Source organism: Lycium ferocissimum, chromosome 5 (genome assembly GCF_029784015.1).
Source record: "Lycium ferocissimum isolate CSIRO_LF1 chromosome 5, AGI_CSIRO_Lferr_CH_V1, whole genome shotgun sequence".
Classification (NCBI taxonomy): domain Eukaryota; kingdom Viridiplantae; phylum Streptophyta; class Magnoliopsida; order Solanales; family Solanaceae; genus Lycium; species Lycium ferocissimum.
In genome coordinates this window covers 75,560,534-75,703,772 of record NC_081346.1, presented here as the reverse complement: position 1 = coordinate 75,703,772, position 143,239 = coordinate 75,560,534, and the positions used below count along the sequence as shown (strand labels likewise).

Genomic DNA, 143,239 nt, shown 5'->3' with positions numbered 1-143,239 from the left:
AATGTATGTAATTCTTATTTTCAAGTTGAATTAAGCATTATATGAATTAATTGTATATGCATACTGAGTATATATGTGTTTTCTTAAAACTAAAATATGAAAAATAATGACTTTGGAGGGAATAATATTAATATTATTATTCACTGGGTCGGCAAACTCACTCCTTAATCCTTAAAGAGATCCAGGAATAGAGCGTTGCCCCACATTCGTTCGTGGAGCCAAGTCAGAGTTATTTATACGTCCTTTCAGAATATTCAATTGTATTAATGTTTTTACCAAAGTTCTTAAAGAGTATTGCACTCTATAGTACGTAGATCCATTTTTTTTTTTTTTTTTTGGTGTTGTTTGGATTAATGTTTAACTATAGCTAGGAGGTGCTTCTGGTGGTGCTAAAACCAGAAGGAAAATAATTGTATTTTACCTAACTTCCACTATGTTTTGAGAGCTAATTAATCAACTAGCTTTAGTAACGAGTTCAGAATTTGATACTTCGACATGTGATTAAAACATCTACTATTAATAATTTGCTTCAACAGCTTCTTCACAAAAATTGTCTGGTTTAATATTTCAATAATCAAGTGAAAAGGACCTTGATTTGCGATGCAAGTAGCATCTGATACTTAGGTCCTAATCCCGACGTACCCATCCTTTAATTAGGTTATTATATATGGCTTTCAATGACCAAAAAGCACACTTTGACTTGAGCTTAATTCTCGTTCGATGAAACACATGTTATTAATATATAATCATAGTACTTAGAAAAATAATTGCAGACCTGTTTAGATGCCAAATTATCTACATCAAATAATGAGCTCAGTTAAATATAATTCCCCGACAGCCCTCCTTTATTTATATCCCGACTAGTATAAATCATTAAGTTGGAAGATGCGTATCAACCTTTAGATTATGATTCATTGCTCTTGGTCTTAAATAATTTTTAGGCAGATGTTACATTGCACTGATACAATCTGAAGAAGACAATATTATATTTTAATTTAAGATGTAATTGATTTTTTCTCTTAATTAATGAATACCTCCCCAAAATGCCTCAGTCATCATGCCAACTCGCTAAGAAAGACTTGGTCATTATTATTTCACGTGTACTTGGCCGCATTTTAAATTCTACAAGAGATAATTATTATTATGCTGTCAGTTATATACTATAAAACTATTCGAAAACATTACTAATATATTATACGGGGGATAGGGCGTGGGGGAGTGGGGGGTGTTCAGTAAGTGTCACAGATTGGTCATACACCACCAGATAGGTTTTCTCGCTTGGAAATTGGAGAAGTCCAGATTTGGAAGTACTTAATTTGTTTCTTGTTATCAGCTCATTTTTTCAGAGTAGTCACCACTTTCCCCAAATATCTCATGATATTGTCTTGTTCCACCCCATTTGGACAATATTTTATTGAAAATAATGCAGTAACATTATTAAATAAAAAATTCTCGCAACAACACGGTAGATACCTCACCTAACGTTAAATTTTAGATTTCTTTTCTACTATATTAGAAGCACCGGTTGGTGCTTCTTTATAATAAAATTCTATATTAGAAGCACCGGTTGGTGCTTCTTTTAAATGGACCCCCCCCCCCCCACACCAACATAAAAATAAAAAAAAAATTTGGCCCCGGTAAACGCGCCCTAAAAAAAAAAAATTATGGGCCCCATATTCAACAACATTCAGTATTAAAAAAAATTGTGGGCCCCATATTAAACAACATCCAATGTCAAGAATATTTAAAAAACAAACAATGTTAAAAAAATGCGGGCCCCATATTAAACACGATGCGTATTCATAGAAACACTAATATAATAAAGTTTTAAATACGGAACAAACTACAATGTTATATTAATCGTGTTTTGAACATAGTATCCCATATTGACAAAATCAAGCAATATATAAAAAAAAATGAATCCCATATTAAAAAAATAAACAATGTCAAAAAAAAAAAAAGTGCGACTTTGTATTCTTAGCAAACACTAATATAATAAAATTTTATATACGGAGACAAATTACAATGTTATATCAATCATGTTTTGAACATAGTAAAAATTGTAAAAAAAAAAGAAAAAAATTGTGGGCCCCATATTCAACAACATCCAGATTAAAAAAAATTGTAAAAAAAAATTATGATATTAAACAACATCCAGTATTAAAAAAAAAAGTGGAACCCACCACATTCAAACTCACGGGGAAAAAAAAGTGGACCCCATATTAACAAAATCTAGCAATATTGAAAAAAAAAAAAGTGAATCCCATATTTAAAAAACAAACAATGTTAAAAAAAAATATGGGCCCCATATTAAACACGATGCGTATTCATAGCAAACACTAATATAATAAAGTTTTAAATACGAACGACAAAACTACAATGTTATATTAATCGTGTTTTAAACATAGTATCCCATATTGACAAAATCAAGCAATATATAAAAAAAATGAATCCCATATTAAAAAAATAAATAATGTCAAAAAAAAAAATACTACGTTTCTTAACAAACACTAATATAATAAAGTTTTAGATACGGACACATGTTTTGAAAATAGTATATATAAAAAAAAAAAAAAAAAAAATTGGGCCTCATATTAAAAGAGAAAAAGAAAAATTGTGGGCCTCATATATATTGACCCCATACTAAACAAAGATCAAACAATATATAAAAAAAAAAAAAAAAGTGGAACCCACCATCTCCAAACTCACGGTAAAAAAAAGTAGAAAATATTAACAAAATCAAGCATTATAAAAAAAAAAAATTGAACCCCATATTCAAAAAAAATAATGTCAAAAAGACTTTGTATTCATAGTAAACACTAGGGATAAGGCACCGTTACCCCTCTGAACTATACCCGAATTTGCTACGACACACCTTACCTTTCTCGCAACTATTACCCCCTAAACTTATTTAAAAACGGTAATAATTACCCCCCTAAACGCCGATGCCCACTCTCATATGGGAGAGTGACATACACTCTCCTTGCTTTGTATTTATTTATTTTCTTCTTTTTTTTTAATTTTTTTCAGCTTACGTGTCAATTTTTTAAAATAAAAATAAAAAATTGAATTTTCATTAAAAAAAATGAGTTTTAAAACCCGTCTTTTTTTTTTTAATTTGAAAATTTGATTTTTTTTAAACCCATTTAAAAATAAAAAAATAAAAACTAAAAACATGGATTAAAAAACTGAATTTTCTTTTAAAAAAAGGATTTTTAAAACCCTTTTAAAAAAAAAATTGAAAATTTGTTTTTTTTTTTAAAACCCGTTTTTGAAAAAGAAAAAAAAAACTGAAAAATGATTTTTTTTTTTAAATATGGAAAAATGGATTTGTTAAAAATATGGAAAACTTGATTATTTTTTTAAAATGTCTTAAAAAATCTTGATTTTCATGATTTCATTTTCTTAGGACACTTTTATTTTTCAAATAAAATCCGGAAAAGTGTTTCTCTTGCCAAAATGTGAAAAAACTGAATTTTTATAAAATTTTGAAAAAATTAATTATTTTCTTAACATGTGGAAAACCCGTTTTTTAAAACTAAATGTGGAAGACTAGATTTATTTTCAAATTTTTAAGAAAATGCAGATTCTTAAGAAAAAAAAATTAAGTTTTCCCCTTTTTTATGTTTCTCACTCTCTCAAAGAGAGTGAAACACACATTTTCGTTTTAAATAAGTTTAGGGGGGTAATAGGGCCCGGAAAGGTAAGGTGTGTCGTAAAGAAATTCGGACAATGGTGCCTTATCCCTAAACACTAATATAATAAAGTTTTAGATACGGAGTACAAACTACAATGTTATATTAATCGTGTTTTGAACATAGTATATATATATATATATATATATATATATATATATATATATATAAAAATAATGCAAATTAATAATGTCCAAAAAAATGCACCCCATATTAAAAAATCAAACAATATTCATGTAATTTCCAAAGTATCTCATTAAGTCAATAATAATGGACTCATTACCGCGTGCGTATCAATCCATTAGTGGGAGCAAATGAAATTATTGTACGATAACATACTTAAAATACTTATATATTAAAATAAGATAGAATTTAATTACTTTTTTTCATTTTTTTCCTTACTCTAATAAATGTGAAAATAATTGTGGGCCCCATATTAAACACCATGCGTATTTGTAGCAAACACTAATATAATAAAGTTTTAAATACGGAGCACAAATTACAATGTTATATTAATCGTGTTTTTAACATAGTATCCCATATTGACAAAATCAAGCAATATATATAATAAAAAAAATAGTGAATCCCATATTAAAAAAATAAACAATGTCAAAAAAAAAGTGCAGACTTTGTATTCTTAGCAAACACTAATATAATAAAGTTTTAGATACGGAGCACAAATTACAATGTTATATCAATCGTGTTTTGAACATAGTGTGTGTGTATATATATATATATATATTATATACATAAATATAATACAAACTAATAATGTCCAAAAGGGTGGGCCCCATACTAAACGACACCAAGCAATGTAAAAGATAAAAATAAAAAAAGAAGAAACTATATAAAGCATGGGTTTAGACCCATGTTTCATCGTCTGTTGTCCCTTTAAAAAAAAAAAAGGAAGAAAAAAAGTGGAAGGTAAACCACATCCAAACTCACGGGAAAAAAAAAGTGGACCCCATATTAACATAATCAAGCAATATTAAAAAAAAAATGTGAATCCCATATTAATAAAACAAACAATGTTAAAAAACAAATGCTTAGAAAATCAAACAATTAAATCAATAATAATGGACTCTTTAGAATAAGGAAAAAATTAATTTCTACTTTGTTTCATTTTAAACATGTAAAATTAATTTAATAATTTGAATTAGAATTATCTAAATCAAAATTTGATAAAAAATAATAAGTATTTTACACCGTTAAATTAATCGAATTAAAATTGAAAGTATCAACCGATATTCAAAATATTGCTATTGTTTTATCCGAAAGAGAGGAAAATAGTTTCTTTTTAAACAAGTCTTCTTTTAAAAGTTATTAATAAATTTTCATAGCAAACACGAATAAAATAAAGTTTTAGATACATAGACAAACTACAATGTTAAATTAATCGTATTTTGAACATATATATATATATATATATATTATCATTATCTAAACACAACTACATATACGTAGATACTATAATCCGAGTGTTGGGCCACATACACTCTTATTATTAAACTGAAAAGTATTCCATAACCAAACATGAACAGTATAATACATATAAGGATATCATTTTTAAAAAGTTTTGGACACTAAAAGGTTTCACTTGAGATTCTATTTTGATAAGTAGCAATAATAATTTATTCAAACTTTGTTCTTTTCTAACTCAAAATTCGTGAACTTGTTCTCACAAGCATACTTGGTTAAGTATATTAATCAACTCATGACAAGTACTTCCGTGATGCTTAGTATTGAAAATATAGCATTATCTTGGTGGATTAATTCTTCATAAAAAGAGTATTAGTATTCGTTTATACATGATTGACAACATTAGACAACGTTGATATGTTTAAGTAACCCATTTAATTCATCTTTAAGAAAGAAAACACATAATTAGTTAGTCGTTGTTTGTTTGTCAGTTGTATAAATAACATACGCAATATATAATTCATCTTTAAGAAAGAAAACACATAATTAGTTAGTCGTTGTTTCTTTGTCAGTTGTATAAATAACATACGCAATGTATACATATAATTCTTCTTGTGAGTTAAGCTATATAACGATAACAATAATATACACTCCACCCCAAGCAAGTCGATCAGTCATATAAATTTTTACTGTCGTCCTTAAATTTTTAACACTTGGGCAAGAATTGTCATGCCAGACAGGCATGACGGTGAAACAGTCACCTTAAGCAGCTAAAGTGTAGCTTCTATTATAAGAGAAATTATACATCTGTGATAAAAGTTTATGTCTCTTAGATGCGGTAGTAGTTTATGTATACTATTGCTCGTGAATTGGAGCCAAAGTTGATAGATGGTGGTTTTTGACTTTTTCTTTTGAATAAAAGTGGATTACGAGGAGCATGTGAGATATGCAAAAATCTGTTAATGATTATAAGATGACACGAGATTGTTTGTATGTATTTGTATTGAGATTTGAGGGGCATGCACGTATATATAGATATGTAACAAAGCTTCCCAACAACCTCAATTATACAAGTTTTTTGTGTTCCCGACATCTACTTAATAAACAACTGCTCCTACCTTTTCAAGGGTGTCTGAATCTACCTGGAAACTGAGGTGGGATTTGTCTTAAACACGCAAAGCTATGAAAATATCCAATATTTATTTGAAGAGAATAATTTTAAAAAATAATCAATTTGAGCAGTATGCAGTTTTCAATTTAATTGTACTCATCATCAACATCAATGGCAAATGGCACTTGTTAAGATAAAACATGACAGGATGTACAATTAGTTGAATTTTGAACTTCAAAAGTTCCACTTTAGTTTTTCTTTAATTCTAACCTCAAATTCCAAAAGATAGTATATGTATACTAATAGATGCAAGAGTCTAGCTAAACATTTGGTAAGACTCGTCACAAACGTCATACAAAAAGTAGGAGACCATTTCAAAATATTGGATTTGAAATCTAAAGATTCACTTGCTATAACATATCCAATTATAGTAAATGACCATTGACGTGCTTTGAGAGTCAAAACTTTGCAAAATTCTCTGTATCAAAATTTTTAATGTCCAGATTCCCTGTTTATGAAATTTTCCCATAAAACTATGGCAAGATATATAAGTATCTTACACTTGCAAGTATATATATTAGTAATACTTTTACATTTACACAAATTTTGATGACAAAGTACCTATTGATAGAAAATAACATATAATCGATGAAATAAAATGAGGTAGGAGAGAGAAATGGGGTGTGTCCAAATTGAAATGAGTGTGATTAATGTGAGAGAGGAAATAAGAGGAGAGAATTCAAACACGAAGTCTAAAATGGAAAAGGCGGTTTCCTTCTCCTTTCTGTTCCCATTGGACAAATCTTATCTCATCTTTTTCTCCCCTTTTCCCTTATTAATGTCTGATGAATGAATAATTATAAGGAGATCTGAGCATTTCTCTCTTTAAATTTTCCTCCCTTTTTTTGTTCTCTTGCCCACCTCCTTTTTTGTTTTCTTCTCGTCCCATCCATCCTCATCATCATCATCCTATCATAAAACTAGGAATGGCCAAACGTCAATAATGTTGCTGTCATGCACGTGACTAATTTTACTAGTCCAACTATAAAAAAAAAAATTATCCTTACGAGCTGAAAATTAATACTATCTACCTTGCAAGTTCCTCCTGTAAAATGTGTCTGCGTCAGATATATATTTCCTATAAGTAGAACAAGTGCAAGAATTTACCATTACTTGCTTTAGCTAGCGTCGATAAATTTGCTAATCAAAAAGGGCTTCTTGGAATCTATCTACCTACCAAATAACTTTCCACTTCAGTATACTTTTAATATTTACTGATTGTCTAGTGACAAATATCTATAGACGAATATCTATGGTGAAATATTTTCCAATTCAGTGGAAGCATGCATTTGATAAAAATTAAAGAATGCTACTGACAATTCAAAGACAGAATTAATTAGTAGTTGCGACTCTTTAGACCTAAATTCTCAGGCTTAATCCCTATCCAAAGAAAAAAATCGCGCGGGCGATTAGCGTGTTGAAATAAACAAGGGGACCATATATAGCATGTTTATTTGTTTTCCAAATTTGCATTTACTGTATAAAGTACGTATCCTCGAAAAACAAGAATATTTTTGGAAATAGCCCACTCAATCACATAGTTAATCATCAAATGGAGGCTGTTGAACCAAACTAATCAGGTATACTGAATTAATTAATTAATTACAACATTATCATAGCAATGCTTATTTAATGGTTGCACTACTAATACTTTTCAAATTATTAGCATGACGATTTTTTTAGGTGGTCCTAGCTTATTATTGTGAAGATTCTACTATACAACATCAGGTGTAAATTCTGAAAAAAACTTACCGTGCGAGTGTCAGATTAAGGTGGGTCATGAATCATATTTTTATTAAATGAAGTTTTGGTCTTAGAAAATATTTAACTTATATGCATGACAATGTGAAGAAGAATCACCGAGTAATTAACTTAGCTAGTATTGAAAACTAAATTTATAATAAAATATTTGACGTTTAGAAAAATAAAAAATAAAAAAATTCTTAAATCTACTCTTACAATTTCAACTGGTAGGGGTCGTTTGGTATGATGGATAAGAAAAAATAGTCCTGATATAAAAAATATAGTATCACTTGTTTGGTTACTAATCCTGATATAAGTTATCTCATAAATAAAAATAGTACCATGGGATAACTTATCCTTGGCAGGGGATGAAAAACAATCCCCGGATCAGTTATCCAAGGATAAAACAATGAAAATGACACGAATAGCCCCTAGGTCCCTCAAACCCTTTTTATACTAAATAATGTGGAGGGTATTCTAGTAAACAAATAACTTTTCCTTAGAAATTATGCAATGCATGTTACTTTAAATAAAACAAACTAAACAACCAATAAAAAAATAATACTGGGATAACTAATCCTAATATAACTAATCTCAGTATAACTAATCACAACATAACTAATCTCAACATAACTTGTTTTTAAACCAAACGACCCGTAGAGTGTTAATTAAGTGAGGAGTTTCAAGGTCAATCTCCTCCAGAGCATACTTTAAAAGTCACTTTTGTACTGATCAAATAGTAAAATCTATTTATCAACAATTTTTTTCTCCAAATCAACTCTTTCTAATCGGCCCGGTCCCTTGATCGATAGTATAAAATCAACTAAATCAAAGAGGTTAATATGATTCAAAGTCGAAGCATTTTGCTATATATATTAAAGAGGCATTTCGAAGAACCTCTGCGACGATTAAGGCTATAACACTTCTATCTTGTGTGGGCATAAAAATTTTAAAAGATAAATACTATAGCTCCAGAGAGTGTAATACGAACTTTGATAAAAACTTTGCATGTTCAGAAATTTGTGTACCCACCCCTAGAGTCTATATTAGGATGTGGTACAGTGTCAGCTGGCTGGGCCTACTCACTTCATGATCTGTTTGTTTGGTTTAAGAACAAAGGCACTAGCCAGCCAGCAAACATAGTAACATGGCCTGTGTTTCCTATATGCTCATGAAGTATACAGTACTGATCTCTAATTTACATTACTGCAATACATATATCTGCTACCAATAAGATACAGAATCTCTTTCTTACTCCCCAGATTCATATGAAGATACATGTTCTGCCAATTTCAGTGCCACCAGTTATCTTTATATTTTGCTTCCCTCCCTCATTATTAGTTACTCTTTCACATTTTTTCCCAAAAGAAAAAAAGAAGGTGAATAATCCCGTGAGTCATATATATACTATAGCACTACATAATTAAAAAAAACATTTGAATCATTTCAATGGGAAGGTTTACACATAACACATTAATCTAAATTAATTAGATAGCGCGTAAATCATAAAAGGAAAACTTACGTGTTCTTCGTGTAGCGGAAGCGGAAATCGAAAATCGGTAATTCGGGTGGTTGTCGGAATATTGGCCGATCTAAACCTAATGGTTGAGAGCACAATATATTAAGAGCAACCCTAGTCAAATCACAATCTATAATCCCCTAATATATTGTAAGAAGGTAAAGAACGGAGAAAAATATACGAAGTATGTTTTATTTTTTATACGCCTGCAGTAAATGTTATTATATAGGAAATATTAAAATGTTATTATATAGGAAATATTAATTAATTAGGCTAATAGGCTTACCCTTATGGGTGGACCCAAATTTCCTACAAGATCCACTTGAAAAAGTACAATCAATTAATTCCTGCCCTGTTGTTAATTCTAAAAAGTTGGATGTATCTTAAGACCGATCTATCTAGTTCAAATTTCAGACACCAGTTACTCAAATTGTCTCGTCTGATTCAAGTGGGGCTTGCAAAACCAAAGTCGCTTTTGTTATAACATTTTGCCAAAAAAAATGAGTTAACAAACTAATAGCCGTTTAACTAAGCTTTTGAAGTACTCAAAAACACTTAAAACTTTTTCAAAAAGTGTTTATTTTAGAAAATTAAGGTACTTGGCAGACTTTTAGGGAAAAATAATTACTTTTGACGTAGTAACAAAAATTATTTTTCAGAAACTAAAAAAATACTAGTAGATTTTTCCAAAACAATTTTGATATTAGCCACACAGAAAGTACTGCTCTAATATTAGTAAAAGGGCTTAGATTTTGAAAGTTTGATCAAACAAATTAAAAGATATTTAGTTGATCCTTTAAATCTAGTTTAGAACAATCTAACAGACTAATTTTAGTAATCTCAAAAACTTTGAGTAATTTTTCTTGCAAAAAACAGTTCAAGAAAATAATTTTTCAAAGACCGAGTTTGCGAAGTCGTTCTCTAAAAACTCTAAAACAAACATTATAGGTAGTAATTCCATCATTTACGTATGTGTATATCTTATATTAAGATGGTCGGCAATGACAAATGAATACTAGTAGTAATAATGTTCATAAAGAGACAAGGTATACGTGATGCCCCGGCCAGTACATAGTAAATTGCAGTGAATATAATGATTGATTTTTTTTCTTATCACGCAAATACCTTAAAGTAAAGTACTCTCGTACTTACATCTGTATCTACCTGCCCCGTAAACCCCCTCGCCCCCTCTCCCTTAAATACCCACCTTTTGCTACTAACCATTTCCTACATCACTTTGCAAAAAACTCTTAATAGTAACCCAATTTCTCTCTCTCTCTCTCTCTCTCTCTCTGAGAAAAGAAATGTCCATAAACCATGTTTCTTCAGACCTTCCAGAAAGAGTGTTTTGGACTAAACAACAGCAATATATCATAGACTCCTCATCCAAGAAATCCTCATTCCAACACCACCCACCTGAAACTACCGCCATGTTCGCCTTCAACCTTAATAATATTAACGACGAAGACGAGGAACAAGAACGACAACAAATGACTGAAGAAAAAGACCAGAACTTGGAAATCCCAAAAGAACATTTGTTCGAGAAACCATTAACACCTAGCGATGTCGGGAAGCTCAACAGGTTAGTCATCCCCAAACAGCACGCCGAGAAGTATTTTCCCCTCAGCGGCAATAACAATAACAACAATAATAATAATAATAATAATGAGTCGGGTACTGAAAAGGGTTTGTTACTGAGTTTCGAGGACGAGTTAGGAAAATCATGGCGATTTCGATATTCTTACTGGAACAGCAGCCAGAGCTATGTATTAACCAAAGGTTGGAGTCGTTTCGTGAAAGAAAAAAGGCTAGATGCTGGTGATATTGTTTTGTTCGAGCGACACCGGTCGGACGCTGACCGGTTGTTTATTGGGTGGAGACGGAGGAACGCAGCCGTACAAGAGAGCGGTGCTGCGGTTGCTCAGCCAGGGGTGGCGGGTGGTGGGTGGGCCCAGGTATACTACGGTGGGACAGGTGGACATCCTTATCCAGGGGCAGGTCTTCCATACCAACCTGACTGTCTTCATGCAGGTACTATCATTTTCTTCACACGCTACATTATACGCATGTACAAACCCTATCTTCTTTTTGTTTTTATCAATTATTACTAATCCGATATTTATCATTTTTAGCAATCTTTCTATATATATACACACACACTGACAGATCATATTTGTTTGAAAATTTGTATATTTTCCCACATAAATTGGAGAATTGATATTTTTCCTTTTTGTGGTAAATGGCATATTCAAATTATTGAGTATAGTAGCCAAAAAATAATAATGCAGATACTTCAATACATTTTAATGTAAAAATATTCAACTATTTAACTAATTAGGTGGTATTAGAGAGAATCTCTCTCTCTCTTGGTGGTCATACATGTATTTTAATTTGCAAAGAGTTGTATATTTTGTCGCATTGCAGAAAGTTTGTTTTGTAGGTTTCTAACAAAGATGATGACATTAATTATATACTAGCTAGTGTTATAACAAGTGGCAGTGGCTACTAGCTACCTACCTGCATATATAAACAAATAGTGTTATTGTGGCTTGTATGTGTTTTTTTAGAGATTCTTGAAAATGGCCACATCTTTTCCAATTAGCTAGGGCCGTTGAATTCTCACGCATTGGAAAATTGAAAGAGATATTAATGGTCCTAAACCTTGCATTTTGTAAAGTAACTAATAGGTGCAATAATTTAAAGGGATTAGTAGAGTGTTTATTCATTTTGTTTTGTGACTTACATATAGGAAGAGGAGCAATGCAGAATCAAACAACAGCAAGTGTGAACAATAACACAAGAAGACAAGTGAGGTTGTTTGGGGTTAATTTGGAATGCGAGGCCGACGAGTCGTCGTGGTCGGAGCCACCCCCAACTCCAGATGGCGGTGGCTCCTCCACGTCGAGCCACCATCAGCACCACCAGGGTCAGGGCCAAGCCAGCCAACACTATTATCAATACCAATTTCAATATTCAAAGCCTCAGGTTCCTGCTGCTGCATCTTCCTATAATAATAACCATCACAATCACACGGTACATGACTCTTTATTTTATCAATGAAAAGTTTTTATTCTGTAACTTCGCTTTTCTTTTTAGACTAATTAGAATATGGTTAAAGATGTGACTAGTCCCAATTTCCAACTATGATTTTCCTGTTTCCTTTGCCGAGACAGATAGATACAAATCTCTACAGTTATCCTAGCTAGTTATAATGTATAGTATTTTTTTATTTCTAAAAACTAGTATCTGCCTAACAAGTGGATTAGTTAGGCCAGAAAAAGGTCAGTCAAGGAAAACAACAAAATCTTATGCTTATAGTAAGTAGTCTAGTTGAACAAGTAATGTTCTTTTCTGGAAGCAATCAAATTTTCTGCTAACTAGCGGTTGAAAATAACATGTAAGCATTTTCAGAACTTTTGTTAAATGTAGCTTAGCTTACTTTGCTTTGCTCCCCAACCATATTATCTCTCAGAAAAAGCTTCACCAAAGATATCTGTAGATTTTATTCTCTTGTTTTTTTGTGAAAAATATGCTTTAAAAAATTAGGTTAATCGAATTGTTAAAAAGAACAAGTATGAATGTGAACCACCTTCAACAGTGTCATTTTAGAAAGAATTTGTGAGAAAAGAAAGATAGGGGTAGAAGTGCTTAGCATATATTGGAAGGAAGACCCTAATTCAGGTTAAAGTTTAACACATTAAAACTTTATTTCTACGTTTTTTATTTTAATGAAGATAAACTTTTGGGGGTAAATTTTTGTTCTTCTTTCTTTACCTTTTCTTTCTTTTTCTAGTTTCCAAACAAAAGTTTTTGTTCTTGTTTTTCTCCACCTCCTTTTGTTACACCTGTTGAGTCGTGTGAAATGAGAATACCTGGGGCTAAGACTGGCATGCCTTTTAATAATATAGTATGTTATCATGTCAACCATTTCATGTGACCTACTTGGTTTTCCTTTCTCCTTCTTTTTTTTTTTTTTTTGAAATGCGGGGTGGGGGATGTGGTCCAGACTCCTATAGCTGTAATTTAAAAACTTGAATGGTAGCAAACCTCGATGAACCTAAAGATATTTATTACTAATAATTTAGTTCAAAAAGAAAAGAGGGTCAAGATGAATAGCTGTTTGTGCTAGCCTCCTTTAGTTAAAACATAACATGTTATATAGTCAACTTTGCTAGTCACCAGCAGGAATAGACTGCTTTACAACCAAACCAAACTCTTTGGCATTCAAGAATATCTTGAAATAACACCAAACATGTCAAAGACTAGAGCAACTTTGCTATGGACCATTTTAGCTTGGAAAGCGACAATACACACAACTTTTTTTGTGATTGATTGAATCTTAATACTATTCCTTTCCAGCCCATCTTTGTAGTTTGAAAACCTTGGGACCCTAACTTTCAAATCTTGCAAAATTGTTTAAACAGGCAAAACTACATTTAGAAAGTTCCCAAATATATGCTTGGCTAGTTCAATATAATATAATCTCCATTATTTTTTTAGTTTAGAAAGTGACGATTCGTTTTAAGCTTAAAGTGTACTTTTATCTTCTTTTTAATAAGGGAGGAGGTCCAAAGATTAGTAGGGGAGTAATATTGTTTACAACATGAAACACATGTCTTGCTTCTGATAAAGACAGCAAAGCTTAATCTATATATATTCTCCTTTTAATGATGCTTTCTAGAGTCGAGTAATGATGCTTCCAACCCTTTTAACATGAACCAAACTGACGTACCTATTCTTTGATTCTTCAAATTGAGGTTCGCAATTATGAAAAAAATTGATACAATAAAATATTATTAATGACCGAGCTAATCTCTATCGCCAAATAACCAAATGGTCCACTGCTGGCATATGTTACTCCTATTAAATAATATTATCCTTTTTATATTTATTTCTACTTTTTGAATGCTCAAACCTCTATGATGGGATTGCTAATAATTATACTGTATGGTTGTAACAGGATATGAATTTCTCAAGAGATGTCAACCAGATGAGATATCACCAGGGATAAGATCTGTAGATTTGACATCCAGGATTGACTATTACAGGCACTTGAAATTTTTTTTTTTAAAAAAAAAAAATCAAAATGAAAATATTGTTGAAAAATAGGAAAAGAAAATCCAAAAAGGGAAAAATCCCAGATTTTCTGGCACAACTTTCTCCCCCTAGAAAAAGGTAGTGTATATCATAAAACTTTTAACACCTAATTCCAAGTCCAGGGGGAATGGAAAGAACCATATAAAATATTGGAGATGAAACTTTGAAAGAGACTTCAGGGTGTTGGGTTTGTGGGTCCCTCAGACTATAGCTGACGTCAGCAAAAGCCCAGATGGAAGAATATATACATGGGTGGTTGCATTCAAGAATCTATATAATTACATATTTTTGTTTTTTTATTGTTTTTGGTTGCTACTATGGAGATTCTGCCTGAAGATTTTTGCTAGGGGTTCATCATAATCATGACACTTGACCAAAAATGAAGGTAGGAAGAGGAAGAAGAAAGATGGTGTTTTGCCAAGTGGTAGTGGTAGTGATAGTGGGTGGTGGACTAGCTTTCTTACTGATAAGATGGCTGTCTGTCACAGCCCCATTAGTCATTTAGAAAAAAATGTTCTTTGCCATCTCTTGAAAGGCAACTAACAGTTTAACTGCTTTTCTTTCACATGTTTGTTGATGCTAATCAAGGGCAGAATTCTTTTTGTTCAACAGTAATATGTCTATGTACATTGTACTTTTGATGTTTTGATTATTCATATGAAAATCTGACAAAAAGACTCATCAATCTTACCTCTGTGAATTGTGTAAGTTTCAATTGTCACCAACGTCAGTCAAACGTTAAAAACAGACGAACTTTTCCTATTTCCATCAGTACTTTCACCACCTTGTCCAAGAAGAGTGAATCTATAATTTACCTGTTCTCTAGCGCATAAGTAGGCGTTTAGACATGTGATTTCGTCTCATAAAATTAGCTTTTGAGTATGAGATTTTATCTCATGAGATGAAATCTCAAACCATTTAAAAAGACATGATTTGAGATTTCAAATTTTCTAAATGTAAAAGTTGATTTACAAGTCTATATTTTGTAAAAAAAGATCTGTAAGTTAATAGATATATTTATTAATCATGTTTACTAGCCATTTAATTCAAAAATTAAAAGATCTACAAGTTGGTAGGGTATTTATAACAAATTACTTTTATCAATCATGTTGGAGGATTGTATTAAAGAGTAATTACATTACAACTGATGTTTAATTTTTCATTTTATTAAATTAAAATTTAATCAATTGATGTTGTATTTTTTAGAAAGGGTGTCTGGTAGCGTATTAATTTTGTTACGAACTATGAAACATTGTTCAAAAAAGTTGATGGTTTTAATGTATAATTGAAAAAAGTTTTGATGGTTTTACAATTTAGCTTTGTGGGGTTTTTTAAATACGTAAGAAAAAATACAACTTAAGAAATTCAAATTGCATGTCTAAACATGGTTTCATCTCATGATTTTATTTCATGATTTCAAATCATGTCCAAACGACTCCTAAGATAAATACTCTATATCAAATATCATGTAAAAATAAATTACAGACCTCTGAACACAAGAAATTGGAAGGTAAGATATAGATATTTCTGAAAGACCATGTATATTCCATCTCGGTGGTGAATGCAAAGAGGTTTAAGAGTATAATTGTTAATTTGCATTTGTATATTCTATTAAGTTTTACTAGTCTGTACTTGTCATGAAACTGGCACCATAACTTTTAATAGTGATTGTTTCTAAGGATTTTCCTATTTTGTAAATCTCCAATTACATCTCTGTTCCTACTTCCCCTTGATTGATCGTTCCACATTGTTTAACGATATGGACTAATAATATCTTTATATTGACTTGGAGAATCCGCACAATTAGCTGAATTAGGTATAAGATTCATTAATTTATTAACATCCCTCAGATATTTGTCACTAATACTACTCATGCCAAGAATTATGAGCAACTCCAGTAGCATAGGGAAAATCCTACAGAGCAAATGACCAGGTTCAATACTGAGTTTTACAAACTAGTAATGTAACCGAGCAAAAGCAAGATGGCCAGTAATTATCTGCTGATAACTCCAATATTGCCATTTTCTGTTTTGACATTAGAAACCATCCTATGTTTCACATTTTCTAGTGTTTATCAAGATATAGCAAGTTCCTTCATTATCCAGCAAGCAATTGCTCCAAAATACAGAAACATTATGTTTTATGTAAACACCATCTAAGCATATACTAACCGAATCGTGAGATTTGTGCATCCATGTTTTCCTGCAAAATTCTCACAGGGTAATCAGGGGAAAAGGGTCACTAATAGTAATAGCACATCCTTAACATATAAGGACAAAGGCACCACAAATGAAACATGAATACAGCTTCGGAAGCACGTCAATTTTCTGTTTTTCTTTTTTTCTAGGCTGCAATTATGCATCAATAAAAACAGTTTTTATAAACTGCTCAGAGCCCAGTGTGATCATCATCTCAGTCGGAAGCATGTCAATCACTTGCCATATAGTACAGGCTGCAGGCTTTTCATTGTGGTCACATATCCAAAACACAAGTTGCAAATGAATTAGTAGAATTTGACACTATGGCTAGTTGAATAAATCAACCAAAAGATGAAAAGAAAGACTAAGTATTGCTTTTTTGTAAGAGTGGACCATTAAGAATCAAGAAAAAAAGATACCCCATTGACTTCTACTGAGGACTCTCGCAAAATATTAGTGCTCCTCCAAGTGGGAGGATCACCAGATATACATATAAATTAGAGGTGGTGGCTTATCACAAGATTGAAGGGACTCCTCTTGCAACAACTAGTCAATCATCACAGTAATAAATACATCTAATAACACAAGGGGCAATTTCTTCCATTAGTTTTCCTCAAGCTCCACATCTTATAGTCCGTGCTTACATTTTCTAGCTGCAAATGAATCAAATTGAGTCTTTTTAAACAGAAAGATTAAGAGGATGGTAAGCTTAGCTAAGAGAAAGTACCTAGTCAATTCTTAAAATAAGCACCTTTAATTTAAAATAGGATAGTGAAATCATATGACTCGGTATTCTCCAAACCAGTATCTGCAACTGTTTTGTGCATATAATAATTGAACTTAGCAGCATAAGAACAAGACCAAAATCACAGTATATGCACTAAAAGAAACATAGAATGATTCCTGATTCTATCTTATGTAGGATCCACGAAGATGATAGAACTACAATTTATTGGACATGGTAGAAGATTCTTATTATAATGTGCTCAAATGAAGACCCATGTGCTCGACAGATTTCAATCAAGCGGCCAATGTTATGACCCCACCAACAATGACCTAATAAAAACACCCACAAACAGTCACAGATGGGTCCGGAACTACAAGTGCAGGGACTATCTTAATGGAGAGCCGATGGCCGTCAAATAAAGATGGAAAGAAATGTATTAACTTTATCAGAGGAGACTCAACATAGCGGGCAAGAGACCTTGATGATTGATTCAAGGGCTAAATCATTATCTTCTTTAGAATCTGCAGCACATATTATGTGGAACAAAGTACCAAATAGAAGGAATTTGGGTGGAAGTCATTTTAAACTATCTTACATCCAGTCCTAGCTCACCTGACCTGTTTTTGTCTAGGCCTGCCTCCTCCATCCTAACTTGAAATCAAACTACAGATTTAACTTCAAGCCACTAATTACTCCAATAAGCAACGGAAAAGCTCAAATGACAACTCCTTTCCCACATGCATTTGGCGAGGAAGCACATTAGATAGGCTCAGGGGCGGAGCCAGTAAGGGCTAAGGGGGTTTATCCGAAGCCCCTTCGGCGAAAAATTACACGGTATATACAAGGTGAAAATTATTTTTCATGTATATATAGTAGACGTTGAATCCCCTTGACTTCTTCGTTGGTCTACTTCATTATATTTTTGAACCCCCTTACTTAAAATCCTGGCTCCGCCACTGGATAGGCTTATGTGTTCGGTCTTGACCTTACACATTGAAGTTCAATTGATGTCAAGCCAAATCTCTATAAAAAAAGACCATCAAGAAGCTGAACATTGACCATTTCCGATGTAATCTCTTTCTCCCAATTTCCCCACTACATACTGAAAGCAGACCACAACAGCATCAGTAATTATATAGAAGCCAAAGGTCAAGGGCATATATAGCATTTAAAAATGGAGTTCACTTATGGTATATATAATGCATCAATAGGACATTGAGACTAAACAATGTGTCTACATATAGAGCATTCAAGGCAACTTTAGATATGAAACACACAAAAGCATTGTCATCCTAACATCTGAAGAATACTACACTTAACAAGGAAAATGAAGTAGTGCCACAATTTGATGACAAGGTATTCTCCAGGTAATAACATCCTTGATATCAACATCATTCTAGTTATCCACAAGACATGAAGATACTCGCTTAAAACTGTATAAGTTTTACGAGATTAGTTCATCATGAGAAAACTCACAGCTTTTACTACGGAGGTCAAGTTTGTCCTTTGGGTGCATCAGTGTCCTTATGTGATTTAGAGTCCTCGTTTTTCTCCATGACTTGTTGAATACCTTCTTGATATCCCACTATGAAACTTTAAAGTGCATCTTTATATGCTGATGCTCTTGTCATGTAAACTCGCTGCAATGGTGGCCGTAGTGTCTCCATTCCACCTCCTGCAGCCACAGCTAGTGTTGAAGAAATGGCAGAGGTTCAGAACTCAAAACTAGAAAAGTTACCACAAGAGTTAAACAATTAGTGTCTACTGATCGATGAGGCTACAAAAAAGGTCCAACTACTGCATTATAATAATATCGCACTCCCAAGTATGTGCTATAAGGCAGAATGGAAGAAATAGATATCCAGAATATGTTTATATGCTTCTCTAGTAAGCTCTCACAGGGTTGTATTGTATCCAGGATACATTAATCTTGCAGTGTTTCTTAAAGAATTACAGCAAACATAATAACTTTTGATATCTAATACTATGGCACCGACTGACTAAAAAGCTACTAGATTGTCATGCCTGAAGACAATGAATCATAGAATGAGATGCAACAAAATATTCATGTAAATTCAGTTACCTGTCCTCTAGGTTAACCCAGCTTTCAACTTTAAGTCCTCGCCTCGTTCCCTTCTTAAGAGTTGTTATGGATGAACTAATGGAGTATATAGTAGCTGTAATTCTCTATATAAGTCACTTGTAACGATCTTAAGAGATGAAATAGGAGAATGAACTCACTATAATCCAGTGTGTTCTTTTATTTTTTCAAACGATGGGTGTCTGAGTCAGCTTGTGATTCCACCGGGTCTTTGCTACCTCCTACCAGCAAAGGTAAGGGGTAACTGTTCCAAAAAGGCTTAGGGAGATGCGGAAAAATAACCTAGTTTTTTTTGTAGAGCCATAGATCAATAATATTAAAGGCTAATGCATAATTAAAATGTTAGTAAGAACCCTAAAAAAGATTTAAGCATAATCAATGTCGAGGGTTGAGAAAAATATGAATCACGAAACTCAAGTAAAAATGGTATGACAAAAGATGAGTTTCCCAATGTGTTTTAAAGTATGCTGAGCTAGGTCGCTCAAATTATTTCTGTCATAAAAACTCATTTCTCTAAGAAATGCATTTTAGACTAATAACAGAAGAAGTTATGTTCTGAAGCACAAAATTGCATATTAAAGAGCAAGACTTTCATGAGATAATCATCAGTAAAGCAAGAAAGTCAAGATATATTGCATAAAAGTTTGAGCAAGACCTAAGATATGCTAAGAGAAAAATAGATTAAGAGGAAGAGAAATAGATGAGATGGTATAGACTTGTGTAAACATACTATAATATCAATTAAGGAAATTCGTTATCAGCTGGTAACCAATATGATCAGTTAGAAAGATTTTTGGCCCGTCATTTATACTCTTCGTATTACTCCTATTCTTGAACATGTCCACATCACTACTTAAATTTCCAATAGCTTGAAAAAAATAATCAAGCTTAGTGATTCCAAATTATCTCTGTTTCTTCTTCTCATTCTACAACTCTCCTCTCTTCTCGGTCTACATGGTATCAGACTAAGTTGTTAGTTCTTTCCCTGAAATCTTCTCTTGTTATCTTTTCTCTTTGGTCCGCCAAAAAAAAAAAAAAAACAAGTCAGAGTCACGAAACATCAAGGGGGAAAGGCAGAGTCTGAAACTTCAAGTCGCCAGATTCAACCGACCTATGAACATCACTAGCCTCACAGTCCCTTCATAGAAGACGCACGTGCAGAGCATGCCACTTCTGGCCAACCCCTCTTTGCCAGCATTGGCTCCATCAAGAACATCTGATTCCCCCATGGGAGGAGCCCTCCCATCTTAGATGCATAGTTGTTAGGTTTCCTTTTCTAGCTTCTTTCTTTAGTATATGGTAATTGGTTGATAGTCTTTAGTAAGGTAGTCGACTCTTATGCTACCACAGGATCAGAGGTAAGCTTTATGTCCCCCTTGAGCCATCCGAACTGCTAGCACTATTCCAGTTGAGACCAAAAACAGCCTGTTTGATCTCCTCTCCAGTAGGTGTAGCCACAAAACTTGCATTTTGCTCCTCAGTAATCAATCTTGTAACATGAACAATAATGTCAAAATCCTGCATCCCATCAACTCTCTTCCGTGAATTGTTCTTTGAAGAATTTACTGCCTCATAAGACAGTCAATTTCGGATTATATTCAATTGAAGGTTCTTAACATGGAAGAACTTAGTATTTCAAAAACTTAGTTAGCTTTCAAAAAAAAAAAAAAATTAGTAATCCTGTCTCCACTTTGGAACCAAGACATGTTAGCTTTTTCCCTCCAAAATTCTTCCTCAATTGCAAGGTGCCTAGTCAAGTGAGCTTGCACCTTGTGCAATTATTTTCTAATCAATTGAGATGGATTAAGTTCAAATTGAATTCAGGCAATTTAATAATATCCTCCAGTGTGGCAATTTGTTGAAAAATATCACCATAAGTGGCCTTACTCCACCCTCTCAAAGCTTGCTTAACATTCTACAATGTGTGATGAAACATTCGTCCTCCAATGCTACCTCACTAAGTCATGGAAAGTCTCATGCTTAGTCTGAATATTTTTCAAACCGCCATGAGTCGCAGAGAGAGGAGTGCTAGAGAGTTCTCGGCTCACATCTCATGAATAGCCATCAGATTGCACCTCATCAGTTACCACTCTACGGTTAATTAATAACCTTAATCTCAAGATCCAGTATGTTCCAAGCGAGGCCCAACATTCACTCTGAAGTTGAATTCTTTGCAGGCTTTGATGCAACTTCTTTAATTCAGCTACTCCTACAGTCACAAGCTTCACTTTGTTAAGGTTTCCAGAGTCATTGTGCTCTCTGATCTAATCCCTTTATCCTGGTACATCTAGAAACTGTAGCGAACTAGTAACAAACTGATAGCTGCAAATGATATCGATTTATAAATAGGGACACATCTTAGACATTCTCTAGGTAGCAAAATCCAATAGCCTCAAGTTGAGGACTAGAACCAAGACTGATTTTGAAGATCCATTTGAAATTTAGGTCTATTATGGAAGACAGCTGACACAACATAAGTTGCAGCATTGCATGATTTCCCAAAAGGACTTTCCAGGTGATTACACAAAGATTCGTCTATACAGATTAGGTTACTAAACTAAGTGGGAAATCCAATTTCATTTTCCGCATGAGGGTTATAGAGGATTATACCAGGATCCTCCAATGTTGAGGGCTCCTCCTTCATGCTACTATTTTCTTCAATGAACTTGTCCTCACCCTCTTGCATCTTTTTGTAATCATTAGGCCTAAGTTCAGGACCAATGTCTCTCTCACCCAGCTTGCAGCATAAAGTCTAGAAGCTTCCTTCAGCACAACAACAACATACCCAGTGAGTCCCACAATGTGGGGTCTGGGGAGGGTAGATTGTACGCAGACCTTACCCCTACCTTAGGTAGGGAGGCTGTTTCCGGAAGACCCTCAGCTCAAGAAAAAGCATAGGAAAGGTTAGATACGGGTAAACAATTCAAAGCAATTATGAAAATGAAAACAACGAAAGTGAATAAGCCATGATAAACCATTATGTGCAAACAGATACTCGCAGAAATCAAGGGACAAGAAACTAAAGATCAATGCAACTACTCGTAAGAAAGGATAAACGCGACTACCTACTAGCCTTCTGCCACCGATGCGAGTCCTCCATACCTCTGTCTAAGGTCATGTCCTCGGTAAGGCGAAGATGCGCCGTGCTGTCCCTTCTAATCATCTCTCCCCAATACTTCTTCGACCTACCTCTACCCCTTCTCGAAACCGTCCATAGCCGCCCCTCGCACCTCCGCACCGGGCATTTATGTCTCTCCGCATCACATGCCCAAACCATCTCGCCTCGCTCTCGCATCTTGTCTCCACCGAGGCTACTCCTACCTTATCTCCGACAACTTCATTCCTAATCCTATCGCTCCCCAGTGTTCCCACACATCCATCGCGGCATTATCATTTCGCCACTTTCATCTTCCGAACGTGAAACTTCGACCGGCCAATACTCAGCCCCCGTACAACATAGTCGGCCTAACCACCACTTTGTAGAACTTGCCTTTGAGTTTTGGTGGCACCTTCTGTCCGCACAACACCTCCGCGGAGGCAAGCCTCCATTTCATCCACCCTCGCACCATACGGTGTGTGACGTCATCATCAATCTCCCCATTTCTTGTATAATAATAACCCAAGATACTTGAAACTATCATCTTGATGACACGGGTGCCCGAGCTTCACTTCCACGTCGGACGTCACGCTATATCATATCCCGAACTTGCACTCAAGTATTCTATCTCGTCCTACTAAACTTGAACTTTAACTCTGTAGTTTGTCTCCAAACCTCCCGAGCGTTAACTGCGCCGCGAGTCTCGTCAATCGGGACTATGTCATCCGCGAATAACATACACCATGGCACCTCACCTTGAATTTTCCGCGTCAATCCATCCATCACCAAGGAAAATAAAAATGGGCCAAGAGTCGATCCATGGCGCAACCCCCATCGTAATCGGTGAAGTGCTCCGAGTCTCCTCCCCATAGTCCTCACCCTGGTCTCGGCCCCATCATACATGTCCTTGATCGCCCTAATGTACGCCACAGGTACATCTCTAGCCTCCAAGCATCTCCATAGAACCTCTCTCGACACTTTGTCGTATGCCTTTTCTAGGTCGACGAACACCATGTGTAAGTCCCTCTTCCTCTCCCTATACTGCTCCACCAGTCTCCATACAAGATGAATAGCTTCAGTATTAGAGCGCCCCGACACGAATCCGAACTGGTTCTATAAAATAGACACGTCTCTCCGAACCCTCATCTCCACCACCCTTTCCCACACTTTCATAGTGGCTTGGGCGCAGCGCCCGATCCCTCGTATTTGTCGTGCAATCTCAATGTCGCCCTTGTTCTTGTACAATGGAATCATCGCATCGTTGCCATTCTTTCGGCATCTTAGCCGTCTTAAAGATGACATTAAATAACCGAGTTAACCACCTGCACCCCGCCCCGCCCCCGTGTTTCCCAAAAACTCCCCAGAATCTCGTCAGTCCGGCCGCTCTTCCTCTACTCATCCTACGAATAGCACCCTTAACCTCAATCTTTATACTCCTACAATATCCAAAATCACGACACCTCTCGGAGTGCTCCAAATCTCCCAACACAATGTCTCTGTCCCCTTCGTCATTCAAGAGTTTGTGGAAAGTATGACCGTCATCTTCGTTAACGAGTAGCGTCCTCCACCAAGAACTCGCTATCCTCGTCCGCAATGCACTTCACCCGATCCAAGTCACGCGCTCTCTCTCTCTCTCGCCTCGCTAGCCTGGCAACTTCTTATCCATGCCTTTGTCCTCTGGGCCCGCATATAGCGTTCAAAAGCTACTATTTTTGCAGACGTAACAGCCAACTTTGCCTCCTTCCTCGCCATCTTATACACCCCTATTCGTCCGCTTCTCTCATCATCCTCGTCGTTCACCAACTTCGCATACGCTACCTTCGCTTCTACCTTCTTTGAACTTCTCCATTCCACCACCGGGCCCCCGCGGCCGGCAACGACTACCCTTCGAGACCCCAAAGACCTCTCTGGGCCGCTTCCCCTAATGCAACTGGCTATCCTATTCCACATGTCGGTCGCCTCCCCACTACTCTTCCAAGCTCCCATAGCCCTCAACTTCTCCCCCATCTCCAGGGCACCCGTCATGGTCAAACTCTCCCATTTGATCCTAGGCTTGTCATCCACTACCTTCTTTCTCTTCCTCATCTTGATCTCCAAGTCCATCACCAAGCAGTTTATCTTTGGGTCGTTAAGCTATCACTCGAATCACCTTGCGGTCTTTTACTGAGACCTTTATCGCCCTTCCATGAGTAAAAGTCTATTTGCGTCTTAGCCACCGAACTGGTTACCAAGTGCTCCTCCTTCTTCGAGAAACTCGAATTGGCTACCACCAAAACCCAAAGGCTTTTGCGAAATCCAACAAGCAACTCCTCCTCCGTTCTCGTCCCCCGAAACCACAACCTCTACGCACATCGTCATCCCCCGAAATTGACCCGATGTGTCCATCGAAACCTCCTCCATGAATAGATTCTCGTAGGGCGGTATACCTCGCACCATCTCGTCCAAATCCTCCCAAAAACGTCTCTTCTCCCTCCTCCCCAAGCCCGCCGAGGGTGCGTAAGCACTAATAATGTGCAAAATAAACCCTCCATCGACCAGCTTAATCGTCATCATCCTATCATTGACCCTCTAACCCCTACCACCTGGTCTCTTAAGTCACTATCTACTAAAATGCCTACCACATTCCTATCCCTTGACCTACCTGAGAACCATAGCTTATACTCGTCCACACTTTGCCACGGATCCTACCCATTTAGTCTCCTGGATACAAGCTATATTAATCCTCCTCTTCTTAAGAATCTTAACTAGTTCAATGGACTTCCCCGATAAAGTCCTAATATTCCAAGACTAGAAACTCCCTTAACCCACCTATCCCCTCGAACCCTCACCCCCATCCGAGAACATGACCCTAGTCTACCATCGTCTACCAAAGCCAGTAAAGCAAATATAAACTACTCAAATAGGCAAGAATCAATACTAAAACACAATTTAGCAATAATCTAGATGAAAGTTTAAATACTACGACAAGAACAATATAAGTAATGCAAAAATGTAAATTAGCTACAAGGATAAAAAACAGAGAATTAAGAGATGCAACCGGAGGTACCAACTTCAGCACCTGAATCACAATTATACCACAACTAATTGCAACATTATGCTAATTCATCAAGAAAAGATTTAACATAAGAAAATCATTTCTAGTGTTTGGTTGGGTGTGAAGTAAATAACATAATCATTTATTTTTTTATAACCGTGGGGTCCAGGCCAACTTGCAAGGACCTTGACTAATTTCATCGGGATACCTGTTACCTCCCACCAAAGACAAGTACCGAGTAACTCTATCTACCAAGGCTTGGATTTTTTTGCCTCCACTGGGAACTGAACTTGAAACCTCATGCAGAACATTCCACTTCATTGACCAATAGGCCAAGTAAATAATATAATCACACAAGATGAAAAATAGAGAATCTTTTGGTGATAGTTTTGAATATGCGGATATCTTTTAAGCTAGTGATACGGAGTAAGAGTTGGGATATTATATAACTTTCATCCATAAGCTAGGAAGTCATTATCTCAGTTTTAATACAAAATGTTTTTCTTATAAAATAGTTGTAATAACCAAACACAATAAAAGTGATTTCAACATGAAAAACATTTTCTAAGAATCTTTTCCGGATCATAAAAAAGAAAACAATTAAGAGTACTGTCATATAGTCACATATTTTCTCCATGCTACCCCTTTACATGCCACGCCAAAACAAAAAAGTGGAGTAGTATATGATCAAATTGCACGTACATTGCATAATAATATAAATATAAATGGCCAAAGTTCTCAACCCAGTATATAAAAACAGAATTAAACAGGAATATCAAATCAAAATTCACTTATCTCTTGGGCAATCAATCGAGCAGGTTCTGGTCATCTTCAGTTTTCCTTGTTTCATCTTATCGTATTTCCAAAATTGAAAACTACCGATTTCTGAGATGCCCATGTTAGTGTGTGTTCCACTTCATATTTTTTGTTTTTTAAAAGGCTTTTGTATACACACACAAATTACACGTACGCTTAACGATAAGACTATTTATTTTAAGGAAAAGGGTCAAATATACCCTTCAAGTTTTGCAAAATTGTAACATTTGTAGCCATTTTTAGTTTGGCCTAACCATGCATAGAGCGTTACTAAGTTGGTCTAAGTATGTCCTTATCTCATCAATAACATAGTTACAAGACTAATTAGTGTACCCTCTTCTCCCCCTTTCAAATTATTTAACATGTTAATATGTTATTCCAAGTTTCGAACCCAACTCCCTTCTTCTCTCAACATCTTTTTATTTTGACCTCCTTCTATTGATGATGATAGAATAATGTCAAAGTACTTCATTTTGTGATTTGAAGTAATGTTATGAATTTTCTTGTTTTACGACATTATAGTTGTATATTTACCTAGAGCTTTTAATTTTAGTTGCTTAAAATGACTTACAACGTGCTCTATGTGGTGACTTAAATTAGCGAAAAAATTTACTGCAATTTAACAATGTTGCTTCATTATGCAATTTCACAAATTGTACAATTGTAGACAAAAATTAAATTGGACCAAATACACCCTTATAGTATGCGTATAGGTCCACAACTGTCTTCCAATTAGTCTTCTAATTGTGCTTGGTTATCTAATTAATACTACAAATTAGTCTTCTAATTATGATCAGTGAAGTTCGGTGTGAAATAATAGAGCGATTTTGCCCAACTAAATAACAGTAGGGGCATGATTAGGCCAAACTAGGACTTTTTTTTTTTTACACTATTTTCATATATATGATCTATGTCTAATGTCTATGCAATTTTGGGGACTCAAATATGCGGAGAGAAATTAAATTAAATTGTGAAAATATCAAGTGAATATCCAGGTTACATCAATGGGAAGTTATTGAACTCATAATAACATACGACAGAAAATTTTGGCAAGTTTTTGGGCAAAAAGATATTCGTTCGTATTTGAATTGATTCGATTGTACTCCCTCCGGATAAAAATAAATGTCAACTTAGCCTTTCTTTCTTGGGTCAAAAAGAGTGTCCACTTATCAAAATCAAGAAAAAAAATTCTTTATTTTTTCAGATTTGTCCCTATTAAGTGTTAAACGTGATCAAATCTCAATACCTATTTAATTAGGGGTAGTTTAGTCAAATTACTTATTTTTCCTAGGAGTTAGTATTTTCTTAAGGGGTATGCAAATAGCTAAGTAGACACTCTTTTTTATCTGGAGGGAGTATCAAATAGGGATATAAATAAAAGTTTACTAAGTATATAATAGAGTATTAATATCCATATATCAAGTTCATGCATGAATCAGAGAGGAGGATGCATCCACAGAAAACTCAACTTTGGAGGGAATAAAATTGATGAAACTAACGATACATACCATGCACGTATATATATATATGCAAGGCAACCAATGAACCAAAGTCAAAAGATCTTCAATCATATTGGATGATATACTCTTAAAGATTATGTTATTGTTGAGGTCAACAAAAATCATTAAGGATATAATGAGGAATTTTCTTAATAATTATGTCATATTAGTCTGTGTCTAACAAGAAATTTTCCTTAATTAAGGTATCCAAAAAAATCGTACACAAGGAGTCTTCTTGTACGTATTTAGCCACTAATTTCAATAAGAGCTTTATTATTATTTCTTCTTTTTCTTAGACAAATTCATTATCCGTACATAGTATTAAATTAATTTCCAACAAAATCTTTATATCTTTCTTCTTTAATTTCCCCGTATTCACTCATCCTTCTTTTATAGCTTTTGAGAACCCCTATAATTCTACAAACAAAACATACCTTTTTAATTTTTCCTCTTCTCATGGATCTCCAGCCAGTTTCTCCTCATCAACAACAAAACACAACCAACAACAATAATAAACTCTTCTTCTTTTTTCCCTTAAAATTTGCAAACAAAGATATCCCTCATGCATTATTTTTTCTCTTTTTATTTTTCTCTTCCATTTTTTTCTACAATTTACTAAGCCCACTTGACCCTCAGTCTCTTCTTGGCATTAGTATTTTGTCCAAAATATTACCCAAAAATTCTGAAAATTCTTCAAAAGCTTGTGATTATTCTTATGGAAAGTGGGTTTGGGATGAAAGTTATGCTCTTGATCAATATAATGAGAATTGTCCGTTCTTGGATCCCGGTTTTCGATGCCGGCAAAGTGGTCGCAGGGATGTAGATTACCGGAAGTGGCGATGGCAACCTCACGGTTGTGATCTTCCAAGGTAAGTTCTTGTTAATTTTATTTTTTGATGGGTATGTTCTATTTGTTTGCAAAAATAGTATATATTATATGTATGGTATGTACGTTAATTACTATTGCATGTCTCCATGCTTTGTTATATTTGTTTGCCTCATTAAATTATTTCCCATATTTGTACCCTTTTCCTCCCCTTTTCGTCTTTCTCTGGTATTTTGTACTTCACGCAGATCTAATGGGGCGGAAAGGGTTTCGGATCAACTCCTTCGACGACAATTATATATATAAGTTTCTTTTTTATGTAAATATATAGATGTTGAACCCCCTAATGAAAATTCAGTCTCGACCCATGTAAAAGGGGGGATCATTATCCATCGAGTTTAAAACAATATTGCATTATCCCTCGAGGATTTCCCGGTTATGGAAAAAGAAATAAACCTTTTTTCTTGTGACAAGAAATGTCTTTACTTAATGGGGAGAATGACAATGTCTTGTAATATTTCTTGACCATTGCCAAAAAGTTGTAGCTTTATGATTACCTTCAGCTTTATTTGTTATGTCTTTTCGTGATGATTTAGTTTTCTTTTTCCTATTAGTTGTTCAAGCATTAATACTATTTGTGCATATTAAGATCATTGTCAAATGGATAAATATAACAGCAAGACTATCGAATTATGTTCGAACTAAGATAACCATTTGATAATTCTCGAGCACATATGAGTTTAAGCTAAAGGTGTAAAAATATTTATAAGATAAAGATAAGTAAAAAAGTTTATTATAAGCATTAATTTATAACTTGATGAAAATGGCAAATAACCTACTGTTATAGGCTAAACAGCTATATAAATTACTATAAATCACTTTATGCATAAAATAATTTAAAGTTTACATGATCAAGTTAAGCATTACTTCGTAACTTGTTGCAAATGGTAACGAACCTACCATAAAAGGTTAAATTACATTGATAATGTAAAAAGTCTTTGACATTGTCAGATTTCTTTAACTTAAATTATATCCTTTATATATACACTGTGTTCGTAAAGATTTATGTGTGTAGCAATATATGCTAGTTGATGTAACCTATGCTACTCTACCTCCATTACCCAATAACTTTGGATCAAATGGTTGTATGGACAAAAAAGCCGGCCTTGCCTTTTTTCACTATACAAATCAGCGGTCGGGGTGTATAAAGAAAATCGATAAATCGCACGAAATCGGTAATCCGAATCAAATTGAAAAAAGAAAAAATCCTATTAGTGGTTTGGTTTGACTTGGTTAAAGTATTGGAACAAAAAATCGGATCATAATTGGTTTGGTGTGGTATTAACTAAAAAAATCAACCAAACCAACCTGACATTACATGTATACAAATTTTTAAAATATTTTATAAATAAAAGATTTACTTATAATGTAATTTCTAAATATTTCTTAAATTTTTCATAGTTTTTGTTTTTTAATATATTATTTCAAGCTTGAACTTACTATTTTGAATGTTCCAATAAGTTTTATAGCCCATAGATGTTAGTAACTCAAATAAAATCCTAACCAAACCAAATCAATACGAATGCTAACAAAAGTAATTCAATCCTAACACTAGGAATGACAATAATGTTGAATATTTATTCTTTAATGTTGCATTATTCATTTAGGAGAAAATTACATTGTGTGTTCATTGGGGAAACAATGCTACCAAAATTGACCCATTTTCTTAATTCTTACAAAAAATGACCCCAAACTTTTCTCTCTCACTCTCTTTCGCTCTTTCCCTCTGCCTTTGTATATATGTTGGTATAAGTGTCTGTATATGTCTGTATATTTTGGGCTATTTTTCGTAATGTAAGTTTTGGACTATTTTTTTTGCAATGTAAGTGACCAACTTGTATATTTCTGAAATTTTCCCTTAATTTAGACAATGAAAATACGCAACTTATTTTTTTCCTTTGTCATGTAATTAATATTTATTAGCCGTACTTATTTTCGCATGACTTAGTATTTTTAGATGATGATCATTTTTATTTTTCTTTATTAATTAGCAATACTTATTTTATGCTATTTCATTATCTTTGTTGTTGGAATATTTTTTTTACAATGCCATCACTCATTTCACATTTTTGTTATTTTCGTAAGAAACACCTTAATTATATAGTTGTATCTTACTAGGACTAAAAAATTATTTATAGTAAAAGTTATATTTTGTATGAAGATTTTTTTGGGAAAAAGAAAACCGAAAAATTCGAAAAACAAAACCGAGATCAAAAAACCCGACATTTATTGGTTTGGCTTGGTTTATCGATTTAAAAACCCGACACAATTGATTTAGTTTGATATTTGAAAAAGGAAAATTTACATGCCATAACTACTTCTAACTTCTAAGAGCTATTTATGGATTATAACTACCTTTTGCAATAATTACATTTCGTTGCTACATTTTACATTTCGTAGCTACTATACATGAGGTGTGTTGTAGCTGGAGTGGTCATTGGGTATGTGTTTTGCCCTTGCGCGCGCAGGTTCGAATCCCACTGGCCACATTCTTTTTCTGAGAAATTACAATTTCGGCTATATTTTCGTGTATTTATTTGTATTTATATATTGATAATCCTTTTGTTTTGGCTGTCTATAAATGTGTAAGTTTCTACTGTATATAAATACAATCAAATACACATGTATCTAACTATATTAACAAAATTGGTTGCACCACATTCGGGTCATATGTATTTGATGTATTGAGGTGTATTTCGAATAGCAACCTAACATTTCATTGTATTGGAATGTATTTCAGTGCATTTGGTGAGATATATGTCACATGTATTTGGTGTATTCAGCTATATTTCGAATAGCAACCTTACAGTTGTATTTAAAAACACGGAAATACAGCCGAAATTGCAAAGGTAGCTATGGTTTGTAAATTGCAAAGTTGTCGCTATATATTGTTAGGAGCTTATAAAAGGTAGTTGTTTGTGTAAGTTGCCCTTTGAAAAACGCGAACTAACCCGACCCATGTACACTCCTAATTAGGAGGCTGCTTTATTAGGCCAGGTGGACTCATTATTGTCCTTTTCTTTCTTGCCTTTGTTTTTTCTGTCTTCTCTCCTCACAATGCTGGAAAGTTGGAAAAAGAAGGATTTGATTCCTAAACTTGTCTGTATGGAGTATGAAGATGTTTACGGCTTTCAAGAACATGTGACAACTCATAAGTCTTTCAGAAATCCATACCTAGCTAACTTTACAGTATTAAATTTTTAGTCATCGTAAAGTTGACCATGCGTTACTAGGACCGGAATGTGAATATACCAGTCATGACCGAAAGATAGTGAACTATGCATGAGCAGGGCGAAGCCAGAGAAAATTCTAGTAAAAGCTCACAGCATAACTAACATGCAAATCGTTCAATTGATTTGGATATAGAGGCTAAAGACTAATCGAACCAACTAGATTTCTTGTTGCAGAATTAGGCACTAGTATGTCGGAGAAGTGAAAGAAAGAATCTTTGTGATTAGTCGTTAAATACAAAGAAGACCTCTTTGTGATTAGTCGTTAAATACAAAGAAGACCCCAAATATAGACATGATTTTATTAAGGATATTTAGCAGTAACATAATCTTTCAGAATATTTTACACAATATTTTTGAAGATTCTTTACTTGGAAAATGATGTTCCATTATTGGCTTTTAAACCCCGTTTTGTTTGGTAGTAACATTCTAATGTTGCAGGTTCAATGCAAAGGATTTCCTCGAACGGAGTCGGAATGGTCGAATAGTTTTTGCTGGAGATTCAATTGGAAGAAACCAATGGGAGTCAATGATATGCATGCTAGCACAAGGAGTAACTAACATATCCACCATATATGAAGAATTTGGAAACCCCATAACCAAACATAGGGGTTTTCTCTCTATGAAATTTCACGAGTACAACCTTACTGTCGAATATTACAGAGTTCCTTTCCTAGTAGTCGTCGATCGACCTCCGGCGAATGCATCGAAAGAAGTGCGAGGGGTGATCAGACTCGATAAGTTGCACTGGTATTTCACAAAGTGGATTGATGCAGATATCCTTATATTCAATGATGGACATTGGTGGAATGAGGACAAGACTGTAAACATGTACGATTCACAAGACATTCCAATCGCTTTAGCAATTTCCTTTTTGTCATTTACAAGTATATCACCCTCCCTCTGGATGCTCTTCGCTTCAACCTAAAGACACCAGTTGGGAGAAAACTTAATATGATTGCTTGTGGGGAGTAAATAGAAGGTACTTCAGGCAAACAGTCAATTCTCAATTCTAACTTGAGAGGAAGAACAAAGCTCGCCTAAAGCCTATAAAGTGACCATATAGCAATTCCCAATCACCCTTGTAGGCCCTGGCTTCAACTTGATGATTAGGCCAGTATGCCCTTTTAAGTCCATGACTGAGCATTACACATAAAGGATTGGAACTACCACGAGGTTAAAGTAAGCTTAGGATAAATCTATTTCCTACCATCTAATCATGGCCCAAGGCACAACGATTTCGGGGTGCAGTTGACCAGATGGACGTGTGTGTGTGTATGAGAGAGAGAGAGAGAGAGAGAGAGAGAGAGAGATTAGATAGACAATCTTAATTCAAGTCCATTGCTCTGCTCCTCATTCAGGCCACTAGCGTCTTGTGATTAGATTCATTTTCTAGTTCAAGTCGATCATTTGAGTCCTAGGGCAGTACTAACAAGTTTCTTGAATCACATACCATCTGGATTCTTCGACCATAACAACTTCACCGATCATTAAAATTGCACGAACAAATGTCTTTCTCTACGCAGTTGCCAAGCTTCTTATTTTCACACGAGATCCCTAAAACCTAAATAAGATGGTTCATATTGCAGGGGCATCCATTTCCAAGAAGGAACAACAGTGAACATGACCATGAATGTCGTGGAAGCTTTTCAAAGATCATTGAATACGTGGGCATCGTGGGTGATTCAAAATACCAAGCCTGACAAGAGTCACATCTTCTTCCGCAGCTTTTCACCAGTACACTACAGGCAAGTACTTTGTAGGAACTAACAATTAGTTGCAACACAAGTGCAGGACACTACTGATACTAACACTAGTTTTGTTGTACTCAGAAGTACTATTGTCATAGTAGTTTAAGGGAATTTGGTGAAATTGATTTGCAGGGATGGAGCGTGGAATGCAGGTGGTCATTGCCACACAAGTACCGCACCAGAAACGGACTATACCAAGCTGGAGAAAGAGCCAATCAACAATATATTCATTTCTGAGGTAGTCGCACAAATGCAAAATACAAGAAGAAATATGACCTTCCTAAACATCACATATCTAAGTGAGTACAGGAAAGATGGCCACCCTTCAGAACATCGTGAACCCGGCACCCCGGTTGGTGCACCGCAAGACTGCAGCCACTGGTGCCTCCCGGGAGTGCCAGACACTTGGAATGAACTTCTTTATGCCCATCTACTGTTGAATGGATTTAGAACCAAGTTGAAATGAATTTGATGGTAGCACAATATGACTAGCTGTTTTCGTATGCTTTGACCTGGGCTATTCATCAGCCTTTTCAGTTGGATTCACCTCAGTTTCCATTTCCTTGACTTTCTCAAGCTGCCTTAGGAGGCCTAGCCTCTCCGATCCATATGTAGAAGGTATCTGCCAAAAAGAGAAATCAACCAGTTAACACTGCAGATAGGCTCACTCAAACTGACAGCAAATTCATGATCAAATACACACCAGAGATGGTATATATCTTTGAATTGCAGCCAACATAGCAGCATGCCCAACTGCTGTAACCTGTCAGAAAAAATTACCCCATGTCAGCTTGCAGTGGATCAAGCTCCACGAGTAATAGAGATGCAAAGTGCTGCAATCATGTAGCAGATGTGAAAGGAGAGAGGTTGAGTTTTTGTTCAAATGGCCTATTTTTCTAATTGCAACTCAGTTGACAGACTTCAAGGCAGAAGATGCCCTCAAAACTGGACTGCTTGAGTATCAAAAACTATGCACTTATCGTTTCTAATAGCTTCGCTACACTTGTAATGCATTATCCAAGCTCGAAAAACCATGACACTCGGGGAATAATCAATGTGTTTCTAATGCCAGTTAAAGGTCCATCTCTTCAGTTACAGTTAGTATCCTCAGTTCCCATACAGATCTTGGGCATGCATGACAATGAAATAGTTTGAGAAATAGAAAAAGGAAAAAAAAAAAAAAGCAGAATTTTAATCATCATATTGAAACATGAATTATCGTTGTCTAATCAGCAAGTTCCACGGTGCTTTAAATAAGAACAATCGAATAGAACTACTTACAGGAAGAAGCATAAGAAATCCAATAGGTACCACTGATGCCAAGTCAGTTAAAGTTCTCCGCAATGCTTGCTTCTCTTTTTCTGTCAACTCATCCCCTACTATCGACCTCCGAAGTAGCCCTAAAGCTGCAGCAACATCGATAGCGAGAAGCTGAGTTCCTTGCCAAACATCCTGGACACGGAAAATCCTTATTACTCTGAGAGGCTGCCTAAATACAAGGGAGCAGGCACTGCTCTCAGCCTGTCGTAACAACGAAAGAGAACTCCACATAACGGAAAAGAAAATTACCTTATTCCTAAAACGGAATAGAGACTTAATAGACAACTAAGAATTCTTACTACTAACTGCTCCTGAAGATAATGTGCTGAGTCATGGTTTCCAACAGAACAGAAAAACATGGAAAACCTGTGTATGTGTAAACTCTAATTATGAACTCTATTTTGAACGCTCATTCTAACTCCTCTCCCCCCAAAGCACAACAAAAAGACCCAGAACATGAAGGTGGACCACATGGAGGCAGATAATTGAAAAACACAAAGTACAATGAAAAAGAAAGAAGAAAACGAGTATAGACAATAATAAATAGCACTAGCAATAAGAACAAGACTACAACAAAAACAACATACCCAAGAGTCTAGGGCTGTTCACAGTTTTGGTTAAAACCAAAACCAAACCGAAAATTTAACCAAACCGAATAAAAAAACCGACATTTGGTTTGGTTTGGTTTGGTTTGGTTTTAAATTTGAAAAACCGATAATATTTGGTTTGATTATGATTATAGTAAAAAATAACCGAATAAATAACCGAACCAAACCGATAATTATATACATAAAATTTATAATTATTTATATGTATAATATTAACTTTTCATAAATAATTAAAGATATTTTATACCTTTTAATTATTAATTTAATTTTGGTCTACTTATTTTTAAGGCCCATGTCTTAAAAGAATATGTCCAAGTCCAACAATCCAAGCCCAACTCTAATAAGTCGTAAGCATAAGGGTAAAAAGTAAAAACCCTACTATCTCTTTTCATTTTACATTGCCATCAAAGATGTCTTTCCCTCAATATGCAAAGAAAGTTCACCCTTGTGGGCCGTGAGAAAAAAAGAGCTTCATAAGAAATTTGAAGAATGTAGAGAGAGAATATTTGAATTGTCACGGCTAGTCATAAATTGAAAAACCGAACCAAACCGACAATAACCAAACCGGTGGTTATTATTTTACTTGGTTTGGTTATGGTTTTAGACATTTAAAAACCGACTAAATTGGTTTGGTTATGGTTTTAACCAATAACCGACCCAAACCGAACCATGAACACCCCTACCCAAGACTAGTCAGCTAAAAAGTAAACAATTATCTCATAGTAGTAAGCCCATGGAGAAACCCGAACCGAATGTGACCACTAAGATCCAATTGATGGAAGTTTTCTTTCTTAGACAATTGGAGGAGCTGAGAGCTAAATAATTGGGCTACATGTCTATCCCCATACTCGTGGAATTTTCTCAAAGGTAATTTCACGAAAATGAGGTTATAAAGCAAAGGGAAAACTACGCAATGGTTCTATTCAGTTGACATATGATGCACTACGTAAAACAGCAGAAAATAGATCCAGAGCATATTACCGTGCTAGTGTCTTTCAGTTTGTCTAATGATCTCTCAATAACATTCTCCTTTTTCTTCTGAAGAACCAATTGAGTTCTTTCAGCTCCTGCAGCATATGTGGAAGTGCGATCTGCCTTCTGACTTTCCTCCTAGAGTAGAATGCATCGACAACAAGCTGATAAATTTTCAGGGATATATAAATAGACCATGCATCTAGAAACATCACTCTCTGGAACATGGAAATATAGAAAACGAACTCAAAACAAATGAAGCTGGTCATGAATGACTAAGGCTGTGAGATGGAGGTGCTAGAAGCAGTATTTATAATTAAGTCACATAAGACCACTTCATGCAACTGAATTTTTCTTGTCCACAATACAGGAAGAGATCAAGAAAGGGGATAAAGGGGACAGATGGATGGCTATCGGACAAACACCTGACGTCTTGCATAACTATTTCTAGAATTTGTGCGAGGAAAAACTTCAATGATTTGTCCATAATGCATAGAGTTTTATTTTATGCTTTGTTTTGGCATAAAGTTTCAAATGTTAGAGTGATTATACAATTAATATTTACATGTTCAACGGCGTCCTTTAAAAACCACCAATATAGTGCAACTGTTAATAACTTCTTCTTTTTAGTTAATATCTTTTATCAAGTAATAGGAAGAATTAAATCTAAACTGTTACATCATCATTTTTATTTCATTTAGCCAATTATATGAAAGTTTAGAAGTATGCTTTCTGGCAGAGGACGGAGGGCTGGAAATAGAGTAATTCTTACAAAGACTGTGTTAAACCCATTAATTTATTTCTTAACTGATGTGAGTAAAGCATTCTTGTGAAGGATTTTGACCTTAAAACAAAATAAGCATAAATCAAATAATACAACTGAAGAGAACTTCTTTGTTTACTATTTAGTTCCTTTGAAGTAACATCATATTTAAACATTGTACATCTCACAACTAGTTAATTCATAATCAAAGACGTAATTTTTTCCTTATCATAAATATATTCCCAAATACATTAGATAATAATGGGATAACCATCCCGACTCGTTTTTCAAACATCCTCTTAAATGACAACAAGAACTTCGCATATCAGATATCTGGATATATTAACATCACAAAAACTGTCTTAGCACAACTCACTAAAAGATGTTAAGCAAATAGACTTCGGGCTTAACTCAACCCTAGAGCTAGTTCATGCGGTGACAATTGACCAAAAACATATGATGAACATTGAGCCTAAGACACTTGATGAATGTGGGATTCTAAGCAAAAAAAAAAAAAAAAAAGTCCAAAAGCAGGACAACTGAAGCCAGGAATAAAATAAAATGGATGGCCCAACATTGAGTAGCAGAAAACCGGTGATGGATTCAGAATTGAAACCATATTAAGATAATGAACATTGAGCCAATTCAACTCCCAAACCAAACTCATGATGTGAGAATTGCGGAAAATGCAACCAAGACACTTGATGAATGTGGGATTCTAAGCAAAAGATGAGCACAGACCGATAAGATTAAAATTCCACATAGCACATAAAATAGACGGTCAATCTCTACCGACGTCTTATACACATTTAGCATGGAAGTGTTCTTCGAATTAGGAAAGCATTGGAAGTTGAACCTCTTACATAAGAGTTTGTTCATCTCTTTTATGGGAATCAATATTGACAAAAGGTCCATGCCTGGCGAAATAGGCCATCATATTATTTAGCATAAAAATAAGATGATCAGAATTTTTCCACTGTTCAAGTTTATCACAACTGTATTTACAAATAGACAGAAATAACGATTATAGACCAAAGAACCCAGTTTTTAATGAGAATATTTTACTGCTTTCACAAGCAAGATAATCCATGTTCAACAAGATGAATGGAGTGGATAGATATACATCAATTAACAATACTTATGTATGATCATTAATCAGTTAGTTGGCATGACAATCAGTGCAGCCTAAAAGTATATACTGAAAATGGAAGAGCGGAGTCTCAATAACATTAACAAACTTCACAATATGAAAGAGACAAAAAGAAAGTGAAATAAAAAAACGGTGCATCTTACAACATGCTCAACAAGGCATTCTATAGCAGTTAAAAAATACCTCTTCATATTCATATTGATCAGCACTTTTTTGAACCCGCTTCTCCAGTTCCATTAGCTCACTTCTTAGTAGTTCAAACCTTCGAACTTCATTTGAATTTGAATCCATAATGCCTGTACTCTCTGATGGCTGTTTAGAGCCATCATCACCCTGTACTTAAAGAATGATTCTCAGCGACTTGGAAGATGAAATCATCTTTAACAAGTATACAGCCTAAGGAGGAGAAAAAATATGTGACAGTGGCAAGCAATTGCATTAATCTGCAAGTGTGCAACTAGTCTCAGGAGCAGACGGTATGCAGTAAAAGGGGTTACACAAAGCAAGACGTCACTGCTTATATTTTCAGATGAACAGAATCATCAAAAGAAGCATGTCTGCTCCTTGTTTGACAACTCTTCACAGAACCATGTTATTACTTGCTTTCCATAAAAGTACAATGGTTTCCAGTGATCCGACAAATTAAGCAAAAGTTTCCAATTGCAAAAATAGTTTCTTTGTCAATGGTTTGAGCAACATGCATATCCTTTACACAAACTGAAGTTCTAACCCACCCATTTCATGCACTAAACCAAGTTTACAGCCCTGCGTATTTTGTTCACCAAACAGGAACCAAAAGCAAGCATTTCCAGCTTCTTGAAGTAATAAAACACGACATATAATATACCTAACCAAAAGGCAGAACTAGCCATGACTAATGAGCTAATCTGTCACTAATGGTTGATTACAAGCATTTGATCTTGTATATTAACTTTGCATTATTTGTTTTATAAAGGTGGTGTCCAAGACAACTTGCTCGCACCTGTAATCGCCAACTCCCACTAGCACATGTACCAGGTAATTACACAAATGGCAAGAAATCACCTAATATATTTGTGTCTCTGCTAGGATTTAACCCTTGGGTCTCCAAAGTCTGCACCCACTTAATTGACCACTAAGCCACACCCTTGGGTCATACCTTAACTTTGCATTATTTGTGAGTTCAAAGTAAGCCCATTTATTTATCTAGAGTGAAAGCGGACCTCTTTTTCTTACAATCCTGCATCGGATACATTTCTTTTGAGCAGAGGGTCTATCGGAAACAGCCTCTCTATCTCTATCTCTCTCTCTCTCTCACACACACACACACACACAAAAAAAAAAAAAAAAAAAAAAAACACAGGAAGAACTTATGCATAGAGGAAACACTTTTTCAAGAGAACGGGCAGTGCAAGAGACATTAGAGAAGATAAAAAAGGAAGCAGGTACGTCCTTTTACTTTCACAAAAGAAGAATAAATCATTAAAACAAATCTATCCAATCCCCTTTGCAGATCAAAGAATGAATTCATCACTCTAACCCACACATAATCAAGATGCATGTTCAGTGTTCGAAATTTATGGCAATGCATTCGTCTATCCATAGGGAAAAAAAACACAGCTATAGATGGATTCAAGCGACATATCAATGCCACATAACTGCAAATCACAGCAAAGATGGCTTTAATGTGTCCTTAGATGATACATGTTGGTCAGAAGCTCTATAATAGTCTTTTAAAGTATAAAAACCAAGAAATGCCTAGAAAACTATATCATAAAAACTATTCAACAATTTTTTCCTTTATAAAAAAACCCTGGAAAACTATATATACAAACTATTCAACAGATCGGGAACTTACAATGGGATGCATAGGGGAAATTTATGCGACCTAGAAGGATAAACTAAGAGGAGAGAAATGGAGCAACTAGCACCCGTTCAGCTTGAGACCCAAAAGACTTTTATCTTAAATGAATCAACAACTTCCCAATGAAAGAAGCTAATGAATTTAGGATCAGAAATATTACTGAAAACAAATACTCCCTCTATTTCAATTTGTTTGAACCTATTTCCTTTTTAGTCCGTGCCAAAATGAATGACCTCTTTCCTAATTTGGAAACAAATTCACTTTATGAATGATTTACAGCCACACAAATTTTCAAGGCTTATTTTGAACCACAAGTTTCAAAAGTCTTCCCTCTTTCTTAAATGTCGTGCCCAGTCAAATGGGTTCATATAAATTGAAACGGAGGGAGTATTTGCAAACATACATGCCCAACTTAAAAAGAAAAGCCCAAAAGCTACTATGGTAAAAAGAAAGCATAGAGACAGTTCAAAGGTATACAATATCATTAGCAGTTGATGATGCCTGGTCTGATGATTTGCTAGGCCGACGTCCTACGAAGCTCCATAGGCCCTGTATCCTAGCACAAAGAATCCACAATAATAAAATTGTATGTGTGTGGGGGTTAGTTTGCAGAACGACGACGCATAACATTGATACTAAGGGGCATATTTAGCCTTTCTCTTCACAGCCCAAATAAGACAGAGGTGTCGAATACCTGTTGTTCCCACTCCGATTTCGACCGCCCTTGTTGTCCTGTTCAGAGAACTGTTGTTTGTCACTGCTTGATGGTGTAGACATAGAAGCATCATCCTCCTAGTTCATACATACATCAGAACAAGAAAAAACAACTAATCCCAGTTCAGTATGCAAATTTTAGATTTTTTAAATAAAGAGAATGCAGAGTTTTGTTCACCACGGCACGTTATTTGGCCAAAAGACTCCAAAAGATGCAAATGTTGGTTTAATTGCCTTACGCATGCAAGCCGAGAAACATGAAAATGATTATATGGATATTCCATGCAAAGAACTCGCCATTTTGTTCTCTGCAACGGATAAATTGGTTTTCTTTCTCCGTTATGCAGTAAAAAAATTCTTTATTGGTCAAGATAACAAGGCTTGGAAGTTGACAACAATTATTTAAATTCAGTGAGCACTTCAAATAGCAGCAGCATTTCCAGGCTAGGTTTTGGCTTCTATATTAGAAGTACGTAAAGTAAAAAAAGCTTTCCGAAGACTGAAGTTCATATATTACTTGTATTTAGTCGGAAAGACAACCTGATGACTAAATGTTTACCTTTTGCAGGCACCTACTAATTTGTATACCCTCTTATGTTCTGGTGTTTTTGCAATAATGTCAGGGTTCGCTTAGGAAATGATTGACTTGCCAAACCAAGTCAAGGGCTCTCAAAGCTAATTTGTAAGTAATGATGTTGGCCTTCTTGAGGTGCCGACTCATCCATCAAATGAGCTAGGTAATATTTAGAGTGTGCAAGAAGGCATTCATGCTTCTTGTACTGTAAAAACTGGACTTTTCTATCAGGAAGATTACACCAAATATATTTCTCATCTATACCATCATGTTTTCTCCACGGAAAAATGTGTGATAAAACTGATACAGAAAAGGAAAAAAAAAAAAAAAAAGCAGAATGCATACACGGTCCGTTGAACATGTCGCAATTTTTCGTTTAGACAACTTAATTAAAGGACCGACCTATTGAAGACCTTACCTAGCCAAAATCCACATATTTGGCCGTTCTAAATAAACTAAAAGGCGTAAACATTACTTGCTGCTGACATGGCAAATAAGACCAATGAAGAGAAGACACGTCAGGCTTCAGCAAGGCAAAAAAAAAAGCCAAAATCTGGAAAAAGCATAAAAGCAACCAAAAAAAAAAAAAAAAAAAAAAAAAGAGAATCAGCAACCGGAATAGAAGAATGCCGGTGAAAGTTCATCTCTCTCGATCCCCTTAAGTCCTCCCACTTTCCCCATTTATTGCATTTGCTTTTCCCATTGTAGAATACAATTTCACAAAAAGGGTAAAATTTCCGGCCAGCAGTCAGCGGCGATAAAATTGATTCGAGAATCAGAAAATTGATAAGTATCAACATAGGTATCGTTGTAGAACCGCCAATTATCTTCCGCAGTGACACTTTACACAAATCAGAGTATGACCTAAAAGTCTTCAAACAACCCCCACCAGTATTTCTCTGATTGCTATAAGAATTCCAGTTTCATACCAAGTCCAGGGAGTTGATAGATTTGTATTTTATATTTCGTTCGGGGTCAAACCATTTACTATATGGGGTTGATGGGTCCAACTTCTGAACTTCATGATTTCTGTTTATGGAGGAAGTAATCTGATAGTCATTAGGACTTCTGTCTTCATTCTTGTTTCTGCTGAGAAAACCAAAGACCACAGCAATTAGAACCAGCACTACATCGACAGAGTCCCAACTTCTTTTGGCATTGCTGGTCCAATATAGTACTTGTGAAAGAGACTTGAGGTAACTATGAAAGCTAAGAAGAAAATCTATGTTACCCGCCAACGATGAGCAAGAGTGCAGAGCTAAAGAAGACAGATGACAAATGGTAGCGGAGACAACACGGCTCGGTGACATGGCAGAATTGGCGGTGCTCCGGTGCTCCGTAATCTGCCATGTCGCTGAGCCGTGTTCAATAGACACAATTTCAATAGCACATGGTGTTCAATAGGTCGGAGCCTTAGTTAATGTACCCACACAGAAGTTTTTGGCAAGTTTAAGGAGCTGTCTTGTAATCTGCCAAAGAAAACAGTACAGAAATCAACAGAAGAATTTTAGTTTATTTCAGTCTTCATCTCCTTCTTTCCCAGCAACGACTATTCATTAAAGAAAGAAGAATGGAGGAATTGTATGGAAAAAAGGAACTAAAAATACCAAGCTGTAACCCCCTCCCCTGCCCCATGTCCATAAAAATGGAAAGCAAAAAAAGACGAAAATAAAAGTAACCCCCCACCCCCACCCCAAAATAAGAAAAAATGCCAAAAAAGAATAACTAATAAATCTTCTAGCGCAACTACGTTGCAATGACCAATATAAGTCATAAGATATCCAGTGGTTGAATCTAAAAGAATCGACACAGTTTTATTAAAATGCCAGGACTAAGCAGGACAATTCTGAGATGGCAAAAACTTGGGAAAACTTTCTTCTTTTTGAAATGAATTGCAGAAAGATACCTGCTGTAGGAAAGCAGCCTTCGTTCTAAACGAAACCTCAAGAAATTCAGCCTCTTTTTTAAGTCTTCGTATCCTTTCAAGTTCAGAACAGGCTGCTTTCAAGTGCTCCTTCTGTGAACTAGCGCTTGACATGTGCAGCTCCTGAAGCAATACCTCTAGCCTTACCAGAGCCTCTTCAACACTCTCCAGTGCCTAAAATGAAACGCCCAAAAACTGTATCTTCAGATCCATAATTTAATCATCAAGATAAAGGAAAGAGGCACCTTACAATGTGCCGTTGAAATCACATGAAGCACTTTGATAAGAAGTCAGGTTTAATGCCAGAAATAGCAATTGATACAAAAATGTGATCATTGAAAGAAGCTGATTGCCTTTTACATCTTATAAACACAAGACGAAGGCTATCTACAATTCATTTAAAAACAAAAAAGAAGAGGAAATGTAAAAAGCTGCATGATGACTTTTGTTTGGTAGCAAGAGAACACTGAGAGGATAAACCAAGTAAAGAGAAGTTACAGCAAAAATACGTCATTTGAGTAAAGAAGTCTGGGGAAACCAATTGAAGAGCAAGGTCTCGCTCTCTTCCTTCTCTTTCACATATAAAGGCTTGTGGCTTCTAATTATAAAGAAAATTATCTAAATCCAACAAGTAACAAGTACCAACGGATGTCTCAACTACTTTATCCTCCTAATCAAGAGTAATACCAATTTTGAACAATTAAGAGGTTGCGACAATCCTTTTGTGTTCTATTTAGTTTGTTTTTTCATTTTGCTTTTTTTGTAAATATTGTGGACAAATATAAGTAAATTATAATGTTCCCTTTCTAAGGGCTTGAGTTTTTTATGGAGAGGCGACACGTTAAAAGTATCAAAGAAGACAGAGAATAGCGATCCTAAATTCGAGTCTCACTATCATTTGACATCAAATAAGTTTACATACTTGGTCTATGGAAAAAAATAATCTCGGCCCTCACTTTAGGGTGGTGTGTTAAGTACAACTATAAATCAACAAAGGTATCTATTGACTAAAAGCATAAACTTCAAGGAAGTGGTCTCACAATTCAACCATACAGTTAAATATTTGAGATACCATTTTTGCTATAACTTGGAAATATAAGGAAGATATAACCATATGAGAGCAGGAATTGACTAGCCACCAGCACACATGTTACTTCTCCATTGAGGTCCTGGAGAGTATTGGGCGGGATATTGGACTTATAGGCTGTCATTTAATACAAGCATATTATCAGCTTCTTCGCTTGGTTGGCAGTGAGGTGGGAGATTTCGACAGCTGAAATAGTCCTTCATGTGCTAGAATCACCACAGGATCTTCTTCTTTTTTTTTTTTTTTTTTTTTTTTTTTGGACTTGTCACAGGATTAATTTTTGGGGCTTACTTTTGCTTTTTTGGGCCTCTGATTATGTAAAGCTACAAAAGCACATTCTTAGTGCTGGATTTATAAATTACCTTACCTTTTCAAATAAAAAGTAAAATGGCAACACAATTGTGATGGGTAGTCTTGAAATGGCTTGGTGTGCAACAGACAATGTTGTGTCCAATGAAGGATGTCCTACATAGCTGGGCCTTTAGACGAGGGAAGAGAATACTTAGGTCATGGGATGTTGCCCTTTAGCCATCACGTAGATTCTGTGGAGGTGATAAATAAAAGAGCTTGAGGGAATAGAACAAGGACTTTGTATAGCTAAGGAATAACCTCCTATTCTTAGTTAGCTTTCTCTGAACCTATGGGTGACTCTAGTTATATAAGAGATTGGGCATTTGATAATAACTATATTTTGTTGTAGTTTCTTGCTTGTACACGGGAATTTTCACAATTCAATAAGATTACTTACCTTATTAAAAAAGGCTGAAGCCTCACCTCTACATCCAAGGGAATTAGAGAGGCACACTTAAAGATTAGCACGTCACATGAGGATAAATGAAACAGAAAATGTTTCATTTATAAGAGGTAATACCTTATCAAAGGAATCTGTTTCTTTCTTGATCTGTGAATAAGCTCCCACGCGAGTCCTGTCCATGTTTTTTTAGCGTCGTTATCAACATGATTTCCATATCACAAGTGATTGAGTTTGTATTGCCAATGCATTTGATCAAAGTGGCGTAAATTATTGGAATGAAATCACTATCATGATAAGCAAATAAACAATAACTATGAACATAGAAAAGCAAAGGACAGTAAAGAAGTCTGGCTCATTCAGGCCATTTGAAAATTAGTTGACAAAACAGAGCCAAAATAACTACAATCATTTAATGCACTCATACGGCACCCAAGGGTGTGGCTTAGTGGTCAATAAATTGTATACTAACCTAGGAGACCAGGGTTCAAATCCTAGCATGCTCAAATACCATGTTTAATGGTGTATATCCTTTCATCTAAAAGATTAAGTTGTTGGAGAAGGAACACTTCTATTCATTTATTTTATGTCTTCAACAAGGTGGACCAAGTGCAGTGCATGTCAGTGGTCCAAAGTTTGTGTATGTTTTCTGAGAGATACAATTAGTTCCACAATGACTAGGATAGAGATCAGTCGGTATCTGTAAATAGAAAACGCACATGCCTGAAGAGATAGATGAAAATAATGATAACAGTCAGAAAGCATGAAAAGGAAAGAAAGAAAGAAAAGAGAGGAAGAGGAGGAAAGTCGACATTTACTCATTTAACTTACTTCTCAATTCCTAGATCTTCCCTGCACTTCTTAAGCTTGTTATGCCTGTAACGTCCATGTTCACAAATTGTTACTAATTCATGTATATGCACTTAATTGATTGAATATATTCCGGCTTCCTTACCCAGTTGAAAGAAATCTTGCTGCCTTGACATGAGAAGGGTTCTCCAGCCATTTACTGTATTTGATGAAACTCTGGATCCAGTAAGAGCACACATCTAATACTAGAGGGATAGCTTCTAAATTTGGAGGAACTTCTTGTTTGCTTTTGTGCCCAATAGTGCGAATGCTATTAGCAGTAATGCCTGGATAAAAAGGAAGCCAGTCTAGCTCTTCACTCACAACCTATCATGTACAGATATTTCAGCTTTATGTGCCACATAAATGTGTCCTAATAAAAATTTCTTCATAAGAATGCTAACCTCCACATACAGTTGATAAGAGCTGATTGATGCAAGTTGAGGATAATATAGTACGCTGCCCCCAATTAGATACCTGTTTAGAATTTAAAACGAAAAGTTGGATGTAACGAGAGTACTAACAGTACAGGCTAAAGATCAATAAACAAGGAACACAAAAATACGCTACCTAATTAATTCTTCAATCGGCTCATCAAGGGTATCAAATCCATTTTCAGAAAGAAAAGCCTTTGTGCTTCTTCCCAAAGCAATAAAGAAACCAAATATAGCCAGATCCTTTTCCAGAACCTATGATGTATCAGCAATAAATATAAAAACCCAAGTGCGATGTACAAAAGACATATTCAAGTGAGAAACGTGCAAGGCAAAGGCCTCAACTAAAGGTGTAGCAAAATTGTTACATCTCATACAGCTTTACTGCTTTACTATGCCACGATCAATTTATCCTTGATAGGAGACTCATATTAGCCTCAATACCTTCTGCAATATATTGATTACTCCTCCACTTGGGCCACCTCCCGAGATAAGGTTCACATACAATGTTTATGCATCTGTCACCTTTTCTCAGGACATTTTAAGAAGCACCAAGTGAAATGACTGTTCATGAGGTGTTTAAGGACGATACACTGACATATTCCATTACATTGACATACTCAAAATTTGCCAACCCATTTTTTAGCATCACTTCACATCTTTCTTTAACAGTACTAGCTACAAATAGAACTTATACTCATTAGACTTCTAAATCAAAGGAATACTCGAATTTCTTTCAAGGAGGTAACTCATGAATAGCAAAAGTGAAAAAATAAGTTTCTGTACGCTGCAAATTGCTTTTGTATAGAAGAGCTTTAGTCTAACCTCGATACTCTCACTTGTAGTGAGTCTGGACCATATTCTCTCTCGATCTATAGCTCGTTGAAGCTGCTTTTGGACAAGACTCACCCAGAATATAACCTCTTCAGTTCCTGAATCATTTTGTACTCTACATGCTGCAGCTCTGGGACCAAAGTGGACAAGAAATTCTCTGCGCAGACCAATAGGCTTCACAGAATGATAAGCCTGTCGGAAAGGAATAAATTCGACAAGCATGTCCATCAATCTTCCAAGTGTGTCTGGAATAAGAGATGAAAATTGTGGACATGACAGTTTTGCAGCACCAAGTTTCATAATCGCTGCAATGCAACTGAGTGCAAGCATAAGGAGTGATACATCACTCGCATTTCCAGGAGATAAAGATGTTTGTTTTCGGGTCCTGAACAGATAGGAACCTATTTGAGCATCAATTAATACACAAATAGCTATGCAGAATATAACTGTAATCATGGTTCTTTCAGTAAGTACATACACTGCAGTAACAGAAGCAAATCGCTGATCCTTCTCAAAATAATTCACAAAGGTGGTAACCACTGCTGGAATTTGTTCGGACCAAAACCAATCATAAGCTTCAGGTTGCTTGGCTGATAAACTATCTCTAATCACGCTCTCCAAAGGAGCAGATTGCCTCGATAAACTTCAATAATGCAAAAAGTTTAGAACAATATATTTCAAATACAAATAACAGTAGAGGGGGGAATGAATCTCTCCACATCAACCAAACTAAAAATGGAAGAGGATGAACCAACACAATAAACGAATGTAAACAACAGTCTACTTGTCCTTGGGGACAAAAGTTCACAGACGCTGCAAGTTTATAATATTAATAGCCTTCTATGGTGCCTAGTTGACAGAATCGTCTAAGTAAAGGAGGGGTTTGTAGTACATTTCAAGCTTCTATGCGCAAAATACCTATTCTAATTTTCACACCAATCTACCATGAGTGATAAAATTAGCAATACATAACATCTGGGAATAGAAAAAGATAAGCCGACTTTTTCAAACAAGTGACGTTTATATTAGAGACAAAGAAATTGGCAATTATGTTCAGCTTTTATAAGGCACAGACATGGACAGTTATATCTGGTATATTTAAAGGAACTTGCAGTTCCAAACTAAAAGGCAATGAGAGAACATCCTACATTTTATCTAGCTTATTATAAGCATTATGCATTATGATGTAGCTAAGAACATCAATGACTATAGTCCTATTAGTCTAGTGGGAAGCATCTATAAGATAATTTCTATGGTGTTTTCTATTAGACTTAAGAAGGTGTTGGACGAGACTGTCTCTACTTCGCAGAATGCTTTTACGGAAGACTGGAAGGTAGACAGATTTTGAATGCAGCGTTGGTGGCAAACAAAGTGGTGGATTCTAGAAGAAAGCAAGGAGTGCCAGGTGTGCTACGCAAAATTGACCTTGAAAAGGCCTACACAATCATGTGAATTGGAGATGCCTAGATTCTATTATGCTACATATGGGATTTGGGAAGAAGCAGAGGAAATGGATTTATTTTTGCATCTCGTCGGTGTGATTTTCTGTTTCGGTAAATGGTAATCCGCGCGGTTTTAACTTTCTTGTAAGTCAAATTTGTTAGCAATGTCTAGAGTTCCAACAACGCGTGTTAATATTTCTACCTTGCAAGCAAATCTGAAAAATGGGGGTTACTTTTATGGAGGAAAATGTTTTTCATCAAAAATGTTTTCCATAGAATATGCTATCCCTTAGGAAGTAATTTTCTGGATAATTTCTAATTATTGGTTGGCTATAAAAGTAAGTGACATATGATAATTGTACAGGAAATAGGGAATGATGACAGCGTACTATTGATAGCTTTGAGTATAAAAGAGTGACAGCAATGCATAAATGTTGATTGAAACAGGTGATAATGGAGATATTTGTAAAGGAAAAAGACTTCCGTCCATACGTGACATAAGTCCTTTCCTTCATTTGTTGGAAACTACTTGACTTGTAAAAAGACATCTTTCACAATTCAAGGTGACCAAATAAAGAAAAATTGGGAAGCTATTTGCCAACACACCAAATACATCCTATGCCCTATAGGTAGTCAAAATCACCAACTATGCATCATTAGTAAGATGCGACAAGCATTATGCTTCTGACTCTTGGTACACAGCTTTTACCTATTCCATTAAAGAGAGTAAAATGAGTTACCTCCTCTGCGTGAAAACGTTGATATCATTATCTCTTTCATCTCCTCGAGATGAAATCTCATTTGCTGCTTGAAGTAGAGAATATACAGATGCCTAGAAAAAAAAAAGTTACAATGAACGCCACCACATCAGAAAATAACAGCATACAGTGCAAAAACGAAATATCATCATAAAATACTGGTAATGAACAGAATTATAAACCTTCAACAGCCCAGAAACCAAAGTTGCATGGTACGTATATTTAACTTGTCTAATAACAAAACAGGTGGAGCAAGCAGTAGAAAAATGAAGAGTCTACAAGTCACCAACCTGATAAGATAGCACCTTGATCCAACCAGTTCTGTCACCTCCCAACCAGGCAGTTGAAAACCAGGATACCCTGGATGATGAGCCTTGTTGTCTAATTCCCAGCTCAATTACTCTTGCAGCATCATGCAGTGATTGGACAAGTCCAGAAGCGTTCTCTTCATCTTGCACAGATAGATTTAGTTTTAGTCTCATTTCCTCCATATCACTGCTATTAGTTGGTCTGGGACTGCCATTAACTGACACCCCATCCTCAGCAGAAGCAAAAGGCAATAGGTGTAATATCCTCGATGTTCGAGAATTAATCCTACGTTTCATAGAATCAGGTATTATGCAAATAAGATCACGATTTCCACCCGGTAACAAATAAAGTTTTGTGTGGCATCTCCTCCTTGTATTGCATTGATTGTATATCAGGTGATCCAAGCCTACTACTTTCCTGCTGAAATAATGGCTTCTCACTGCTTTAACTGAAGGCCATGGACTAGAAGAACTGAAATAAAAGAAACACAATCAGCCATCAGTTAATGTAACTATAAGAAGAAATTAATATTGAAAGATCCGATGGATCTAAGATATTGTGGAAACTCCAACTTTTTCTGCTAAACATTTACTAAATCAGTGATCAGTAATCCCCTATATCTATCAACAACACAGTCTTTCAGATCAAAGTATGAATCTTTAACTTTCAGATATGAATCTTTAACTTTCAGATCAATGTATTAATCATCAGATCTCTTTGTCAATGTCAGGACATTACAAGTCAAGATGTCATTCAGGATAAACGGCTGAAACTTCACAATTAATCCCGTCATTCAAGATGTCACAGTTTCAAGATTACTACTCCCTCCGTCCCAATTTATGTGGCACCATTTGACTGGCACGGAGTTTAAGAAAGAAGGGAAGACTTTTGAAATTTGTGGTCCAAAACAAACCTTAGATATAATCATCTCATAAAGTTAAATTGTTTTTAAATAAATAAAGGTGACATTCTTTTTGAGACAGACTAAAAAAGCAAGTGTGCCACATAAATTGGGACAGAGGGAGTATTTCAGCAAACATTAATGCAGGGAAGTGCGACAAGTAGCTAGAAAAAACTAGCCACGATACAAATTAGGAATAGCAGATGGGAAGGTTTTCTTTCTTTCTTTTTTATTTTTTTTTTTAATTTTTTTATATAAGGTAAAAGAATAAGGTTTGCGGGTGAAGTGAAGAACAATCCAAGTTCTGGTGGTGCTTACTAGTTGACTTTCTTTTCTTTCTTCTTTTTTTTTTTTTTTTTTTAAATAAGGTTTCTTTCTTTTTCTTGATAACTGAGAAATCCGCTTCCCAGCTTTGAAACTCGGCAGATAATGGCATAATGCATACGGCCATCTACCCTGCTCCACTTAAATAACAAACTTGCTTCACCATTCAGGATTCAAACCTGCGGCATGCGCCAAGCAGATATCCACCGTTGTACTACCTTTGCTATTGAACCAAAGCCTACGTGTGTAGGAGACTGTAACAAAAGAAGTTGTTTTTTCCTAAGCTCGTTATTAGGTCATAACTGGAGTGGATAAGTAAGAGATCCAATTTTTTGTATAAGTAAATGAGAGAGATTGTTTTCAATCTGAGACTAGACAGATATAAGAAAAGTATATGCAGCAGAAACAAGTTTTGTAAGAGACTGACTCGTGCTTTACAATAATAGCCACACACAAAGACCCTTAAAAACTAGTCCAGCACAGCAACAGCAGTACAAATTGTGAGTTGTTTTCATCATCCAGCCTTACAGTAAATTTGGTTAATCCTACTAAATGATTTATAGTTGCGGGTTTTCCATTTGTTTAAACGATACAATTGACACCAATGCCATTTTTCAGGTATGATAAGTCCAGGCACCTAATTGGAGAATCTTCATGACAACTTAGGTTTAGCACAAACAAAACCTACAAATTGATTTACAGTTGCAGATTTTCAACACTAGCAATTTTTCAGCTAACTGAATCCTATGGTAAAATTAACCATCAAATTACTGTCCAGTTAATATTTGAGCTGTTGAGTCATCGACAAATGAATAAATCAGTGATGAGTTAACGATTCAGCGCAATTTTTCAATTCAATAAGTGATTTACAGTTCCAGTTTGTTTAAGAAGAGTACAAATTTTCAGTTATAAACTCCTTTAGTAAAATTGACATTCAAATTACCGTCCGGTTATGGACAAATGACGAAATCAGTCATGAATTAACAATTGAATTAGCATATGATGATAATCAAAGCTTAAAGGTATAAAATTACCTAGAGGAAGGAAGATTATGATGCTGGAGCTTCAACGACATCATCTTAGTGAGAAATTTCAAGTTTGAGTGTTTGGGAAGAGATGATATTATTATTTTGGGAGGAAAATGGTGGGAAATGAAAATGTTTGTGAAGAGCAGGGGAGCTGACGTGGCACAAAGGGTTTATCCATGAGACGTGGGGAGGCAACTGATCACACAACTCCTGTGCCTCCATAACTACACCCTTTACTACAAATCAAATCATTTCATTTATCGCTCAATTCGTTTTAAGTATGTCCCGACAAAAAAAGTTCCTTTCATTTTTAATTATCTAAATTTTTTTTACATATTAAGATTAAGAGAGATAATTTTATTTTTTCTCTTTTTTTCATAATATTAATTACTCACTTCAAATTATTTTTTAAATTTAATAAAAATATATAGTAATTAATATGGGCACATTAATAAATTATGCACTTTATTTATTATTTCTCAAATAATGTGAAAAGTTCAAAGTTAACAAGTAAAGTGAACGAAGGGAGTATAATTAAAAATTACTTAATTTTAAAATTCATTTTAATCTGCTCTACAAGAAATATCTAAAATTACTAATATATATAAGAGCCAATATGGGCTTTTTGGCGTCCTCACATGAAGGTTTGTCCTATGATGCTGCACCACGTAGCTGTTTTTGACCCTACATATTTTTACTTTTGGTCAAGCCTTGTTACAAGTTACTAAACCAAATGGGCCGTTATTGAATCAACTACATCCAGCCCATCAATTTAAACCTCACAGAGTCACAGTAGCCTCATCCTTTATACTCCCTCAAAACCCTCTATTTTTTTTATTTTATTTTTTTGCACGGATTGACCCTTCAAAGGCGTTGGTCTTTAATTTTTATCCGTCAAATTACTTGTCTTTAATTTTTGGTAAAAAAATAAAAAAAAATCCCAAGGTAATTCAAAAAAAACCCATAAGGCCCTTTAGTTATATCTTATAAAATTTTACCTTGCGCCCCCCACAAAAAAATTTTAAAGAACTGTTTGGATATTTTTTAACTTTTTTGCACTAAATGACTCCTTCTGGCTCCTTGCGATTTTTTTTTTTTTGACATTCGCACCCACCCCCCGATATTTTTTTAGAAAAAAAAAAGACCATCAATGTTTGAAAAAAAAAAAAATCTTTATTTGTTTTTTTAAGGGCCCCCTCCTCCTCCAAATTGCCCTAATTCTCTCTTTCATAGTCATGCCCAGTTGGGCCTTTGTAATTGGACCATATATCTTTTTTTCTTTTTTTTCTTTTTATTGATCTGTCCTTATTAAATTACTCCTTCCATTCGTTTTACCTCACACTAAAAAAAATTTTTACAAAAAAATTTTGGGGCAAATCACGAAAGATTATTAGTTATTCGTATACTACCCTTATCTTAAGTAACTAAAAATTAGTAATCTATGTCCTTATTAAATTACTTGTTTTCATCCCCCCCCCCCACACCTCACACTAAAAAAAAAAATTACTTGTATATATTAGCAAATCACGAAATATTTATTAGTTATTCATATACTACCCTTATCTTAAGTAACTACATAGAGTATTAGTAATCAAACTTAAATTTTGTATAATTAATAAAGATAATTAGTATATTTTACTCCTAATAAATAATAAGGGATGTTTTTTCACACCACCAACCCCCCCCCCCCCCCCCAAGAAAATACCTTTTACATTATTTATTATTATACATTTTGCTAAAATTTTTTTTTGAACTTTGTAGTCACTATTTCATTTTCACTAAGAGCATTTGTTAAATCTTACTACCCCCATTCTTCTTTTTGGGAAATGTTTGGTTTTAAAAAAAATATTATTTTTAAAAATATATTTGAAAATAAGTGTGTTAATTTTTTATTTTTTTTGTTCGGTAAAGTTTGTAGTGAAAGATATTATCACAAAATTACTTGGTATAATCTAGACAAGATTTAGGAAAATATATCCAAAGATAGGGTTTGTTCTTGGGTGGTGGGGATGGGGGCTACGGGGGTGGGAGATAACTATGAGATGTATTGAAGGGTTAATAAGGCAACAAAATGTAGAAATGTCGTTGTGGAGCTTGATTTCACTCAACTGTGGACATAAGCTTCATTTTTGCTTTTGTTTGTAAAGAGATCTTATTTTTAGAGAAAATTTTTTTTTTTAAACTTTTGACCAACAAGTGGAAAAATTGAAAAACATTTTCTGAAAAATATTCATCTCACGTTGAAACACACCACTTTATTTATTTTTTTCCAAAATTTTGCTTCTTTAGTGAATATCAAATATTGTGTCCCTTTGTATTTGCTAATTCTCCTTCAAAACTCCATTCCTCATAAATAATTTGTTCTTTAAAAACTATTCAATTAAGACTAAGAAATTTCATAATTATGAAGACTTAAAAAAAATGATTAATACCACTAAATTAAATTAATTATACAATAAAAAAAAATGTGATAGAAGTTCTATTTTTATAATTAAATTTATTATTTTTAAATTATGAGTTTGGGGCCTCATGCAACTAGTTTATTGTAAAGAAGAAAAAAAAATCAAATCAAGAAAGGGAGAAAAAAGAGAGAGAAAGGATTGAATAAATAATTATGATGGAGACTTTGGTATTGATGCATCTAATATTTGGTTATATTTTGAATTATATAAAACTAATTTGGAAGATTTAACTAAAGGTGACCTTTTAGTTGTCAAATTAGTATAGTTGACTTGTGGGTTCTCAATCAAAATAATTGATTTAAATTTGGGATTAAAAAGATTGTCGGTATTTTTTTCAATACTTTTTAATCTTTTATAAAATACAAAAAGATTTTGAACACATTAAAAAAACCACCAGCCGTTTTCCTCCTTTCCAAATTTGACTTTAACCGCCCCCCCCTCTAAAAATAAAAAATTTAAAGAAAAGTTTGGATATTTTTTATTTGCTTTTTCACTAGGAGACTCGAGAACACTCCACCCCCCCTCGTGTGCTTGAATTGTTTTTTTTTTAAGCTTTATTTAAAAAAAAAAAAATATGTTTTTTCTCCCCCTCCTCCTCCCAACCTTTCCCCCGCGCAATCACCCGTCCTTAAGGCCAACCGCATATATGTTATTTTCAAAAAAATGATTTTCTTTTTTTTAAATCCCCACTTTTATGATGTGATATCCCCCGCCCAATTTTTTTTTTTGTTATTTTATTTGCTTTTTCACTTAGCCATTGTGTCCCCCCCCCCCCCCCAATTTTTTTTAAAGCATTATATTTTCTTTATTTGTTTTTATTTCCCCCCCCTTAGCATTGTGTATGCTTTTGATTTGATATTGATTATGTATGCTTCCCTTAGCATTGTGTATGCTTCCTGACATATTTGGCAAATTGTGTATTTGCCGTGGATTCATAGTGTTGACTAATTCTTTACAAAAATTGAAACTTATGATGGTTCGTAGTGTAAATTGTGTTGAGATATATAATATATTTGATAAAAATTTGTTTTGCTATTATATAATGATATATTGAAATTTTTTGTGCTTTTTTCACACCATTGTATTTTCTAAAAAATGTTTTTTCTTGAAAAGAAGTTTGAATTATTTTTTTATTATAACTTACTTCCTCCCAAAAAAAAATTAATTTTGTTTTAAAAAAAGTATTAGAAAGTTTTTATTTTTGGTTTTTTTGCCCCCCCCCCCCCTACCCCATCCCCCAAAAAAAAATCTTGAAAGGAGGTTTTGATTTTTTTTTTTTCTAGTTTATTTCTAGTTATTTCTTTTATTTTAGGTTTACATGAAACACTCAAACTCATGTAGTTTTTTTGTTCTTATCTTGGTATTTATCGGTTCTATTAGAAGATAAATATATGTGGGCTATTGAGAAGTTCTTTTTTATCTTAACGTTGATTGGTTTTCATAAATCGATTATGGATTTGTTGGCGATATTTCGCATTTTTATTATTAATAACAAGTTCTACACTTTTTTAACAAGTAGACAATTAGTGCTTTTATAAATGATTAAGAGTATGATATATGGACATAGCTTGCGGGTTTAGTTTTTTTTTTTTTGTAGAAGATATCGTAGCGGATATTGTAGTTGTTGACATCTACACTTGTTGCAATAAGTAGACAATCTGTTGCAACAACTACAAATCTGTTGGACATAGCTTCAGTTATTTAGTTTTTTTTTGTAGAAGATATCCTATAGATTTGTAGTTGTTGCATAACAAGTTCTACACTTGTTGCAACAAATAGACAATGTTGCAACAACTACAAATTTGACATAGCTTGATTATTTGGTTGTTTGTAGAAGATATCCAACAAATTTGTAGTTGTTGCAACAAGTTCTACACTTGTTGCAACAAGTAGACAATCTGTTGCAACAACTACAAATCTGTTGGACATAGCTTCAGTTATTTGGTTCTGTTTGTAGAAGATATCCAACAGATTTGTAGTTGTTGCAACAATTTCTACACGTGTTGCAACAAGTAGACAATTTATTTATGAATCAGCAAATGTTGAGGAAAGATATAGTCAAATTGAACAGCTAAACTAACAATCAATCCTTAGAAAGAGATGAAGAACAAAGCAAAGAAGCAGTAGATACAAATGAAGAAAGTGGAAGAAGAACTAGAAGATGAAGAAAGCGTGATGGAAATGAAGGAGATGGAGTAGATCAAGGAAATGCTACACCTTATAAAGCGATTCTTGAACAAATTATTACTTAAGTTGTGGTAATTGGAGCCAAGGTTCTTTGTTGAACAATTTACATTTTTGTTTTTTTTGTCCTTTATGTTATTTGTGAATGATGTTTATGAACTTATTTATTTTGATTAGTTGTGGTATTTGCAACTAAGGTGGCTGTTGAACAATTTATGTTTATGAACTTATTTATTTTGCTTACTAATTATTACAACAGATGCATGTAATTGTTGAAGAAGTTGCAACAAGTTACTAATTTGTTTCAACAAGTTACTAATCTGTTTCAACAAGTTACTAATCTTTTTAAACAAGTTGCTTAGTTATTGCAATAAATTATTCAGAAGTTGAAAAAATCAAATAATGGCTTCAACAAGTTATTGCAATTTTTAAACAACTAAAAAATTATTCATCTTGTTGGAAAAATCAAACAATGGCTTAAATTATTGCAAAAACTAAAAAATATGTCGCAACATATAAGTTAATTGTTAAAGATCATACACTTGTTGAAGAAGTTGCAACAAGTTATTCAATGTGTCTCGACGGATGGATTAGATGTTTAAGCAAGTTGCTTAGTTGTTGCAACAATTTGAATTATTGCAACAACTTACTTAGATGTTGCAGCAAAGATATCTCATATGTTGTAACAACTTACTCATATGTTGCAGCAGGTATCTCATATGTTGTAGCAAATATCTCATTTGTTGTAGCAGATATCTCATATGTTGCTATAATTTACTCATATGTTGCAGCAGGTATCTCATATGTTGCAACAACTCCTCCATTGTTACAACATATTCACGATATTGATAACATTGAACTCCTTTGTTTATACTGAATAACATTGAATTCATTTGTTTATCACTAAATATGGTTGAATTAAGTACTTCACATCAAAACACTCTAATGATCACTCGATTTGGGAAGAATACACTTAGAATTGCCCATCTAATCCATGAAATTACTATCTAATCCATTAAGGATATTAGTAGATATATATATTCATCACTAAATACCATTTATTTCCTTTGTTTAACACTAAATATGGGTGAATCAAGTAGTTCGCATCAAATTACTCTAATGGTCACTCGATTTAGTGCATACTGACTTAGTAGATCATCTTTCCTGACTCAAAATACATCAAATTGATTAAGTATTATACATTGATCACTAAATATCGTTGATTTCCTTTGTTTATCACTAAATATGTGTGAATTAAGTAGTTCACATCAATTCACTCTAATGATAACTCAATTTAGTGTATACTGACTTAGTATATCATATTTCTTGACTCAAAATACATCAAATTGATTAAGTATATACATTGATCACTAAATATCATTGATTTCCTTTGTTTATCATTAACTATGGGTGAATCAAGTAGTTCACGCATATTGACTTAGTAGATCATCTTTCACGACTCGAAATACCATCAAATTGATTAAGTATTATATATTAATCACTAAATATCATTGATTTCATTTGTTTATCACTAAATATGGGTGAATCAAGTAGTTGATATCAATTCACTCTAATGATCATTGGATTTAGTGCATACTGACTTAGTAGATCATCTTTCCTAACTCAAAATACCATCAAATTGATTAAGTATTATAAATTGATCACTACATATCGTTGATTTCCTTTGTTTATCACTAAATATCATTGATTTCCCTTTGTTGATAACTAAATATAGGTGAATCAAGTAGTATGCAAGGCAACTATTTTGTAATATCTATTGCGGCAAGTGTAGTATCTGTTGCAACAAGCCGTAGTATACGATGCGGCAAGTGACATAATTGTTGAACAAGTCTTTACTCTTGTTGGATAAACACAACAAGTTACCCGATTCTGCAACAAGTCACTCCACTTGTTGGAAAAAACCCAAAATGTAACTTAGTTGCTTTAACAAGGCTGTCGGTTGTTGCGACAGTTGCTTACTTGTTGAAAATCTTGTAGCGGTTGGATAAAACCCAACAAGATGCTAGTTGTTTGCAATAAGTCCTATTACTTGTTGGATAAAACACAACAAGTTACGGAGCTTTATTGCCATGATTCATTAGTTGTTGGAAATTGTTCGACAATTTATTAACCTCGGATACACACATTTGTGATTGAACACGATCAACATATCATATAAACCAAGTTCACAAACACCAAGAACAGAAATTATCATTCTAAAAAAGAACAACATTAAAATGTCATAAAGTTTCAACAAATAACTATTATTACAACACAGTGCAATTAACAACTATGGAGCATTTCCATTTGGACATGTTATTTTTTGCGCCAGCTGTTTTGCATAAGGAGCAATTTTTTTTTCTCGTTCGCAATGATTCCCCGATTCCATGCCTCCTCTTTGTCCGCCTTCTTCTGGGTTTGCTAGGATTAACACATGAAGGAGGTATCTCTCTCACTAATTGAAAACTTCTGTTCAAGATTTTTTTTTTTTGGGTGGGGTGGTGCAAAAAACAAAAAAAAATTCAAAACTTTTTTTAAAACAATTTTTTTTTGGGGTGGGTGGGTGGAGTAAGAAACCAAAGAAAAAAAAATTCTTTTCAATTTTTTTTGCTGGGGTGGGGGGGGGGTGGGGTGGGGTGGTGCAAAAAAATAAAAAACAAAAACTTTTTAAAACTTTTTTTTAAACAATAAACTAATTTTTTTTGGGAGGTAGGGGGTGCCAAAAATAAAAAACAAAAACTTTTGAAAACCTTTTTTTTTTTTAAATAAAATTAATTTTTTTTTGGAGGGTGGGGGGTGCAAAAAAAAAAAAAAATTTTAAAATCTTTTTTTTGGTCGGGAGGGGGTGGTGGGGGGTCATGGTGGGGGCTAGGGCAGGGGGTGGTGCAAAAAAAAAAAAAACTTTAAAAAAAAAATTTTTTTTTTAGTGGGGGTAGGGGTGGGGGGCTAGGGGCGAGGAGGGTGGGGGTTGTGAAAAAAAAACTTTTAAAAATCTTTTTTTAAAAAAATATTTTTTTTTTGGGGGGGGGGGTGGGGGCAAGGGGCAAGGGGGGGGGCGTGGTCGGGGGGCGGGGACAAGGGTGGGGTGGTGCAAAAAAACAAAAAAAAAAAACTTTTAAAAAATCTTTTTTAAAAAAACATTTTTTTTTTGGGGGGTTAGGGGTGGGGGGCATGGTCGGGGGCTGGGGGCAGGGATGGGGGTGGTGCAAAGAAACAAAAAAAAACTTTTCAAAAAAACATTTTTTTTGGTGAGGGGTAGGGGCAAGGGCAGGGAGCGGGGTGGGGTGGGGGGATGGGGTCAGGGAGGGGGGCGGGGGCGAGGGACAAAGTGTTAAAAATAAAACTTGAGGGTAAAGTGTTAAAAATAAAGTTGAGGGTCAAAGTGTCAAAAATAAAACTGTTGGGCAAGCTCAAAACCCCTTAATCACTAATAAAAAATCATCACCTCTACTCAATAATTAAAACTTGAATCACCTCCCCTCAATTTTAAAACTTAAAGGTCACTTATATTTAAATGCCCCAACTAATTTCGTGTGATTTAATATAGCAATTGGTTTTTATTTTATGGTTGGATGCGGCCCTTAAATTCATCAATAAGTTTTATTTACAAATTCGAACTATGACCTTTTCCATTTAAGTACATAAATAGATGATAAAATATTTCTATGAGACACTCCTGGCTCACATTTTGAAAAAGTTTTTGCGTATGTTCTTAAGCGTCCACTATATAAATAAATTAATCACATAAAATATGTCTTCTCCTTTAATTATATACGTCGGTATCAATTGGAAGCATGCTCAAGTTTTACGGCTTATTAGAGCTAGTGCGTATAATTCAAGAGGTGACATATTATAAGTATTTAACTTATCTACGGAATGAACTTTTGAGAACAAGCGCATAATCTTTTTCAAAATTTTGAGTTGAAAGTGTTTAATAAAAAAGACTTTATCATGTGTTTAGGTGCTCAATCGGAACAAACCGTAATTCGAGTATGTAAATAAAATCTACTGGCAAGTTTAAGGAGTTATCAATGTATTTAGTATTTTATCAATGTGTGACTTATAATTGTAAATTCATTATTTTTTAGTTTAAAAGATAAATGCAGTTTTTTGATGATATCTTGTGTATCCTATTTTAGTGCAATAAATAGAACAACAATTACAACATATCTCAATCTCAAATAAGTTGGAATCGGCTATATAAATTTTCATTAACCATGTTTCTCCATCTACGCTCAGCTCATATCATTATTATACCAAACAAAAAACATTTATTAAAAGTTCTGAATATGTTTACTACATATAAATCTATGATAAGGTTAAATACTCTTAGAAAAGCAATTCATTTCAATCAACATACTAAACATTATTAAACTTATGTATTATTAATCCTTACATTACAATTGTTGTATAACTTATTTTCGAACGAAGCGATCGCTAAACCAAAATAAAAAAGATCAATTTGTTATTATATATAAGTGTCTAAGAGGGACTAACAAGTTGTGAATGGTTGTACCAAAAGCTTTATAATTTGTACACGCAATGAAAATGCTTGTACCAAAAGCTATATAAATTGTACACTTTACCCAACTACTTTTTTATCTCACGTGGACATATGTCATAGTACTAATATTTATTTTCTTCTCATGCATACACGTATGCACTTCAATTTTAATTATCCGACACATTTATTTCTTACGTGCACTTTTACTCGTTCACTTTTGACTTTTCACGTTCTTACTGAATATTTTTCTTTTCTAATATATATAAGTGTCCAAGACGGACGAACACACAAACAACAAATTGTACAAAAAGTTGTCTGAGTTGTACACTAAATTTGGACTTATTTCAATTGTACTTGGTTTTTTTCCTTCTTTTTCCAGTTGTGGGTACATTTCATTTAACAAGTACTACTACTTGGTTTGCCACCTATTCTATGTACACGTGTATTCCACTTTTACGTTATCATATTTCTTTACTTCTATACTTCATTTTATTACTCTATTATAGGAAGCACATGAAATTGTACTCTAAGCAGGGACTAACATGTATACATTTCAAAAGTTTAACATTAATTATACCTCTTGTGTGCTTACTTTTTAAGTCCCCGCGTATCCGCGGTGTCTCAATTGTCCTTTCATTTCCTTCATTTGGCATATAGTCCCTCTATCTCAATTTAAGTGTCTAAGTTTGACTAGACACGAAGTTTAAGAAATAAAGATAGACTTTTGAATCTTGTGGTTCTAAATTAAAAATGTGTATAATATAATAAAATGTCCTTTGAATCTTGTGATTACAAACTTGACATGTAGGATATTTGAATTATCAACTTACTAAATATAAAAAGAGGCGGACATAACCAAAATAAGACAAATTTTAACAATAATTGAGAAATTAAGGGGAAAAATAAGAGGAAAATAAATAAAATATGGAGACTCACTAAGGAGAATCGCGGTATCCTTTGCAAAATATACAAACCATAAAAACTAACTAAAGTGAGTAATGCCTTTCTTCTTCACTATTAGAAATGGTCTCTCTCTTAGGCCTTTATTCTACTTCTCACATGTCGTCTTCACTCGCTCGATCCGATTTTTCTCAACTTTAGGTCACAAATTTGAAGGTTCGGTGGTTCATATAGTTGGTACTCTGAATTTGAGATTTTCTTTTAATTATTCCTGTTTAAATTAGAGTTTGGCTATTAATTTTGGTGAGTTTATTCGACAAATTTCTTTGTTAATTAGATCTAACGCAGTGTCTTAATTGTTCTTTCATTTCTTTCATTTGGCATATGCTCCTCGGGAGGGAATTTTTCTTTTTTACTCGTTCTTTTACGATTTAAGTGTCTAAGTTTGACTAGACACGGAGTTTAAGAAATAAAGATAGACTTTTGAATCTTGTGATTCTAAATTAAAAATGTGTATGATATAATAAAATATCCTTTGGATCTTGTGATTATAAACTTGACATGTAGGATATTTGAATTGTTAACTTATTAAATATAAAAAGAGGCGGACATAACCAAAATAAGACAAATTTTAACAACAATTGAGAAATTAAGGAGGAAAATAAGAAGAAAAGAAACAAAATATGGAGATTCACTAAAGAGAATCGGCATTTTCAACATGTATCCTTTGCAAAATATACAAATCATAAAAGAACAAGGTGTTTTCCGAGTGGTACATGAAGAATGGTGCTAAAGTAAATAACTAAATTAATCATCATTGGGCAATGCTATAGTTCGTTGTGAATCGTACGGGCATAGTTTGCTAGTTGATTAGAAATATATAACTGTGTCTTCCATCTAATTTTCTCTCTTAGAAGTGCTCTTGATGTTAGTAAGTAGTTAAAGTGCACATGTCTGATGCGAGGATCACTATTTACGGTATGACTGAAGTTCATAATTTTTTTGTAAGTGTAGTCGCTTCAAAATCAACTTTAGACTCACAAATTTGAAGGTTTAAGGGGTCGTTTGGTACATGGTATAAGCTAGATATCCCAGCAAAAATTTTGGTATTAATTTTGTACTATATTTGGTAGAAGATATAAATCTATCCAAACAGATTATAAAATAAAGCACTGGGATAAATTTATACCTTCTACCATTAACCTTGTTTTGGTTTGATAATTGACGGGTTATTTTATACTCATCTTCTATTGTAATGAAGATTATAATGTGTACGATGTAGTCACTGGCGGATGGCTCGAAATAATTTATACGAGACTCGCGTATCAAACCTTGACCTAAAAAGTACCGGACAAGAAACGAACGAACCATAAAGTTATCCCATTTTGAATGGTTCAAGAATTTCCCTTGTGTTAATTGTATATTTTTATTCTACCCCCTTGGGTTAGTTGTATATTTTTATTCTACTTGGAGCAACTTAAAGTTATTCCATATTAATTTTTTCCAATTGCCTTTTTTCACTTTGTTAATAAATGCAAAAAATATCAAAAGATAAACAATAGTATGAATTACACCATAATGAAAAGTCAACTCGAAATGAAATAAACTTTTGTTAGTGTTTGAACACGAATTGAGTTATATTTTAAAAAAATTAATATATTTAAAATTAATTTGAAAAAAGTATTTGAAAGTTGAAATGGTATTTGAACATACTAGAAAAAATATTGAAATCTCGGGAGGGAATTTTTCTTTTTTACTCGAAAAACTTCTTTTACAGATTTTGGAAAGGAAAAAAAAATTAATTTAGAAAGGCAACAACAAAACAGAAAAAAGTCATGTCCAAAGGAGCCCTTATTGGTTTCCCCTTGTCCTCTTTTTTGTTTTTGTTTCTCACTCTCCCAGCTCATCTATCCATTTATGCCATGGGTTTAGGTCTCACTTGAAGCAAAATAAGCGGTGGTACGCTGGACTTTGTTTTATAGCCGCCACACTCGCTATAATTTCATGAGTAGGTGATGATGATAATATGGTTGTGCATAAATGTACTTCACTTCTCCACTTTCTCGCCAGCAATTCTTCCTCTATTGGTAATGCTCTTTTCACAATACAATCCCTTTTTAGTAAATTTTCATAGAATCATTTCATTCTCTCACTGCAAGGTTTTAAGGGTAGGCTCTATAAGAATACTCTCCCAATTTATGTCATACTTTTCGCTTTGATCAACATTTTAACATCTACTTTTTTCACCAAATTGATATGATAAAAGTTGCAACCTATACTACTTTTCATCTAGTTTATAGTCTTAAAATACTTGAGTTAATGTACTCCGATTTAGCTTTAAAGTTTAGTCAAATTAAGTCTCGAAAAGCGAAAAGTATCATATAAATTGAGACGAAGGGAGTATTGAATAGGGAGTATTGATTAGTAATAATGAAATCAGTTATATTGGCATTATTGTTTATTGACTGTTGGTTTGTTGTATTAAATAAAATGCATTGCATTAATTTCTAAATAATATCGAATACGGTGTATTATAATAGGAATAATACCGGTATTTGTTAATGCATGAGTACCACTGAATAGGGCGTATAACTAATACCTATTAATGGCTCGTTTGGTACGAGGGATAAGGATAAATAATCCCGGGATTATATTTGAGATATGTTTATCCCACGTTTGGTTGGGATAAAATCGCGGTATAACTAATCCTGGGATTGTAGAGTTATTTTATCCCTGTGAGAGGGTGGAATAACTAATCCCAGGATAAGTTATGCAGGGATAGCTTGTTTCCACCCCTAAGTGTTACTCATCCTATGGGTGCATTGGGTATGGAGGAAACTGTTTTTTTTTTTTCTTTTTTTCTAGTGTTTGGTTGGGTATAATTTATTAAGCAGGTGACATATGGAAGAGGGTAAGTGTGGGAAAAGTATCTTGGTTACATTTTTTTGGTACTAAAGATTGAAAACAGCATCTATTTTGTTGGTTGAAGCAGGTAATATGGAGTAAAAGTTGGGATATTTTGAAAGGAAATGACTTCTACCCATTTGTGAAGGAAAGCATTTTCTCCCTTTTGGCTAAAACACCAAATAGTGGGAAATAATTTCATTTTGAAAAATATTTTCTTGCCATACAAACACGCTTATATGTCTGATGTAGTTCTCTTCATTTTTTTGTATTATAAAATTAAGCACATTTAGGTACCTTATATGGCAAATTGTAAGGAAGAATTCATCTGTTTTTAATACTTTGTTAACTGTGACAGGGAGACCTGTTGTAAGATTTCTTGGTTATTCACTTTATTCTACTGCTAATCAAGTTGGCAAAGTAAAACTAGCTCAGGACCTAGCCGGTTTGGTTCAAGAATCTTTGAACCTGGAGGAGAAAAATTCTCAAGTATCTAAGAAATTTGTGTCCACGGTTGAGAAATCAATAAATGTTAAGGTCAGTGAGGATAAGAAAAACGGAGTGTCGTTGGCACAGAACTTAGCCAACTTGGTGGAAGAGTCTTATAATCTTGATGAGACTAAACCTTTGAGTCGGGTGGAACATAAAAGACTACTTGAACTACGCATAAAAAAAAGAGTTAAGGAACATCATGTAAATGGAAAGTTTCGGAACCTCATAAAGGAAGTGGTTGCCAATCCAAAAACACTCCGTGATGCTTTTGATTGTATTCGATTGAGTTCTAATGTTGATCTAGCGTCGGAAGATGGTGAGAATTTGCCTTTTGAAGCCATGGCTGAAGAGCTTTATTGTGGGTATTTTGATGTAAGTGCTAACACATATTCGATCTCAACAAGGGGCCGAAAGAAAGAAGTCCTCGTCTTTCCAAATGTTAAACTCAAAGTTGTTGAGGAAGCAATCAGAATAGTATTAGAAGTTGTCTATCGACCTCACTTTTCTAAGATATCACATGGTTGTCGCAGCGGAAGGAGCCATTTATCTGCTCTTAAGTACGTTCGCAAAGATATAGTTAATCCGAATTGGTGGTTCACTTTGCCAGTTTGCAAAAAGCTCGACAATCAAATCCTAGCTAAGCTCTTCTCAACTATGCAAGACAAGATAGATGATCCTTTCCTATATTCTATAATATGTAGTATGTCTAACACTGGGGTATTGAATTTAGAATTCGGGGGTTTTCCAAAAGGACATGGTCTCCCACAAGAAGGAACATTGGCTCCAATTTTAATGAACATATATCTTGACCTCTTTGACCGTGAAATGTACAGGCTTTCAATGAGATACGAAGCTATTGATAAAGGTTCAAGCACTGAAAAAAGTGGGCCCCACTCTGTGCTACGCAGTTGGTTTAGGAAACAGATATCTGGTAATGGTTCTCAAGAATGCCATGATGAAATTAGGGTACATTGTTGCCGCTTCATGGATGAGATCCTTATTGCCATCTCGGGTCCCAAAGAAGTGGCTGTTGCTATCAAGTCTGAAACTGAAAATTACTTTAAGAATTCTCTTCATTTAGAATTTGAAAATGAAACCGATGTTTTTCCATGCGATGGACCTACTGGAATTCGCTTCTTGGGTAGTGTGGTTAAAAGAAGCCTGAAAGAGAGTCCAGCTATAAAGGCTGTTCACAAATTGAAGGAAAAGGTAAAATTATTTGCTTCGCAGAAGGAGCACTCGTGGGACACCGGGACAGCAAGAATTGGCAAGAAATGGTTGGGTCATGGGCTGAAGAAGGTAAAAGAATCAGAGATTAAGCATCTCTCTGATGGTAGCTCCCTTTTGAGCCAAATTTCGTGTTTTAGAAAAGATGGGATGGAAACGGATCATTGGTACAAAGTCTTACTAAAAGTTTGGATGCAAAATAAAAATGTTAAATACGAAACTAATGAGGATATTATCTTATCTAAGCATATTGTCGAACCAGCTCTGCCTCAAGATCTAAGAGATTCGTACTATGAGTTCCAGAAGCGTGTTCAGGAATATATAACTTCTGAGACAGCTTCGACTCTTGCACTGTTGCCAAACTCCAACTCTTCGTCATTAGTGACGCAGATCATAGCTCCAATCAGCATCATAAAGAAGCGACTTTTTCGATATGGATTGACAAATTCCGAAGGATATCCCCGGCCATGTCATCTGCTAGTCTTTTGGGATGACAATGAAATAGTTGACTGGTATGCAGGTTTAATCTGCCGATGGCTGAGATGGTACACTGAGTGTGACAACTTTAATGAGGTAAAACTCATTATTTGCAATCAAGTAAGGTTGTCTTGCATCAGAACTCTCGCAATGAAGTATAGGATATATGAGACTGAGATAGAGAAGAAGTTTGATTTTGAATTACGTAGAATGCCTGCAACTGAAGATATGGAGCTTGACATAATAACCAATGAAACAACAAATCCCGAAGGTGTTGATAATGATGCCTTAATGTATGGAATAACATACAGTGGAATATGTTTATTCTCTTTAGCAAGAATGGTGAGTCAGTCACGTCCTTGTAATTGCTTCGTTATAGGATGCTCAGCTGCAGCTCCTCGTGTGTACACTCTTCACGTGATGGAAAGACAAAGATTCCCTGGTTGGAAGACTGGATTTTCTAGCTGTATCCATCCCAGTTTACGTAGAAGGCGACTTGGGTTGTGTAAACATCATCTGAAGGATCTACTTCTCGGTAACATTTCGCTTGAATCTATTAATTTCGGTGCTTGGAAAGGAGACAACCTCCCTTGATGTAAAGTGGCAAATCTTCTGTCGCGTGACTGCTCAATAGTTGGAGGAGTAGATGGATTGGAGAAGACAGAAAGACGGAGAAACCATGTAATCTTTTTGAAGTAATCCATCATTATTACGGGAGTCTTTAATGTTATGACTTCAGAAATGTCCAAATCACGATCTTCAAATTTGGCTATGGCAAAGCATGCTAAAACCTCAAAGTTCCATGAAAGTTGTATGCTGTTCTGATACTGAAAAACACAGTTCAAAGAAACTACTGTGAAGGTAAATTTAATTGTACCTACACCCTGAATGCTGAACGAAGTCTATATTCCTGCTATCAGTTTAGGCTGTTACATTATTTTCTTGTATCTTCACTTTTCAGAACTACATTTTCTCGCAAACAAAAAAATATTTCTAAGTTATAATTAACTTTAATTCTTCGACAAAAGTTTTCTTATAACTACTAAAAAATTACTATATGTATCACAAAGTTACAATTTTATCAAAAAAATTATACAGACCCAAAATAGTTAAAAGAGCTGGGTTACCTCTAATTTTTCATCAAATTTCTATCTTTTCCCCGTAAAAAAGATTTACTATCTTGAAGTTTAATAACAATTAAATAGAACATCAAACATTTATTATGAGGAAATGAATAATCTTTAAGAATCCACTATCTAATTGGAATTGTTAAATATGTGAGAAAAGTAAATGAAGAAATTGAAAAAAGTTATTATGTGTACTTAACAAAAAGTATTGATTTTGCTGAAGAAATTGCGAATGTTGGCAAGTCAGAAGGAAAATTAATAAAATATTAATTTATTTTCGGGATAAGTATTCTATATTTGAACCCAATTATTGTTTAGTGTCTCTCTTTCCAGTTGCTCTGGGACAATTAAGAGATTCTAAAGAAAAAATACGAAATCTCTAACTTCTGGTGGGGGCATGATGAGGATAGGAGGAAATGCATTTTGGAAAATGGGGAACGTTTGTTTAGCAAAATCGAAAGGGGTAATAGAATTTAGTGTTAAAATATTTTAATCAAGCTTTATCGGTGAAGCTCGCTTGGCGAATTTTGACTCAAGAAGATTTTCTATTTTTAAAAATTTTCAAAAGTAAATTTTTTCAACATACATCTTTCCTCAAAGCAACGCGTTATGAAAGAGTATTATTTGGGTTAGAGATCTTTTAGGAAAAGGTACTATTAAATAGAGTAAGGGATCCGGAGAAAATATTAAAGTTCGGACGGATCCTTGAATTCTCGACTCGAGTAATTTCAAACCAAGTCATTTTCATGCTCAAATGGATATAGCGTTAAATGACCTTATAGACCACAGTACACACACGGACGATATTCAAGCACAAGTAACTATTTTAATTTCTATCATCAGGTTGTCGGACAAAATTAAGACATTATGACAATTATGAGGTAAAGTCGGGATACCATTTAGCTAGAGAAATCATAAGATGTCGAGAAGCTAGCAATGGTAGACGTCAAGTTATCAATATTTTCAAAACACTCTGAAATTTTTTATGGTCTGTGAATTTTAAAAACAAATAGAAACACTTTATTAAAAAATGTATTATGAATATGCTACCTGTTAATCATATTGTTTCAAAAAGATTAAGACATATTTGTGATGTGTGTAAAATTTGTGGTATAGAAAGTGAAACAATTGATCCTATGCTTTTTAGATGCCCTAAAGCACAACTGGTTTGGAGAATCTGTCTTGTTAATTGGCCTAATATAGAAAATAAAATGAATTTTTTTTAGATGGTGGAATGATATTTATGTTAATGCTACTCAATATCCTCATCTATTGATCTTGCTAAATTAAGTGTTTCTATGATGCAAAGTGGAAGGCAAGAAACTCAATGAGCTTTAATGAAGATATTTCTAAACCTACTACAATCGTAAACAAGACACTCTTTTATTTTCATGGATATAAAAACAATTATCTTACTATTTCTTTTAGACGTGTATTCGATTGTACTAATGATAGAAATATTATTATGACACAAGACAGTGTTATTATTTTTGCGAATGCTAGTTTACAAAATGAGAAGAAGATGACAAGCATTGGATTGACGACTATTAATAACTGTGGTCATTTGCTTCAAGCCTTTGGTGCTCCAATTCAATTTATTGGGAAAACCATCACAACAATTCATGAAACATTGAAAACTTCTATGAAAAATGAATGAGCAAAGGTATAAATCTTGTCTGATGCCAAAAATGTGGTAGATATGATACTGAAAAGAAGTGTAGCTTCATGGTAGATAGACACTGTTTGTGAAGATATTTGGAAGCTTATGAGTTTACTTGAAGAGGTCATTTGCTTCAAGCCTTTGGTACTCCAATTCAATTTATTGGGAAAACCATCATAACAATTCATGAAACATTGAAAATTACTATGAAAAATGAATGGGCAAAGGTATAAATCTTGTCTGATGCCAAAAATGTGGTAGATATGATACTGAAAAGAAGTGTAGCTTCATGGTAGATAGACACTGTTTGTGAAGATATTTAAAAGCTTATGAGTTCACTTGAAGATGTACATATTGTGCATAGTTTTAGATCTTGGAATATGATAGCACACAATTTAGCCAAATTCTCTATTCTTATTACAAAAGGTCATTTAATTTTCTGTTTCTCCTAATTGAATCGTGACTAATAGACTGTTTATGCATTAATATAGTAAAGTTATTTATTATCAAAAATAAAGTAAAATATGAGGTCTGACGACAAAATGTTAGGTTCAAATCAATATGTTTTAAGAAGAAAAATTGAAATATCAATCTCATCAAGATTATTCGACTCACATCAAATTCCATCAATCGAATCACATTTTAACGAAAAATACGAGACATATGAGCCATACCAACAAAGAATTAATTTCAAATAAATAGAAAAAAAGGTAAAAAGTGCATTGATGGTCATAATCGAAGTGGGACTTACCACTTAATAGACCTACACTCTTTAATAGCGAGACATAGGACGTCTGCATTTGTGGAATTGTTGGGCCAAAAAATGCGAAGCATTAGCAGAGTATTTATAATAGGAAATGGGGTCGCCGGTGCAGAAAATCAGTGCTTCGGTTTGGTTCGAGCTCTGGGTTTATCCCATCTACAAACACTACATGTATGTATGCACATATCTCTTTTTTCCCCCACTATTTTGCTATATAATTAATTCTATGCGTTTTTTGCAATTCAGCTGGGAAAAGTGTGCTATATAGATTACATTAATATATATTAGCTGTCATGTTACATAAATTAGTAATATTTATCTTAGATATATTTTTTTTTTTGTTCCAGCTAAAGTTCAAATTTTTAGCTATTGATGTTAGTGTTATTCTTGTTTCTTGGTGTTTAATGCTTCTTTTGGAGTGCTGTTTGTCCATACTTGTCGTCTGTAATTTGAGTATGCTGATTCAAAGAAACACCTCAAACTTTTTTTTGACCAACTTTTTCTTTTTGAAACTGGTACTTTTTTTTTTTTTGGATCAACTTTTATGGAGTTAGAGATTGCAAGTTGCTGGAGTACATTTCTAGTATAGTGTATGGATGTGTTCGGTATGAAGGAATATGTTTTCTATGAAAAATGTTTTCCAGGAAGATAAGTGGGTTTCTTGCTTATTTTCTTGTGTTCGGCACATAAGCAAAAAATATTATCCTAGATGCATTCGTATATAATCTAGACAAATACTATGGGAGATCGGGGTGGGGGGTAGGAGTATGGGGTGGTGGGGATGGGGAGAACATGAGGTGTGTTGGAGGGTGGGGAAGACACAATTAATGTGAAATGTCACTTGTGGAACTTGTTTTCCCTACTTCCACTAGGAAAGTCGTTTTCCTAATTTTTAAGGAACTTATTTTCCTATGGAAAATATTTTCCAAAACATATTGACCAAACGGACATGGGAAAATTGAAAAACATTTTCTGTTTTCCTCTATACCGAACACACCCTACGTCCAATCGAATTTAGAGAAGACATGATATAAGGGGTTCTATTTCTGCAGTATGTTTGCAAATGGACCATGTTATGCCGGGAAAAAAAAGAGCACAATTTTCTTCGTTGGATTGGAATTTGAAAGAAAATTAACTACACTATTAGTTCTCTACATCATGTAAGTTCCTGATTGGCATAGTTGTTTAATGTGTAATCATTTTTCATCTGGTGTTTGCAATTGTTTTGCTCATTATTGTGCAGCGAGTTATTAGGCCAAAAGGAGGTATTCACAAGCAACTTCAGTGGTTGCCTGTTTCTCTCCACAAAAGGTTAGAAAATGTCGGAAAGTTGATTTATGGAGATTCACTTCCAACTCAAATAGCAGTCAGAGGACAGAAGTTGATGCCTCTTCCTGCTGAAAGACAGGGTACTATGGATTTCTGCAAGTTCATTCATACTGAAAAGCCATCTTAATATTATATATCAAATAATTTTGTTTTGCTGGTGCTCATGCAGTTTCTTCGGATATCATAGAAGCTAATGCAAAACATATTGCAACACTATCCCGTGAAGCATTTTCCAAGTATGTTTTGTTATAGTATATTTATGTTCCTCTTTTTTGTGCATCACAATGCATTCTATGATCCAAATGATGTATTTTAAGCTATTAATCCGGTGGTATTAAAGCAATGAAATAATCAGAAAATGGTGGATTTAATTTTTTTTTCCCCCTGTAGTGACCACATTAGTAGTTCCTTGATCATTATTTTTTAAAGCGAAAAGCGCCAAAAAGTTAATAAGTAAATGCGAGTTGAAGCGGAAAACGAGAAGTGAAGCGCACAATTTACTGAAAATTATAACTACCAAAATATATGAAGTTAGTTCTTTAATAATAAAGTTACAATTAAAATAACTAATATCGGTGTCCTATAGACAATAATGCCAATATTAATTTTACTCCTTAAAGTTGAAATTTTAAGAACCTATTGCTTCTCGTTGGAATCACATTGCGCCTCATTGTTTGAAGCGCATGACTTCACCCATGAAGTGATGATCCCTCGCTTCACATCACTTTATCACTTTAAATGATAGCTTTTAATGACACTGCAAATTCTATTAGCAGCTAGGCAGTATAGTTTGGGCTTCTATGTGCATCTGGTTTAAGCACTTCTCATTTTGTTTCATCATTTTTGTTTTGCTGTTGAACATCATTCTTTTTTAAATTTTAATGAAAATTTGATTAGACAGTAGCACCTAGAAAGGCAATGAAGTTGTTGAACTTCATTGTTGACTATAGGTTTGAAGATGTTAGTAATCTTAAATCGTACTGAAGCGGAAGCTGAACATGAATTGGGGCTTTTAGGTAGTGTTGGCTCGAGTCTTGCTTTTGGATGTTAACATTACATCTGATCTTTCTATTTCGCTTTATCAAAATTTTAGGGATGGTCCATCATTAGTAGTTGCATCAGGTCGTGATACCATCTCCATTTCAAGCTCAATAAAACAGTTAGCTCCAGAATATGTTTTCACTGTGCAGGTTTGACAAAACTAAGCTTTGTTGTATGATATATCAGAACTTTCTAACCCAGTGATGGAAATACATATTTGCATAGATGAATTAAGAATGCTACTTCTTTAGTTTTGCTGAATGTTTTTCTCTTGAAGAGCCAATATATTAGTGCGTCTGACGTTCCTCTTTTTCTTGGGCTCTTCATTTTAATTGACATAGTCCTACAAAGTTTGAAAAGCTTCCAACAATTGTGAGGTCATGCCACCCATATATAGTTTTCTCTTTAACAGTTTAATTAGGATCTGTGTCTTCCAAACACTGGAGGTCAGAGACAAGCGAAACTTAATTTTGAGTGTTAGCACAATTTCAATCTGGCGGTCCATTTCCTTTTGGGACTCTATGTCGGTTTTGGGCTGCCCACAGTTTGTTGAATCAAATTTCTAGTTCTTTAATGTGAATTTTATTAATCTCTACTAACAATTCTCCTGCACCTTCGAGATTAAATAATCATCGCTTTTAATTGTTGGCACATTAGATTCAGTAGATAGTAGTATTCACGTTGGTCATGTCACACACACAGAGTGGAAGGGAGGGAGGGATATCATGTGACAAGTAATCTCCTAAATAAATTGTTTTAGTTTTTTTCGTGTATTCGGGATGATATAAACCTTTAACATTAATACCAAAAGCCCTCTCTCCATGCCAATGTTGTTTGGAATTTCCTTCATATTTGTTTTTTCCTTCCGTGTTTGGAGTTCCAAAGGAGTATTAGAATGAAAGTATGCTAATAACATATAGTGTTAGTTAAAAATGGTAAAATTCTGTTGTGTTGTATTTTCAGATTCAACATCCCAGGTCACGTCTAAATAGGTTTGACCTAGTGATCACACCTCGTCATGATTATTATCCTTTGACACCTGAGGGACAAAAACAAATTCCTTGGCTTCTTCAAAGGTGGATAACACCTCGCACATCTCCTGAGAGACATGTGGTATGCAAATTTCTTGAAACATCTTGCTTGCAAAACCTTGGAGTTCTTTACCACCTCCACATTTTATAGACATCTTCACTGAGAATTTTGAGGCAGATATTGACTGTTGGAGCCCTTCATCAAGTCGATTCTGATGCGCTGAAGGAGGCAGCTTACACTTGGCATGTTGAGTTAGCAAATTTACCGAGACCTTTGCTTGTGGTTAATGTTGGAGGGCCTACAGGTAGTTTGCATATAAAAGTCTTTTTCCTATACTGTGCTTTGTTTATTTCGTTGGAGGTGATTGACATTTTGGCTGTCAGTCTTTAATGCTCGTGGAAATGTTAAGAAATAAACTAGCCAGGTTCTGAATGTGCTTTAGCCACAATTTGGCATCATATGTTACTATAGGAAATGACTGTATTTATACACTGTCTGTTGTTTAGCCCTAAGTTCTTCGAGTTCCCTTGCTTGGTTATTTAAAACCAGTTATCGGTTGCCTTCTTCTTATTGTCTTGTTGAGGACTCTGGATTTTATGTCATCTATTTATGGCTGATCATTTTTTTAACAGACACCATGACTGATTTTCTTTTAACGGATACCATGGCTGATCATTATTTTTAAACAGACACCATGGCGATCTTATTTATTTGTACAATATGATCTGAAGGGAAAGGGAAAGGATGGTTTAGATACTGTTGAGTATATGCATACTTGTATGCTCTCATTCTTTCTAAAGCACTTCACCTTACAGAATGGTGCTTGCCTAATCATTTTTGGGTAAATAATTTTACATCTATTAAAATACTTTTTCCTCTGAGCAGAAGTAGTAATTACACTCTGAGTCTCAGTGCTTTTCTAGCATTTATACATTATAAGTGTTTCGGAAAATAAGCGCTGTTGCATTTTAAATGGCTGAAATGTCAATAACTTTGTTTATTGGTGAAGGCATAGTTGTATAGATCAGCCTTCGAGTCGGTTCTTGATGATGACTGTGATATACCTTTGGCATAATAAATCTGATTCTAATTCTTCTTGTGGAACAGCACAGTTTATTACAACTTCTTAAACTAGTTATTTTCCTTTTTGGCTCACAAGTCTTTTCTTTCCAGGGCATTGTAAATATGGTACAGACCTAGCACTGGAGCTAACAGCCTTGCTGCTGAATATTGTTCCAACCTGCGGGAGCATCAGAGTATCTTTTTCTCGTAGAACTCCTTGTAAGGTATATGATTTCATCAGTTTCATCTGCCAATTTCCCTTCTGGTGATTGGTTGCTGATATTGTAGTTAACAGGTCTCAGACATCATATGGGAAGAACTTGGAAATCATCCCAAAGTTCACATTTGGAATGGTGAAGGTAATGTTGGCGCAATGTTTGTATTCCTTTCCCTCGCAGAAGAGAACTGTCTCTTCAATGAGAAAATAAACATAAAAAAGAAACAAGTAGCAGAAGTTAGATTTTTGATGATGTCAAATTTAATTGTTCCTCAGCAGATCTTATATAGAGATTCAACAAAGAAATGGGGATATAATTTGCTATATAAGGAAAAGGATGCTCAGGAAAAAAGAAGTTTATTTGGTTTATGCCCCTGTCAGAGGTTCTTCTATGGTTTTCATCAAGCAAACTGCATAACTTCTCTTTCTTCTTCCTCTGCCCACTCCACATAAAAGAAGAGGACTGCATGGTCTATCTTTGTTATGAAATCTTTTACTTGTATTTCCTCCTATATATAGATGGAAGCCACTGGATAGAACAATCTTATAGTTTCCCTTGTATGGTTTGAATATTGAGAGAAATTATCTTCTGGCAAAAAGTGCACCCGGCTAACAAGAAAATAAAGCAAGGATAGGATGTTCCGAGAGATACTTTGATCTTTTTGCCTCAAAGTGGGGATATTGCTGACACTTCAATTCTCGCCCATTTGACAGAGTTATTCTTTTTTTTTTTTTTTAATTACATAGGGGTAGGGGAAGGGGAAATGGGGGAGGGGATTACAATGTGGGGATTCAAACCCTCACCAACAAGGTGAAAGTTCAGGTAGCCAACCAACTGAGCTACTAGATCCCTACTTTGACAGAGTTATTCTGAATAGTTTATCTAGTTGTATTTCCTGCTGATGCCTGACATGATGTATACAACCTTTTTATATGAATACCCTTCAGGTCCAAATCCACATATGGGACATTTGGCTTTTGCAGATGCTTTTGTTATCACTGCTGACTCAGTTAGTATGCTAAGTGAGGCTTGCAGTACTGGGTAAGTTGGCCTTTATATTGACTCTTGTCAATTCACTGTCCCTTATTTTCTCCTTTTCGTTAGCATTTCATCTAAAAAGTTTTAAGGTTCAGGAAACCTGTTTATGTAATTGGTGCTGAGCGATGTACATGGAAATTCAGAGACTTCCATCAATCCTTGAAAAATCGAGGGGTGGTTCGACCATTCACTGGAGAAGAAGATGTGAGTGGAGTTGTATTAATTTATATTCTAGGCTCCTACTAGACATAAGAATAACGTCACACCTCTAGCTTCATTCTCCTCCATTGAGTTTTTGCATGGCTAGAAATGACATACTGATAGATATTGGTTCGCGGGAAGATAACTCTGCAATATCCTTCTCTACTCGTCCCACTCCGTTTCTTTTATCTGTTGTTTGCATTAGGCGGTAGGCACTATTTAATTTCTAAAACTACTGATAGCACTATATAGTGTTGAAATACAATTGGAAGTGCAATAATTTTGTGTACCATTTGACAAATATCTTCTCTTGCTGCAAATATTGAAATACAATTGGAAGTGCAACAATTTTGTGTGCCATTTGACAAATATCTTCTCTTGCTGCAAGTGTTGAAATACAATTGGAAGTGCAAGAATTTTGTATGCCATTTGACAAATATCTTCTCTTGCTGCAACCCTTCTTTTGGACTAATAATGTCCCGTCTTTCATTTTGAATTCAAGTGAATACAATAGTAACGCATAATGCCTGGAATCAAGAGTTTTGACTTCAGCTTCTTATTTTATAGATATCTGAAAGTTGGAGCTATAGTCCCCTGAATGATACCAAGGAGGCAGCTGCTCAGGTGATTAAAGCACTGGCCGAACGTGGATGGAGATTGCCATCATAATTTCTTCTCAACTATAGTATTTATCTGGATTCAGGCATATTTACCAGTTTTAGCCCCTGTATAGGAAATGGAGTAGAGGGAATTTGTTGAGTTTCTACCATGAGGAGAAGTATAAATTCTTCTCATTTTGGTTGTTTGGTTGTTTACTACTTCTGTCCAGTTTTAGAAGGATTAGTGTAGTAGTAAGGTACCTCTCCACTTCCCTTTTCATTTCATAAGATATATATTCATTCGTTAGGTTGCTCGGACTCTCCAAAAATGCATGACTTTTGAAGGATCCGACACGAAGCCAGCGGCACTTTTAAAGAGTCCGAGAAACATAGTTCATTACCCCTCTTTTCATTCAACCCTTGCAACTGCATCTATTTCACTTTACAATACACAGTGTTTTACTAAGTATACTAATTTATTCAGTCACCGCAGGTCAAGAAAAGAATATTAATTCAATTAGACAGTAGTCCAACCTAGTATTATCTGAAATTAATATTTTCTCGGCCCAATGGGTCAACAAACGATAAATTCATTTTCCATTAAGGGTCTATGCTAACCATGACTCGAAAATAATAGAGTATATAAATAAAAAAGGCTTAACTAAGAAATGTCGCCTCTCATTAAATTCATCATTTTAATTCTAAAACACGATACACTATGATTGAACAGTATTTCTGTTTGTATCTGTTGGTTCTAAGAAAACTAAACAGAAAAAAGAAGACCAAAATACTTGAGAGTTGAGATAACCTACTTAAAGACTTAAGCTCTAGGATTGATTTGAAGTGGTCTATAATTTACTGAGTATGAGGTATAACTCACGCATTCGTGTACAAAGCAGTGCAGACGAAGTAACACGAATATCTCCGGTAGTCATTGTATCTCCATCAGCTGGCCGGTGGGAGCAAGTGAAAAGCAGAATCCTCAGAATCGTATGATTCAGATACCTGACGATTTTGGTCTAGTGGTAAGAGCGCGACACGTGATCTGTAGATTATGGTGCTAACTGATCACTTCCCGGTCATGTCTTTAAGAAATAACCAATGTCATGAAGTTTCGAATTCCACAAGCAAAATTCTATGATAATGTCCTAGAGTTTCACCTGTAGAATTCGAAACTTCCTACCCGCAAGGGTGGCTCAGTTGGTTGAGCATGGGGCTTTCATAATGGAGGTCTCGGGTTCGAAACCCCCCCTCGCCCACAACGGGGATTTGCCTTCCGAGTCGAGCTCATCGCATAGGGCTTGCCTGGTGCGGGTTATCTCTTTGTGTGGTTTGCGAGCTATTGCACAGAGCCGGGTTTATCCCGGAGGTCTCGGGTTCGAAACCCCCCGCCACAACAGGGGATTTGCTTTCCGGTTGAAGGCTCATCGCACGGGGCTTGCCTAGTGCGGGTTATCTCTATTGTGTGTGGTTTGCGAGCTATTGCCGCCAGGCTGGGTTTTATCCCGCGCGCACCCGAAGGATAGCAAGAACTGGCGGTTCCCATGTCATTAAAAAAAAAAAGAATTCGAAACGTCGTGACAATATTTATTTTTCAATTAACATGATTGAAAACTAGCTACTTGTGGAATTTACTCTAGTAAGAATGCAACACATGATGTGTGATTAAACGCCAAAAGCCTGATACCTAGTTTTAAACTGGCTTGAGAAATTTCTCAATTATAAAAATAGTCCCGTTAAGAAAAAAATGAATCGTGAACTTATGAAAGTCAAATATCCCGATGATCCAACTTCCATTAGTTTATTAAGAAGCTTCTTTTGTTTGGACTAATGATCTCAACTAATTTGCGTAATGGATTAGGGGGAAAAGTTCGTTGTTTAGTTGTCAACTCATGGGAATAAATTAATCTCAACTTGACTCATCCATGCAAAAAAGTTATTCTTAACATTTGAAAAATATGTTTTCTATTTAATTAATTGTAACAATGGTAGTCAAAGGACTATAATAATAAGATTAGGTAATATGATATGATTTTCCAAATAATTTCATACTTGGTCCACCAATCATTCTCGTTCTATCTGCCCCATCGATCACCATTTTTGCTTTCTGATTTAAAACTTGATTTACCACTAATAAACTACCATATTCTTGTGCTTGCTAGCTAATTGAACAACCACTCTTCTTGCTCCTTTTTAGCTAAACAAAAGATGGACTGATTTTAAAAAATCCATTACCAAATTCGAGATACTTAGCAGAATAAACAACCGCCCTCCTTTGCTAATAGAATTGAACAACCACTCTTCTTGCTCCTTTTTAGCTAAGAAAATAGTGTTACTAAAATAAAAATGAATTGGTTTAAATAATACCATTGTCAAATTCTATATTGTACTTAAAAGAATTAAAAACCAACCTCCTTGCTAGCTCCATTAGCCCATAATGATAATTATTCTCCTAATAATTTAATTCATTTTAACACTATATAAGGTCTAATCCATCTTGTCATTCTCATCACAAGCAAGCAAATCATAAGCATTGAGCAATCAAGAAAACAAAAGCATCCCACAAGCTTATTCAAGTTTCTTTGAAATCCTTATTTAGTTTCTTTGTTTAAAAAAAAAAAAAAATCAAAATGGAGAAAAGTGAGTCAACCAAGATTGAGATGGGAGAGAGCAGCAAATTAGAAAGGAAATTAGGAAAAGCCCCACTTTTGGGGTCACCATCTCATGCTATTTCATCAAGTGTGCCTATAGTTGCAAATAAAAGAGCTGGTAATTACAAGAGAGGCATTGCTATTTTTGATCTAATCTTGAGAATTGCAGCTGTTGCTACTGCCATTGGTGCTGCTGCTGGCATGGGAACTGCTGGAGAAACTCTTCCTTTCTTTACTCAGTTCTTTCAATTCGAAGCTGGCTATGACGATCTTCCTACTTTTCAGTAAGTACCTGTCTTATTTTTCAAGATTTCAAGTTCTACATCTTAAAGAGGTTAACGTGTAAATATCCTTTAGGTGAATTATGGTGTACACAACTTAAACTTATGTATATATACAAATATGACTATCAATTTTCAGGACTTGAATATGAGACCTCTAATTAAAAATCTAGAAACCTTTGGTAATAAAAAAGAGGATTTTTTTAATTTTTTTTTGTCATAATTTTTCTGTTGCTTCTACATCCAATGATCAGCATTTGAAAATCAGCCAGATAAAAGAAAAATGCTGGCTAATGGCTATTTGTGCAAATATATGCATGTATAGTTCAGTACTAGTGTTTAATTTGTTGCATGTATTTTGCAGGTTCTTTGTGATAGCCATGGCACTAGTGGTTGCCTTCCTAGTCTTCTCCATACCATTCTCTATAGTGTGCATTGCACGCTCTCATGTCGTTGCTCCAAGACTGTTCCTCATCATATTTGACACTGTAAGAATTAATAGCCACATAAACGTTATATCATCATATGAACCGCCAATAATATATCAACTATTTAAATTTTGTGCTAGAACCCAAAATTTTATATTATGAACATCTAATTTTTATTAATATTATGCATATTTTCAGGCTATGGTCACTTTGGCAACGTCAGCAGCAGGAGCTTCAGAGGCCATAGTGTATTTAGCTCAAAATGGTAATGACGATGCTAATTGGTTGGCATTTTGCAACCAATTTGGTGATTTCTGCGAAACGACTAGTGCAGCAGTAGTGGCTGGCTTTATCACCGTCGTGATCTTATTGATCTTGATTGTTCTGTCTGCTATTGCTCTTAAGAGGCGTTAAAGAAGAAGAGATGATTAAAAAAATTGTAATTCGCTTTAATATTTGTATTTCCTTCTTGTTATTTTTGTAATTTATCCCTTTGTAAAAGTGATATTTTCTTTTAATGTTTTTATTATGTTCATTTTGAGGGAGGGGGAGTGTGCTTGTATTGATGTGTTGGTGTCTGTAGCTTTTCATTAAAAAGGGAGAGAAAACAATTGTGTATTACAATTGGTGAATTATGAGAAATTATATTCTGATGTGTTATTTTCTCATTCTAATTGTCTATTCTAATTGTCTTGTACTTTTTCTCCCTAGATTATAAATTACATTATATACTATTTCATTTTCACAATATCTATTTCAGTTGTTGCAAACACCTATACTACACAAGTTCTCCTATCTCATTTATGTACATATATAGTATTATTTGTAAATTAAAATGTAATAATTGCAGCAAAATACAAAATATGAACTTTTATATGTAATTTTAATTTGTCTTTTAATAGTTACATTTTAAAATATGTTTGGATATGAATTCTTTTCCTTTATTTCTAAAAATACTTTCAAAGAATGATTTTTGTTAGCTTTGAAGATGAGTGTTTCAAATTTGATGGCTTTGATAAGTTTTTCAAGTAATTTTTTTTCTCATTCACAAAACGTAAACTATTTTTCAAATAAAATGCATATCCAAATACGATTCTTAAATTTCAAACGTCATTTTTCAACTTCAATTTCAGACACTATTTCTTTTTAAATATAACTAAATTCATGTCCAAACGCTTACTTACTATTAGGAGAAGGTATGGTACATTATTTAAAATTTCAGTATGGTAATTTCGGTTACGGTTTCTAAAAATACTATACCATTACCGTACCATTGGTTCGGTATATTTAAGTTCGGTTTCGGTATTTCACAGTAGGGTAAATCGATAGACTGCAATTTGTTCGACTTTGACTTACATATACTTATATCGTAGAGAATTATGACTTCGGCTATTCAAGAAACGTCTCAATTATATCGTACTAACACCTCATACATGTAAAAATATTCAAAAGAAAGTATAAGCAATCACCTTCGTAAATCAATTACACAAAAAGACATTTCAATCAGGTTAGTCTAGTCAAAGCTACCACATTTAAACAATTAGTTTTGTAATAATACTAGTTTATATATTTGTTAGTATTATAATTCTAATATATATGAATTGTATATGTAACTATAACTTTGGTAAGGTATTCGGTATGTTGGTATTTTCTTTATAAATTTCGAATACCAATTAAATTTCTGAATGAACAAGAAAACAAAAAGGAAAAAATGCAATAGATTTAAAAAAAAAAATGAAAAAATTGCAAAATTACATGTGGCTTGTTTATTTCACTGCCTGTCAAATATTTAGTTCTGTATGCCACGTCAGCACATAGGGTGACATTTATTACACTTTAAAATAGTTTAGGAGGTAATAAGACCTCAATAAAAATAAGGTGTGTATTGTGGAATTTAAACAAAGTTGGATACTAGAGTCTCATCCCATTATTAACCTAATACTAAATTAGAAAAACCTTGATTGTGTATATAACCCGACCCAAATGCAAGCCGGGTCTGCTATTCGACCCGGTAGTAAGACCTATATAGAGCATAATACGCTATTGACCACTTTCACCGTTATTTCAAAATTTCTTCACTCAAAAACCCCTCTGTTTTCTTCTTAAGAGTAAAATAATAGTAGTATTAGTGTAGCAGAGATGTGGCCGAGTGCAGAAGGTGGTCCACCAGAGGTAACTCTAGAAACTTCCATGGGTTCCATTACACTTGAGGTACTACTTTACTCTTCTTCTTCTTTTTGTTAATTTTTTCGAAGTTAGGAGTTTTTTAGGTAATGAGGAAAAAATTGAAATTTGTAATTTCTTCAGATGTATTACAAGCATGCCCCAAGAACGTGCCGGAATTTCATAGAGCTTGCTCGAAGAGGCTATTATGATAATGTCAAGTTTCACAGAATTATTAAGGTTTCGCTTTTTCTCATCTCGTACTAGTTTTGAGTCTTTATTTATGTTGTTTTTTCAATTTTTTTTTTCTCGATTTGTGGTTTAGGATTTTATTGTTCAAGGTGGAGACCCCACTGGTACCGGAAGAGGCGGAGAATCTATCTATGGGTATGTAAACACCTAAATGTTGTTAATAATACTAAATGTGTATCTCATTGACTTCAAATTGCATTTAATTTTCACCGCCGCTTTTACTTGTGCATTTGTCAAACCGGTTTTTTGTTTTGTAAACGTTTTCTTGAGCCGAGGGTCTATCGGAAATAAACTCTCTACCCCACGAGGCAGGGGTAAGGTCTGTGTACACCCCACCCTCCCCAGACCGCACCATGTGGGATCATATAGGGTATGTTGTTGTTGATAGGGGAAGGTCAAGTAGCGCAAGAGGTAGATAATATAAATAGTTCTTGTTGAAGAACAAGTTACGTGGAAACCAATCTAGTTAGTTTTGGGGATCAAAACATTTTCTGTTCTTTCCTGAATGAGGTATGTTTTGTTTACTTTTCTGTTGTGGGAAACTGGCTATGCCTGCTGTTGTTCACTAGCTCATTCCTCTTTATTCTGCCCTTCTACTCATTCTTAGTTCATTCATCTAAAAGATTTATCCTTTGGCTTCTTTAATTGTCCTTTTTCTGGGATGTGGATGATGGTGTTTAATTCATCTTACTTTATCCAAGAATTAGAAAGAAAACTAGTGGAAATGAACTTTATTGCTCTTGTGAGGCAGCATGCCATCTATTTGGTATTCACGTGCTGGAAAACACTACTGCCTATTGCCATCTGTCCAATATCTCAAAAAGCATTCATATATGCATGTCTGAATCTTCTAGTATAGAGAGAGTGTTGCATAAATAAAATATTAAAACGCAATAACTTAAATTGGCATCAATTTCATAAATAGTTTGATTTTGTATCAAACATATCTTTAGGATCTGCTTAATTCATACATTTCTAAATTATTGACATTCAAAAACTTATAAGTTGAATTTACATAAATGGTACGACAACACTAAGACAGCGCATTGGAAATTACTAAGTGTGCAATATCTAAATCATTTATGAAGGTCATGTTGCTAGTGTTGCTGTACTTATATGTGGGAGAGCCAGTGGGATAGCCTCCTCTGCTCATCTTCCACCTATTTAGTAATATTAGTTAGTAGTACTTTTAGTTAGTATCTACATGATATCTACATCAGTTACATACTATTTTGTTGTTATTTTCTTTTCAATCCTGCTTTGATTTCACTCCTTTTGAGCCGAGGGTCTATCGGAAACAACCTCTCTACCTCACAAAGCTAGGGGTAAGGTCTGCATACAGCTTACCGTATCCAGTCCCCAAATGTTGGATTACACTAGGTATGTTGTTGTTGTTTACAAAGGTCATGTTGCATCCAACGCTAGCAAAGATGCATTTATGTTTAAGACTGTGTTTATTGGTAGGTTTACCTTTAAAAATTCTATTGTTTCTTTCAACCCAAAATCCAAATTGCCCACCAAATTACCATGGGAGTAATGCCCCAAAGCTTGTATGTCTTCTTTTTTTTTTTTTTTTTTGATTAAGCACCGGGTGTCCGAGTCTCTTTGAGCCCCGACTAATCCTGGGAGTCTCTTGTATGTCTTCTTATTGAGACTTCCTTAGCCACAAACCAAGAAAAACAAAAAACCTTCAAGTGCTTGTTGTGCCAAATCTTCCTCCAAAGATCAATGTTGGAAGAAGTCAATGACATGTAGACAACTTAGTAAATTCTTAAGTTGCTCGAACTCGGGTGCGGGTGTCCGACACGAGTGCGGATCCAAAACTCGTATCCTTCATGATCTAAATTTTAAGATTCTGGGATATGGATCTAGGCGTAGATACGGGTGCGGGGATTCGGCAAAACAACAACAACAACATACCCAATGTAATCCCACAAATCTAAAAATATTGCTAGAAAATATGCACAATTATGAGACATTATGTAGAAAATTTACATGTAGCTTGTGCCTTGTAGAGTGTAGTAACTCAGTCTTTTATTCTCAAGTTGTAGGCAGGCATGTAGACACTCTCCAAAATGGCATGATTTTCATCCATTTTCCTACAACTCACACAACAAAGTATTAAACAAGATATTTTAAGATTTTGGAAATATAACAAATAAAAGTAAGGAAAGAGTTAGAGATGTAAAACAAATGAAACATACCTTTAGAAGTCACAAATTTGAAATAATTTGCTATTCAAATTAAGTTAGTCAAATGACCACTAAAAAGTCATATTCTCCGTAATTTAAAATATACATTGAAGGTGTTTGTCAAAGGATGAGCCTTTCTCCAAAATTCAAAATATTCACTGAAGGCTCATGTGTGTTAGAGCACCTTCAATGTAGAAAAAAGTACTTTCTCGGATTCTCCGTAATTTAAAATATACATTGAAGGTGTTCCTCAAAGGATGAGCCTTTCTCCAAAATTCAAAATATTCACTGAAGGCTTATGTGTGTTAGAGCACCTTTAGTGTAGAAAAAAGTACTTTCTCGGATTCTCCGTAATTTAAAATATACATTGAAGGTTTTCCTCAAAGGATGAGCCTTTCTCCAAAATTCAAAATATTCACTGAAGGCTCATGTGTGTTAGAGCACCTTCAGTGTAAATACATTTCCACTGACCGGTTCTTTTTTGATGTGAAAGTTGCACACTGAAGTGCTCCACGAGCCATGCGTTTTTTGCCATTTTAGCTATGGAAATCCCGACAAACCCTTTTATTGGATTTGTCCCTCAATCAGTACCATTTGGATAAAAAAAATCGATACAATTGGTTCCGTACACTTAAAAATGTATTCAATACTCTGCCACCATTCATCATTCATCTCAGGAGATTTTGTTTCACGCGCTTTAGGTTCAATTGCTTTTTCTCTCATGATTCTTCCTTTCGTTATCCATCACTATTTTTTCTAATGATGACTTTACTTTATGAATTCCAGAAGTCATGGGAAGCAAACCTTGTTTCTGCAACTTTCAACAAAGATAAATTCGAGTGCTTTTGGAAAAGGCATTCTCCCTGACATGATTCACCACAAAATTCTTTAAAGCTACTCGCTTCATCAATTAAGTTTAATATCCATCAACAATTTATAAAGTAAGTTGACTTTTTTGAAGGTTGACACATAATTTTCAACGCAAGATTTAAACATTGAACGACACGTGTCCAAAATATGTGCAGAAAAGTTTGCTCAACAATGGAACCGAGAAACTTCATATTACCTGCATTATGAATAATCGCTTGAACAACTTTTTTTGCATTGACATCTTCAGTGACTTTAATAAACAACTGAGCTATATATTCACCCTCAACAATCCCACTTGAATTGATTGATTTCAAGAATGTTGGTCCGCCACTAGATGCTTCCATTATATTTATCAACGGTCACCTTTTAATATTAGACCATCCATCCGACTAAGTTGACAATCCTTTTCTTTTCCATGCATCTCTAATAGGTTGTAATTTTCTTTCTTTATGAGTCATTTCTTGGGCCAAAAGAGTTGTTCTTAACCTATAATAAGATGGCGGAACATAATAAGGTATATGATTCGCTGCCAAAAACTCTGAATACTTTATAAGGAGAATTTGCAAGGTTAAATAATAAATATAGTGTGTAGAACATACGAGCCGCCAACTTGTCAGCAGTTTTTCTGTTACAAATGCTAAAAGATTTCTGCGTGTTCTAACATTTGTTCCTTTTTTTTTTGGTGGGGGGGGGGGGGGGGGGGGGGGGCTGTGATAAATATGAGCCTCCTGCTAGAGATACATAATCTGCCGTTCTTCTTGCATACAGTTGGTTTTTTCTTTTTCAGCTTCTTCATTGCCCATCCTCAATGTTGCACATATTTTGTTGCCGATGTCTTTGCATATTGCAACCCATGACTAGAGAGCTTTAAGAGATGCACTTTAATTTTAGAGTATGAACCCGTAACTCTTTATTGCAAAAATCACAAGACCACACCATTAGGAGCAACTAAGAGAACCTTAACATGATTCCATAACTGTTCGTCATCAATATCTGAGATTGATACATAATATGATAGTGTGACGAGAACGATCACACTCTGTTTCCACACTATCATAATATGGATCTCGTCTTATTAGATCATTTGATAACCGATAGATATATACATTCATAATAGACCCCGTAGATCATTTGATTCTTCTATAGTTCAATATCGAAATACTTGAAAAGTGATATTTCCTATCAATACAAGTTCCGAACACTGTAATTATATATTTATTGGAAACTAACGATTGACTTTATCTAATAATTTAACCGATAACAAGATATATACACTATCATAATAGGGACCCCGTTTTGTTAGATCATTTGATTCTTCCTATAGTTCTGAACTATCGAAATACTTGAAAAGTGATATTTCCTATCAATACAAGTTCCGAACACTGTAATTATATATTTATTGGAAACTAACGATTGACTTTATCTAACTAATTTAACCGATGACAAGATATATACACTATCATAATAGGGACCCTGTTTTGTTAGATCATTTGATTCTTCCTATAGTTCTGAACTATCGAAATACTTGAAAAGCCATTATATATTTAATTGAAACTAACAATTAACTTTATGATACTAATTTAATTGATAACAAGATATATACACTATCATCTGTAATTAAACAACAGTTAAGGTTATATGATTTTGGGGTTTGAGTTCTGGGGTTTGAATAATAATTATATTTTCTTTAGAACTAAAAAATATTTTAAAATTAAAAATAATAAAATAACGTGGGTACAGATCTCGTTTAATGCTATGTTGTACTATGTCTAAGAAATGTCTTCCGGTGGCGTCAAAAGCAAATTTCTTGCTCAAAAAGTCTAAATTATCATCACAGAGTGCACACTTTGTCAGCAAAAGGTCTTTTCTCTCCCAACTTTTCCTCCAAAGACCAAGAATAGAGACAACTATACCATTCTTTCTCTCCGCTTGTCTGTTCTATAGACAAAAAAATTCAGAACTTATTCATCCAATATCCCATTAAATGGCATCATCAACGGCTGAAAAACAAAAAGGAAAGGGTATTTCGAGACCAACAAAAAGTGTTGCATCAGATTTTGATGACAAACCTTTATGGAATCATGTTAAGGTTCTTTTAGTTGCTCCTAATGGTGTGGTCTTGTAATTTTTACAATAAAAGAGTTACGGGTTCATATTCTAAAGTTAAAGCGCATCTTTTAAAGCTCTTTGGTCATGAGTTGCAATATGCAAAAGAATTAGCCATGAAGTATGTGCAACATTGAAGATGAAGAAGCTGAAAAGACAACAAAACAACGGGATGCAAGAAAAAAGACAGATTATGTATCTCTACCAGAAAGCTCATATTTATTATAGATGAAAAAAAAAGGTTCAAATGTTATAGCACAGAAGAAATCTTTTAGCATTTGTAACAGAAACACGGCCGACAAGTTGGCGGCTTGTATGTTCTACGCATCAGGTTTATCATTTAACCTTGCAAATTCTCCCTACTTTAGAAAGTGTTCGGAGTTCTTGGCAACGAATCCTATATGTGGTTGTGTTCCGCCAACTTTTAATAGGTTAAGAACAACTCTTTTGGCCCAAGAAAAGGCTCATATAGATAGAAAATTACAACCTATTAGAGATACACAGGCCAAAAAAAAAAAAAAGGATTGTCAATTTGTTCGAATAGATGGTCTGTTATTAAAGGCGACCACTGATAAATATAATGGGAGCATCTAGTGCCAGATTAAATCAGTCAATTCAAGTGGGACTGTCAAGGATGGTGAATATATAGCTCATTTGTTTATCAAAGCCATAGAAGATGTTGATGCAAAAAATGTTGTTCAAGTGATCACTGATAATGTAGGTAATATGAAGCTTGCTGGTTCTATTGTTGAGCAAACTTTTCGTTATTATTTTTTGAGCATCATGTGTCGTTCATTGTTTAAATCTTGCATTGAAAAGTATGTGTCAACCTGCAGAAAAATCAACTGACTTTATAAATTGTAGATGAATATTAAACTTGATTAACACTTTATAAATTGTAAATGAATATTAAACTTGTTGGGTGAAGTGAGTAGCTTAAAGAATTGTGGTGAATCATGACATGGCACGTGCCATTTTTGAACTGGGGGTTCTCGTTCTTGGATTTCTGCCATGGAATTGATTTTTTTTTGCGTATGATTTGATGGCTATTTTTAGAGTTTGGGTTTCTAATTTCTTCGCCTGCTGCTCTGTGATAGAGCTGCATGCCATCTTTGTAGAAACCTTTGAATTGACATCTTAATGATATTAAGACTTTGTTATAAATCTTAATAATTCAAATCTATTGAGATCCATTAAGTGGTTGTAAAATTAGAAAAAGAATGATTAAGATTCAGACCTAAAAAACAGACTTAATGACTGAAATCTGAATGATTAAAGATTAAGTGCAAACAAATGAGGCCTTAGGGAGCAATAATGTGTGATATTTCACACCTTTATAAATGGATCAGCAGCCCCTTGTTGCCACTTCAGCTGCACATTGAAGTTAATTCTTTTATTAAGTGACGAGAAATATTTTGGGGCCAATCCTTAGGACCTACTGCAGCCTACAGACTTGGGGATAATAGGCCCGCCTCTCTACCCTTCTTCACTTAAATACCAGGTTCAGTGCCATTGCTCAGCGCTCATTCGTTGAACATTGAAGTATATGTTATTCTCAGATTGTGTTTGAAAAGCCAAGCAGAAAGCATTTTCCTTTGCATGGCTCCTATCTCTTGAAGTGTTATTATTCCAGCAGTTGCACTAACAATCTGGATTATCTTATGTATTTCATAATTCAATGTTAGTACATATGAATTGGCAATTGTGAAAAGTTATTTATACAGAACAAATCTAGCAAACTTGCTTAAAAATTAAAAAAGAAAGATAAAACGAGAGACGAAGTGAATTGAATGGGTAATCCGATGTGACTAAAGTTTGAGTCCGAAGCAGCACGCCAAGTACTTAGTTATGTTGCTGCTGACATACATCTGTTAGAGGCATAATAAAACCGGGGATCTTTTTCTGTTGTCAAACAATAGGGCTAACTATCTGTTCAAGGTTGCTGCAAACAGATGTAAAACTTTCTACTACATGCTTAAGCTGTGGTCGTTTTGCGTCTAGTTTGTTATCTCCAAGCGCCTTCGAAAAAGATACATCATTATCAAGAGATTGATGGTGAAGAGTTAATTGAGGCATCTAATAATAGTCATTTACTGTTATCGATTATCATTTATGGTCATACTAAAACTTGTCTGTTTGACATCCTGAAGAAGGAGATCATCTTTTTGCCTAATTCGCCTTTGAGTGACTTCTTAAGTTAACCTTGCAGCCAGAAGTTTGACGATGAGATAAACCCACAGTTAAAGCATACAGGAGCAGGTATCATATCCATGGCTAATGCTGGGCCAAATACAAATGGAAGTCAATTTTTCTTCACCTTGGCACCTGCACAGTCACTTGATGGTAAGTACACATTTCTAGGTTGTTTTCCATCAATTTGTGTGAATAGGCTTTTTATTGTTGACTCAGCTGGCTGTAGTGCATGTGCTGATTTATTTTTGGTACCTTGTTTCCTTAACAATGTTTTTCTGTTTTGTATATCAAAGAATAGAACTATAACTTATAACCGAACATGAAGCTAGATAAGGAACCATTTAAATGGTGAGTAAAAGGAGCTTGAAAATTCAGATGAACCCCATGTCAACATGTTTGAGCTAAGTTCATGGATAACTATCTATCCATGTATGTGAGGAGGCTCTTCAATAATGAGACGCTGGTCAATCTCTTTTAGCTTCTACTGAGGATGATAAATTCATAGCAAACCAAGCTGGAGGAAGAAATCTTCACTCCTTTTCTAAATTATGTCTTAAAATTCATGAGCTACCATATTAAGACAGCCTTAACATATTTGGTACATGAATCCGAGATCAATTCTTTTGACGGCATTCACATTTTCTTTTTTCCAGTTAGACAAACAAATTAGATTCTGCATTTGTGAGGATATATTTTTATTTCCTGAAAGCCATGCTTTTGAGTGCCATAGACACGGGCGGATTTACATTAGACACGGGCGGATTTCCATATTATTTACTACTACGTAAATAATATGGAAATATATATAGATAAAGTAAAATGACACCGCTTGACAGTTAGCACGTCTCAACTCACTGGTCGAGCGCTTCGTCTCCGTCATTCAGGATGGGAGTTCGAGCCCTAAGTAAAATGACACAACTTGACAGTTAGCCAGTCTTAACTCACTGGTCGAGTGCTTTGTCTCCTTCGTTCATATTTCTAAAATTTTGGACCCAAGTAACAGACTTGTTTGCAAAATAAAGGAAACCTAAAAGGGTTCAAACCCCTAACTCTTGTTGGGTAAGTATAAACTAAACGACTAAACCCCTGCATATGCAGATTGGCTTGTTCCATTATGTTGGTCTTTGAGTTTGTGGTAAGAGGATCTAAAATGATAAGTACCATATATGCATTGATATTGTATTTTGGGTTTTATGAAACTACGCTTCTAGAAGCGCTAGCCAACTCATTGAGGTATAGGTGATTAACACTATTGAGTCCCACACCGTTCATTTAGGAATGGGAAGGCCTTCTTATATGGTCTTAGGCAATCCCCTTCCCCGATGAGCTAATTTTTGGGGTTGAGTTACGCCCAAGGTCTATTTATCATACTCTTTAGACGTGTGCTAATACCTTTTCTATATCAGTAGTTCACTTTTCTCTTTTTCATGCGTATGTAATTCTAATTTTTCGCTTGTCATTTATCTCCAAGAATCCAAGGCCATCTTGACATGACTTAAGTGGTACTTTGAAATTATAGAAAATATTGTTCAAGACATTGGTTTTATGCTGAATTTAATACTCTGCCCCAACTCTGTTGGTATGTCCCTCTAGTCCGCAATTAGCATAAGCATGGCTAGTACAGTTGTCATCTTTTTTTTTTGTTTGTAGTCTGTTCTTATGGTGAAGTGATAGCTGTTTAAGTGCAAGCTGATGAAGTTTGCATTCATGTGATATCAGGTAAACATACTATTTTTGGAAGAGTTTGTCAAGGAATGGAAATTGTCAAGAGACTTGGCAGTGTACAAACTGATAATACTGACAGGTATTGTGCTCCCCTATCACATTTGTGTTTACATTAGCATGAGAATGTAAACACAAATGAAATTTTTGTTTAGAGGAAACATCAATAATCCAGGTTATCTTTGGTTAGAGAAAATGAAATTTGCAGAAAGAGTTTATAATTTTACCACTTTGTATGTAAATGTTCTGGTCAACTTGTCCTTGCAGTAGAAAAGGTTGAGAATACTTCCCTGTTATACATTTGAATGCATGTCGTGTCGGGAAAAAACTGATTAGTGCATTTGAAGTTTGTTCCTATCTTTAATCATACTAATGAGTATGAAAGCTCTAATTCAGGTTCCATTTACCGTTATTTTTAATCATACTGATGAGTCTAATTCAGGTTCCATTTACCCTTACTCTTTTCTTTTGATATCAATGCAGACCAATCCATGATGTGAAGATATTGAGGACTACAGTCAAAGATTGATATTCTGCGACTTCAAAAAACAATTGTTACATTAACTAGAGCATGCAAGGGAAAGTTTCGTGATTCTGTTGTCATAACAGCCAGGATATATCCTCTTCGGCTCTTGATTCTGCTTTCTAAGTGAAAAAATGATCTAGCTCTCTATGTGGTTGATGTGGATACTAGTTTTCTGCTACTGAACCAAAATGATATTGGAGAATCAGAATTGCCTGAGAAGCCAAATAGAACTGTAGTGTTTCATGTTTTGTAAGCCTACTCCAGAGAAAAGGAGAAGGGTGAAAACCAGTAGGTCCTCAAGAAGTATCTTTTTAACCCTCTTGCTATTTTTAGTGTCAATGGCACTCTTTCAACTGACCTTTTGATATCAAGAAGACACTTCCGTTAATTATCCATTCAAATCCGGTAAAAGTAGTTTCGGGGGTAGTAAACTCATCATAGTCTAGGTGTGCAAGATGTTAATCAATCAAAGCTTGGTCTTTCTTTTTATTTTTTCTGAATGTATTCTACCCCCCTTTTTTTTCCGCGTGGCTTTTTTTTCTTGTCTCTTTTTCCTTTTTCTTTTGTTAAATTAATTAAAAGCTCTCTATTATGTTTTGTTTAATTATAAAAGCCGCTAATGATGTGAAAGAGACGAAGGCCATTTCTATTCAACCTCATCCGCACTGGCCGTGTAATATGCATCAAAATTTCCTAGAACCATGAATTTGTGTTTTAGGATCCCGAAACGCCGAATATATCGGCGTTATCATAACCAAGTAATGAGTATCGGTCACCAGGATGTTGGCAATGGACCAGTCAACCCCGGAAAATCCGTGTACTAATACACATAAAATTTCCTAAAATCGTAAATTATTGTTTTAGGACCCGAAACGCCAAATAAAACGACGTTAATCACGACCAAGCAATGAGTATCGGTCACTTGGTTGTTTGTTATGGACCAATCAAGTTTTAGGTCGATCGGAGTTTGTCAATAAAATTCTGAAAATTTATGTACTACTGCACAATGCAATCTCCCATTACCATGAATTCGTGTTAGGATCCCGAAATCTCAAATAAAGCGACTAATCATGATCAAGCAATGAGTATCGGTCACCTGGCTATTGGCGATGGACCAATCAAGTTTTAGGACGATCGGAGTTGGTCAATAAAATTTGAAAATCCATAATACACATTGAAATCTCCTGTAACCATGAATTCATGTTTTAGGATCACGAAACCCAAAATAAAGCGACGTTAATCATGACAAAGCAATGAGTATCGGTCACCTTGCTATAGGCGATAGACAAGTCAAGTTTTAGGTAGATCGGAGTCCGTCTATAAACTTCCGAAAAATCCATGTACTAATACACATCAAAACCTCCTATTACCATGAATTCGTGTTTTCGAACCCTGAAACCCCAAATAAAGCGACGTTAATCACGACCAAGCAATGAGTATCGGTCACCAGGCTAGTGGCGATGGACCAGTCAAGCTTTAGATCGATGATGCGGTCAATAAACTTCCAAAAAATCCATGTACTAATACTCATTTGCTTGGTGACCAATACTAATAGCTTCGTTATGACTAACCTTGCTTATTTTGCGTTTCTAGGACACGAAACAAAAATTCGAGATCATCTCACCTTTCAGATATATATATATATATATATATATATAGTGTTAGTCCATAGATATTACAAAAACGATCGACCGACTCCGTTAAAACCTAAACTTGATGGAAATGGTTTGGTGAACAGTACTAATAGCCTCGTCATGAGTGGCGTCGCGTTTTTAGTGTTTTACGGGTTACGAAATAGAAATTCGAGATCATCTCAGCTTTTACTATGTGTTAGTTAATGGATTTTTCAATAAAAAGTCGACACACTCCGTTTAGACCCAAATTTGGTTTGAATGGCCTGGTAGCTAATACTAATAGCTTCTTCATGACTAACATAGCTTTTTTTTGCGTTTCTCGGTCAAGAAATAGAAATTCGAGATCATCTCAGCTTTCGGTGAGTGTTAGTCCATGGATTTTTCAATAAAAAGTCGACCGGCTCCGTTTAGACCCAAAATTGGTTAAAATGACCACGTGACCATTACTAATAGCTTCGTTATGACTGACCTTGCTTATTCTGTGTTTCTGGGACACGAAACAGAAATTCAAGATCATCTCCCCTTTCGGTGTGTGTTAGTCCATAGATATTTCAAAAACGATCGACCGACTCCGTTCAGACCCAAACTTGATGGAAATGGTCTGGTGAACAGTATAATAGCTTCGTCATGAGTGACGTCACATTTTTAGTGTTTCTGATTTACGAAATAGAAATTCGAGATCATCTCAGCTATCAGTATGTGTTAGTCCATGAAATTTTCAATAAAAAGTCGACCGGCTCCGTTTAGACCCAAATTTGATTCGAATGGCCTGGTGGCCAATACTAATAGGTTCTTCATGACCAAATAGCTTTTTTGCATTTCTCGATCCAGAAATAGAAATTCGAAATCATCTCAGCTTTCGGTAAGTGTTTGTCCATGGATTTTTCAATAAAAAGTCGACCGGCTCCGTTTAGATCCAAAATTGGCTGAAATGACCAGGTGACCAATACTAATAGCTTCGTTGTCACTGACCATTCTTATTTTGCGTTTCTAGGACACGAAATAGAAATTCGAGAACATCTCCCCTTTCGGTGTGTGTTAGTCCATAGATATTTCAAAAACGATCGACCGACTTCGTTCAGACCCAAACTTGATGCAAATGGTATGGTGACTAGTACTAATAGCTTCGTCATGAGTGACGTCGCATTTTTAGTGTTTCTGAGTTACGAAATAGAAATTTGAGATCATCTCAGCTTTGAGGATGTGTTAGCCCATGGATTTTTTAATAAAAAGTCGACCGGCTCCATTTAGATCCAAATTTAGTTTGAATGGCACGTGGCCATTACTATTAGCATCTTCATGACTGACATAGCTTTTTTTTGCGTTTCTTGTTCCAGAAATAGAAATTCAAAATCATCTAAGCTTTCGGTGAGTGTTAGTCCATGGATTTTTCAATAAAAAGTCGACCGGCTCCGTTTAGATCCAAACTTGATGGAAATGGTCTGGTGACCAGTACTAACAGCTTCGTCATGAGTGACGTCGCGTTTTTAGTGTTTCTGAGTTACGAAATAAAAATTCGAGATCATCTCAGCTTTGAGTGTGTGTTAGTCCATGGAATTTTCAATCAAAAGTCGACCGGCTCCATTTAGACCCAAACTTGATGGAAATGGCCTGGTGACCAGTACTAATAGCTTCGTTATGAGTGACGTCGCGTTTTTAGTGTTTCTGAGTTACGAAATAAAAATTCGAGATCATCTCAGCTTTGAGTATGTGTTAGTCCATGAAATTTTCAATAAAAAGTCGACCGGCTCCGTTTAAACCAGAATTTGGTTCGAATGGCCTGATGGCCAATACTAATAGCTTCTTCATGACTGACATAGTTTTTTTTTTGCGTTTCTCGATCCAGAAATAGAAATTCGAAATCATCTCAACCTTCGGTCAGTGTTAGTCCATGGATTTTTCAATAAAAAGTCGACCGGCTCTGTTTAGACCCAAAATTGGTTGGAATGACCAGGTCACCAATACTAATAGCTTCGTTATGACTGACCTTGCTTATTCAGCATTTCTGGGACACGAAACAGAAATTCGAGATCATGTCCCCTTACGGTGTGTGTTAGGCCACAAATATTTCAAAAACGATCGACCAACTCCGTTCAGACCCAAACATGATGGAAATGGTCTGGTGACCAGTACTAATAGCTTCGTCATGAATGACGTCATGGTTTTAGTGTTTTTGAGTTTCGAAATAGAAATTCGAGATCATCTCAGCTTTGAGTATGTGTTAGTCCATGAAATTTTCAATAAAAAGTCGACCGGCTCCGTTTAGACCCAAATTTAGTTCGAATGGCCTGGTGGACAATACTAATAGCTTCTTCATGACAAAATAGTTTTTTTGCATTTCTCAATCCAGAAATAGAAATTCGAAATCATCTCAGCTTTCGGTGAGTGTTAGTCCATGAATTTTTCAATAAAAAGTCGATCGGCTCCGTATAGACCCAAAATTGGTTGAAATGAACAGGTGACCAATACTAATAGCTTTGTTATGACTGACCTTGCTTATTTTGCATTTCTGGGACACGAAATCGAAATTCGAGATCATCTCCCCTTTCGGTGTGTGTTAGTCCATAGATATTTCAATAACGATCGACCGACTCCGTTTAGACCCAAATATGATGGAAATGGTCTGGTGACCAGCATTAATAGCTTCATCATGAGTGACGTCGCGTTTTTAGTGTTTCTGAGTTACGAAATAGAAATTCGAGATCAGCTCAGCTTTTAGTATGCCTTAGTCCATGGATTTTTTAATAAAAAGTCGATCGATTCCGTTTAGACCCAAATTTGGTTCAAATGGTCTGGTGGCCAATACTAATAGCTTTTTCATGACTGACATAGCTTTTTTTGCGAACCCGAAATGCCAAATAAAGCGACGTTAATCACGACCAATCAATGAGTTTTGGTCCCCAGGTTGTTCGGGATGGACCAATCAAGTTTTAGTTTGATCAGAGTCCGTCAATAAAATTCAGAAAAATCCATGTACTAATTCACATTGAAATCTCCTCAAATTATGGATGTGTTTCAGGACCCTGAAATGCCAAATAAAGCGACGTTAATCATGACCAAGCAATGAGTATCGGTCACCAACCAGTGACGATGGACAATTCAAGTTTTAGGTAGACCGGAGTCCGTCAATAAAATTCTTAAAAATCCATGTACACAGATCAAAATTTCCTATGATCACGATCTCGTGTTTTAAGACCCCGAAACGTCAAATAAAGCAACGTTAATCACAACCAAGCAATGAGTATCGGTCACCAAGTTGCTTGCGATAGACCAGTCAAGTTTTAGGTTGATTAGAACCCGTCAATAAAATTTCAAGAAATCCATGTACTAGTATATAGTAGATTTAATTCAAGAAAATGAGTGAACATAATCCTTTATAATGCGAATAGAAGAAATCAAAAAAATTGTGTTATTTTTAAATTTCTAGTAAAAAAGACATAAAATAAACAATTGATCGTTCATCACTTGTTTGCCACCGAGGATTTGACAGGGAAAATGTATGAACAAGCACATTTTCTTTTATAGTGTAGAATGAGAAGATAATGGGGGTTCACACTTCAAATGTGCAAGCTGTTTGGAGATTAAACAAAACAAGTACAAAAGCTTCCCCCAACATCTTTGCTTAGACACACGCATGTTGAAGTGTGTCTTTCTGTTTAATCTACAATGTACAACTGATGATGTGACCTAAGGGACACTTTTGTTTGTAGATTAGGGAAGGTTTGCTAATTCTTCATCCACTTCTATTTAACACTTATCATGAAGAAATTTCCATTACGCCTCAAATATTGGACTCCTCCAATCCCTTTAGAAGATAACATTCTTAAAAGTTGAACAGAAAAAAAGAAAAAGAAAAAAGAGACAAAAATCATTGCATTAGAAAGAGGATCCGAACCTGCTATACTTCTTACAATGAAAAGGGGGGTGGGGGGCTCCAACCTGTAACTCGAGCAAGAGAGAGATAACAAATACAACCCACATCCTAATACACTACAAATTCTATTTTTGGAACAAATAATAATTTCACTAGCCCTTCCAACATTCTTCTCCGAAAAAGAATTATGCCTGCTCACTCTGCAACAGAGATAATTGCAGCCATTAACCAAGTCAGCCGTTCAATTTAGCGCATAAGTGCCCCATAAATTATATGATACAAGAGGCTTGATCTCATTTCAGACAACACGCTATTGCAAGACTTGTTCTTGAATCCTGGCTTCTATTACCAATCATTCCCTACTTCTTCTGAACGGACAGACACGCCGAACAACCAACCTTTAACTCGGCTTACCAGGATTACTATTTTGATTTAACTGCACCCCGTTTTCTTCACCAGTGGAAGAGTTATATACCAAGGCTGGTATTGTAGTGAATCCATTCTCTTTAATTGATCCATCTTTAGAAGCAGAAATAATGGGTTTCTCCGATGAATTCGCAGGTGACTCTTCTGGATCCACCGGCTCTATTTGTGTCTGCTGCTGCTGTAATAATTCCATACGCCTCATAGATGGCACATCTCCATCACAGTACCTGCGCCACATACTCCTATATGATGACTCAAGATTCCGGGTGAACTTTGCCCCATCACAAAGTGGTGACTTTGACATCAGCTCTCGAAGACTCGTTCTCAAGTTTGACAGAGATGTAACATCTGAAGCCAACTGTATAGCCGACTCAACGTACTCATCTTCATTCCTCGCCACAAGGTTTTGTAACCCTAAAATGCAAAATTTCCAACCAATTATACAATGTGTTAGAACAAACTTATGATTTTTCCCCTTGAACTTATTTCTCAGGGTTTACCTTTTCCGCTGAGATTTTTCATCCCGTTTTTGGAAACTATACTATCATCAATTGGCAAATGCAAGCACAAAGTGTTCACAAGAAGCAGGGATATAAAAAGACTAAGATCAATAGACAACATACTTACCGACTGTCTTAAGAAGACTCACACCAACATTGTGAGCATGTATGGAACCTCCCATAGTGACACAAGGAACTCCCATGTATAGCGATTCACATGTGGTGGTTGTTCCAGCATAAGGAAAAGTATCCAAGCTACAAAAGGACGTCTACTTAGTTTCTTAAGGAATAGATATCTATTACATAAAAAATGGTTCTGCAGCTTCCATTACAAGATATGTTGGGACTTACTGTTGAGAAAATTTGTATATTTGTAGTTAATAACGTAAAGAAATACTTCCTCTGTCCCAATTTCTATGACACACTTTCCTTTTTAGTCAATCCCAAAAAGAATTGACACATTTCCTTATTTGGCAACAATTTAGCTTTAAACTTTACCTTTTACGCTTAACGAGATGATCTATAACCACACAAATATCTTTGGCTTGTTTTAGACAACAACATTCAAAAGTCTTCCTTTATTTCTTAAACTCCGTGTCTAGTCAAACTACATCACATAAATTGGGACGGAGGGAGTAGTTGAGTTCAGTGAAGAAAACAGTTGTGAACAACCTTTTAATTTAGAATTTCCTTGCAATGATCACTTGAAATAGCATGACATTGAAAAATATAAGAAGTTGAGCAATTTACAGAAGAAAATTAATAAATCACAACCTATGAGCAAGACTAGAAGAGCATATGCATGCTAAAGGTGCCCACCCCCCCACCCCCTTACAAATATATTCTTTTTTTATGACAAGGGAACCCATCTCGCTCTTGTGCAATAGCCCGCAAACCACACAGGAGAGATAACCCGCACTAGAAGCCCCGTGCAACGAGCTCGACCCAGAAGGCAAATCCCCTGCTGTCGTAGGCAGGGCCTTACAAATATATTCTAGGAAGAAAGAAGAGAGATGGAGATAGTGATAGCATCATGTTCTTTGGGTATTTTCAAAGTGAAGCTTGATACCCCATATAAATTTGGAAGTGGACCTAAAATGACAGCCTTCAGGACAATTTACAAATGAAATCAAAAGCTAGCACAGATAGCTGAATATAAGGAGGCCACATGAGCAAAGGCATTACCTAATGTCCATGAGGGAATATGCTTGCATATGATCATGATTTAGAAGAATTAATGGCAAAAGATCAACTCTCTGTGGCTCCAATCCCAACTGCTCTAGAATAGAAAGAAATCTCTGCCTCACACTATCGCAACAGAAAGGCTTGCACTTAACAATCAGCCGAGAATGTGGAACTGCACATAGAATTCTTGCCCAAACTTGCAGAACTTTAGGTGTTATCTGTATTGAAAGCAAATCAGCGTGACTAAAAGGAGAAAGAACCACAGAATCCTATTAATGAATATAGTTTCAATTTAAAAAGCACGAAACAATCCCACCACACGCTTCAAAATGACACTTGCTTCCTAATCAATACCTTAGCAAGATTGTTGAAGCTACCAAATGTAACAAAGCCATTGGATAAAGCAGGTGCTGGACACACTGGCCCAGCTTCAGGAGAGGGTGTATAACAAAGAAAGCTATTCGGCAATCGGACTAACTCTTCCACGTGTCTGCCAATCAAATTGAAAGTATTAGCCACAAGATTGTCGTGAGATCCAACTTGGTAAGGTCAACATCAGAAAACCTTTCTCCCACTTACTTCTGTTTTGTGTTAGGAGGGTCAGCCATAGCATCAGTGATTCTATAATCAATCGTGGGCAGACCAGTTGTGTTAGGGTATCCAATCCAAGTCACCTAGCAGGAGAAACATATAGAATCATGATACGGAGCAATAATAGCTCAGTATTTCCGTCATAGCAAGTAGATTAGTTAAAACTTAGTAGCAGGGAAGCTTGATAATTAGAAGCATAACCATGCTTTTAGAGAAATATTTGGGGTGGGAAATTTTCCATATGACGTTCAATAAGAGTGGTTGAATTAGCATAAAACCAAGACGACACAGTAGAATGAACTAACTAACTTCCCCATTTTGGAAAAGTTTCACCTTTGGTTTCAGATGCGTTTATGAACTAATTAACTTACCAATTTCAAATGAAAATTTTGAGTTGTCAGGCAATTGCTGGACAGCTGGTTTTATAACAATCCCAACCACCCATGTGATTCTCCTACTAACACTGTTATCCATATATCTTAGAAAAAAATCATCATATATCCCAAAAAATGTGAAGTACGTAGTTTTGCTTCATACTCGATAAGATCCACAATTTGAATCATAAGAAACTACTAGGCTAGCATGGTCGAAAGTCACTCCAACACAAGTTGGTGTGAGATCGAATGCATACACACTCACACTGTATTTCATGATGCACACCAATCTCCAAACCTTCTTTTAGAAGGAGGGAGAGAAAATAAATTATCTTGGTAATAGACAACACATGCTACACATCTATCTCTATTGGTCAAGCTCTTGGAAGCACAAAAGCAAGAAAGACGAGAGAGATATTTTCTTGGGATAATTAATAAGCCTAATAAAAGGAAAAAGAACAAAAGAACCACTGAATTCCAGTTTCTCATTTTACGCGAGTCCAGCTTAACCATTCCCCAGAAAAAGTTTATTGAAAAAAATGGTAGACCAGATCTTTCCCTTAGAAGCCAAATGTATTTCATGTGATGCTGTTGGGCCTCAGTCAGAGCAGCAATATCGGAACCGGAAACAACCAAGTTTAGGGCATAAGATAAAGAATACCTGTACAGGCGCAGGTCGGCAAGCCATGGTTCCCAGTTTATTATTTGCAGTGTGACCTGTAAGTTCAACCATGATATCAACTTTATCTTCTCTAATCATGCTGGATACCTTTTTCTCATCAATCCCGTAGATATCCCTCCAGACACCACCCTTTTTCAAGACTTTGTCCCTAAACCTGTTTGTTTTTGCATCTGCCTGCAATCCAAACAAAGAACCATATAAGAGCATGTCGTAGTGATTTTGTCTAATGAATGCCTCAATGATATGATCCGAACAGCAAACTAAGAGCTGTCGTAAAACAAAAACAAATGAGGGATCAGGGATGGAAAAGAATACCTTCACAACAGCTGAATAAACCACCACCTTGTAGTTTGTGTAGTCGTGATAGGCAAGTGGTGCTTCGATGAAGTATGAGACAGAGTGAGTAAAATAATCAGGAGACACATATCCAATCACAAGTGGCCTTGCCGGGACTTTTGAGTTGTCCCATGACGTGTACTGTGGATATAATTTCATAAAACGTCGACCCCAGTCTCTGCATTCATGCAACTTACAGTCAGGATAAGCACCAACAGATCCAGAAACAGAATCATACTAAACCAAATATACAGCCAACTATAGGTACATGTATATTACCAATTGTAATGACAAAGGCCCCCTGAAACTTTTTTCCATTATCTTTAATGAGGTCATAGATGGACTTTTTCCCAGTTGACCGAGGATATTACCTTGGATAGGAAGGTATGGAGGTCGAGGATTAGGGTAGATGGTTAGTAGGTAATAGAGTGTTATCGTACTTTTAGTCGTATGATTTAGGGTAGTCGTGTAGTTTCTTTTTCGCTAATGTGAATTGATATCTGTTACTACATTGTTTTGTACATTTGCTATTTTGCTGTCCCTTTTCTTTTTTTCCTACGTTTCTGCCTCGGTTACATTTCTTTTGAGCCGAGGGTCTATCGGAAACAGCCTCTCTATCCCAGAAAGGTAAAGGCAAGGTCTGTGTACTCTTACCCTACCCAGACCCCACTTGTGGGATTACACTAGGTATGTTGTTGTTGTATAGATGGATTTTGGGGAAGTCCTATGCTCCTATTCATCCAAGCAGCAAGTGAAGAAAGGGAAAAAATACAGGGATATTACATTGTCATGGTTAGACACAGGACATACTAAGTTGTAGAAAAGCTCAAAGAAAACCTTCTTATTCATAATCTTCTAAACTTTGTAAAAGTTGGTACACTATGATGCACTTCCGCACAAAATCCTCATGTCCTGACTAATGCAGAAATATGCCAGGCCATACCTCTCTTGCTGGGGGAAACTTGTTATCTCATTTCCCTTGAAAGTTATAGCAGGTCAGGGGATAATGCTAGCATCAGCAGAGCTAATGAGAAACTAAAGGGCAGGTGAGCTTTATTGTGAAAATTCGGATTCACCCTCAAAATGTTAAGATCGTCGAGCCTGCTCCAGTTAGATTAGAATAATAGCTTTTTCCAGTTTGGAGAGATATCTTGAAATTATTTCATCAAGTTGATGATAAATCCATGGGCGTCGCAGTGGACAGTTGCTTTTTCCTCTATCTCAATCACCTTTTTGCTGGGTGGAAAGGAAGATATCTACTAGGTCATCAGTAATGTCATTTTGTATAACCATTGTAACAAAAGCTGTCAAAAGGGTCCCCAGCTAGCCCCCAGGGCTTAGTTCAAGTGGCAAAGGTTGAGGGTCTTGTGACTCAGGTAACAGGTTTGAGGTCTGTGCCATGCAAACTAAGCCTGGTATTTAAGTACAGAAGGGTAGAGGGGAGAGCCCATTATCCCGAGTTTTGAAGACTGCGGCTGGTGCTAAGGGTTGGGTCTGACAAATTTCTTGGTCATAAAAAAAGGGGGTCCCATGAAATAATTTTCAGTTAAAAAAAAAAAAAAAGGGAGGGGGTCCCAGATCACTTTTATCATTGAAGCACCCTATTCCTACCTATTTTAGAATCGTATCATATTGACATTTCGCCTAGTCAGTGAAATGGAGAGTCCGTATAACATAGGACTAGAGTCCTATTGTTAGCACTACCTTCCCCACGGTATAGATAGGAAGAGTGATGTTCAAAGGACTTAAGAAAAGTTCAAAAGATGAGACTTCTGATTGATCTCAGGAAAATGGATTAAAAAGAGGTTTCTACGGGCACAAGAACCGTAGTTACACAATGTCACAAAGTTGAACCTGTGAAGCAGAGACTGCAATAAGGGTTCCCATGTCCATGCTAGGCACCATATCGTACATGTCCCACATCAGCATCAAGATCATACAGCAAACATGATTGACCACATATATTTTTTATGAGTATGATTGACCTCATATATACTATTCTTCTAATGCACAATCATAGGAAACTCATATGTCAGTCATGTCCTTAAAATACAGCGGTTATTAGTATTATGCTATTGGTGTTTTCTTTGATAAAAATCTCATATGGCTTTTGTTATTAGTACTATGCCTATCGGCTATCTTCTGCGCAAAGAAGACTTTTCAAATTCTTCTTACTCTTCCAACCTGCACATCATACTTTCTTTATCCTTTTTCCCTACTTGTTAGTTTCCCTTTTCTCATGCTTGGGTAGCATTTGCAGCATGATATATTATACAATAGACCCCACAAGAAAGAAGTAAATAAAACCTGTGAGCCTCATATAGCTTGTCATCAGTTCCTTCATTAATGTAGTTCATGGCAAGTAACCGATTCTGCAAAACACAAGTAAAGATATATGAGACAAGATATAGTAAATCCAAAAACTTCTAAACCGAGACTCAAAAAGTTGCGATCTCATTTTGATCAAGTAAAAAATTTCCCTCTCATATGCTTAATAAGTCGAGATTACCAAGACATCTCACATTCAAACATACTGCATTCCAAACTTCTCATTTTTGTCTTAAAGGAAGGACTTGAAAACAACAGTTTATCCTATCAGACAATTATTTTTTTATTTTGAGAAAAAGAAATAGCTAAGAAGCCGATGGTAGATAAACCTCCATCGAAAAAATTGCATTTAGCAATCGAATTCATCTATTGTTACAATTATCTGAAGACAAGTACTGAACTTGGATAGGTTAAACCTCCATCAAAAGTAGCACCCAATATTCGAATTCATCTAGCGTTACATGAAAGGTATTAGATAAAGGCCGGAAGTACTTTCCCGAAGCTACTAGCATCTAGAGACATGACCTAAAGCAATAACAAAAGAGCTATCCATGTCATAAAGATGTAATAGCAAGTGATCTGATACCTTCTTCCCTTGGTCAGAGAGACGGATGCTTCCAAAATCATAAGAGAATAGGCAATACCTGGCCTGCATTTCGGGAATCAGGATCTATCTTGAGGCACTGCTCATATGCTTCAATGGCCAGAGATATATTGCCTGCATCCCTGTAAAGAACTCCTGCACAATTCCCAACAAATAGTTGATTATCCCATCAACCAAAAGAGTAATATCCAGACAGCTTCTACTGAATAGAATGAATAAATCTTCTAGGATTTAAAATATGCATCTTCAAGGTTAATCACTTTCCATAACTAAATGGATGACTTCGACAACTGTGAGAAAGCATGAAACTGGAATGAGAGAAGGATAGACATGCGATGCATAGAGAAACAAGAACAGACCCTAAGTTTACACACATAAAAGCGAGGTGGAAATAAGGACCTAAATTATTGTATGCCTCTGCATATGTTGGGTTTGCAATGATAGCTTTCTCAATCATACTAGCAGCAGCATCCATTTTACCCTGCGAGCAATCAAGAAAGATGCAATTCATGACAGGACATAATAATGCTACACACACTAGTAGATATCAATCGATGTTCACCTGAACCGTGTAAACTACTCCGAGATTGTTTAATGACTGAGAAAAGTTTGGTTTGATTGACAAAGCCATCTGTGAAACATGAAATCGCAAATTGAATAAATTATAAATCTCCTCGGCCCACCAAATAAAATAAAAAGCACGCGCAAGATGATTGCCTGATAACATTCCACGGCTTTATCAAGGTTGTCCCTATCCTTGTATATCACTCCCAAATTGTTGCATGCTTCAGCACAATGAGGATTAAAGTGGAAAGCGAGTTCATAAAACACAATAGCCTGCATGTGAAAATAAATCATCAACACCTTCACAATGGAAGCAACAAGAATAAGTTTCTCATCCAGGAGAAGAAATGAATAACAAGAGTCCAACGAGGGGAAAAAGAGTGTAGATACTGGAAAGGTACTGAAAACTAAACACTTGAGGCACTATACATGTATATACTCCCTCCGCCCACTTTATGTGGCCTTGTTTGACTGGGCACAGAGTTTAAGAGACTTTGAAAGTTGTGATCTAAAACAAGCCATAGACGTTCATTGTATTAAGGGTAAAATGGAGATTTTAAAGTTAACTGATTTCCAAATATAAAAAGGTGTCATTCTTTTTGGGACAGACTAAAAAGGGAAGTGGGGAGTAGTAGAGTATGAACCTCAGCCATTGCAGGCTGCAGAAATAAGCACAATATGGCTCTTCAAGGTTGAATTAGATACCCCACAAACTAACCAACAATCTCACAGCTGATAACCCAACAATCCTATTATTGCACTATGCTACAGCCCTTTTGTCAACTGCAAGAGCACATACTATTCTATGTTGTCATTTTAGAAATAAGCGGGGACCTTGAGCACAAATTACCATGTCAAATTTCAGCATTTCACCATAGGCAACACCCAGATTATACATTGCATCAGCATAGTGCCAGTTATAGCAAAGAGCTTTCTTGTAATATGCCACACCTTGGTTGATGTCTCCTTCCAATTTAACCTGAATAGAAGTACCAACAATTAATAAGCATGAACTGATTTTGGCAGCTCTAGAAGAAGTGATCAAAGAAACCAGAAAAAGGTTTAACTTGCTTTTGATAATGAAGAAAGAAAAGGTTTTAATTTAATTAAACTGCTAATAAAAGATAAGAACAGGTAAAATGTCTTCATGTTTGTTCCCCTGACAACGTGATAATGCTTATTTGAACTTAAGGTAACTTCTTCTTTTTTTTTTTTTCCCGTTCTAACGGGTTGGGGGTGGGGAGGTGTCAATTGGAAACTTCTTATGCTGCTTAACTAAAGCTTCAGTGTTTGTAGCAAGCCGTATCTTCTCATTTTCAATATGAAACAAAAGATAGCTGTGTGAACTATAAGGCAGAAGTGAGTGCGAAATGCTTTTAAGCAAGCCTGTGATTACCATGTTCTTCACTATGAAATTGCATTATGTATTGTCAACTTAACAGTATAGGGAGCCAATATAGCGATAGTAATAACTGCTAAATTAGTACAAAGTCTTACTTTGAAGGATCGAATGCCATATAATGAAGTCAGGAATATTCACAAACGACTTTACCTTTGTGCCCAAATCAGTCAGAGCAATTGCCATGTTATTCTTTGCAATCTCAAAATTTGGAGACACAGCTAAACACCTGAATAAGCACAACGAGAAATAACAGCAATCAGATGGAGAATGCCAAGTCATATATAACTACCTCACGCAAAAGATAAACTTCAATCAAGTAAAATGAATTTAACACTGTAGCAACCTCTCATAACAAGCAATTGCAGACTCCAAATCCCCACGATTTTTGTATATAACGCCCATATTGCAATAAGCTTCAGCATACATGGGCCGCTCCAGTGCAGCCTTCTCATAGCAATTAAGGGCCATGTCGTATTGCATCATTTCTGAATATACAACGCCAAGGTTATAATAAGCAGGCTGCAAATACAACACAACATGTTAAGTTTGGGATTCCGTGATAAACCATGGTAACCAAAAGTCAAAAAGGCCACTGAAAATAATCACCGCATAGTGTGAATCGATTTTGATAGCTTCATAGTATTTTTGAATTCCCTCCTGAGTGTTGCCAGCAAGCTTCAGGCTGGTTCCAATATCAGTCAATACAATTGCAAGGCATTCTGCTGCCGCTTTATATGAGGGGTCAGCTTTAAGTGCTTTCTGATAGGACTGCATTTTTTTAAATTCAACATAAAGATTAACTGAAAATTATAAATGAAGAAAAAGAGAGCTCTGATTAGTGATAAGCTCTTATTCAAATTCAACATAAAAATTAAGTGAACTTATAATGAAACAAGAAATAGCTTCGGATAGTGATAAGCTTCATCACAAAAGATTTAAAGGAAAAAAATCACCAGAATAATTTAAAGCAGCTCATGTGTAAAGCACACACCATTACTTTTGCAATAAACTAATTAAGCTAGATCATTTGCTTAATCAGAAGCCCATCAAGATTTAATCCTGATCACTTCCTAAATTCTTTTAGTCTGCAATAACCTTGTCAAAATGACGCCCCCAGGGGAGGCTCACAAGGTTGAGGGATTTGAGAGGCATAGGTCATAAGTTCAAGCCCTACGCCAAGCAAACTAAGCCTAGTATTTGGTGGGTCAATTTTCATAAATTTCATCGTAAATGTGAAATAATTATACAAATAAAAATGCAGGAGAGATAAAAAAGATGCAGGGTCGTTTGTATGCTTGGCTAGTCAAGCATGGGCTAATTCATAGATCTTTCGGCTTTGATTACCAAGGAATAGAGACTTTACAAATAAAGCCCGAGGATTGGCATTCCATTGCTGTCATTTTTTATGTATATGGGTACAATTATCTCCGCTAAGTCTGAAAATAGTAGAGGAACGGACCCATCATCCCTGAGTTTCGAAGGCTGCAGTTGGTACTAAAGATTGGCTCCACGCGGATTTCTCGGTATCAAAAAAAAAAAAAAAAAAGGTGTTAAAATGATCATATAAGAGATCAATTTACCATCTCTAGAGCAATTGTCTAGCTCTTCTGTCAGGGCAGACCTCAGAATCCAGCCACATAAGCACCTGAAAAATAAAAATGCAATACTTCTTGGTGCATTTGTATCTTCTAGGCCTTTAACCCTCCACTCTACCAAAAACAGAAGTCCATTTCTGTTATTAAATATTTCTACTTAACTTTTTAGCTTGAAATTTATCAGCCTAGCTCATAGCAAATCTGAGTTCTTTGCACTACAGATAAATAATACTTCAACTCATTTGCTGCTAGATATGTAAACATTCCTCTACTCTCGTTGATACCATAATTTCTCTCCAAATTTGGATCTTCCCATATGCTTCTAATCATTTCTGGTTTTGAAGAATGACCAAGCATTGACTCCTTGGCAATCATATTACTACTAAAAATTCTAAATGTCAGCACTAGTTACTTCCAAGCTTCATAGAGGTCTCTTGTACCAAAAGAGGAGGATACTATGATATACAAAATTAATTAAACCACAAAAGAATTAGACTACGTTTTAGATAAATTTATCTCAGTCTAGACATACTATCAGACGTATGAAAAAGTTAGATGCACACAACTTCTCCAAATCTGTTTTTCCTAAACTTGCCACATAGGAAAGCACAACCTGAAAATATAAACCAAAACTTAAATAACCAACTTTTCACTTTCTACTGTAACCATTATTATGCTTCATTTATAAAAGGTTTGCTTCCTTGATAAGAACCCTGCTCATAACAAGTGGATTGCAATTCCTTTTGGCGTTGCCAACCAAGAAATTGACTGAACATGCTATGCTTAGAGAGTTGAAGAGGATGCAGATGATCAGGAGTTGAAGTGGATGCAGACATCTCTCGACTTGAAATGGTGATCGCCGACCGTCATTTGTGTTCTGGCGAATCAGGACATGGACTGGATATGGATTAGGCAACTAGGACTTCCACTTCATTTATGGTCCCAAAAAGTTGTGAAAGAACTAGGGAATTATGCGGTAGATGGATAGAAAACAATCCTCAAGTATCACTTGAGGTGCGCTTGGATTAAGGTTAGGGGTCCTCAAGAACAAAATCATTATCGTTCTTGAAGTGGAAAATGATGATTATAAGATTCCAGTCTGAAGTGAACTGCCGGTGACGGTATGCTTCGGTAAAGTTGCTGCTCAAGAATGCGGCTATACTTGGCCCTATGAACACAGTACTGCAATGATGTCTGCCTATATAGAAGGGATGGATACATGGGGAGGCCCGAGAAAATATACATATACATATATATATATATATATATATATATATATATATATATATATATATATATATATATATATATATATATATATATATATATATATAGGATAGAATAGGTGACTTGACACCTCTCTTTGCCCAAGAAAATTATTATCATTTTCCTCAAATTGTTGCTTTTTTGTGGTCATTTCTATTAGAATATATATATGTTTTTCTTCTTTCAAAAGAACATGACGGTTGCATGCAATAATGGATATAGAGATGGCAATTGCATATTGACATAAAGATTGCAATTGAAGTTGGCACAACTAACTTTGCTGGGAAAAAAGCTAATGAAACGATTGTAATTAGCAAAAGAATATTATGTTACCAATTAAAGCTGTAACTGATGCAATACTCATGCCACTAGAGAAGACAAAATGCCAAGCAATTTTTTTAGCTTATGAGGAAGAAAAAGAGAGTGAACTGCCTTATTTAGATAAGAATAAAGTTTCTAAAGCTCTGGAGTGAAGTAATGGTTAGTGGTGTAAGGAAAAACGGGAAGAAATGAATGAAACATGTAGGAAGGGAAGAAAAAGGAAACTAACTAGAACTTTCACTTTGATCCTGTGTTCGAAGACGACAATTTGGCATAATTTCATTCATTTATTCTTTTCTAATTTGATTAATCTCTTTACCTTCCTCTTTTTAAAATTTAACAAGTGGAGACAACTTTTAAATATGATAATTGGACTCTCTAATGAGGGAAATAGACCAAGCATACATTTGTGTAAAGGAAAAAAATAATTTATTCAAGATGTATTTGCCAAAACAAAAATACGTATTACCATATATTTCAAATAGTAAAAGAACAAAGATAAACTAACCATTATAGAATTTCCAAAATAACTTGACAGAGTTCTAGAAGTTGAAATTATGTAAACTAGAAGAAAAGGTTGTTAATTTTAATATTGTCCTTTCTTTCAAAATAAAGTAAAATATTGATATAAAAATAAAACTTAATAACCTCTTGCACATTTCAAAACGAATTTGTAAACTCTATAATATTTGTAAAAGAAATACCAGAAAATAAAAATAGAAGAAAAATATATGCTAATCAATTTTGAGGATGAGTATTTTTTGTTTTATGGGCTATCTCAAACCATGAGTTTTAACAATTATATTCCTCTATTTTTAGACTGCTTATTTGACTAGTAAAGATTAATTTTTACTATATATTTATAACATTAATTATTTATTTATATTCTAATATTTTTATAACCACGCGAAGCGCGGACAAGTTAACTAGCTTCAAATTAAATGGCCAAGTTGGCATTCATTTTTTTATGAAACTGGAAAAAAAAAACAATGCCAACTTGGCCATTTAAGTTGGCATTGTTATTATTTTGTAGGTTTCTCCTCTTTAGGTATACCTCTTGTATATGGCCAAGTTGGCCTTGTTATTATTAATGAAGACTTTTACTTGATCAAAAGAAATATATTAAATGGGAGTGGTAAGGGAGGGCCACATGGCAAGGGATTAATTAAAGGGTACCTATATGCAATGCCAGATTAGGGGATTCGTTTGGGCCAAGTCCCACATAAGCCCAAAAATAACCCAACCAATTCTTCCATTAGAATTATTGAAGGCCCAGAAAATGCAGCTAATATTGTAAATGGAGGAGTCAGAAAGTCCATTCAGATTATTCAAGATTTGAAGCTGATCCACTAATTGTAGAAATTGAACCCATCAATATAACTAAGGCTTGACAGTTTTGTATTTTTTCTCTTACATTGTTCAAGTTCAACAGATCTTACAAAGCTCCAAGAAGTTTCTTTTTCTTTTTTTCTTTTTCTTTTTTAAATTGGTAACGACCCAAAGCTCCAAGAAGTTCAACACAGAATGATACACTCCAGCAGCGAGTAGAACATACATCTTCAGAACCTTGGCCTGTAGAAAAAGCACTGCCACTAACAGAACGCAGAAATGGAAGCCTCATTGTGGGTACATAGGAATGTATTGAACATGAGCAAACAATATGGGGTAGTTTTTATGGGTGTGAACAAAAGCCTCATCATTGTTCATGGAACTTGACAAGCCAAAAGAAGTGAGGTGTGCATGTTCGGGTGTAATGACGCCGAAACCTAAAGGTATCAAAAAAAAAAAAAAAAACACTAAAATTCGATGTCAATGATAGGGATGAAAGGATGAGATGCAGGGCGGAAACCTCACGTCTTTGTTTTCAATGAAGCTAAACATTGTTTTATTTTTTGAATATAACATCTGCCCACTGTGGGTTGTAAGATCCCACCTCATCACTTTTGAAGATGAGTTTTTTGTGTGAATACAAAGTTACCTTTACCTCCAAAAAAAAAAAAAAAAATTTGAAGCTAAACATTGTTTCGTGGAACGTTAACGGACTCAACAGTAGGGCAAAGAGAAGGATGGTAGCAATGCTAATCTTTAAATGGAAGCAAAAATTTATTGCTTTTAGGATAGTAAGTTAGAAGGCAATATTGAAGCCGATGTCAAACAATTGTTGTCAAACAGATGGATAAAATTTGAGCGTTTAAAGTCACGTGGAAGGAGAGGATGTATTTTAGTGGGATCTCCTCTCCATTTCATTATATTTATGGAAGGGCTTTAGAAAATGTTAAAACTTGTTGAACAGAAGAAATGACTAAGAGAATTTGAAGTGACAAACATAGGTAGAAGCAATATGGAGGTTTCTCATCTCTTATATGTTGATGATTCTTTGGTTTACTTGAGGTCAAGGTGGAGCAGCTAAGACAGTTAAGACATATATTAATCGTGTTTGAAGTTCTTTTTGGACTACATATTATTTGGAGGAAGAGCCTGCTATTCCGAGTAACTTTTTGATAACTAAGAATCTTCACTGACCATGTTTCTCCATTTAAGCTCAAGTTGGTCTAAGATTTTAGGAAAATTGGTCTAGAATTGCATAGCCACAACATGCAGAAGCACAACGATTGCAATTCTACTCCACATCATATACCTTTTTATGATAATGGTATCCGGACCAGCTTGCATGCACCTCAACTATTCCATATGGTACATGCTATCTCTTACCCACGCAAGTACCCGGCACTCTACCAACCAAGGCTTGCATTCGCTGAAATTTGAACCTGAGATCTCATGGTCTCGTCCTACTTCATAGACCACTAGGTTAAACCCTATGTTGCTCGGACACGGCACTTTTGCCATCGTACCCGTGTCGACACGACACCGACACGGGTTAGGGTGCGGGATTCGTGTCAGATCCGGTCAATAGAGATTGGATACTTTGAACAAATTAGTCGGATCTGAGAAGACTAAATCAGCCAGAAAAAGTAGCATGTGTAGAGTCTGAAAGTGTGGGCGACCTCCACAGAAGAAGAAACGAGGTTGAAAACTGCCGGCGCGTGACACTGACACGCTTGCCGACGCTGACCGACAATTGGCGCGTGACGGCGCGTGCAATGTCGGTTGCGGCTGGGATTTTCAGAGATCAGGTCGTCGGGAGTCAGTCTATCTCGTGGTGTGTTAAGGTTTATGAAAGGGGCTGGTATGAAGGGTATGTTATCGAAGTTGGTGGGTTAGGGTTTATGAAAAGGGTATGTTTAGGCGGAGTGGCTGGGCCAAGACCATTATAAACTCCTCAAGAAACTTCTATATAACCTATGATAGATAGGTATGTATTTTTCCCTAACCCTAATTCACATAATTAGGGAACAAACTAATTCTGTATAACAGTTTGAAAAAAATATTACTTTAAGGAACCAAATAGAGATTTTTTGAAAAGATAAAATCAAGAATAGAAAGAATTGAGAACACCTAATTTACATTTTTATACTTATATTTTTAGAATTTTGAATTATTTTTTACCGAATCCCCGCACCCGTATCCGTACCCACGAATCTTAAAATTTAGATCATGCCGAATCCGACCTCTAGATCCGTACCCGTATCCGACACCCGCACTCGAGTCCGAGCAACATAGGTTACACCCTTGGGTGGCTCTACATCCTAACCAACCTGAACCTCATATTATGAGTAGGGTGTACATGGACCGGGTTGGTTCGGATTTTTTAAATACCAAACCAAACCAATTGCGTCGGGTTTTTAAATTTATACACCAAACCAAATCAATAAAATTCAAGTTTTTCAACCTCGGGTTTTCTTGGGTTATTCGGTTTTCTCGGGTTTTTCCCGGAATCGTCTTCATACAAAACATAGACACTTTTACTTCAAATATTTCTTTAGTCCTAGTAAGATACAACTATATAATTGAGGTGTTTCTGAAGAAAATAACACAAAGTGTGATATGAGTGATGACATTGTATTAAAATATTCAACAAAAAAGATAATAAAACCGGTTAAAATAAATATTGCTAATTAATAAGCCATATAGAAAATGACCATAATCTAAAAATACTAAGTCATGCTAAAATAAGTAAGGCTAATAAGTATTAATTACATGACAAAGAAAAAAAATTATATACAAGTATTTTCACTCTCTAAATCAGTTATGCAAAGCTAAAGAATAGATATCCAACATTATTGTCATTCCTAATGGTAGAATTGAATTTTTTTTGTTAGCATTAGTGTTGAGTTGGTTTTTGTTTGGTCTTTGAGTTACTAACATCCATGGGATAAAACACGTATTGACAATCAAAATTCTAAGCTCAAGCTTGAAATAATATGATAATAGACAAAAAACTACGAAAAAATTTAAGAAATATTTATAAACTACATTACCAATAAATATTTTTATGTATAAAATATTTTAAAAATTGGATACATGTAATGTCGGGTTAGTTTGGTTCGGTTTGACTTTTTTTAGCTAAAACCAAACCAAACCATTTATGGTCGGTTTTTTTTTTTTCAACACCAAACCAAGTCAAACCAAACCACTAATCGGGTTTTTTTCTCGGTTTGACTCGGTTTATCAGTTTGGTGCGGTTTGTTGGTTTACTTTGTACACCCTTATAAGTAGTACTCCTTATCCCATTTTTAAACCTATAATGTCAGCATGTGACCTCTTTCCAGACAGTACCACGGTAGGTCCACCAATTTCAAAACTTCAAATTTAAAATACGTAACTCGATCTCTTTTGATAATTAGTAAATTTCATCAATACTGGTACCAAGTAGGTAACAAAATTACAGAAGTGAAACATTAGTTGCATATAAAAATGCGACTCAATAAGTATATAATAGGAGGTTAACAGCTAAATTTAAGTTCACGTAAGTTAGTGTTCCCTCGGATGTGCTTAGATTTCAATTCTGGGGTGTGCTTATGTTATAAGCATTAAAAGGAGGACAACGTGGTCGTGAATTAGAGGTATATAGGGTTTTTTTTTAATGACAAGGGAACCCGCAGCCGCTACCTTTCGGGTGCGCACAGGGTAAACTCCGCTCCTGTGCAATAGCCCGCAAACCACACCGGAGAGATAACCCGCACTAGGCAAGCCCCGTGCGACGAGCTCAACCCAGAAGGCAAATCCCTGTTGTCATAGGCAAGGGGTTTTGAACCTGAGACCTCCATTATACAAGTCCCATGCTCAACCAACTGAGCCACCCGTGCGGGTCAAAGGTATATAGGGTGTGCGGCAGTGCGGGTCAAAGGTATATAGGGTTTTCACAAAGAAGGACAAGGAATACGAGAAGGGTAAAGCCCAAATTCGCATCTAAAGTCACCTATTAAGAGCTGATAAGAGCCTCATGCATTACATCATTCATAGAAGCTGTAAGCTCTTCAAACCTTCAAAAGAACACTTTAAACTCAATTGAAAATTTTTCAACTCCATATTGAACTACTCTCTGGAAAGTTTATATAAGTAAGATAAGGTGAGTTATCAGACTTGCAGTTTGTTACAGTCACGCCTATCAAAATAAGGAATCATGAGTTATTAACACCAGAAGCTCCACTATATCCATAACAGGAATTTTGTCCAATGTGTTCATCATTTTTTATCAATACCAATAAATGTGATCAGATGACTATTATGAATATCCGTAAAATAACTTTGTGCACATACCTCAGCAGCCTCGACCAGACGACCCTCATCTTTGTACAAAATTCCGCAATGGGTGAGGGCACATGCATTTTGTGGGTCCACCTTGATAGCTTCAGCAAAACTTTCAAAAGCAAGCCGCCCCATGTTCTGCATCTGCAGACAAATACCTTTGCCAATCAGAGACTCAATACTCCCACTATCCTTCTGCAACACACTCTCATAGATAGCAAGTGCATCAACAAACTTGTTCCTAGAGCGGAGAATATTGGCATAAGTGATGGCATCCTTCTCTTCAAAAATCTTCTTCACAGGACTTATTCTATCAGGAGAACATTTGGAACCAGAAGAAGATTGCCCTCCCTTTAGAAAACCATTGTTACTAAGTGAGTCACTTTCTTTTCCATTCTCGACATCTTTTTCCGTCCACGCCATCTAACTAAACCTGCAGAATTACCAGAACCTGTCAAATTGAAAACAGCTTCATTTAATAAACAACCGAGTAAAAGTAACAGAAAAAATCGTGCTAAGCTGTAAGAATCCCCAAATGAGGTTTAACATCTAGTTCGCATTGACTCCTTCAAGCCATAAAAAGGGCATAAATAAAAATTACTACAATTTGAGCACAATTAGGTGTTCCTGGTGACTATTGAATTAAGCCTCAATAAATTAAACTCTCGAGATGTTCTCAACGAACATGTATCAATTACAAACAGAGTAAAACGAATAAAACTTGAACTCTTAACTCACATTAAAAGAAGCATAAAACAAAGGCTTCATTCAACATTCAAATGAATACAAAGACTTCCAACAACAACAACATCAACAAACCCAGTATAATCCCTAGAGTGTACACAGACCTTACCCCTACCTCGTGGAGGTAGATAGGCTGTTTCCAAAAGACCATCGGCTCAAGTATCGCAAATCAAAGTAGCTATGAAAATGGAAAAGCAGCAGTGAAGAAAACAAGGCAACCAACACCGAAAGCAGAACAGAGCACTCAGATAAGAGAACAGTAACAACAACGAAATAGTGGGATAACCTAAACACATTAAACAACAAAACAAAGACTTCCAGCATTACAAATTTTGCTACTTCGATGATCCCAATTAGCATACCCTAACTTAACAATAAATGAAACAGTACATTACTATCCAACAAATAAAAGTTACCAAAAAAACTCAAGTGTTGCCAAAACCCCATTTCAGTTAAACCCCTAAAAGCTAAACGACAAGTGTTTTTCAAAAATCAACTTCCAAGTAAAACTGATCATGATTAAACCAAACAAAGCTAGAGAAAACTAGGGCAAACACTTAAAACAAAGTAAAATGAATAAAACATGAACTCTTAAAAGAAGCATAAAACAAAGGCTTCATTCAACATTCAAATTCAAATGCATACAAAGACTTGCAGCATTACATATTTTGCTACTTGAACAATCCTAATTAGCTTACCCTAACTTTAACAATAAATGAAATAGTAGTACATTACTATCCAACAAATACAAGAACAAAAAACAAAAAAACTCAAGTGTTACCTTCCCTAAAAGACAAGTCCTGTTTTCTTTTTCAAAAATGAACTAACAACTAAAACTAAACATGACTGATCATGATTAAACCAAATAAAACACGAGAAAAATTAGGGCAAGCACTTTAAAACAACCCCAAAAAAAAAAAAAGTTGATAGAAACTGTCACCTATCAAATCAGTTTCACAACTATGATGCTTTCAGCATACTCCTCCCACACACAACTGCTTTACTTTCTATTTGAGGGGAAGTAGGCTGAGTAGATATAGGGGGGGAGGTTTCCGACAAGTGAGGTTTGATGTCTGGCAAAGCACCGGAGCCCCTGGGTGTTCGTCCATTAGCACCATATACATACATACACACAGACCCCCATTCTTTATTAATTGCCCTTACCTCTTCATCTATTTACGACCTTGCCACTCTTTTTCCGCCGCGTTACCCCAGGCAGGCATTGACAATTTTATAATTTCGCTACTTTTAAAAATGTTCCACTCAAGTTGAGTGATTTAGGCCCATATAGTTCGGTTAACTCGTTTTTTGACATTATACTATAGTGTGGGCTGATATTTGAGTTAATTACTTTTTCTACCTCTTGAACTATTGTTTAAGAAAAAATCAGTTGGAGTGATTAGAAGGAGCATTTATCTTATACAATTTTGTAGCAATTGTTGATCGGATTATTTGTGGAATTTTGTTAGGAGCCCGTAAGGCATAATTGAGTAAAAGAAAGAAGAGAAAAATTAGTCAAATAAATGTATGTATTGTGAAGGCTGATAATTATTGAGTTTACTCCTTTTCTCATCGCATTCTCCTTTTACTTTCTCTCATTTTTATATCTTTCTTTGTTGTTGATTTGAGTTGTATTGTAATTTTACCTCGATTAATGTTACATTTTATGTGGTTTACTCAATTGAATTTTCCGATTTGGTATAGGTATAGGTTGGGTAGCTTTAAGTGCTTGTTTATAGTGATGGACTTTGACACTAAAGTCATTCTGCATTACTTCTAAATGTTTGTACAAGGGGTTTTGGTCAATCTTCCCTATGAACTCACATATTTGATATTTTTTATTTTTTCAGTATGTGCACCATCACAAAAATTTTTACTAAAATATGAAAAAGTAATCAAGAGATGCCAATCATAGTCTCATATATCAATCTCATTCTATAATTTTAACCATGTATAAATAGTGTAATTTTCGTTTGAACTAACATTTTGTTCGTCGTCGCTCGTGTCATACCATACTCTTTATCATAATCTAGCTCCTATGGATTTGGATCGTTTTAGAGGCAATAACTCAGCGTGAAAATCTCAATTAGAACAACATTTGATTTTGTACAATTTTGTAGATTGTAGACTTTTATTGGCTTAAGTTCATTTGGACAAATATATGTCTTTTAGTCTTCAACAAATGTATGAATTAACATTTTTGTTCGTCGTACTTTTTGTCACTCATACTCTTTATCAAACGAAGTATCCAGGATGGATGTTTAGGATGACAAACAATTATTGTTGATGAGATAATAATTCAACTTGAAAGTCTCAAATAGAAAGATATTTAATGTTTGTATAATTTTGTATGCACCTAGTTGGACAATTTAGTGCACTTTAGTTCATTTGGATAATCCAATTTTTATAATAGGAATCTAATTCAAAAATGTATCATGACAAGAAATTAATTAATCGAGATGATACTTTGTTCAGATACTAATTAGCCGGGATTATTTGGTCTACAAGATCAAAGGCACAGAGATAGGGTGTTTAGCCAAGCAACGACAAACAATTAATTCACATTATAAGACATGATTTTTTCTTCCATTTGAATAAATTATAGCTCTAATTGAAAGCTTCTATCCTTATCGTTTTATTTTATTAAAACTCCATTTTCTTGTGACAATGTTGGTCCACTGGTTCATTATAATCCAATTTTAATTAACAATCTAATATAATTCAAAAATCTATTCAACTTGACTATGAGGATTCTTATTCAATACCACAAGACTTTAGGACGTAATAAAGAGCATGCAACAAAATAGAGAAAGAAGTTAAATTATTAATTTAAAACATCAACCAAATCTGATACCATAAAAATATCAACAATATTGACTAATACTTACTAAAATGACCTTAAGTAATACGACATGACATAGAATGAAGACACATATGCATTCCATCACGGATAGTACATAATAAAACCAATTACTCACATCACAGTTTTTTTCAAATTGAATTCATTAGAGCGAAAAGGAGATTTACTTATGAATTTAATATGTTGAGTTGAATAGAAAAGGAATAAATAATACAGCTAATACAAAAACCACTTTTGTATATCTAATAGAACTGGATGCAGTTATAATTGCATTGACTATTTTAGGCAGAAAATTTTTTTTTTTGTTCTTTCAATTGTAAAAATCCAATACATTTTTCATAGATTAAAATAGTCAATTAAGCGCTGGATTAAAATTCCACAAAATATTCTCTCTTTACCCTATATCATTATAGAAAAAGATAATTAAGGAAATATATGAGCAAAATAGAGAAAATGATTAAAATAATCTTTTATGTTTACATGTATTTTCTAAAGTAATTCTTTAGATATATTCATTAGCAACCAAAAATTGGCAAAAATGAGTATCGGGAAGCACATTTCCATGTACAGTTTTTTCTTTTATCTTCTAGTGTTTGGTGTAGCTTTTTTAGGTGCAATTTTTGATACTTTTTTGGTTCATGTATGAAATTTGGTTCAATCTTTAGCATTATAATATTTCTAATTAATTTTTTTCCTTCAAAATTTCCATTGAAATAACAATTTTTCTTCAGAATTTCCAATAAAATACACGGGGAAAAGTTTGTCAAATATACCCCTCTACTATATTTTATTGTGAACTTTACATCCGTTAGCCAAAGTAAACAAATATCGTGTTCGTTAGCCAAAAAAAAAAAAAAAAAAAAATTGATGGAAAATCCTAAATCAACCAAAATTACTCATGCCCCATCACTTAGATCCGCCCCATATTAACAAAATTATTCACCCCCTCCTCTCCCAAAAAAAAAAAAAAAACCTAAACTACCCCATATTAAAAAAACAAATAATGTCAAAAAAAAAAAAAAGTTCAGGGTTTGTTCATTAATTAAAATCAAACAATATTCATATAATTTTCCTTATCTATTTTGGTTAATGATGGTAATCGAGGTTTGGTTCAGTTTTGGGATATGGTGAAATTATGTTGTTGATAACAAAAATCTAGCTTGGTTCAATTTTGTTTTAATCATATTTATATTTTGGTTCATGCGTTTAACCAATTGTTTAGCTCATTTTTGGTTCTTATGTCTTGAAATCATATTTTGAGATTTAGTTTGAGAAAGAAAAAAATAATACATGTTTTGGTTTGAGTAATGAATAAGGTTTTGTGCAAATTTTTCTAATTCTTTGTCCAGTTTTCTTTCCTTATAAAAATCATGCAATTATATCTTGTTGTACAACTACTACCGCAAACTTTCCAACCAAGAATATTTATCCATTTCTAAAATATGATGTTTTCCCGTTTAAAACCAAAATCAAATTCTCTTTGTTTTCTCCAAGAAAATACCTAACTTTGGTTTCACTGCTCAAATCAGTAGTCAAAAATAATTTTCTATCTACAATGGATGAAAATTAAATTGGAAGTTAGTTAATGCTTAATATTACTATTATAAAGAGAGGAAATTGTTGTAATAAACAAATATTCTCTTTTAAAAAGTATTAATAAATAGTTCAAGAAAATTTGTATTAGGTTGGATCTAATATAATAAAGTTTTGATAGGGCATGGGTAACTTTTGCTGTATATTAGATTTTTATCAAATTTCTACTTTGTTTTTTTTAACGGGGAGATGGGGGGGGTTTGTCTAATTTTGGCTAACGAATTAGAAGTCCAAATAAACTTTGAAAAAAATAATATCGTGTTTCCCTTTATTAATATGAAAAGGGTCAAATATACCTTAAATTTTAGTTAATGTTAAATATACCCTCCGTTTAGTCAAAGTAGATAAATATATCATTTCGTTTAAAAAAGTATTAATAAATATACCCTTGTTTTGTATTCGTAATTAAAACATTAATTATAATAAAGTTTTGGATATAAGCACAAACTAAAATGTTATATTAATCGTGTTTTGAACATAGTATATATATATATATATGCATAAAAACAATGCAAACTAATAATGGCAAAAAAAAAAAAAAAAAAATCGGATATTAAAAAATCAAACAATATTTGTGTAATTTCTAAAGTATCCCATTAAATCCTTAATATATGTATTCATTGCCAAATGCGTATCAACCTTTGGCTTGGAGAAATCAGACGAGATAAAAACATCAACCCTATATTATTGCGTTTCTTCAAAACGTTAAAATCAAACCATACAATTTTCTTTCTTTTTTTATATTAGCACAGAAAATCTCTATATTGAACTGTTGTATTTCTATTAACGTCATGTCATTTATTTGTTACGTTTACTAAAAATAAATATACTTAAAATATTTTATATTTTAAAATAAGATAAAATTTAATTACTTTTTCATTTTTTTATTCTTACTCTTAAATGTGAAAAGAGATTAATGTTGTAAAAGAAAAAATAATATCAAATGAAGATCAACTAATGAATAAAAAACCATGCAAAAGACAAATGACAAGTAAAATGAAAGCTAAACCGAGAATATTTATCAAAAATAAAAAAATATATTTATTCTTTGGTTAAATAAAAAATCAAATTTCTACTTTATTTCATTTTTAAACGTATAAAATTAATTTAATAATTTGAATTAGACCCTTATCCAAATCAAAATTTGATAAAAAATAATAAGTATTTTACACCTTTAAATTAATCGAATTAAAATTTAAAGTATCTCTAAATTAATGCTTAAAAATATCCCTCATTAAAGTTTTCATCTATCAAAGGAAATCCGAAAATAATCCGTTTCCTTTTTAAACAAGTCTTTTCTTTTAAAAAGTATTAATAAATTTTTGCCGACTCTTGTATTGGTTCCCTGATGTAGACTCGAGAACAAATAATTAAAGTTTTTTATGTACGTTGAGTACAAACTAAAATGTTATATTAATCTTGCGAGCACATATATATATATATATATATCACTATCCAAACACTACATACACGAGAGGGGGTACAATATAATCCAAATGTTTAGAGGATTTTTTAGCGGGCAAGTAAAGGGCATTTTATATAATATAATAATAAAATAAATGACCAAGACCAAAAGTGCTCACAAGTCACAAGTCGAGAGTTAAAAAAGGAAATAACTACATTTGGGGCCTTTAAAGTGTTTTCTCGTATATTATTCGAGCACAAAACGACAAAACAATAAAAATATGGGGGGAATCTCTAAGATAAATACTATTTGCAGGGTCCTTATATAAAATACATCCAAATTTAGAAGCCCAAATTTTGAGTACTGTACCTTTTTCCATGGTTTGAGTTCAAGAATCAGACTTCAGATCAGCAATCAACAAATTTTCTTTCCTTTTTTGCCCCTTCAAAATTAACCATAAATGGCTATGACTATTGAAGGTACAATCTTTTTGCTACCCCAGTTTCAGTTTTGAATTCCCAATAAACCCTTTTAATTTATTTGTTTAATTTTTCTTTCTACTAGTTTTATTATTTAGTGCTTATTTCTACTTCTAGTTGTTGTATCAAAAGTTTGAGATTTAAAGAAGTTGATTATCTGATTATAGTTGTTGGGGTTCTTTGGCAGATGAATTTAAATGACCCAATTCTAGTTTATTGGTTTCTTTAATAATTTTACTACAGCTGAAATACTTCTGATTAATATTTTAGGCTATGGTTCAAAAAGTTTACATTTTTTTCCAGTTTCTTCTTGGGTTTTTTGATGGCAATAGAATTATTAACTCATCCATGACCCAGTTCTAGTTTTTTTTTTTTGAGTTCTTTAATAGTGTTACTAGAGCTGAAATACTTCTGAAGTATATATTTAGGCTTATGGTTCAAAAAGTTTACATTTTTGATACTTGTTATTTGCTTTTTGCTAGCAATAGAGTTCTTACTAAATCTTTAATTTTGGGCAGCTTATAATATGTCCAATCGTTTTGCTTTTAACCCAAGCTCGATTTTTTTGAATCATTTTGCACTAAAACTTGTCCAAGTTGCATTGTATTATCAAGAAGAACTGTAGAAGTATTACATAAATCCAATCATCATTTAAGCGGATTTATAATGGAGAATTGTTCTGTAAGATTGTCCATATTACTTTCTACAGTTCTACTGTATTAAAGCAGCACGAAAAAAATATATGCAGAAATGGTATTTATGCTGAAACAGGAAAGGATAAATATAAGTCGAAGCTGTTTACGCTGATTTTGTCAATGTGGATGATGAAATACAAATGCTCCTATGGTACTGATGAAACCATTGTTACAATCTAAGAATTTTAGAAGAAATTCTAGATAAGAACTAAGCCATGCTAAAGGAAATTAAGAGATAATTTCATAAATAAGCTCCGAATGAGCTGAAAGTAGTTACAAGTACCCTCCCTTCGAGAAGGCCGAACTAAAAATAAGAAATTACATTTGGGGAGAATATGTAAAAAACCAACTAGTAATTATAACTATAGTGATCTATTTGTAAATGTCCTGAAGTTAACAGCTAACTCTAACAACCTTAGCTGATCAATGCACGTATAAACTTTCATAGCCTCTGCACCAACCTTCTCAAGCAACTCAATTGCAGGCATATCCATATTTTATCAACCATAGGGCTGGCAGCACTATAACAGCTATCTGGGGATAACAAGGGAATAAAAGGAACTATAAGGGGTTAAACACAAGATAAAAGATTTCACGACTAAAATCATAAAAGGACTCTGCTAACTAATTTTAACAACCATTGTCTAGCTTGAGCATTGACAACACTTTAATGTTGCATTCCATTCTCTCTCAAAGCCAATCTTGTCCTCAAGGTTGGAATGGAAAGAAGGAAACTTAGCCTTGATGGTGTAGAAATATTCCCAAGTGACTTCTTCCTGCTATAAATTCGCCCATTGTACTTAAATTTGTGTAGCAACCTTGTTTCCCTTTTGCTGTTACCGTTTCGGAAAAAGAAGAACCTTGTTTCCCTTTTGATAATCATCCGTCAAGAACAACTATAGGCCCAACTGTCCACCAAGGGTGGATCTTGAGACATAGAGTGCTCACTCCCGACATGAAACACAAGGTACAAACGACAATAATTGGGAAGACGAAGCTCATAAGCTACTGGATTTATATTTCGAATCATCTCGCGCAAATCATAACGTTTTGTTCTAGCTTCTGATTCTTCCTCAGGGCCAAGGAATATCGTTGAGGGGGTTGCTGCTTAAGGAATACATAGTCCCCAATGGTGAACTCTCTTTCTGTTCTATGAGGGTTTTCTTAGACCTTCACTCTACTTTGAGCCTCTTCCAAGTTTTCCTTCAGCCTTTTTTGCCATAAGTTGTCTGTCCCTTAAACGTTGATCAACAACTTCGACCTTGGACTGTCCAACCAGATGGAAGTGGAAGTGAGGAGGGTAGCCGTACAAGGCTTCAAAAAGGAGTAGCTTCCAGTGAAGTGGGTTTTGTACCACTACTTCGCAAGAAAGCTGTTGGTGCCATTGACTAGGCTAGGGTCATGCAATGTAGGTAGGACTCCAAACATTGGCTGACTTTCTCAGTTTGGCCATCCGATTGTGGATGGTAAGCTGACCTATTATTAAATTCAACATGCTAGCATTGCTTTATGAGCCGTTTGTCCATGAGAATTATTCACTTTTTTCCAGAATAATTTGTCACTTTCAAATTTAGTATTTGATTATATTCCTAAATCGAACTTGGAGTTGGATTCCAAATTTGAAAAAGTGCTCCAAACCTGTTTCCAATTCCATCTTTATATATTCCAAATAAAGTGGTCTTTTCTCTCCTTTGCAATAAGTATAGCCAAACACAAATCCATCTTCATCTCCAACTTCATAAATTCCATATAAAGTGAAAAATATTTGAAATCTAGGGCCAAACGCCTTAGTAGATAAGTTGCTGGCTATTAAGTCAAAACACATGGAAGCATTGGAGAACTAGCAAAATGAGTAAGGTTTTATGCAAGCCTAATGGTTAAGCAAGATGAAAGGAGCACATCTGAGAGAGATGATCCAAAGTATGTCTTCAATTTCCTTCTGAAATTAGACTAGAATTATCTGATAAGGAGATTGTAGTTAAATAGTTGATCCTCTGGTGTGTGGTGACTACTTCTTACTCTGACTTCTAATTACACCTTAATACTCATTTGTAATGAATCACAATCCAACTTGTCTTTCAATCAGTAATAATCTGAAAACTTTCAAACTGATTAGTCTACTCAATTTACTGTTGCATGAAGCTACGAGGTAAAACTTGGTCTATCTGGCTAGATTGGGATGAATAGAGAAGGGCATTACTTCATCTATTTGATGCTTCTCTTTGAGAATATTTCTAATTCCATGCAGCTTGTAACTTTTAAATTGTCGAATCTCATTCACACAATTACTAACTTGATTTCTTCTTGTCCTCTGTCTCATCTCAATGGTTCAATTGCTGGTTTTCACTTTCCGGATATAGTGTAAGTGATTCAACTTATATTTGCCACTAGTCTGTATCTCTGGTTGACTGTTTTCTAATATAATGTCTGATCCAGGCTTGCGGGGCTTGCCTTCATGTTCTCTTCCAGCATCTTGTTACAGATCCTGGTAGGTCTTATAAACATTTTCCTATGTGATGAATGTTTGCCGTGTATTTCCAATGGTTGTGCAAGTACCGATGAATGTAGTGTATAGCTTGTGTAATAACATGTTCAATTCAGTTGAGTCTTCTTTTTTTTTTTTTTTTTCCCACTGTTTCTGTCAAATCCAACCGACAGAGTTTGGTAAATATTTACGGAGACTAAAAATGTTAACTTTTTGCTAAACTTAAAGGACCAAGGCTATTAACTGCATACTTAAAGGACTATGTTTAACCTATGCTCAAACATAAGGGACAATTTTTATTTTTTTATTTTCTCTATGTGTATGTTGTGTGCAAACAAGAGGATTATTCTGTTTACTTTTTGTGCATCTAATCTACTTCTTAAAGTTAACAATTCCTTGGATTTGCTTTGGTCTTATCTAAAGAGTTAATTGTAATGCTTTTACTGCATATTGTTTCTTGTAGGCTTGTGCTATATACAACAACTGGTGGCCAATGTTATCAGGTTTGTGAAAGAAATGTGATCTACATAGATACTCTTATTTCTGCATTTTTAAGGCAGAGTAAGCTCTAATTGTTGGCTAACTCAGAAGATTACTTGGTTTTGACAGCTCTTATGTATGTTCTGGTTCCCATGCCATGCTTATTTTTTGGTGGTGGGTCCACACAGTTCCTAATAAGTCGAGATGGCGGGGGGTAAGATACTTTTATGATGTGCATAAGTTTATTGAATCTCCTTCTCCCATGAATTTCTACACCCGCGGTTGTAATCCTGTCAGATCAGTCATGGTGTGTTCTAGTATTTTCCATCCATCTCTTAGTACATCTTCTAGATCATGTTCAATTTGAAGTCGGAGAGATTTATATGACTTCTTATTTGATGCTCGTACATGCTTCATTCATAGCATAATTCTCCTCTTTCTTGAAGAAGATTTCTGATATCTTACTCATTAGATGAATATTGTTGTACTATAGGTGCTATATCGAGTTACTTGGGGTGCATAAACTGCAGAAAGTTGCTTATATTATATTTAGGGGATTTGATGATTGCCGCTAAGTTGCTCAGACTCTCCAAAAATGTTTGCCTCACCCGTATCGGATCCTCCAAAAGTACACTACTTTTGGAGGATCCGACACGCACCGGTTGATATTTTTGAAGAGTCCGAGCAACATATTGATTGCTAACCTGTCATTGTTTGGATATTTTCTATCTGCCAAAAACTGTCGTGTTTGTGTTACTGCATTAATAAAGTTTGTTTTCATATGGTAAACATTTACATATTGGAGAGACTGGTTAGTGGTATGGATAATGAGCACATGTGAAGTATGTGGTCTGAAGTAAACTATATCCACTCAAAGTCGGGGTAAAAACTAGGCGAGGATGGGAAAGTAAAATGGTCTTAGTATTGTAGGTAGTAGGATTGGAAGATCAAGTTTTCTGCTAATATAAACTTGCACACCAGATGGCACCTATCATTGGGAAACTGTGCGTGTGATTCGGTTTGGACTTCAAGAATGTCTTAAAAAAATTACTCCTTGAAGAATGCAAGGATTGGTTATATTTCTTTTATTCATGATGCTCTAAGTGGATTGGATCGGATGGTTTATTTTTTCTGTTGCTAGTACCTTGGGTCATGTGGAAGTTTGAGTATCTATGGTTTGATGTTTTACTTTATGATGACTCGTGGCAAAGACAGGATTTTCACCAAAGTGGTCTATAATGTACTGTACATAAAAAAATGTGATATTGTATATATATATATAGTGTGATTTTCGACAAAGGGGGTTCCCCCTTCCGCCCCTGATGCTGACCTCCTCCTTTGTTGTTTCTTCCTATCTTTTCTTTTGTACTTCTGAACAAATCCTTCTCATTTTAGGCCTTTTTGCTTTTCATCTTCGCAGGTGGATGGATGCTGCTAAATTCTTAACAGGGGCATCAGCTGTGGGAAGCATAGCCATTCCCATTATTCTCAGGCATGCAGATCTCATCCAGACGGGAGCGATGTTCATCGAATTCGTGTCCTTCTTCATATTTGTCTGCACAGTAATGTGTTTTCATCGTGCCAGTCTTGATGACGAGTGGTGATGTAAAAATTGAGGTGTTGCGCTCTTTAGGTTCCTCGGCTGTAATTATGTGACCTGGTTTTGACGAACAAGAAATGTATAGCTTTGTCAGATTCTTGATGTGAGAGTTATTTTCTCAGAATTTGAACCTTTTGCTGATGGAACAAAGATCTTTTTTAGTTATTTGCATAGATAGTTGCTGACAGATGATAAATCCTCAATCCTGTTGTCTAGAAGGCACTATAAATATTGATGGTGAAGCATTCTGTGGATGTTTCTGCTTGAACTTGTGCTTATTTCAATTATTTGTGGTGCATTTTCATAAGCCTATTTTAGTTGAATTAAATTTGTCTATTTGTTTATCATTGCATGTTGAGATGATCATGGATTGTTGTGTGTTGTAGATTGTTCCAATTGTTAAGAAGCCAAACATGGTTATAATTCAGATAAGAAGAAAATTTCAGATGTTGCATAGTTTTAAGTGTTTTTGAGTAGCAAAAGTTGTTTTTAGAAACCAGAAAAAATAACTTTTTTCAGTAGCACTTTTGACAACTTGACCAAGCATGTATTATTGCTCTAATATTGATAAAAGTGTTTTTCAATTGATTAACCAAATATAAATTACTACTACTCTATATAAGTATTGCCGAGGGTCTATCCGAAACATCTCTGCCTCACAAAGATAAAGGTAACTTTTGAGTAATCGTATTCTTGTCAGACTCTGCTCCTGAGATTATATTGGGTTGTTGTTACTCTATATAGGTACTTTTGACACTTCAATATAATTGAATTTTGGAAGTTTATTCAAACAAGCCGCCATAAGTAGACAATCATTTCAGTACAAAAATCCATTGCCCTATTACCTCATATTGATAGAGACATGGAGACTTCCAACTTTGTCATTTCGGGAAGGCTCCGTTAACTACTGAAAAAATATATATTTTGTGATGGAGGATTTGCCACTTTTTTGTCGCAAATTCGAGAGCACAAATCAATTACAATCCCTACAAATTGATGAGTTCTATTATAAAACCACACAAATTATAACAGATATGTCCGTTATAAATATTTTATCAATAAATACGCATTTTTCTTGTAGTAGTAAGCTATTTATTTATTACTAGTTAATTTTCTTACAAAGATTCTATAGCAAAATTGAAGTTTAATGAAAAGGAAACACAGAGAAATTAAGAACTTCCAAATTAGTACTTACAAATTCACTAATAGTCTTCTATATGCACAGAAGTTTTCTTTTTCCATCTTCCCTTTTCTCCTTTTCAGTCTTCAAATGTTTTCAGTATTTCTCTCGTCCTTTGCTGTACTTATGCACAAAGTTTTCTAGTCAATTGGTCAGTTTTTTCTTTATAATAATCGCTAAAAAATTGGAAGAATGAGGAGAAATTATATTATCCCTAGAGAAAAAAAAAAAAGGTAGTGTGCATTTGCTGCTGTTATTAATTGCCATGATCTCATAATCAGAAGCAGATCTAGTAGGTATATAACATATGAGTTCATGTGAACCGTATAGTTTCTGCCCAAACATTGTATATGTAAGAAATTCAATAAATATTTCTTTGTAAACTCAGTGATTATTGTAATATTAACTTGAGGTCATTATAGAAATTCATAAACTTCAAATCATGAATCCGTCTTTGGGTACTCATAATCTATTACTCCATAATTCATAGGCTAGTAGGAGATAATCGTTCTAAAAAGTTTTTTTGAGTTAAACACTATGTATATAATAATTGTGCTTTTTTTTATTTTTTTTATTTATTAAAAGTGAACATATACTCATACATAAATAACGATGGTGTATATAATTTAACCTGCACATCATTTAGGGCCTGTTTGGAAAGCCACCCAAGTAATTGAAATTGGGTGTAATTACACAGTTTGGCCTGTTTGTGTGATCAAATAATTACACAATTAGGTGGGAATTGAGTGTAATTGAGAGGGTGTAATTACACTCTCTAATTCTCAAGGAAGAGGGGGTGGGGGTGGGGGTGGGGGGTGGGGGTGGTTGAGTATTGAGTGTAATTACAGGGTTGCTTTTTAGTTTGTTTCATTTTTGTTTTATTTTAATTTCTTTTTATTTTTAATTTATTTTTCATTCCTATTATTTTAATTTCTTTTTTATTTTTTAAAATGTATTTTTATTTTTATATTATTTATTTTTCATTTCCTTTCTTCTCATTCCCAACATTTACTTCTTTTGGTTCCATGTAATTGCTCGTATTTTTTTATTGTATTCATTTAGCACAACCGTGTTATTATTCTAATTTTTGAAACTACACCTCTTAATATTGGAAAGAATGAGTCATTAACAAACTTGACATATAACGAGTGACGTTATTAAAGTAGAATTTCATTGTGAATGAGGTTATAGACTTATATTTTCCCTTTCTTTTGAATTATTTACTTAAGTTATGTTGGAACTTACTTATGTAATGTTGGAATTTGACATAAGAGTTTATGTTAAACTTTTTCTCTTGGATTTTGAATTTAGGTTATATTTTCAATTTTAAGTTATTTGCTTTAGTACTATTTACTTGTTATTTCACATTGCATGTTGTTTATTTTTCACTTACAGTTGATGGATTTTTGTGTCAAACATTTGAATAATGTTATGGCATTATATTTATAATTTTTTTTTTTGTCAAACATCCAATGCATGACGTTCTCACAAAAAAAAAGTCTTCTTTTAAGTTTTATAATTAATTAAAATTAAATATTATTAATTTGAAAAATATATATCAATTATTTTCTACAATATTAGTTACAAATATATGATTATTAATTAATATATTTTCAAGAAACAATGTGTTATTAAATAACTAATTTAAGATCATTTATAAAGGCAAATATTTTCTAAATATTAAGTTTAAATTTTTTATAATTAAATTTTATTTTTAAATTAAACAAATTGTGTAATTACACCTGTGCAACCAAACATTACGCTTGTAATTACACCGTAATTACGTTATGACAAACAAACATGTCGTTGTAATTACACAACTGTGTAATTACTTGGCTGTGTAATTACACCAACTCCAATTACTAGGTGGCTTTCCAAACAGGCCCTTATAGTGATGCTAGAAGTTTTAATAAAAAGTCTAAAGATGGCAAAAACATAGCTAAATAATTGCGTAAATTATGTGTAATATATGTTTGCATTATTGCTCAATCAAGAATCTTTGATTGGCGTCCTATGAATTATTTATGAAAGACAAAATTCTAGGGTAGACAGTTAGACAGGACTAAGAAACAGTAACATACAAGTACAGCATTTTATTATAGTGTGGGAATATAATGCAATTTTAATTATAGTGTGGGAATATAATGCAATTTTAATTATAGTGTGGGAATATAATGCAATTTCTGGTAGCTTTCTAATGTTTAATTTTCTTGGTCTAGTTTAACAGTGATCGCGAAAATATAGTCTGACATGATGAAATATTGAAACCTAGCTCTCTTATTATTTACAACAACAACAACAAACCCAATATATTATGGGGTCTGAGAAGGTTAGTGTGTACATAGACCTTATCCTTACCTTAGGAGGTATAGATGTTATTTTCGATAGACATTCGACTCAAGGAAAAACATATCAAAACAGAATGGAACAGAAATAACGGAAGTGAAGAAGCAACAACGAAATAGTACTCCCTCCGTCCCAATTTATATGATATAATTTGACTAGACACAGAGTTTAAGGAATAAAGGAAGATTTTGAATCTTGTGGTCTAAAACAAGCCAAAGATATTTGTGTGGTTATAGATCATTTCGTTAAGCGTAAAAGGTAAAGTTTAAAGTTAGATTGTTGTCAAATAAGGAAATGTATTTTTTTTTTTTTGAAATAGACTAAAAAAGAAAGTGTATCACATAAATTGGGACAGACGGAGTACTAAAGATAACATGATCACAGAACATTCTGAGAAAGAAAACAATAACTACAACCAAATAATACTATAATCAAAATATAAGAAAAAACAACCACAGGTAGTCACAGAAATCGAAGAACAATAAACTACAAGAATATACCAGCCTTCTACCTAATTACAAAAGAGTACAATTTCTAAACTTTGGGATCTAAGAATTGATAGATTAATTTATTTAGAATTATTTAACCCCAGCTAGTCCATCAACTCATCATACATACTTGAACCCTAGAAAGTAAAAACACAACAACATAAAATCATAGGATTTATTCCATGTTCTACTTTTGATGAGGGAGTTAACCCTAGCTAAAACAACTTTATTCTCACTGTTAAATATAATTCCAGTCAAAATCCCATATGTTTTCAGACAAATCATCTAAACTTCCCACCGGCTGTGAATTTTCACCATTGTGTTCTCCTGATGATGAACTTTCTAATGAACTTGTTCCAATAATGCGATTATCATTATTCTGGTAAGTTGATGGTGCAGCCTGATGATCATGATCAAGATTTATTGGTTGATGAGGGGGTAATAATAATCCTTCATTAATACCAGAACCAGCTGGCCTTCTATCAAATGCCCTAACACATTTTGATTTCTTGTAGACTCTGCACAAGCTGAATTCATGCTGCAACTGCATGCATAAAATTAGACGTTGTAAAAAAGTAGTTACACGATTAGGTCACTTAATACATAATTAGAGGTAAATTTCTTGATAAACATTAATTAGTAACATAGGTTAACATTCACTGATAGTGTTCGCATTGCTCATGTGTGCATAATCTAAATCCAAAATCTAAAAAGTTTAGTTTATATGTTGTGCCGATGCAAGAAGTATTTAGATAGTTAGGCCATTTAATAGGTAATTATAGATAATTCTTTTGATAAACTTTAATTGGTAATTAATATGGTAAAAACAGTGACTCAATTGCTATCACAAGTTATAAAACATGCATTGCTAGTAAAAAAAATTACATTGTCAGAGTACATAATTTAAAGAATTTAGGTTATATGCTCTGACAATTGCAAAATATATTTACCCAATTACGTCACTTAATAAGTAATTACAAATATATATCTTGATAAACATTATATATTTACCAAGTTACGTCACTTAATAAGTAATTACAAGTATATATCTTGATAAACATTAATTGGTAATCTAGTATAACCGGGCGGTGAGTCACGTGCTATCACATGTTAGCACCCACAGCAAGTGTGTAAAAAACCTTTACAGTGCATGCTACAAGGGAAAATGGAATTAGCTACGGTATTTGTCGGTAATCCCTAGCTAATCCTTCGCTAAATAGCTCCTCGCTAAATAATTTTCTTATAATTCGTCGCTAATCCGTAGCTAAATGAGATTAGCATGGGATTTTGCTGTTTAGCTACGAAAATTTGTCCATCGCTAATTCCATGTTTTCTTGTAGTCATGTACATAACTTATATAAAAAATTTAAATTGTTTATGTTGTATGCTTCGATGGTGCAAAAAATATTTACACAATTATGTTACTTATAAGATCATTACGGCCAAATCTCTATGACAAAAAATAAATGAGTAACTCGATAAAGTTGATAACCGATATATACTATAATAGGACTAGCTATACTAATCGTATAAAAAGATTTTTACATAAGTTAACTTCAAATATAGAAGAGAAAAAACTGGTCCCTTTGTACGTTTTATGTCTGAAAGTTACTGTAATTATTAATGGTGCATGATGTGGTGTCTCTCTCGAGAAAATGACAATGTTATAATCATGACATTGTAAAATTTATTAAAACATACACGAAGAAAGGAAGGAACCACAAAAGAAACATATATAACTTTTCAAGGAAATCAATACTTCTGCAATATATGAATTTAATTGAGAGTTAACAATTATGAAATATACATCAAATCTTTAAAATAAGATGAGGAAGAATAACCTACAAATCACGTGTGTAGTCCTATTTTTCATGCGTGGTGAGCTAAACAATTTTATTTGTTAATATCATGTATTGTCTATTATCAATATATTCTAACCAATAGTTGAAGCAAAAGAAGATAATCATGAAGAAGCATATGCCAAACACTAAATGATACCTAGTAAAAAACAATCAAATACTCCATATAACTCTTTGTTTTTTTCCATATATAAAGTTGACAATTCAAACAATCAATAATTTTCCTAGGTCCCATGTGTCATACTTGTCGCGGATATAATTAATTAATAAATAAAGGTATCAGAGCAGACAGAGATCCTTGATCGGATCGATTCCATGTGCTTGGACATGAAAACAAAGAATTTGATAGTTAAGAGAGCGTGTTAAAAATACATACCTTTCTAATTAGTCTGCTTCAAATAAAATGTCAAATGAAAAATAGTTTAATTTAAAATTTTCATTTTACCTTTAACAAATATTTTATAGCTATATGAATATCTATATGTTAGATTATACATCTTAATCCCCTTAAGTTCTATTCCCAATAAATATCGTCATATAAATTAGGATAGAAGGAATGCCTATTTAACATCTACTAAATTCAGGGCATTTGTCTAAATAAATGATTAATAAGCTACAATTATGTACTGGCCTAGTTGGTTGGGGTTTTGTAAATACCAAATCAAATTGATTATGTCAAGTTTTAAATCTATAAAGCAAACTAACAAAAGTCGAGTTTTCAATCTCAGGGTTTCAAGGGTTTTTTCGAGGGTATTCAATCGGTAGATTCTTCATACAAAACATATAACTTATGCTTCAAATATTTCTTTAGTCCTAGTAAGATATAACTATCTAAGATGTTTCTTAAAAAAAAAAAAACATAAAATGCGAGATGTGAGTGATGACATTGTATTGAAATATTCAACAAAAAAAGATAATGAAATCACATAAAACAAACATTACTACTAATTAATAAGTCATAATGTGATCATAAGCTAAAAGTATTAAGTCATGCTAAAACAAGTATGGCTAATAAGTATATTAATGACATGATCACTAAACATTAAAGAAAAATAAAACTAAGTTATGTATTTTCAGTCTAAACCTGTACAAAAGCAAGAATAGATATCCAACATGATTGTCATTTCTAGTATTTTTTTTTCTCAAGGTGGTAACACTCGTTAGAGAAACCACACTTTTATTTAGTTAATTATGTCTCAACAACTAGTTTCACTTATTATGAGCAATTTTCGTTGTTATCTTTTAGGTGACACGTGATAGTATAATTTTTCCCACATGACTGGTGTATACAATTTTTAAAAAAATTTCACTCGTTAATTGTCCGATACCTGGAGTCCCGATTAATCCGAATTCACATCGTGTAAGGTGCCTTCAAGGCAAAGCTCTCAAACCAGGACATTTTTTTCTATCCAAAACTCAAATCCGAGACCTCTAATTAAGGTTGGAGGAATTCTATTAATCCCACTGCATGAATTGTTTGGTGGTTCGTATAGAAAAGTTAAACTCGTGATGAAAACCTAGAAGTACAACAACTAATTAGTTTTAAAATAGAACTCTAATTTTGTAGAGTTGTAAAACTGACCTTTAAATTTGAAACATTATTGGCTACTGAAGCTTCTCCAACACTGGCTTTATACTCATTCATCTTCCACTGTGTCTTCTTCCCATTTGGAGCTCTTCCTTTATAGAAAACCATTGTTCTTTTGCCTCCAATAATTTTATTATTTGATGAATATACATATCCAGGAGTACCAGTAGCTTTCCAATATCCTTGTGTTGTAAGTCTAGTAGGTCTCCCTCCTCTAGCTTCCCTATCTTGAATTGGAATGAAGAAAAACCATTGCTCAGTGTCACGTTTTATGACTTCTCCTGCCATTTCTGCTTTTCAAGAATCACATTTAATTAGAGGAAGAAGGGTTAAGAAAAAGAGTACTATGATATAAAATTATAGATATTTGTCCGTTGAAGTGTATGAACATCTCATTTAAAAGCTTAATTTGTTACTAGAAATCCGCAAATTTTCCCACGGATAATTCTGTCACAACGTCGTGAATAATCTGGGTTTTACGGCGGAAATCTATGGGAAACAATTTCCTACAAGCTAGTTCATTTCCATGGATTTTGACGCAAATTCCGTGGGAAATTAAATTCATAGGTTTCTATTACACACTTATATTTATTGAGTTAATGGTCAAAAACACACTTGAGCTATCACTTTTTTGCAAGTTTCACACCCCAACTATCAGGTGTTCCTTTTTCCTCCATGAACTATACCATCTATGTATTAAAACACACATCAACTATCAGCTGTTCCCTTGTCCTACTTGATAGGGTTTAGGGTCTTAGGTACTCGATAGTATGAAATCATGCACACAATTTTTTATTTACCTAAAAAAAAAAAAAGGATGAAGAAAAATTTATCATGAGGGCAAAAATACGAACCTGGAAGTTCAGATGGATTGTGATGATAAATATTAATAACTGGTATAACACGTTGAATGTCATCGTTTTTTTTTCCTTCAAGCTTATTTCTCAGATAAAATTCCACCAATTCTTCTTCTGTTGGATAAAACCTATATCCTGGTGGTACCATATTATTATCATACATATTCTCCATTTTTACAAAACAATCTCCAATTTTGTTTTTTGTATTTTGAAGCGCTCTCTCTCTCTCTCACTCACTCATTAATCATTACTCTCTCTCTCTAGGTTTCTTGATGATTTTTTCCTTTGTGCATGTCATGTTTTATTGTAGCTTAGTATTTATAGATTTAAAATGAGAGAAAAAATAGGGTTTTTTGGGGGTTGGGAGAAGGGGTGGGGGGGGTGTGTGGGGGGGGGGGGGGGGGTTGGGTTGAGAGGCAAGGAGAAGGAAAGGAGTAAAATTAAAACGAGTGAGATAATGAAAGAAGGGTTCAAGATAGACTTAGAAATTTCCACGACGTGTGTGAACAAGAAGGAAACCTTACTACAATTTCCTTCTTTCCGAGTAGTACTGTATGTATTGAGTACATGTACATTTATTTTAAGAATAAAATGGTGGCTTTAGTCAAGCAATTTCTACAAATTCTACTTCAAAGTTTTATACATTTTTTTTCTTCTTTTCACTTTGACTAGCAAATGAATGAATAACGTACACTACCAAAAAAGGTAACTTGCGGAAGTTACAATTCGCGGAGGTTTTAGCCTCCTTTAGCAAATAGCGGAGGTTAAAACCCCCATAAATTGCAACTTTCAACCTCCGCAAATTACCCTTTTTTTTTTTGTAGTGAACCTAGAAATTTTTTGAGAATGTTTTCTTTATCTAGCCAACGGTGAAATCAGAAATTTCACTAAGAGTCTTCCAAATTTATATAAATATATTTGTGTGTGTGGGGACATGTATAAAAATCAATAATATTTGTACATATATACATTGCATAATTTTCAAGTCAAGAGGTATTCAACTGACCATCCATTAGCGTGCGTAGCTTGCCCTTGTATCTGGTAGTTCCTCCTGTGTTGGCCTATATATAATGCTATAAAGACGGATAAATTAGGAATTACTTTTGTTAGATAAATCTTAACTGATAGTATTAGTTCAAGAGTGGATAATAATATTACCATGCATCGAAGGACATGATGTCTAGAATCACCTTGTATTTTTTTTTATGATGCAAATTAGTTATTAATCTTAATAATATTTTAATCTTTTACATAATAAAAAGTTAGAGAATTATTTGAAATTTTTTCCATTACTTTTTTAAAAAAAAATTCAAAGTCACGATCTCATTTTCATAACTTATTTAACCAAGAAACTGGAAAAAAGTGAGATTAAAGTCAACATTAATCTATTCGTATGCTAAAAAAAGAGAGTCAAACAATCTGTGATTTCTTATTTTCACCCCTCATTCCTTTGAGAGATTAATTTTATACGTTGATATTCCAAATAATTAAGTCGGACCATAAGCTCACTTTAATATTATTCACACCGGCACAAGCATCGAGTAATTCTATTCATGATATATAGACAAATGGAAAAAAAAAAAAATTAAAGAACAACCTAGCTAGTATTTTTTTTTTAATCTTTATGGAGATTTAAACGCTGATTTTTAAGGTTTACAATCATTTCATTAACCATTAGGCCACATCATCAAGTGCATTATTTCGTCAAAGATGTCATACTTTAATTTTGTGATCCTAGTACCCCGATTTCTTAAAAGATGATATGTCTTCATGATCTAGACAACTCTGAAACTATTTATTTATCATTTCTAACCTTCACTCCTAATATGACAGTTTTAAGTATAAATATTTTTGAATGAGTGATTTTGTTTCATCCTATGTTTTCAATGCACCAAACAAATAACCAGCTATATGTATATAGTGGAACCTCTCGGAAAAGGATCACCTAGCCTCAATCTCTTATTCATCTATGAAATACGAAAACCTAGTTCTACTCTGTGTGTAATTTTGTCATAGAACTTTTAAATTGGAATTTTGCCATAGAAATGTATATTTGTCCTAGTAATTATACTCAAAACCCTGGGTTTTTTTGTATGCATAAATCCTTCCTAAAAGATAGAGAGACGAGTTAAAACCATCTGCTAATCCAGCATTTATATAAACTGGTACTATTTTTAGCATAATTAAGAAAGAAATTCACTGTTGATTCCTAGAAGCTTGCCACAAGAGGCTCTATCGTTTGTGTCTAAATACTTTTTCAGCCAAAAAAATTTCCTAGCGGGAAAAACAAATTTACTACCTATTCATGTCAATCTAAGGCTTTATTTGTTTTTATTAAGATTAAGATATCAGAATCTGATTGCACACATCTAAATATTAAGATATTGTATTAAAATTTTGAATACTATACATATTGTGTGACCATCTCAACTAAATGATTAACATAAATGGTTAATGGTGATGGTTGGTGGCCGCAACTGAAAATTATGATGAGTGATAGAAATAGCTAATGGTTTGATGATAGCGATTATTGGTTGTTGTGGTAATTAATGATAGTTAGTGGTAATGATTGTAAATGATGATTACTGTGATCGGTGGCGGTGGTGATAGCTTATGATATTGGATGGAGGCGGCTGCAGACTGTTGGTAGTAAATAATGATGGGCAGCCACGTCAAGTAGTCATCGAGAGAAAGTGAAATAGTGAATGAAGTAAAATATCAACTTTGCAGATGAATAACAATCTTAATAATATTAAGATTTTGTTATGATTAAGTCTAAGTGATCATTCTTTTTCTCTTTTATTTTTTTGTGGTGTACAAGGTAAAATGGCCAAGGAGAACTTCATATTTCTTGCAAAGTCATTCTTCAAAACAAAGAAAAAGCTCGTCAAGTATTGAGAAATTTCTTTGCTTGACTAATTTTCCTTTTCTCACTTACTCTACATGGAAAACCCTAATTCATTCGACCCGACCGCGTCAATTGATTGGAATCCTAGCTAACATCAAAGGAATCCATAGATGTCAGATTTTGTCTTTCTATTTTATTATCAATATAATAAGACACATAGTCAACCTAAAGTATTCTGATATTATTATGTCTTTTCTTTACTTATATAATTATATAGCATGTATATGTACTATTATATTCAATATCACAACTTTCATATTTTAATATTTTAAGAAGACTTACTTGTACATAGCTAGAGATGAAGCTGCCTTAATGGAAGTGATGTCACGAAACACAGCTTCATTCTGAAATTTTTATTCTGTATATATGGATACATTATTAATACTTCTATACATATCAAAGCTTGAAACTTGATAGTCAACAACTATTAGACATTAGTTCACTAGTTGGATGCATCGCTTTTATTTTTAAGGTCACCAATTTGAATATCCTTAAAACATCATTTTACATCTTGTAGAGGCTTCAGTAGTCAATTCGACTATAAAATTTAGGTTGCAGAGAATGGAATCAATGATCTTCTCCATAAATGAAGTTCAACTAGACCAGTTTGCTAGTCAACACTACGTTTGCGACTACAATAAGTAATAGTAATATATTATTTCTATCTTTAGTAATAATATTTTAGGCAATTATAAATATATTTTGAAAAATGAAAATTTGCGAACGGAAGTTGTAGTATTATATTTGAATTGTGTTTTATAATATGTTGCTATGTTGGTTATGTTTAATTGCCTACTTCTTCAAATAACTTGGAGCGCTTAAAGAATTTTTTTATGTGCGACACCATAAATATTCTTTTTGTGACCTCATAGTATAAAATGTTTTTTACATTGATAATATATATAACTTAATGCTACTAAGACTATTCCATGGTCTTCTTTGCTAAGTTCGATTATTGACAATTACTATAGAGACAAAAATGTAGAAGTTGTAATTATTTAATTAGTTTGTAGAAAGACTTTGCATTGATAAATGTTCCAACAACCATTCAAAAAGGCAAAGATTCTTTAACCATTAGGCTTTCAACTCAACGCGGTCTCTTCAACTATGGTTACCAAAAAATTTCCCTTTTGACCCAAATCGTAAATACAGTTTGATTATAATATTAGAATATGATATTATATTTAGTTGGATTTAACTTATATGCATCATCCGAGTTTTGCATATTCGTATGTTTTAGTTTCTTATAGTAAGTAATTTACTCTCTTACTTTTTAGCTTATCTAATTAGACTTATTATTAACAATTGAATTTAACTAATCAGTGTAAATAAAGTTTAGATATTACTGATTTTATATGTTGTTACAAGTAAATTGCCTTCAAATTGCCTTATTTGGAATCTGGAGATTACCTATAGCATATTTTGTAGAGGATTATCTATAAACATCTTTTGTATAGTAGATGTCGTTTCTTGTCGAAACATATGGTTAAGCTATTCGGCCATGCTCCTGATCTATTGATGTTGTTCGATGAAATAGGGTTTGCTGGTCATTTTTAGGATCTTGTGCCTTTAAGAAATATCACCGTCATCGAATTTTAAATTTCATAAGTGAAACTTCAGGACAATGTTCTGAAATTTCACCCGATGAGGGAGAAATTATTTTTTAGTCCTATAGAAACTTTTTTTTTAGTTTTATGACATTTTTACAAGAAATCTTCATTTTTAACACATAAGAGGTCTGAAAAAGGCCATTTTTTTACTATTCAAATTGTAAGAGGGCGAGAGATCTCATTTCCTCATAAAATCTGAAACTTCATGATAGTTAGTGGTTATTTTTTAAATATAGGTACTAAAAAGTGTTAATTTTTGAATTTTCACTATGTTGTTCATTGTCAGGGCCTATGGTTTGTGAATTGTGATGCTGGGCCATAGCCCTCATTTGGGTTTCCTCCTTTTATAGATTTCATTTTTTGTGTGCGAAATGGCCTTCAAAGACATTGGTCTTTAATTTTTGCCCTGCAAATTGGTCTTTAATTTTTGTCCTTCTCTAAAAACTCTTTGGTTCCCGGTTCAAACCCTTGTTAGTTAAAAATTTTAAAAAAAATCGAAGATAGAGTTTGGATTCGCAAGACAAAGTTTTGCCTCAAACTCTACGTGATCAAGCAGCGTTTTGCTACCTTGAGGTGGAGTAACTCTGTCTTAAGGCACAGTTTGAAACTCTGCCTGACAGGCAAAGTTTGAAACTTTGCCATGATCAGATAGAAACTTTGCCATGATCAGATAGAGTTTGACTGCAAATTCTACCTTAAGGCAGAAAAGGCAAAACTCTACCTTAAGGTAGAGGTTTGCATTAAGGCAATTTTTTTTTTTTTACTCAGTTAGAATTTGCAAAACACTGCCTTAAGGCCTAACTTTGCTACGAAACTCTGCCTTGCAATTTTTTTTTTTTTTTAATTTAGCCAGGGTTTGAACCCAAGACCTTGAAATATTAGGTAAAGACCAAAAATTAAAACCATCAATTGGAGGGACAAACATTAAAGATCAGTGCCTTTGAAGGATAATCGTGCAAATGACTATAGATATTTCTGTCTTGGGCCATTTTGTGTCGTTATCTTATACTTATTGTAATGACACGTGTAGTAACATAAGGCCTTGTTAGACACGCTATGCTTATTCCTCCATAGTTATGTTATGTTAGCATCTACGGGTCAAATGGGCGGGTGAATTGTGTTTGTGCATGTCAAAATAAACAAGTTCATAAATAGGTGAGTTAGTAACTCGTTCAATGAGAGTTTCTTTAAAAATGCAGTTACAATATTTTTTATTGATTAATTTAGACTACATATCAACTCAACTTTTAGTTGAATTGAATTGGTAAAGATCAAATAGACTGAATTAATAAATAGACGGTTCATAACTCGCCCAAACTTAAGCAGTTTGAGCAGATCATGTTTTTGTGGATATGTTGAAATAAATACTTTTCAAACAAAGGTTGATCTGAGTCAGCCGAAATCCCAAATAGAATAGAAGAAACAAAAAAAATAACAGGACCACTTTTCACTTAAATTCAATAGCAATCGACTGGTTGATGTGATTGCCCAAAACAAGTCTTTTTAACTTCATTTCCTTGAAACTTACGAGTAAGCGAATCTTGTTGGGCTAAACGGTC

General features: G+C 34.4%; 10 protein-coding genes, 1 long non-coding RNA gene and 1 other non-coding gene across 25 annotated transcripts; 7 read left to right on the top strand and 5 right to left on the bottom strand.

Moving 5' to 3' along the window:
- Window positions 1-10,757: 10,757 nt before the first annotated feature.
- On the top strand, window positions 10,758-14,608 carry LOC132057519 (B3 domain-containing protein At2g36080). The gene is made up of 3 exons (XM_059450163.1): window positions 10,758-11,578; window positions 12,297-12,580; window positions 14,508-14,608. The coding sequence occupies exons 1-3, from the start codon at window positions 10,852-10,854 to the stop codon at window positions 14,556-14,558; spliced, it is 1,062 nt and encodes a 353-aa protein (XP_059306146.1). The 5' UTR covers window positions 10,758-10,851; the 3' UTR covers window positions 14,559-14,608.
- A 2,359-nt stretch (window positions 14,609-16,967) lies between these two features.
- Window positions 16,968-17,059, bottom strand: LOC132058687 (small nucleolar RNA snoR118). The gene has a single exon (XR_009415403.1). It is a non-coding gene; the product is annotated as a small nucleolar RNA snoR118 (small nucleolar RNA).
- Window positions 17,060-17,180: 121 nt separating this feature from the next.
- LOC132057518 (uncharacterized) lies at window positions 17,181-22,740 on the bottom strand. The gene is made up of 2 exons (XR_009415155.1): window positions 19,046-22,740; window positions 17,181-17,495 (listed from the first exon to the last, which is right to left on the bottom strand). It is a non-coding gene; the product is annotated as an uncharacterized LOC132057518 (long non-coding RNA).
- Window positions 22,741-28,278: 5,538 nt separating this feature from the next.
- Window positions 28,279-34,560, top strand: LOC132057517 (protein trichome birefringence-like 8). The gene is made up of 4 exons (XM_059450162.1): window positions 28,279-28,985; window positions 32,674-33,063; window positions 33,822-33,980; window positions 34,116-34,560. Exons 1-4 carry the CDS (start codon window positions 28,573-28,575, stop codon window positions 34,447-34,449), a joined length of 1,296 nt encoding a protein of 431 aa, XP_059306145.1. The 5' UTR covers window positions 28,279-28,572; the 3' UTR covers window positions 34,450-34,560.
- On the bottom strand, window positions 34,160-52,793 carry LOC132057516 (uncharacterized). Of its 6 annotated transcripts, none has more exons than XM_059450156.1 (18): window positions 52,575-52,791; window positions 50,297-50,786; window positions 49,989-50,080; window positions 48,285-48,440; window positions 47,798-48,191; window positions 47,109-47,227; window positions 46,943-47,015; window positions 46,645-46,865; window positions 46,521-46,565; window positions 45,810-45,864; window positions 43,834-44,025; window positions 41,334-41,431; window positions 41,117-41,195; window positions 38,980-39,129; window positions 36,893-37,021; window positions 35,265-35,435; window positions 34,687-34,746; window positions 34,160-34,605 (listed from the first exon to the last, which is right to left on the bottom strand). In XM_059450156.1, the coding sequence occupies exons 1-18, from the start codon at window positions 52,616-52,618 to the stop codon at window positions 34,501-34,503; spliced, it is 2,673 nt and encodes an 890-aa protein (XP_059306139.1). In that variant the 5' UTR covers window positions 52,619-52,791; the 3' UTR covers window positions 34,160-34,500. The 6 variants fall into 6 exon arrangements, with proteins under 6 accessions (XP_059306139.1, XP_059306138.1, XP_059306141.1 ...); XM_059450155.1 differs by having other exon boundaries at window positions 48,285-48,449; window positions 52,575-52,790; XM_059450158.1 differs by lacking the exons at window positions 34,160-34,605; window positions 34,687-34,746 and having other exon boundaries at window positions 35,295-35,435; window positions 36,893-37,047; window positions 48,285-48,449; window positions 52,575-52,792.
- An 11,811-nt stretch (window positions 52,794-64,604) lies between these two features.
- Window positions 64,605-68,637, top strand: LOC132057515 (nuclear intron maturase 4, mitochondrial). The gene is made up of 2 exons (XM_059450154.1): window positions 64,605-64,705; window positions 65,881-68,637. The coding sequence occupies exons 1-2, from the start codon at window positions 64,645-64,647 to the stop codon at window positions 68,310-68,312; spliced, it is 2,493 nt and encodes an 830-aa protein (XP_059306137.1). The 5' UTR covers window positions 64,605-64,644; the 3' UTR covers window positions 68,313-68,637.
- A 2,388-nt stretch (window positions 68,638-71,025) lies between these two features.
- LOC132057514 (mitochondrial fission protein ELM1-like) lies at window positions 71,026-78,102 on the top strand. 4 transcript variants are annotated; one of them, XM_059450150.1, is made up of 11 exons: window positions 71,031-71,439; window positions 72,512-72,677; window positions 72,776-72,833; window positions 73,691-73,787; window positions 74,602-74,751; window positions 74,848-74,974; window positions 75,844-75,956; window positions 76,028-76,091; window positions 76,898-76,991; window positions 77,084-77,192; window positions 77,757-78,102. In XM_059450150.1, the coding sequence occupies exons 1-11, from the start codon at window positions 71,329-71,331 to the stop codon at window positions 77,856-77,858; spliced, it is 1,191 nt and encodes a 396-aa protein (XP_059306133.1). In that variant the 5' UTR covers window positions 71,031-71,328; the 3' UTR covers window positions 77,859-78,102. The 4 variants fall into 4 exon arrangements, with proteins under 4 accessions (XP_059306136.1, XP_059306133.1, XP_059306134.1 ...); XM_059450151.1 differs by having other exon boundaries at window positions 71,031-71,443; window positions 72,767-72,833; XM_059450149.1 differs by having other exon boundaries at window positions 71,033-71,439; window positions 72,767-72,833.
- A 2,190-nt stretch (window positions 78,103-80,292) lies between these two features.
- On the top strand, window positions 80,293-81,822 carry LOC132058580 (casparian strip membrane protein 1-like). The gene is made up of 3 exons (XM_059451043.1): window positions 80,293-80,723; window positions 81,085-81,208; window positions 81,347-81,822. The coding sequence occupies exons 1-3, from the start codon at window positions 80,419-80,421 to the stop codon at window positions 81,560-81,562; spliced, it is 645 nt and encodes a 214-aa protein (XP_059307026.1). The 5' UTR covers window positions 80,293-80,418; the 3' UTR covers window positions 81,563-81,822.
- A 1,357-nt stretch (window positions 81,823-83,179) lies between these two features.
- On the top strand, window positions 83,180-93,661 carry LOC132057512 (peptidyl-prolyl cis-trans isomerase CYP18-2). 2 transcript variants are annotated; one of them, XM_059450147.1, is made up of 6 exons: window positions 83,190-83,359; window positions 83,456-83,551; window positions 83,637-83,698; window positions 90,941-91,074; window positions 92,644-92,728; window positions 93,130-93,661. In XM_059450147.1, the coding sequence occupies exons 1-6, from the start codon at window positions 83,288-83,290 to the stop codon at window positions 93,173-93,175; spliced, it is 495 nt and encodes a 164-aa protein (XP_059306130.1). In that variant the 5' UTR covers window positions 83,190-83,287; the 3' UTR covers window positions 93,176-93,661. The 2 variants fall into 2 exon arrangements, with proteins under 2 accessions (XP_059306131.1, XP_059306130.1); XM_059450148.1 differs by lacking the exon at window positions 83,456-83,551 and having other exon boundaries at window positions 83,180-83,359.
- A 5,001-nt stretch (window positions 93,662-98,662) lies between these two features.
- On the bottom strand, window positions 98,663-118,431 carry LOC132057511 (probable UDP-N-acetylglucosamine--peptide N-acetylglucosaminyltransferase SPINDLY). Of its 4 annotated transcripts, none has more exons than XM_059450145.1 (18): window positions 118,412-118,431; window positions 116,516-116,954; window positions 108,279-108,440; window positions 108,016-108,191; window positions 107,823-107,898; window positions 107,121-107,249; window positions 106,424-106,543; window positions 106,269-106,337; window positions 106,106-106,187; window positions 105,747-105,841; window positions 105,082-105,146; window positions 102,754-102,952; window positions 102,418-102,612; window positions 101,371-101,465; window positions 101,146-101,281; window positions 100,792-101,009; window positions 99,734-99,861; window positions 98,663-99,520 (listed from the first exon to the last, which is right to left on the bottom strand). In XM_059450145.1, exons 2-18 carry the CDS (start codon window positions 116,924-116,926, stop codon window positions 99,081-99,083), a joined length of 2,796 nt encoding a protein of 931 aa, XP_059306128.1. In that variant the 5' UTR covers window positions 116,927-116,954; window positions 118,412-118,431; the 3' UTR covers window positions 98,663-99,080. The 4 variants fall into 4 exon arrangements, 3 of the variants coding, with proteins under 3 accessions (XP_059306128.1, XP_059306127.1, XP_059306129.1); XM_059450144.1 differs by lacking the exon at window positions 118,412-118,431 and adding an exon at window positions 118,188-118,280; XM_059450146.1 differs by lacking the exon at window positions 118,412-118,431 and adding an exon at window positions 118,188-118,265 and having other exon boundaries at window positions 116,516-116,936.
- A 5,001-nt stretch (window positions 118,432-123,432) lies between these two features.
- Window positions 123,433-129,112, top strand: LOC132057510 (vacuolar protein sorting-associated protein 55 homolog). 2 transcript variants are annotated; one of them, XM_059450142.1, is made up of 5 exons: window positions 123,433-123,584; window positions 126,716-126,767; window positions 127,228-127,267; window positions 127,374-127,458; window positions 128,665-129,112. In XM_059450142.1, the coding sequence occupies exons 2-5, from the start codon at window positions 126,735-126,737 to the stop codon at window positions 128,846-128,848; spliced, it is 342 nt and encodes a 113-aa protein (XP_059306125.1). In that variant the 5' UTR covers window positions 123,433-123,584; window positions 126,716-126,734; the 3' UTR covers window positions 128,849-129,112. The 2 variants fall into 2 exon arrangements, with proteins under 2 accessions (XP_059306125.1, XP_059306124.1); XM_059450141.1 differs by lacking the exon at window positions 123,433-123,584 and adding an exon at window positions 123,631-126,640.
- Window positions 129,113-132,745: 3,633 nt separating this feature from the next.
- LOC132058579 (NAC domain-containing protein 90-like) lies at window positions 132,746-137,438 on the bottom strand. Its single transcript, XM_059451042.1, has 3 exons — window positions 137,160-137,438; window positions 136,300-136,595; window positions 132,746-133,402 (listed from the first exon to the last, which is right to left on the bottom strand). The coding sequence occupies exons 1-3, from the start codon at window positions 137,332-137,334 to the stop codon at window positions 133,097-133,099; spliced, it is 777 nt and encodes a 258-aa protein (XP_059307025.1). The 5' UTR covers window positions 137,335-137,438; the 3' UTR covers window positions 132,746-133,096.
- Window positions 137,439-143,239: the final 5,801 nt, after the last annotated feature.

Excerpts from the sequence above, each read along its gene's own strand:
- LOC132057516 (XM_059450155.1), bottom strand. The coding sequence starts at position 52,618 with ATGATGTCGTTGAAGCTCCAGCATCATAATCTTCCTTCCTCTAG. Across the intron at positions 39,130-41,116 it reads CATCAACTGCTAATGATATT|GGTGATGATGGCTCTAAACA; the intron begins GTATACCTTTGA and ends CTTTAAGTACAG. Across the intron at positions 34,606-34,686 it reads AAAGATATATACCATCTCTG|ATACCTTCTACATATGGATC; the intron begins GTGTGTATTTGA and ends TCTTTTTGGCAG.
- LOC132058579 (XM_059451042.1), bottom strand. The coding sequence starts at position 137,334 with ATGGAGAATATGTATGATAATAATATGGTACCACCAGGATATAGGTTT. Across the intron at positions 136,596-137,159 it reads CAATCCATCTGAACTTCCAG|AAATGGCAGGAGAAGTCATA; the intron begins GTTCGTATTTTT and ends CTTGAAAAGCAG. Across the intron at positions 133,403-136,299 it reads ATAATGTTTCAAATTTAAAG|TTGCAGCATGAATTCAGCTT; the intron begins GTCAGTTTTACA and ends TTATGCATGCAG.
- LOC132057519 (XM_059450163.1), top strand. The coding sequence starts at position 10,852 with ATGTCCATAAACCATGTTTCTTCAGACCTTCCAGAAAGAGTGTTTTGG. Across the intron at positions 11,579-12,296 it reads ACCTGACTGTCTTCATGCAG|GAAGAGGAGCAATGCAGAAT; the intron begins GTACTATCATTT and ends ACTTACATATAG. Across the intron at positions 12,581-14,507 it reads ATAACCATCACAATCACACG|GATATGAATTTCTCAAGAGA; the intron begins GTACATGACTCT and ends TGGTTGTAACAG.
- LOC132057512 (XM_059450147.1), top strand. The coding sequence starts at position 83,288 with ATGTGGCCGAGTGCAGAAGGTGGTCCACCAGAGGTAACTCTAGAAACT. Across the intron at positions 83,552-83,636 it reads AGTTTCACAGAATTATTAAG|GATTTTATTGTTCAAGGTGG; the intron begins GTTTCGCTTTTT and ends TTTGTGGTTTAG. Across the intron at positions 91,075-92,643 it reads ACCTGCACAGTCACTTGATG|GTAAACATACTATTTTTGGA; the intron begins GTAAGTACACAT and ends ATGTGATATCAG.
- LOC132057511 (XM_059450145.1), bottom strand. The coding sequence starts at position 116,926 with ATGGCGTGGACGGAAAAAGATGTCGAGAATGGAAAAGAAAGTGACTCA. Across the intron at positions 106,188-106,268 it reads GAGTAGTTTACACGGTTCAG|GGTAAAATGGATGCTGCTGC; the intron begins GTGAACATCGAT and ends GATTGCTCGCAG. Across the intron at positions 105,842-106,105 it reads AGAGGCATACAATAATTTAG|GAGTTCTTTACAGGGATGCA; the intron begins GTCCTTATTTCC and ends GGAATTGTGCAG.
- LOC132057515 (XM_059450154.1), top strand. The coding sequence starts at position 64,645 with ATGGTTGTGCATAAATGTACTTCACTTCTCCACTTTCTCGCCAGCAAT. Across the intron at positions 64,706-65,880 it reads CAGCAATTCTTCCTCTATTG|GGAGACCTGTTGTAAGATTT; the intron begins GTAATGCTCTTT and ends TAACTGTGACAG.
- LOC132057510 (XM_059450141.1), top strand. The coding sequence starts at position 126,459 with ATGAATAGAGAAGGGCATTACTTCATCTATTTGATGCTTCTCTTTGAG. Across the intron at positions 127,268-127,373 it reads CTGGTGGCCAATGTTATCAG|CTCTTATGTATGTTCTGGTT; the intron begins GTTTGTGAAAGA and ends TGGTTTTGACAG. Across the intron at positions 127,459-128,664 it reads ATAAGTCGAGATGGCGGGGG|GTGGATGGATGCTGCTAAAT; the intron begins GTAAGATACTTT and ends TCATCTTCGCAG.
- LOC132057517 (XM_059450162.1), top strand. The coding sequence starts at position 28,573 with ATGGATCTCCAGCCAGTTTCTCCTCATCAACAACAAAACACAACCAAC. Across the intron at positions 28,986-32,673 it reads CACGGTTGTGATCTTCCAAG|GTTCAATGCAAAGGATTTCC; the intron begins GTAAGTTCTTGT and ends CTAATGTTGCAG. Across the intron at positions 33,981-34,115 it reads TTTTCACCAGTACACTACAG|GGATGGAGCGTGGAATGCAG; the intron begins GCAAGTACTTTG and ends ATTGATTTGCAG.
- LOC132057514 (XM_059450149.1), top strand. The coding sequence starts at position 71,329 with ATGCGAAGCATTAGCAGAGTATTTATAATAGGAAATGGGGTCGCCGGT. Across the intron at positions 74,752-74,847 it reads CATCTCCTGAGAGACATGTG|ATATTGACTGTTGGAGCCCT; the intron begins GTATGCAAATTT and ends ATTTTGAGGCAG. Across the intron at positions 76,992-77,083 it reads AGTGAGGCTTGCAGTACTGG|GAAACCTGTTTATGTAATTG; the intron begins GTAAGTTGGCCT and ends TTTAAGGTTCAG.
- LOC132058580 (XM_059451043.1), top strand. The coding sequence starts at position 80,419 with ATGGAGAAAAGTGAGTCAACCAAGATTGAGATGGGAGAGAGCAGCAAA. Across the intron at positions 80,724-81,084 it reads GACGATCTTCCTACTTTTCA|GTTCTTTGTGATAGCCATGG; the intron begins GTAAGTACCTGT and ends TGTATTTTGCAG. Across the intron at positions 81,209-81,346 it reads TCCTCATCATATTTGACACT|GCTATGGTCACTTTGGCAAC; the intron begins GTAAGAATTAAT and ends GCATATTTTCAG.